A 144,179-nucleotide genomic window follows, 5' to 3' on the forward strand; every position below is an offset into this window, starting at 1 on the left:
AGTTATAATAGAAAGTAAAACAGATACAAAACTTTAGATTCACCAAGATAATTATTTTCTGTAATTTTGCCAAATGCAAAAGGATTAGTGTTACTGTAATTCTTTTTTTTGTAAGAAGTGTAAGTGTTTTTGTTGTATATAATCTTACTATATTAAAGTTAAAACCTTCCTTTTTAGTTAGACAAAAAGGGAGAAATGCTGTGGAATAATCCTTTCGTACACTGTAAAGATTTGTTACTCAAATTGGTTTAATAAAATGCTTATTGGCCAGTAGCCAGGCAGGAAGTATAGGCGGGGTGACCAAACTATAAATACTGGGAAGGGGAGAGTCCAGAGACACCAGCCAGATGCAGAGGAAGCAAGATGAGAATGCTATACTGAAAAAAGGTACCAACCCACATGGCTAAACATAGATAAGAATTAGGGGTTAATTTAAGTGTAAGAGCTAGTTAGTAATAAGCCTGAGCTACTGGGCGAGCATTTATAATTAATGTAAGCCTCTGTGTGGTAATTTGGGAAGCAGCTTCTGGGGATTTGGGAGTTGCTAGGGGGACAGAAACTTCTGTCTACACTGGCTGGCCTCAAACTCACAGAGATCTGCCAGCCTCTGCCTCTGGAGTGCTGGGATTAAGTGCATGTGCCACCACTACCCAGGAGGAAGAAACATCTTTTAGTTACTGTGGGTGTATCTCTTTATCTAGAGGAAAACAACTCTCAGTTTTAGTAATATGTATATATCCCCATCTGATGAAAAGCTGCCATTGCAATGGAGACACAGGATAGGAGGGAACATGGACATAGAGGAGAAAAAGCAGTACATTGGTTTGAACATCTGGGAAAATTTTACTGGAAGATCATTTGAATTGGAGTGTAAAGTTATAGATAAGTGAAAGTGAATGATGAAATAGGCAAATGGTAGATTATAGAAACAGAATGTATTGGGAAGATTGTGATTGTTTCTAATGAAAGAGTGATACAGTAGCAAAAAAGATGTCAGATGTCAACAGGTATTGGATTTACTTTTTTGTTTGTTTGTTTGTTTTGTTTTGTTTTTCAAGACAGGGTTTCTCTGTGTAGTTTTTGGTGCCCGTCCTGGATCTCACTCTGTAGACTAGGCTGGCCTCGAACTCACAGATAGGCCTGGCTCTGCCTCCCAACTGCTGGGATTAAAGGCATGTACTACCACTGCCTGGCTTGGGTTCACTTCTTAGTACCAGAGGGAAAAAAGTGAGCCTGACTCACCTGTAATCCCATGACAATAGAGGCTGAGGCAGGAAGGCATGATCTAAAACTACCATTTTTCACGTGTGTGTGTGTGCGCGTGTGTGTGTGTGTTTGTGTGTGTGTGTTTGTGTGTGTGTGTGTGTGTGTGTGTGTGTGTGTGTATCTATGTAGGTATTTGCACAGGAGTGCAGATGCCTAAGGAACACAGAATTAGAATCTCCCTGGGGCTGAAGTTACAGGCTGTTGTAGCTGTTCAGTGTGGGTGTTGGGAATGAACTCAGGTCCTCTGTGAGAGCACTACATGTTCCTAACCTCTAGGATCTCCAGTCCTAGGGGATCATGATTTTGAGACCAGCCTCAGCAATACAGTGAGATTCTGTCTGGGGCAGAGTGTGTGTGTGTGTGTGTGTGTGTGTGTGTGTGTGTGTGTATCACAGATTAGGTTATAGGATACAGAAAACAGGATACAGTGTAGTGAGTCTTTTTCTGTCCTGCCAGACAGCTCCCAAGTAACAACATTGAGACTTCTTATTAATTATGAAAGCTCGGCCTATAGCTTAGGCTTGTTCCCAACTAGCTCTTATAACTTAAATTAACCCCTTTATATTAATCTATATCCTATCACGTGGCATTACCTCTCTTTCATCTTGCACCTCCTGTTTGCTCTCTGTGTCTCCTGGCATCTCCTGCACACCTAGATTCCTCCTCTTCCTTTCTCTCTCTGCCTGGAAGTCCTGCCTATACCTCCTGCCTGGCTATTGACCGTTTATTTGTATTTTTTTTTTTACACCAATTACTGCAATACATTTTCACACAGTGTACAAGTATCCGACAACAATACAGTTTCCTTATTGGTTAAAGGATATACACATCATTATTATCATTGGTGCTGTTGGTGTTGGTAGTGCACATGGTAATCACTGAGCTACAGCTCCTGCCATGATATGAAAATTCGGAGTGATAAAACAGGTGATATAATCATAGCATGTTTCCAGTCTGAGATATGGCTTGTCATAAAGTCCTCACAAAATACAGAGCTTATCCCAGATAAGGATGATATCCTTGGCATTACCTAGCTGTGTGTGTGTGTGTTTTTTTTTTTAAATAATCTTTACTGATCCCATTTTTGTCGTTTTAAGTTTAGAGTTTCCTGCATGCTTGCCTATTCATGTCAAAAATTGGATAAAACAAAGGTCTGCTTCCCAAGAGTGCCTGTTTCAGGTCCATTTCTGCAAGAGTGGCTGGATCGTCATCATTGTACTATTACTGGGGACTGACCCCATGCTCTCACGCATCCTCGGCAAGTGCTCCACCTGCATTCCCAGCCTTCTTTATTGATTTTTATATTTTGAGACAGGTCCCCAGGAACTTGCCTAGGCCAGCCTTGAACTTAAGATCCTTCTGTCTCTTCCAGATAGCTGGAGTTTCAGGCCTATGCTGACAGGCCTGGCCTGAGTAGCAGGATTTAGAAACATGGATTGTCAGATGAACAGATAAATGTTTCCTTCTATAGAATAATATACAATCTGAATATATCCCGAGACACTTGCCATTAATTTGGCTACTTACTTGTAGTCAAATAAGTTTGGATATATTTATTAATACAATACTCTCTTAAAGTTCATTAGCACATGGGTATCATAAAGGCTCTGTGAACTTAAGGGGAAAAGCACAGAGGACTAGGAAGAGCCCTCCAGTTTAAAAGACATGTGTACTATTGACTCCTTGTTTTTTCATAACTTTGAGAAAGCCTATTTTTTAATCATCCCTTATTTTAATTTCCTTACTATCCTTTATTTGCGTATTTTCTCACAACTTTGAGAAAAGCTAGCATAATGAGTACTGTTTCTGAGAAGAGAGAGGCATACTAACTTTTCTTTTTTTCATAAGCTTTCACTCATGTCAGAGTTCTCCTGATTGGTAGCAGTAACCTCCTCTGGCTGGGTGGGGAAGTCTATGTCTGTGACCTCAGCACTCAGAGGGCAGAGACAGAGGACCACGAATTCCAGGCCTATTTGGGTTAATTATTGAGAGCCTATCTTAAAATGGAGACAAATCTGGGGGCTAGAGAGATGGCTCATTGGTTGAAGAGGGCTTATTGCTTTCCAAAGGACTCAAATTTAGTCCCTAGGATCATGCTGGATGGCTCACAACCCTGTAACTCCTCTTCCTGGGAATCCAACGCCAGCTTCTGGCCTCTGAGAATACTTGCATGCACCTGACATTACACACACACACACACACACACACACACACACACACACACACACACACACAAATATACATCTTAGGAAAAGATAAGAAAATAAACAAGAAAACAAAAATCTCTTCCGGTAGATGCCCGTGGTGCTCAGTCCTTCACGCGGGACATTTTTTTTCTTTTCTTACATTGTATGAGGGAGTGTGTGTGGTGGGCACGTGTATACACAGGACCAAAACTGACCTTGATCCCTCTCACTCTATTTAACAAGGCTCTTGAACCCAGAACTCAGTTGGGCTAGTCTGTCCTGCCGAGTACTGGGACCACAGAGGGATGTCACATCTACCTAGCTTTTATGTAGGTTTTGGGAACCTGAGCTCTGTTCTTTATGCTGGCAGAGCAAGCACTTTATCCACTCAGCCATCTTTAGCCCGTTTACTGAATTTTCAAAGTTAATTTTGTAGGTGAGGATATAAAGTAACGGGTTTCATCATGGTCTTTTCGGATTTGCATGTGGGCTTGTATGCATGTTCACAGTTGTGTGGGTGCATGCATGTTTGCAGCTTGACACCGACATGAGGCATCTTCATTCCTCTCCACTGTATGTATTCCAGGATCTCTCACTTGAACCTAGAGCTTGCTGATGTGGCTGTTTACAGAAGGGATCATAGCTCCACCTTCCAAGTGATCTGATTATAAGGAGGCTGCCACACCCACCATTTATCTATGTCCCGGGGATCTGAACTCTGGCCCTCACACTTTCATGGCAAACACTTTACCCACTGAGCCATATGTGTCCCCAACCTCTGACAACTTTAAGCGATTCTACCTGCCTTTTCTTTAGAAACAGATTTCTCTGTATAACAGCTCTGGCTGTCCTGGAATTCGCTCTGTAAAGTAGGCTGGCCTCAAACTCACAGAGATCCGCCTGTCTCTGCTCTCCCGAGGGCTGGGATTAAAGGCGTGTGCCATCACCACCTGACGAACTCTACCTGCCTTTTATAGATTAAATAATTGTAGAAAATTATACCTTCTTCATGACTGAGCCCACTCATAACTTCTAACGTGTTCATTATTTAATCAATCAAAGAGTAGATATTATGAGTGTCATCTGAAAGATGAGGAAACTGAGTTTAGAGAACTGAAGCAATTCTCCAAGGCCACAGAACTACCATCGTCTGAGTGTGGTAAGGAAGTTTGACACAAATCCACTAAAACTCATTTACTTTAGATAACAGCAGTAGCATCTTCTATCCCGTTGCCACAGGACTTGTTTAATTTCTGTAGTGCCGAGGCTTCACACACTAAGCAAGAGCAGGGTGTTTGTTACTGAGCTACAACCCCAGCCCTTCTGAGACCTGAGATAAGACACAGACTTTCTGTGTATGCTCTACTTTCTTTTAATAACACCCTAGCAACAATTCCAAGTGTAATCGGGAATGAAAACAATTGATCAGCTATCTTGTAAGATAAAACCCAGACATATTTTCCTTTGGTTTGCCATTTGCTGTCATGGGGCACGCTTACTCCAGCTTTTACTCGGCACACTGCTTATTTTGTACAAGTATCTGGGTTTGGCAGTGAGGAATACAAGGCTGGGCGGGGAACAACCTATCTTCTGGGAACTGATAACCCAGTAAGGGAAATCACATATATGTAAACAGCTAGAATTAACCAGAATGCTGTAGATCAGAACCAAAGGCAGAGGAATATTAAGGTGCCAGATTACTTTTGTTGGAATGAAATCATACTTAGGTTCTAAATGCAAATATAAACAAGCAGGTTTAGAATTTATCCGTTACATATGTCCAAAATGGCTCTAGATAAGTAACAGATTTGTGATGCCTTGGCAATTTTATTCACAAAAGTCGATGTCATTTTGGCAAAACATTTACAAATTTTCACTATTTCCTTAAAGGTTAGTTTCTTATCTAAAACTTGAGGACTTACCTCATTAATAAAAAGCTAGTAGGCATTTTGCCAATCTTCACATTCACCCGGTATTTTAAAGAAATATTACTTTCACATAATTGATTATAACCAATTATACTAGAGTTAACTGGAAGACTTCAGAAGGTGTGTCATGAGGAGTAGCACCCATCAATAATTCTTACATTTCTTCTTTGAAATGACAGGACACACGAGCTTGAAAGAGAACGTGATAAACAAGCCATTTATTCCAATGCTGTCTCCCCCTTTGAAAGATGTGTTGTACTTTTCCTATTGGCTTAGAATGTGAACCAATAAGGAACCAGGAGCCTTGCAACTGTTCATCAAGCCAGCCTGGCATTGTGAACGCTGGTAGAGATTGCTTTGTTCTTTGCGGCTGACTTTCAGCATTTTATGGAGTTGACATTTTTCTTTTGAAATAGTAAGCAAAAATAATTCAGCTTGGGTGGTGTTTGCCTTGAAATATATTCTCTAATGTTAATTCCTTTTTTATTGTTCAGACTTAAGATGTGATAAATCCATAACAGATGTTCAAAAGAAAATCAAGAACTTAAATACAAGTTTTTATTATCGTGTTGAACATACTTCAGGTGAACAAAATTAATATAGGTTTGCTAGATTTGTTTGAAGTTTATAATTACTAAGGTTCTTTCATTTCAAAAGTGGCATATATTAGTTATTAGCCTCCTAATAGCTGCCTAGAAACAGAGTTAATGTTAGGTTCTCAGCAATAGCAATTTATGCTTGGGATTCTGGATTATTACATTTTTTGTTTGTGATATTTAGAAAAAGGCTTAATGAAGGCGTTTGTGTAGTAATTTTTTTAAACACTGAAACTCAACATCTCTAAAAAGACAAAAAAGTTCCTTTTATATTCTGTGTGGGAGATTTTTCTCAGAAAATTTACCACCCTACGGTCTCTGCTTAAATGTACTAGTTTCTAAAAACAAAAACAAAAAAAACCACTAGCCCATTTGAGTGTGAGAGTGTTTCAAACCAGACCCGAAGGAAGGAAGGGAAACATTTTTTCACTTGTATTCTCTCCAAATCTACATTCAGTTTAAGTAATTGCCGTAACAGCACTGACAGTTAATCTGTCTCTTTGATGTAGGCGAATACTTTATCATGAGGTTATTTTACTGCGGCGGGGGTGGGGGGGTGGGGCAGTGAAAGAATACAAAGTAATTACAAAGAGAGCAAACTCCCGAAGAAAACAGAAAAGAAAAAAAAAAAAAAAAGGCGAACCGTCCAGTATCATCATTAATCAGAAGGCTAGCGTGAGACACTTTTGTACTCTGAAAGCACCGATCGTTTCCCTTCAGGGCAGGACCCATTAAACAGGGAAGTCAGAGTCCAGCACGAAAAACATGGAGCGGGCTTAGGGGGACGGGCTAATACTCCCGGATCCTCAGAGGGAAGGGAACACTGTTGCTTTTTCTTGGCACCTGAAAACTCCAGCTCCGCGGGGGCAAAGGCCGCAGCTCCCCTGGGCTCGGGCCAGCGTGGTCCGACCGCACGTTGGCGGCGCGGGCCGGGTACCGGCAGCCTCCGTCCGGGTCGCTGCGGCCGCGGGCCCTTTGTTTCCCCGCGGGGGCGCCTCCGCCTGCCTGCCCCGAGCGAGCGAGCGAGCGAGCGAGCGGGGGGCCCCCGTGGGGCCACCGCGGGCCCCATCGCCTCGCCCCGCCGACCTCGCAGCTGCAGCCCGGCCCGCCCCAGCTCCCAGATCCTCCCTCGTCGCCCGGGCCAAAAAAACGACCTTGTTTTTGCTTTTTCGGGTTCGGGGAGAGAGGTGAGGGCTCTGACCCGGCCGCGGCGCACCGGGACCAGCAGTAAGCGGGCCCCGCGGCCCCGCCAAAGGGACCCGCGCCCGCCTTCTCGCCCAGAGCCCGAGGGGACGAGGGAAGCGCGCCGCAAGCTTCCGGGAGAGCCCCGGGGGCGCGGGGCCCTCCGCCCGCCCGCCCGCCCGCCAGGCCCGGGACTCGCGAGTGGCCAGCACCGGTGGGCTCGGGTCGCCGGGCCGGTCCTTGGGGCGTGCGTGGGCCGACGCCCCCTGGAGGGAGCCCCGGGGTAGGGTGTGGGGGGGGGTTGAGTGACAGAGGTCACGGCCCCGAGCCGGGGCGGGGGCGGAGGGCGGCGATCCACCTGGCTACGTGGCAGCCATTGCGGCGGCCGCGAGACCCCTCCCCACGCGGCCGCCCACCCGCCCTCTCGCGGCGGCGGGCTCCGGAGAGGCTGCTGCTCTTCCCGGCTCGGACGGAGAGCGGCAGTGTGTCCCCGCTCCGCACGCTCGCTCGCTCGCTCGTTCCCTCGCTCGCTGCGTCTCTTCTCCCCCCCCGCAACACCGCCCTCCCTCCCCGCGGCTACAGCTGCTCGCCAGCCCCGCGCCGCGCCGCGCCGGAGAGCGCAGCAGCAGCAGCGGCGGCGGCGGGAAAGGGTTGCGGACCCGACGACGCGGCCCCCGGGGGCCCTCGACGTCCCGCTCCCCGGAGCAGGTAAAGACGGAGAGTTGTTGCGGGGGGCCGGGGGGGGGTGGAGGGGGAGAGGCCGGCGACGGGACCCGGGGAGAAGGGGGAGCCAAGCGAGGAAAAAGAGGATGGAGAGGTTGCGCGCGCGGGGTTGGAGAGAGGGGGGGGGGGATCCCGGGAACGCGGAGCCCCAGAGGAGAGGGCCCGAGGCGGGCGGGCGGCGAGCGACGCCGAGACCCGGGCAAGCGCGGGCCGGGCGCCGGGCGGAAGGGGAGTGAGGCGTCGCGGGAGGCGGGCCCTGGCGCGCGGCCCGGGGGAGCCGAGGGAAGGCGGGCGGGCGGGCGCCGCGGCCGCTTCCCGGGCCTCCAGCGCCTGGCGGGCCTCCAGGCCGCGACACACCCCTCCCGCCCCCGGGGCTCTCCCGGTGCCTCCTCGCCCCGACTTGACCTCGCGCCCCCGCGAGCCTTCCGCCGTTTTCCCAGGCCGAGCCTTCTGGGAACTTGGGCCGCCTGCCCGGGCACGTAGTGCTAGTAGAGGTGTTTATTTACTACCCTTCCAAACCACACACGCACGTACGCTCGCTCGCTCGCTCGCTCTACCCCCGGCACGCTTGCCTCCCTCCGGGCGTGTGCGCCTGCCACCCTGGCCCCTTCCCTCCCCTAACTTTCCTTCCCGCTCTCCCGGACCCAGTGCGAGCTCTCTGGAAACCGGGCTGCGAGAGAATGAGTCATACCGAGGGCAGAGTTTATCCCGTGTGCGCTTTTGGTTACGACGCTTTGATTCCCCCAGAAAAGAGAGCCCGAGGAATTTTTTTTTTTTTTAAGTCGAAGTCACATCTGAGCTAGGGGGCCCGCTGGTTTTAGAGATTCCTTCCGCAACTGTCTTTAGGGGTAGCAGCTGAGATTTGCTGCACCGACAGGTTTGTACACATTCTTGCCATGCAGTGGTTGTAATGTCTCCATAGCACAGTTCTGACTTGGGGAAGGATTGGCTGCTTTTTCTACTCGATACCTCCGAGCCAATCAGGAAGCGCGGCTTGCCTGGAGACTGGTTAACTCAGAAAAGGTGGGGATTGGTTGAGCTCCGAGGAGAAAATCCCGGAGATAACCTGGCCTTTTAGAAAACAATGACTGATTTGCCGCCGCCTCTCCGTTCCCACTTATTTATTTATTTCAATACGTTGTCCTTTGATAACAATGACCGCCGTTTCAGCCCTTTAAAAAAGATCACTTCCACTGTTGTCTTTCAGATTAGCTCTCGGACTGCAACTCCTTTGAACTCCTACGGTTCAGTTTTCGCAGAGATAATTCTTACGTATTTTAAGAAATACGAACATGGGTTTTGTGCCTTGACAGGTGTGGTTCAGTTTTCTTTCAGCCGGATCTTTGTTGTTGTTGTTGTTCTTAAAGGTCAGAAATAAAGTCTATTTTCGGTTACTATGCCAACGCATTATTTAAATGTTCTCTGAGGATGGGGGGCTACAGTGGTGGCGATGGGGGGAAGAATGAGAAAGAAATGGCTGCTGCTTCTCTGCAGAGAGATCGCGATTTAGGAAAACAACAACAACAACAAAGCAACCCAACCTGAAAAGGCTTAGTAGACCTGCCTTTCCTGCAAATCAGCATACAGTACTGTACTCAGCGGATCTGTGCACCTGTTGGCTTTAGTCGCCGTGAAGGGGAAACAGTGGCAGTACTGAACTTCATAGAAAAACAGCATGTTGTGGTAAAGGCGTGTATCTTGTACACAATTAGAGCCTAACTACTATCATTGTAGATGCGTGTTTTTTTTTTAAATATCTCTTTTTAAACCTTCATTATTAATTCTGATTATCCTTGCCTTTTGATATTCAAAGGAAGCTTCATTTTATTTTTTGAGATAGGGTCTCCATATATAACCTTGGCTGGCCTGGAACTTCCTACAGGTTGGCCTCCACGCAAAGGTCACCTGCCTCTTCTTCTCAAGTACTTAAAGGTATGGGCAACCGTACCCAGCAGAGCAATTTACTAGTTAGCTTGAATTGTAGGAAAGAAGTGCCTTTTTTTTTTTTTTTTTTTTTTGGCTTCCCTTCAGCCTTTCATATGGAAAATGATGTAAGTTTGGGGAGGAGCCACCTGTCAGGTGAAGCAGTGAATCTCAACATATATTTGTTAAGTTCTGTTGAAAAGAGTTTATGTAGGACTTGAGATTGAAGCCCTTTTGGTACTCCCTATGCTAGGCAGAGTAATACATTATTTCCTTGATTGTCTTCATCTTCATGGTCATAAAACCACACATACTGATGCCAGGTACTGTTCTAAGGACTCTATGGATAGTATTTGTGTTTAACTCACCTCACTATCAAATTTGCATGCATTGTTTTCAGTTTTGATTACAGATAAGAAGAGACTAGGAAATATTCAAATTGCTAAATGTCACCCAAGCAAGGTATACATGAGGATTCAGGGAAACTTAGGTTTTTATGATTCTAACCTTTCTCTTAACACATTTCCATTGAAACTAGAACTTCATTTGCTTTTTGTCTGAGATAAGGTCTCACTATGTAGCTAGCATTGCTGTCCAAAACTTGCTGTGTAGACCATGCTGGCTTCAAACGCATATAGAAATCTACCTACCTCTACTTTCCAAAGCGGGGGTTAAAGGCGAGCCCCACCATGTCTGGCCTAAATCTTTGATACCCAGAAAATAACTACATTTTCAAAAATCCACTCAACCCATCAGTTATAAGACATTCTTATTATTTTATGTGCCAGTATAATAAATTATCCTAAGTAAACGGACATGTCATTGATTGTAGGGTCAAATGCCAACATGTGCAAATGTGTCTTATGTGGATGAAATAAGATGTACTGGAGCCTCACCTGGACATTTCCCCCTCTGATTTTCGTTTCCCATGTATAAGGATACATATTTTTAAATGGTTAAGGATTTTGGTTATTGGATTTAGTTGTATCCTCCTGCCTGTCCTCACGGAGGTCTTCAGCCTAGGGTAGGTTTTGCGGTGCTTCGAAGGAAGGCCTTATGAAAGCTGGGAGTACTTTCCTCCTTGTCCCAGAGCTCAGCGCTCATTGCCTTCTAGTGATGATTAGTACACCTAGACTACAGTTAATCGATTCTATCTGAATACACAGAACTTAACAGATTAAAAGAGTACTTTATTGATTTCTTTGGGACATTAAATTGATGAGTCAGCTGGATTTTCATGACTACTAATCAATGAATAACTAGTCAGAAATTCCACATTGTTGCTCCTACTCAAGCTGGTTAGTGTGGGCCAGGTTCACTAAAACTTCCTAGGCTGGTGGTCGACAGGTCATTGCTCTAAGTATGGCTTATTGGTTTCTACCCTCTTATTTTTTTGACACAGTGTTGTGTAGCCCAGACTGACCTTGAATTTAGTATCTGGCTGAGGATGGTCTTGGGTCTTATTCTTGTTAAAGCTGCTTCGTATTAAATGTGTACCTGCCCAAGTCCCAATAGATGATAAAAGAACCACAGTGAGAAGTCTAAAGTCTAGAAAGAATTCTTTCAGAACTTAAATATAATTAAAATAGGACTTCTAAACCAGAAATAAGCCAAGAGTGGTGGTTCTCACCTGTCATCTCAGGACTTGGGAAGCTGAGGCAGGAAGACTTGCCACAAATAAGTTCAGGGTTAGCCTGGGCTACATAATGAGTTCCAGGCCAGTCTGAGCTACCTCAAAAAGCCAGAAAAGGACGTTGGAGAGATAGCTCAGCAGTTAAGAGCACTGGCTCCTCTTCCAGAGGACCTGGGTTTGATTCCCAGCACCCACATGGCTGCTCAGCAGTCTTGTAACTCTAGTCTCAGGAGACCTGACATCCTCCTTTCTCCTCCATAGGTACCAAGTGTACATGTGTACAGACATACACACAGGCAAGACATCCATATACATTTAAAAAAGAGAATGAGTAGAGGGCTTGAGGGAGAAAGGTAATAAGCGGATTATCAAATTTTATTTTATTACCTTTTGAGACTGTCTCTCTCTACATAGCCCCAGGCTGTCCTGGAACTCAGCTGTCCAGGTGGCCTCAAGCTCACAAAGATTCCCCTGCCTCTGCCTCCCATGTGCTAGGATTAAAGACATACACCACCATGCCTGATCCCCAATCCGTATCTTTTAAATAGGATATTTAATAAGTGCTTTCTGTTAATTAAATTGAGGAATGAGTTTGGGAGATTGATATGAATAGTACTTGGTTTTTTGCTGTTATTTCAAAGTGGGCACTAAAAATTCCTCTTCTAGATGGGCAAGATCTCTAGTCTGTTATCCTAGAACTGGGGAGACAGAGGCAGGGGGTCACTGCAAATTCAAGGCCAGCCTGGTTTGCATAGTGATTTTGAGGTTAGCTAGGGCTTTATAGTGAGATCCTATCTCAAAAACAAAACAAAACAAAAACCCCAAACAGCAACAATAACCCATCCTTCCTGGAAGGCTGGCATTGAATCTTAGTATTTTGGGCTTAATACCATTCCCAACACCCTAGATCAGTGGTTCTCAACCTTCCTAATGCTGTGACCCTTTAATACAGTATTTATGTAATGGTGACCCGCCCCCCTCCGAGCATAATTTTTTTTTTTTTTTTCTCGAGACAGGGTTTCTCTGTAGCTTTGGAGCCTATCCTAAACTAGCTCTGTAGACCAGGCTGGCCTCGAACTCACAGAGATCCACCTGCCTCTGCCTCCCGAGTGCTGGGATTACAGGCGTGCGCCACCAACACCCGGCGCATAAAATTATTTTGTTGCTACTTCATAACTGTAATTTTGCTACTGTTATGAATTTTAATGTAAAAATCTAATATGTAGGGTATTTTATATGTGACCTACAAGTTGAGAACCACTGCCCTAAAAGAATGTGGATATTAAGTAGCTTTTAGTATGAATGACAGATACTTTTTTTTTTTTTGTTTAATTCCCCAGACAGAGTTTCTCTGTGTAGCAGCCCTGGCTGTCCTGGAACTCACTTTGTAGACCAGACTGACTTCAAACTCACAGAGATCTGCCTGCCTCTGCCTCCCAAGTGCTGGGATTAAAGACGTGCTCCATCACCATCTGGCCAGGATTTTCTGCTTTTACCTTGTATGTGCTGATAATTGTGTAACTCTTTAGCCCAGAGCTCTTTTCCGGTAACTGGACATCTGTCTTAGTGACATGCCCATTGGCTATTCTTTCAGGTGATTCATACTCTGCATATCCCAAAGCTGTGGTCATCAGCAGCTGTCCCATCTTCAGACCAAAAAAGTACATAGGAATCCCGTCCCTTTTCCATCTCATCTCTCTGGGAAGATTAAACTAGGTAGTGCATAGGTGTGTACACTCCTTGGCAGAAATAGAAGCTCTTCCTTACATTCCTTTTCATTTTACTTGTGATCCATTGCCGAGCCTCATTAGATTACTTCTCCGATAATCTCTTGGATATATTGTCCTTAGTGTTACAGTTGTGTTCTCCGGTTAGCATCATCTCAGCCTGGGTGCTGTAATGGCTTCTTCACTGGTGGGCCGTCCGTTGGTTTTTGTGTGTTCACACTGTAGCCAGAGTTGTTGTTCTGACACATTTGAGCTGAGCAGGAGACTTGGTTGTGGGATTTTTTTTGTTTTGTTTTTAGTTTTTGTTTTTTGGAGATGGGTTTCTCTGTGTAGCCCTGGCTGTCCTGGAACTCACTCTGTAGACCAGGTTGGCCTCGAACTCAGAGATTTGCCTGCCTCTGCCTCCCGAGGGCTGAGAATAGAGGTGTGCGCCACCACTGCCTTGCTGGTTGTGGGATTTATTTTATTTTATTTTATTTTTCTTCAAGACAGGATTTTTTTGTGTAGCTTTGCGCCTTTTCTGGAACTCGCTTTGGAGATCATGCTGGCCTTGAACTCAGAGATCCGCCTGCCTCTGCCTCCCGAGTGCTGGGATTAAAGGCGTGTGACACCACCGCCCAGCTGGTTGTGGGATTTTTTACTTTTTCCTCTTCAATGCTCCGTGAGCTAGATTTGGCTTTCAGGATCCTTAGGATTTGACTTCAGAATCACTTCCTCCTCCTGTGCCTTCCCTTCCCCTCAGTGAGCGAGGCTGACTCTCACTTTTCCTTCCACATGCTGAGTTCTTTAAATCTAGGCATTGTTACAGAAGCCTGTGTCTGTCTTGAATGCCTCCTTACTTCCCTGGTTACCTCCACTTTAGTTTGCTAAGTCAGACTTGTCTGCCCTGTCTCAGTGTGGGCGATAGTCTACTGAGGCTCTCTTTGACACAGACTGGGTAACACAAGCCCGTGTTTCCTCGTGTTTCCTCAGTACTCCGTGTTCTCTCAATCACACTGTAATTGCTTGTTTATTTGTCATCTCACCATGTACTGGTTTAAGGTATAACAAAATGTCTAAAAAATAGGATCTGAGTTGCATTGAAATATAATAAAAAAGCAATTAAATAGTAATTTTGGAGCTCACTTAGTAGAGAAAGAACAGAGACATTGGTTCTGATAGATGAAAATTTTCTAAGCCTGAACGTAAAATATTCTTTGACATCTAATTTCCATCTATTCGGTTTTTTGTTATTCGTTAGGCATTTTGGAGGTCAAATTCTGGAAGTGGCCTGTGGGGGGTGGGTGTTATTGGCTTATATGACAATATAATAGAAATTGTCTGAAGGTGGCCACAAGGGTGGGGACTTGACCATAGCTGGGCCTTTCCTGTACTTAAAATGCCTGTGGGCTTCATTTCTCCTTGTGCTAAGGATGGCCCTGGTTCCTATCTGCACAGGCTTGTTTACTTAGAGTCTCATGTTAGTGGCGCTCTGTGTGATTTGATGACACTTGTATAGCCTGTGTTCTCTGACAGGAAGCTGACCCCCGATAGAGTAGGGGATGAGGAAGGAGTTCTGGGCAGATGTAAAGAATGTCCGTTGCCATTCTTAGTTCCTTGTCTCATTATGAATTGTGAATTTGTTTTTGTAGGTGCTTTATTTGTCGGAAAGAGATGCTCTGTATTATGGACCTGAGTATTCCAGGTGCTGAAATGGTAAGTCTACTGTTTTAAAGGAACTAGCAGTGTTTTTGGCTTATACTAGCATATAGGATATTTATGGAGTTTTTTGTTTGCTTAATAATACACATATCTGCTTTCATAATAATAGTCTAAAGTAAATACAAAGGTGTCAAGGTAAAGGTGTGCCTATGATGCAGTGGGAGTTGAGTTGAAATCAGAGTGGATGATTTTTCTGAAAGAAAGTTAATTGAGGGGCTGGAGAGATGGCTCAGAAGTTAAGAGCACTGGCTGTTCTTGCAGAGGTCCTGAGTTCAATTCTCAGCAACCACATGGTGGCTCACAACCATCTGTAATGAGATCTGGTGCCCTCTTCTGGCCTGCAGGCAGAACACTGTGTACATAATAAATAAACCTTAAAAAAAAAAAGAAAGTTAATTGAGCTAGGAAGTATTGCTTTGGTGGGGTGATGTAGAGGGACCTCTGGGTTGAGCATGTCTGAGGCAGAGATGCGTGGTACTGGCTCACCTCCTGATAGAAGCAAGAGTGCAGATACAGGTGGAGTAGAGAATATGTGAACTGGGGGGAGAGGATACCCTGTTAAGGTGAGGGACCAGGTCATAAAAGTCCTTGAATGCATTTCTAAGGAAGTGGAACTTGATGTTGAAAGCCATAGAATCGTGAAAAATCTTTTACGTTGAAGTACCCATGGACTATTCATGTGGCAATTAACTATGGATTTGCGAGAGAATTCCTTAATAGAGTCAGTTATAGCTAGCTGTTGAAGCTGTGAGCTTGGATGAACCCAGACAGAGTGAGTGGTAGGACAGAAGGCTGGCGATGTGACACAACCCAGGAGGAACAGTGGCATGAGACCTGTGAGCAGGAGAGAAGTCTGTGGATGAGACTGAGTGCCCGCTAAAGAAACAAGTGGAGCAATCCCATCATGCACTGGGGAAACCTCAGATCGTACCAACCTGTGTGTGTTATGTTTATTAAAAGGTCCCATGCGCCGGGCGGTGGTGGCGCACGCCTTTAATCCCAGCACTCGGGAGGCAGAGCCAGGCGGATCTCTGTGAGTTCGAGGCCAGCCTGGTCTACCAAGTGAGTCCCAGGGAAGGCGCAAAGCTACACAGAGAAACCCTGTCTCGAGAAACCAAAAAAAAAAAAAAAAAAAAAAAAAAAAGGTCCCATGCACAAAGCACTCTTTTGATGTTTTGTTGTATATAAAATATCATCTCAAAGTCTAATTAGGGAATAAATAATGGATGAATAAGAAGAAAGGGACCAGCAAGATGGTTTAGGGGGTAAAGGTGCTTCTGTCGAGGCTGATGACTTGAGTTTAGTACCCAGATCTTATATGATGGGAAAAGAGAATAGATTGCTGTAAAATTGTACAGCATGGAATGCATATGCCCACACCCATGCATCATATGTACACATGAAATCAACAAAAATAGGAAAAAACCTTAAAAGAAGGACAGGAGAAAGCAAGAAGTTGGAGATGTGGTTTGAGGCGATAGTGGAGATAGCGGTGGAAGAAATCAGAATACATCTGTACGAGAGAGAATAAGGTTAGATGAAGGCTTCAAAGAGGATCACAGTCCATGAAAGTGAGGAATCGCAGGGTGGTACTGCTTAGGCTTTAATCCCAGCACTCTGGAGGCGGAGGCTAGCCTGGTCTGCAGGGCTAGTTCCGGGACAGCCATGGCTACACAAAGAAACCCTGTTTAAAAAAAGGAAAAAAAAAAAAAAAAAAGAAATCAAGGATTATTTTTGCTAAATAGAAGGCTTGAGCCATTGGGGAGTGGAAGTACTTTATGAGATTGAGAATATTCTTGAAGGCAGAGGTGTAAACAATGCATTGTGAAACAAACTCTGAGATGTAGTACATTAGGAATCTGACCGGAGGCAGGGCATTATGACATGCGTGTGGAATCCCTTCTAGCACTTGGGAGGTGGAGGCAGGAAGAGCCTGTCTGCTATGTAGCAAGTTTTAGGCCAGCCTGAACTACATAAAACATTGTCAGAGAGGGAGACTGAGAGGGAACAAGAGTACATATCTAAGTTCCAGGTTCAGTCCTCAGTACCACTACAAATAAAAATACATAAACAAAAGCCTGAGTGGAAGTATAAATACAGATACCCATGTAGAAATAATACATATTGTTCAAGAAAAAAGACGTGGCCTGGAGGTCTGGCTCTGGTAGAATACTTCCTCGCGTGTTTTTCCTATATATAGAAATACCTACAATAAAGTGTAATTTATGAATTAGGCACAGCAAGAGATGAACAACAACAGTGAATAATAAAATAGAAAATGCGCTGGGCGGTGGTGGCGCACGCCTTTAATCCCAGCACTCGGGAGGCAGAGGCAGGCGGATCTCTGTGAGTTCGAGGCCAGCCTGGGCTACCAAGTGAGTTCCAGGAAAGGTGCAAAGCTACACAGAGAAACCCTGTCTCGAAAAACAAAACAAAACAAAAAAATGGTAGAACTATTCTGAAATTCTGAACAGTATACTGGAATAAAAGGTATACGAGGCCAGCCTGGTCTACAGAGAAAGTTCCAGGATGGTCAGGATTACACAGAGAAACCTTGTCTTGAAAAACCAAAAAAAAAAAAAAAAAAAAAAGAAAAAGAAAAAGAAAAAGGTATATGAATGTGGTCTTTCAAATTATAATGTTGGGGCTGGAAAGATGGCTCAGTGGTTAAGAATATTGGCTATTCTTCCAGAGGACCTAGGTTCAATTACCAGTACCCACACAGTGGCTTATAAACATCTATGACTCCAGTTCCAGGAGATCCAGTGCCCTCTTTGGGTCTCTGTGGGCATCAGACATTCATGTGGTACATAGACATACATAGAGACAAAACACTCATACACATAAAAAAAAAAAAACACGACTGAAGCTCACAATGGACTACTTCTTGTGATAGAGGGTCACACAGTGCCTCATGTGAGGAGATGAAGTGAGGTGAGAGCAGTCGGCACTCTTGAGGCGGCAGCGGGCCGCTGCTTTCCTCCACTCCGTGTGGAAGAGCTCTCTTTAATACAAGTTTCTGGAGATGGGGTCTGACTATGTAGCCCCCTGGCTTGTCTAGGACTCTTTTGAGCATTTTGGCTTCAAACTTGCAGTGATCCTCTTGCCTCTGTCTCAGAGTGCCTGGATTACAGATGTACAGTGTCGTGTCTGGCTTCCAGAGGACCATTGTGAATAGGGAGGAAGGATTTATTATGTTTGGCTTTGTGGTTTCCAAGGTTTTAGCTGGCCCAGTTGCTGTGGCCTATGATGAGACCTGGCATAAGGTGGCTGCAGTATGGGGCCGAACATAGTTGCTCACTTCATATCAATCAGGAGGCAGAAAGAGATGGAGAGGCGCCTAGAGACAAGATACCCTTCATGTCTCCAGTAACCTGCTTCCGAGAGTTTCTACCACCTCTCCAAAATAGCACCAGCTGGGGACCAGCCCTTCAACATGTGAGGCCATGGGGGATATTTTCTATTCAAAACCCTGGTACTCCTAAGTTTTTTGAGTTTTGTGGTAATGGAGATCAAACACAGGCCTTGTACATGCTAGGTAAACACTACCACTGAGCCACTTGAAAGAACGTTATGGTAAATAGTGCCTAAAATAAAATGTATCATTCTGTCATTTTAACACCTCTCCTCCCTTTTTGTGGATAAAGATTGAGATAGTCTCACCCTGTAGCCCAGGCTGGTCTAAACTTGCTATGAACTCCAGCTGGTCTCATTGGCACTCTGCCTTCGTCTCTTGTGTGCTGATTACAGGCGTGGACCATCACACCTGGCTGTACAAGGTCAAGTTCTACCAACCTTTCACCTAACAATGGGTTTTAGTATCGATTAGTGAATTTTTCTTTTAGTTTTTTTTAATTTTAATTTATCTTGCAGAGGACCTAGGTTCTGTTTACAGCACTCACACAGCAGCTCACAACAATCTATAACTCTAGTTTCAGGGGATCTGATGCCCTCTTCTAGTCTCTGGGCCACAGGCATTCATGTGGTAGACAGACATACATGCAGGAAAAACACTCACACACATAAAAATGAAACTAAAGGCAAAATTAATTTTTTAAAGTAAAAACTGCCACATATTAAAAAAAATTTTTTTTTCTTCTCTCATTTTGTTTTCAACGTCTTGACTAATGTAAAGACAGTAGTCAGGGGTAGGCCTGGGGGCAGGCTGGACAGTGGCTAGCCAGAGCTAGGATAGACGAGCAGCTGGAGAAGGGAAGCTAAGTCCTTGGATTAGGGATGGGGAAAGGGCAGTCAAGACCATTACCTGATCCAAGGACTATTTCAGCTCAAACTCAAACAAGCAGAGTGAATCCCTGACTGCTGTTTGCTCTTCACTGATAATCTGCGAGAGTATTCTACTTAGAATGATGCTTAGTTCTTTCTCTTTATAAAATGATTGTCAAAGTGTCAATAGTCACTTCCAGTGGTGTCAAATGAGGTCTTTATGTTTTCTGTAGCTTTCTATTGACAATATCATGTGCTTCTAAATGTTCGATCTCTTGGATTTTTTCCAGAGTTGGGGGCCTGCCTGCTTTCTTGGTGTAACAAACAGCTCTGGCCGTCCCATAACTCACTCTGTAGCCCAGTCTGGTCTCAAACTCAGAGATCCGCCTGCCTCTGCCTCCCAAGTGCTGGGATTAAAGGCGTGCACCACCACCACCGCCCTGTTCTTATTTTGGATTTTTATTCATTTAAAATTATAATTGAATGCTGGGCATGGTGGCACACACATGCCTTTAATCCCAGCACTTGGGAGACAGAGGCAGATGGATCTCTGAATTCCAGGCCAGCCTAGAATAAGTTTGGGGGCTATATAGTGATACCTCATGCCCCCCCCAAAAGATTGTAATTTGATATGAATGTGCCTTTTAAGTATATTTAACATTTCATTTTATTATATTTTCTAGTAAGAAGACAGCTTTAGAGTTGCAGATGTCGACTGTGGCCTTCTTAAGCACATTGGTATTGTCAGTGCCAGCCAGACAGTAAGTACTACTAAAACCATAGGGGATGAATATTTACATGTGAGTTTTCAAGCTTCCATTTACTTATTTGAGCCATTAAGAGAAAAATCATGAGAAAGCAGATATCAGAAATTTTTGTTACTAGACTATATGTTGGTGTTGTGAAACAGTGTTGACTTTGACAACTGTGTTATGCCCCCAGTTTTTCCATTTAATGAGTGTTTTAGTCTCTCTATCCCTAAAATTTCACGTCTTGATCTTTGATATTTTACTCATTGTTATCCATCTACACATATCTTTCATATGTCTGTCTTACGTATGGAACCATGTTAAGAGCTTTAGGTCATGATCCATGTTCTCAAAAAATATGCTCATCAGGAAGATCAGCATCTCCAGATGAAACTGAAAGTCACTTTTTGTGTGGATACCCTGGTCAATCAATTTCTCCAGGTTCCATCTAAGTGGTGTAGGGAGCATAGTGCTCTGTGTGAGGTGCTACAGTGCCTTCCCAGCGTTGAAGATGAAAATGAGCTTTTTGTGGGTCGGCACTGTGGATTCTGCGGGACAGTGACGGAGAAGACGGATCATGTCTAAAACATGTTTAAAAATATTACAGCAAATACAAGTTAGTGAACTAACAGTGGAGAGCCCTGAAACAGGCAAGATGAATATTGCAGTAGGAAAGGACTGCAGGAAGCGTTGGAGGGTTGTAGAGAGGTATACCTTGCCTGTTCCTAGAACGAGGGCCGAATGCTGCTCAGCCCCGGGCTCAGCCATAATGGGTGTCTCCAGAATACTGTATTCTTTTTAATTGCTGTGTAATACTTAGTGGGTATTGTTGCCATAATTTAACCATTCTGTCTTCTGCTGATAGTCAGGATGTCTTCAGTTATCAGTTATTGTAGTTTTTATAATATGGAGGTGCATGTTAAAGGTAATTGGTTTTATTTTCTATAAATTTTGTCTGTTTTGGTGACATACCCTTGGTATTTCCATGAGACTTTAGTATCTACCTTATCCTTAATTGTATCGTACACATATTTTTTAGAAAGGATTTGCTAAGTAGCCCAGGTTGGATTTGAGTTCACAATCCTTTCTGCCTAAGCTTTGAGTGCTGGCATTACAAGTATATGCCGTATAGAATGCTTGAAATCATCTTTTAGGTGGCATAATCTTAAGGAAAGAATGTATTTGTTTTTTTTTGTCCCCTCCTCCCCTGCCAGACAGGGTCTCACTATGTAGATCTGGCTGTCCTGGAACTGGCTCTGTAGACCAGGCTGTCCAAGAACTCAGAGAGATCTGCCTGCCTCTGTCTCTGGAAGGCCTGGACTAAAGACATGTACTACCATGCCCAGTGAACTTCTGATGCTCCTGGCTCTACCTCCCTAGTGCTGGGATTATAGGAATGTGCCACCACGCCCAGTTTTCTGTAGTGCAGGCATCAAGCCCAGAGTTGTGTGTGTGTTAGGTGAGTATTCTATCAGCAAGTCCCAGTACTTTAGCTCTTTCAAATCATTTAAAAACAGGGCATTTAAGAGTCTGATATAGGATGATGTAAGTTCAAGGCCAGCTTAGTCTACATAGTAAGTTCAAGGCTAACCTACATAGTGAAACCCTGTGATACACAAAGATTATCTGATTAAAATTGAATATTAAGGTAGAAGTTTTGGGTACATATATATGAAATTTATGTTTATAGTGTTATTAATAATTGTTTTGCTTTTTGTTTTTTCAAGACAGAGTTTCTTTGTGTGACAGTTCTGGCTATCCTGGAACTCGCTTTGTAGACCAGGCTGGCCTAGAACTCACAGAGATCCACCTGCTTCTGCCTCCTGAGTGCTGAGATTAAAGGTGTGTGCCACCACCACCCAACAATTGTTTATTTGAAAAAGCCAATCTTTTCACATTTTCCCGTAGCACATCAAACCTTATCTATCCCTATTTCTGTATCTTTTTAGAATATATTCTCTTATTTAAGACAGGTCTGTTTGTGAACAAACTACAACTTTCTTCAACTCATGTCTTTAAAAGGCTCTCATGGAGAAAGGAAGACAAGATGTATGAGATTAGATACTAATTAGTGAAATATAAGTCACTTACAGTACAATAAATGAGACTGATGTAAATTGGATACATAAAGTAAAGCTGATAGTTGAGATATTCTGCTGTATATTTCAGAAAATTTTTTTTTTTTTTGAGACAGGGTCTCTCTGTGTAGCTCTGCACCTTTCCTGGAATTCGCTTTGGAGACCAGGCTGGCCTCGAACTCACAGAGATCCGCCTGCCTCTGCCTCCCGAGTGCTGGGATTAAAGGCGTGCGCCACCACCGCCCTCTGTTGTATTTTTATTTATCAGAATTTCCCACCTGTACATTCAGTCTTCTTACGTGATGATGTTTTTCCATATATTTGGACATGAAAAAGGAAAAGAGATAGTTTGTAAGTTGGATAAGTATAGAGGGAAGATAAGATTTACGTTTGTATGAGATGATAGTAACCCCCATTCTGAAAAAATTCATATATTACATTGTATTTGGAAAACGTAAAAGTAGTACATAACAAAGTAATGTATAAAATATAGGATCACTTACAATCCTTTGCCCTTTTTAATTCTCATTCTAATCCCATTCTATTTGGGTGGCTATATAGATTATTTTCAGTTTGTGTCTTGTTTTCGTTTTTAACATTGTAACTTTAAAAAACAAAACAAAAAACCTCCCTTAAATATTATCTAAAATCTTGACTTCAGCATCTTGGGTGGCCAAAGCAGGAGAATTGGAAGTTCAAGGCCTCCCTCTACTTGAGTGATTTTTTAAGACCAGCTTGGGAAACTTAATGATGCTCTGTCTCAAAATAAGAAAAATAAAAAGAGGCCTGAGAATATAGTTCAGTAGTAGAGCATTTGTCTAGCATGTGTGAGGCCCTAGGTTCAACTCCTAGTACTACAGTAAACAAACAAACAAACAAACAAATAAATCCAAAGTATAGTCTTTAATTTTTTCCCTCTGTGTAGCCCTGGCTTTCCTGGAACTCTGTACCAGGCTGGCCTGGAATGCAGAGCGGTCCTCCTGCCTCTGCCTTCCCAGTGCTGAGATTAAAGGTGTGTGTGTGCCACTACCACCTGCCTTATTCTGTAAATTAATTTCTTGCTGTGTTGCCCATACTGGTCTTGAACTTTTGTACTTGAGTAATTCTTGTGTTTTGTGTCCACAGTAATCTGGACTATAGCTGTCCTCTCCTACATTCAGCTCAAAACATAGTTTTTAGTGACTGCCTGTCTTAGTCACTGTCCTGTTGGTGTGAGTAAACAGCATGACCAAGGCAACTCTTCTACAAGAAACCATTTAATCGGGAACTTGACAGTTTCAGAGGCTTAGTTCATTATCATGGCAGGGAGCATGGCTTTGGGCAGGGTGGTGATGGAGAAGCAGCTGAGAGTTACATCCTAATCTGCCAGCAGGGAGGGAGAGGGGCTGGGGTGGGGATAGAAACAGAGCCTGCTGGGCCCAGTCTACACCTCCTAACCCTCTAATCCTTTTCAGATAGGGCCACTCCCTAGTGACTGTAGCATTCAAATATTTGAGCCTGTGCAGGTGCGTTCTTATTCAGACCACCACATTGCCTAAAATTCTCTCTTACTGAGTAGAATGAGGAACCTTGTTTCTACTTAGCAGTAAAACAACTCAATTTTAGAAGGAGCAAGCTCCCAGCACTCGGGAGGCAGAGGCAGGCGGATCTCTGTGAGTTCGAGGCCAGCTTGGGCTACAGAGTGAGTTCTAGGAAAGGCACAAAGCTACAAAGAGAAACCCTATCTCGAAAAACCAAAAAAAAAAAAGAAAAAAAAAAGGAGCAAGTAATGCAAATGGACGTTGCTTCAAAGAAGATCCACAAGCGGTAATGTACATATAACCTTGAACATATTAAGCCAGACTAGGTAAATCTAAATAAAATTGCTGTAGTTGAAAAGAAGAGCAGTAACAGGTCCTGGTGAGAGTGGAGTGAAGTTGGAGCCCTTGCACATTGCCAGGGGATGGCAGTGACGCACCTCCAGGAAAAATAGTCCAGTGGTTCCTCAAAGGGCACTTACCATCTGACTCAGAATTCCATTTTCAGAAATATGAAAACATGTAACTACAAAACTCGTATTCAGGAAGGTTTAGAAGGGGGCTGGAGAGATGGCTCAGTGGTTAAAAGCACTGGCTGCTCTTCCAGAGGACTCAGATTAATTCCAAGCACCTACATGTTGGCTAACAACTGTCTCTAATTCCAGTTTCTGGGACTCAACGTTCCCTTCTAGCCTCCTTGGGCACTGTACACATGTGGTACACTTAGGAACTTGCAGGCAAACACCCATGCACATAAAATAAATATTTAAAAAAGAATGCTTAGAGTAAGAATATGTATTATAATCAAAAAGGTATTCAAATTTCCATCCTTTGGAAAGTTGTTAAATAAGATACAGTGTGTTTGGACCATAGCCTGTTGCTTAGCAACAAAGTGAATGAAGTGCTGCTGTCATAGGCTACAACTTGGGTGAAGTTTGAAAATGTAAAGCGAAACAGAACGCAAATGTGATGAAAAGCCATATTGCATGGCTCCATTTACACAGTGTCCCTGAGTGGCAGTCTCCATAAACAGATTTGTGGTTGACAGGGGTGAGCGGGGAAACGGGATGGAGTGCTCATGGGTGAGGCTATGTTAGGAATGTTCTGGAATTAGGTTGTCGTGGCAATTGTACAGTTCCGTAAATATACTGAAAAACCTGAATTGTGTGCTTTCAATTCCAATGGTAAATTTTAGACTAGTGGAGTTGCACCTGCCTAGTATATGTGAGGCCCTGGGTTTAATCCTTTGCACCACAGACACCAAAAACCCAAGCAATAAATTAGAAAGAAGAAAGAGGCTGCAGAGGTGTATCTCAGCAGTTACCAGTACTTGCTGCTCTTGCAGAGACTCAGGGTTTGGCTCCCAGCACCATTCTGTGCAGTTTACAACCACCTCTATCTCTAGTTTAAGGAGTTCTGACACACTCTTCTGGCTTCTGAGGGCACCTGCATGTGCGTGGTACACATATAGACAACTAAGCACAAACACACACACACACACACACACACACACACACACACACACACACACACAGGTATAAATAGAAAGAAAATACCCTAAATCAGTGGTTCTCAACCCGTGGATTATGACCCCCTTGGAGATCGAATGACCTTTTCCAACGGACCGTTGGAAAACACAGATATTTACATTAAGATTCATAACAGTAGCAAAATTACAGTTATGAGGTAGCAACAAAGTAATTTTATGGTTGGGGTCACCACAACATGAGGAACTGTATTAAAGTGTCATAGCATTAGAAAGGTTGAGAACCACTAGCTAGTGAATTTTATGATACATATATTATGTTTTAATAAAGATGATATAATAATAGGTAATTGGGAGCCCACACACTTAAAAGTATGTCCAGATAAGAGGATGCTATCTTTAATCCAGGTGGAGATAATGAGAATTGGTTGGATTACCAAACGTACCTTTTCTTTTTTACATGTTTTTTCAAGACAGGGTCTCACTATGTAGCTTTGGCTGTCCTGGAACTCACTACGTAGACCAGGCTGGCCTCAAACTCACAGAGATACCCCTGCCTCTGCCTCCTGAGTACTGGGATCAAAGGTGTTAGCCATTGTGCCCAGCTACCAAACGTATTTTGAATTTTGAATTAGCAGGTTTTGCAAAGTGCTTGAGATATGAATTGTGAGGGAAAAGGGAGTCAGGAGCTGCTTGTGTGGTACCAGCTTCCAGTCCCAGCACTCTGCCAGGAGGAAGCCAGCTGGGCCTGTGGAGTGAGATACTGTTTTAAAACAACAACGAAATGACTATTACGTTTTGTTTTCGGCAGCTGGCATTATCCTTAGCTGAGATTTACACATGCCTGGCTTGGATGTTTATTGAATACTGTGTATGTCTGAACTGGAGGAGAGAGTTTAAGGGAGGAAGGATTGCTGCTGCTCCTTGTTTCAGAGGTTTCTAGCAGCACACTGGCTCTTTTGCTTGTGGGCACTCGGGTGAGGCAAAAAACCATGGCTGGAGCATGTGGAGAGCAGAGCAGTTTTCTCCCTGGAGTTGGGTGAATCAGATAGGGAGACAGGAAGGACTAGGGCCAGACAGACTCTTTATGTCACACCTGGTAGAGTGACCTACTTCTGCTTCCTCCAAACAAGTTCCACCTCCAGGTCCACTGTCCAATGGTTAATCCATTCGTGTGTTGATCTTGATTACGTCAGAGCTCTTGTGATCTAGTCACATCTCAACCATCAGATCTACCAGCTGAGGATCAAACTCAGTGGGGAGTTTGATGTCAAAGCCAGGAAGAGTTGCTTGTTAAATTAGAACATGGTAATTTGTTAGCATGTTGTTTGGGTTTTAGGCAATTAGGTTGAATGAAACCACCTAAGAGTAGATGAGGCAGACAAAAAGAGGTCTGAAGACTGAATAAGCCTTGGCCACTCCATTGTTTCAAGGGGAGAGATAAGAAACCCCCGAGAGTGGTAGTGTCCTCTAGGAGACTGATCTCAGGATGAGTGGATCAGCTGTGAAAAGGTAAGGACTGAGAAATGAACTTGAGATCTAGATTTTCCTGACTTTTCCTCTCCCTCTGCTTGCTGCTGCTCCTACCCGCTTTGATACTTGGCATAGAACCCAGAGCAGCCTCATGAACCACTGAGCTGTGTTCCTAGCTAAATCCTCTTTCTACTGGTTGCTAACATACAGAAATACAGGTGGAGCTGGGGTAGAACATTGTTCTGCAAGCCTGAAGGTCTGAATTGGATCTGTGGAACTCATGTAAGGTAGAGGGAGATAAACTAACTCCACATGTGGATCGTGGCACACCCACCCCTACCCTCACTTCTCAAGCACACTTAATAGTAACAACAGCAATATAGTTATCAAAACATGCCATCAACCTTGCTAAAATACCTGATGAATTCAGTGCTCTATAATGATAGTTCTGTATACGTATTTCTTTTACTTAGAACATTTTTATTTTTTCCTGGCTTTTTGAGACATAGCCTAGCTGTCCTGGAATTCACTCTTTAGACCAGGCTGGCCTGGAACTCACAGAGATCTGGCCTGTCACACCTGGCTTTTTTCCCCAAGAACTTTTATTTCCTTTCCAGCCTGCATGCTGCCTGTGACCTCTGATACAGTGTAGTAAGGAAGTGAGCGTAGCAAGCATCTGCTTTTCTGTTTGCAGAAGGAAAGCGTCAGCAGTTTACAGCTCAGTGGAGGCATTGTAAGTGCCCTCATCATTTCCTTCTACTTCTGGTTTGTTCGAGTTAGTGTGAGCACCTGTGGGTGTTTTTTCAAATCGGTGCTCTGTGCACAGTGAGTTGATTGTGTCATTTTTTCCCTTTGTTTTGTTAATACCAGAATGGTATTGATTGAATTTTCAAACATTAAAAGAGTCATAGTAATAAATTGGTGCCTTGCATTTGTATGTCACTAATGTAACTGAAGTGGTTGAAGTTTGCATATAAAGTGTCCAGAGGGCTCTCGTGTTAAAGGCCTCGTCCCTAGCTGGTGGACATGGGCTTAGAGAGGTGATTGCATCACAAGGGCTTTGATGTAGTCAATGGATCTGTTCACTGGTCAGTTCATAATTTGGCATTAATTAAAAAGGGTGGAAACCAGGAAGTGGGTCCTGGTTGGAGGAAGTAGGTACTGAGCAGGGAGGCAGCATCCCTGTGAAGGTGGTCCCTGCACTTCTCACTTCCTCCTCCAGAAGCTGGCGGGAAGCAGCCTCCCTGTCACTGTCATGGCTGTCTGATCTGCCTCATCCTAGGGGCCATAGCAATGGAGCCATTCGACAGGAGCTAAACCCCGACACCATGACTCAAAATAAATAATTCCTCTCTAGTTTATTGCAAGTATTTTGTCACAGTGACCAAAAGAGCAGCTTATCTGTTACTGTCTCAATATATGTTTGCTTTAGTGAGATAACCCTATAATTTACTAATGTAGTGTCTTTGCGGGTTTCATTTTCATGGCTTGGCTCACTGGCCAGTGAGCTCCAGGGCGCTTTCTTCTCTTTCCTTCTCTGCTCTGGGAGTTTAAGCAACTGTACTATGCCTAGCTTTTTATGGGGTTCTGGGGACTGAAGTCAGGTCCTTATGCTGGTGCCTCAAGCTTTTTTCAGATTGACCTATCTTCCCCAGCTCCAAGACTTGGTCCTGTTGACTTATTGATCGGTTAAAAAATTATGTTGCTCACGTTCCAAGTGTTTGAAGGTTCTCCTGTTGTCTTTCTGTACTGATTTCTGGTTTGTTTCTTTGCAGTTAGAGAGCATACAGACTCTCAGTTCTTTGAAGCTCGTTAAGACTTGTTATGTCTTGTAGGTTATGGTTTATCGTGGTAACTTCTGTGTGCGTTTGAAGGAATGTCTGTTCTGCCACTGTGAAGAGGAATGTTCCATGAATGTTCTTGACTAGATCCCTAATTGTTTGTGGTGTTGGGCTCTGTATTCTTGGGTACTGTCTAGTTGTTCTACAAACTGCTGATAGTGTGGTACTGATATCTTGACTAACGTGAAATTTGTTTACTTTTCCTTTTAGTTCTGTCAGTTTTGATCTTTGCTGTTTGTGGTCACGTTTTTGATGCAGACACATTTAGTGATGTTATCTTTTTCTGGTGGATTAGTCCTATTATTACACAGTGACCTCTCTTGTGCCCTCTGATAATCTTTGCTCTAAATTCTACTTACATCTGATATGATATGTAAAAAGTAATTTTCTTTAATTTTAATTAATTTAAATTTAGGCACATGTGGCTGGTGGCTGTCATATTACTGGAAGTGGAGGCAGCTATGACACAGATTTAATGAAAAGGTAAATTTTATAGTATGTTAAAGATGTCAAGGGCAGCGAGTTGGTTAGCTGGAAAGGGGAGATGGAGACGGACGGTCGGAGTGGGATAGTTGACTTTGGATAGTCAGGAAAGAGATCCTTGAATATGACACCTGGAAAGAGAACACAAATTTTAGAGTGAGAATCACCAATGCTCATATCTTATGGGAAGAGTATTTCAAGGCTGGCAGGGAGGCAGGCCATTGAATGAACTTGAGCTTTTACTCTGAATGTAAAACCCTGATCCACGCTGACTGGGTTTTGTGAAGATTTCTGTGGCTGATATGTTGAAAATAGACTCTAGGGACTGTGCTGCCCTGGGGACAAGTTAGGGGAGAGGAATGTAGGAGCAAGTTAGGGGAGATTTTGGGAAAAATATCAAGGCATTTCGGAGGTTTTAAAGAGATGATTAATTTTAGAGATGATATGTTGGAGCTGTTTATTAGACATATCCAAGCAGAGAAAACAAGTAGACTGTGGATGTACTCCAGATCCACAAGTCCCTCCCCTTGTGGAACTTAATCCTACGGGATAGGATAGTAGGCACATTGGTAAATAAACGCAGTAAGCGAATAACATACTAGAAGATAACAAACATGTAGGAAGAAAATGCAAGGAAGAAATGAAGTATGGCTTTGAGGGGAGTGCGGATGCAGCTCAGTTAGTAGAGTGTTTGCCTAGCATACACAAAGCCCCGGGGTTTGATCCTAGCACCACATAAAACTGGAGGTGGAGGCAGGAGGATCAGAGGTTCAGAGTCATTCTTGGATGTATAGGGAGTTCAGGGTCACCTGGGCTACATGAGAAGATTTGTTGTACTGAATTCACAAAATGGTCACATTTGAGTAATAATAAGGTGGTGAGAAAATCCATTTTATAGATACCTGGTAGAAAAGTGGGTAGAGGGAGCCAGAGTGTAAAGGGTCCCAGGTTGGAGCATGGCTGAAACGTTTGAAGAGGAGCAAAAGAGCCAGGAGGCTGTGCTTCAGGTGGCAAGTCAGGGGCGGTTAGGGGATGGTGGGACCCTGGTGGCAAGGGTCTGCATGACGCGCTTCTTTAGTGGCGCTCTATCCTGAGTGAGATGGGAAGTCAGGGACAGTTAGCAGAAGGAAGGTGTCACACAGCCTGTGAATTAGCTGTCACTGCCGGTGTTAAGTAGACTGAAAGAAAAAGAACGGAAGTGGAGTGATTGGTTAGTCTGGTAGTGTGATCTAGTAGAAAGGCTGTGATGTTAAGTCTGGGGTGACGGCAGTGGAGTAAGGAGAAGCACATTTGAGGAACTGCATTGCCGGGTTGTCTTTCCACCTGGACGAGAGGCAAGGGTTATTCCAAGATTTTGACCTGAGCATCTAGAAGGTTAGAGTTACATTAACTGAGATGGAAGAACCAGGAGAGCAGGTTTGAAGGGGTGATTGGGGGCTCAGTCTCGGACAGGTCAAGTTTAGGATGCCTATTAGATATCTGAGTAGAAGTGTTCAATGGGTGTTCTGGTCATGTTTATGAGCCCTTTTATGCCTAAGAGATTAAATAGTGATATTAAAACAGTACATTATTATTTAGAACTATGTTAGGCTATATTGTGATTTTAGTTTTTAGCGTGTCCAACCCTGACAAAACTGGAGTGCTTTGGGGATAAACTGACGTGTTTTGACCTTGCTGCCAGAGTCAGTGGTACTTAGAGTTACACAGAGATGTCATTCCATCTTAGAAGTGGAAATATAACTACGTAGTCTGAGTATTTTTACTTGCTTTCTATTTTAGGTCCTATTACTACTGGATTTGCAAGATTTTTAATACAATTTTTTCTTTGAATTATGATTTAAATGTCAAAAACCTTTAAATTTTTTTGAAAAGGGCAATATTGTAGTTTTGGAAGTCAGAATGCCAAGGAAAAGGAAAAATCTTGGGGGCAATCCTTTTCGGAAGACTGCAAACTCTCAGGAAGTTGTCGTATCCCGTGTTGCTAGTCCTGAGGAGCCAACCACTACTCTTCCTTCCAAGAGTGAGACAAAAATTGATCAGGAAGAACTCTTCACCAGTATCTCAGAGATGTTTTCTGCTCTGGATCCTGATGTAGTGTATTTGATGCTTTCTGAATGTGATTTTAAAGGTGAGAAAAGTTGAGTTTGAATCCTTTGCATCTTATAAGAAGACTTCATGTTCTATACCATGATGAATAGCAATGCAGAAAAATGATATTTTGTTTATTGTATGTTAAGTATCTCCCATAGACAAAGGTATTAAGTTTGGTATCACTAGAGACATGAAAAATAGAGATGCTTTCCACTGTAAAGAAATGTACTGTTGTAGATGTAAGAGGCACGAATACAAATAGAATCTACACTTCATTCTCTCTTATCTCTAGACAGGTTGGTGCTATTAACATCTTTGAGTTTGTTTGCCTTATTTGTTAATGAGAAATAATAGTATGTATCGAATAGGGTAGGACTTTTTTGGTGAGGATTAAAGGTTTATTTTGTTGTTTGATTTTGGTAAAGACTTCAGTATAGTGTACTATAAATACCTGTAATAAATTGTTTAGAAGTATGTTTGTAGGCAAAAAGAACTCTTAAGTTGCCTGAGTGGATAAAAGTTAATATTGTTTTTGGCTATGGTTATTATAAGATAAGATCATTCTAGATTTGAAGGTCTTGCTAATGCCTGGTAAACTGACATTCTACATCTTTGTGTGAGCTGCGATGTGAGCATGTCTCTCCTGTTATGATATGTACCAAAACCCAGGGTTCATTTGGTGCTCAGAAATGATAGCAGGTAGTGTGCTGTAACTAATACACTTATTTCCTAATTTTGTTGTCTTTAACTTTTATCTGTAGAACATACATGTATAAGGCAGTGAGGAATTACAACCATATTATTCTATGTCCTAACAGACTCATTTCTCTTTTTCAGGATCTCCTGTAGACCTTCTTTGTAAACACTTGATGTTATGAATACTTTGAATAATAGCATTGATGGCATTTTATAGTCTGCCTTTAGCTTCTCTTCTTAGACCCAAAGCTTTATTTCTTGCACCACAGGTTAAGAATAATTTTCTGGCCAGGTGGTGGTGGTGCATGCCTTTAATCCCAGCACTTGGGAGGCAGAGCCAGGTGGATCTCTGTGAGTTCGAGGCCAGCCTGATCTACAGAGCGAGATCAAGGACAGTCAGGGCTACACAGAGAAACCCTGTCTCGAAAAACAAAAAAAACAAAAAAACAAACAAACAAAAAAAAAGTTTTCTGGGGCTTGAGAGATGGCTCAGTGGTTAAGAGCTCTGACTGCTCTTCCAGAGGACCTGGGTTCAATTTCCAGCAACCACATGGCAGCTCACAACTGTCTGTAACCCCAGCTCCAGGGAACCTGATACCCATGGCAAAACACCAATGTACTTAAAATAAAAATTAATATATTAAAAAAAAAGAATAGTTTTCTGGTCTTGGAAATATACTGCTAAATTACCTACCAGTGAGGTATGCCGGTATGTAACACCACCACAGCCTTCTCAGCATTGTGAATAATTATTTTAAGGTCTTCATAGGAATAAAATTGTGCCTTTTCTTAATTTTTTAAAATGAAGAATAATGTTGAATATTTTTATATTTGAGGTTTTCTCATATTTTATATAAATTATTCATTTAGTTTTTAAGATTATTTTTATATCATAGTTTTAGATTTTCTAGCAGTCTGTTTAAGACTTCTTTCTAATGATAATTACCTCTGTATCTTGGTATTGTACTTTATACTGCTGTTCTTATAAATATGCTAGTTCTCTGGTTGGTCATTTTTGGTTTATCTGCGGTGTAGGGTTTTGGCTTTTCTTCCGTTTGCTTTTTCAACCCTGTACTTTGTTCTGGTGTTTCGGCTTCTTGTCTTTGCAGTTTTGCTCTGTGCTCCTAACTGACCTCTCTGCCAGGCTTGCCCTCCAACCCTCTTTGTTTTCTCTTAAGGGAACATTAATTGGGTGCTTGCTAGGTGCCAGTCCTTGGGCACGGCACTTTTCATGGATTATCTCATTTAACCCCACAACAACCCATGAGGTAGGTGTTTTTATTGTCCCCGCATTACAAACAAGGTCAGCTCAGTGAGGTTAGCCAGCTTGTTTGAAGGGTCATACCGACCACGTAGAGATTGAATGATGGTGTTCTGACTCCACAACAGAGCTGGGTCCTGTGTTCTGTGCTTTTTCCGTCTTTATCTTCCTTTAGACAAAACAGTTCAAAACGGAAACAAAATAAAAAAGACCTCCAAATTTCACTTAAAGATTCCTTTTTTCTTTTCTTTTTTCTTTTTTTTTCTTCGAGGCAGGGTTTCTCTGTGTAGCTTTGGAGCCTGTCCTGGAACTCACTCTGTAGACTAGGCTAGCCTCGAACTCACAGAGATCCGCCTGCCCTTGCCTCCTGAGTGCTGGGATTAAAGGTGTGCGCCACCACCGCCGGGCAAGATTCCTTTTTTCTTGTGGTGCCTGTTGTCAAACCCGGGGCCTCAAGCATTCTGACCAGCGCTCTGCCGCTGAGCAGCATCCCTAGCTCTCCATGTGGAAACCTTACAACGAGAGCTCAGCATTGGAGTCAGACACAGCGGCCTGCTCTGTTACTGCGTCCCTTGGGTCCAGTTCCTAATGCTTCGTTGAGCCTCAGTTCCTTTAAGCTTTCTAGGATGGTGGTAGATCTTCAGTGTTAATGGAAGACTCAGTGAGGTGATCTGTAATGCTCCGTGCCCAAATGCTGTGGCTGGTAGTTTTCCTTCCTACATTCCCTTAGAAAACCAAGTGTGCCATCCAGGACCCTCTCAGTTCTACTCATTCTCCTCCAGTTTTTTCTCCCTCCTTTATCCACTGCACAGAACCCTGGGGGCTAACTCTCCGCCCAACTTCTGCGAGTACTTGAAACAGGTTTTATATTTTCTTTTTGAGACAAGGTCTCACTGTGTAGCCCTCTGCTGTCCTGGATCTCTCTATGTAGACCAGGCTGGCTCACAGAGATCCACCTGCCTCTGCCTTCCGAGTGCTGGGACTAAAGGTGGTTTTGTATTTTCAAGCTTGGCTTTAACTTTTGCCCTGTTTGGCAATTTGATTTTTAATCTTCTAAGTGCCAGATCATATATTACTTTATGTGAAATCTTTCCTGTTCTCCTATCACTATAGTATTTCTACGTTATTAGAAGTATACACTGCTTAATTTATATTATGATATATTTTAATGTACATGTCTTTATAGTCCATTTGAATTTTATAAAATCCTTTGTATTAAAAATATGCCTTCATTTTTGTGCAAAGTTTTTCTGATGCATATATATATATGGTTTGTTTGTTTTTTTTTTGAGACAGGGTTTCTCTGTGTAGCTTTGCGCCTTTCCTGGAACTCACTTTGGAGACCAGGCTGGCCTCGAACTCACAGAGATCTGCCTGCCTCTGCCTCCCGAGTGCTGGGATTAAAGGCGTGCGCCACCACCTCTCGGCTTGCATATATTTTTTTATGTTGTGAAAAACATAGTGTGGACCATGTAAATGAATAGATTTACTAAGAGAATACATATTTAAAATATTTTATCCTTAATAGGACATCCACTAGGTAAATAATTGTTGAATGAATCAGCTGACTTTAGGACCTTTATAAATGACCCTAATACATGTAGTCTTTGTTTATACTCATTAAACTGATCAAAGATTTTTAGTTGATAGTAGTTTATTACAGTTTGAAAGAACACCATTCCATGGCTCTGTCTCTGATACTTAGCTAACGTAGATTTTGATTTCCTAGAGTAGTGTTAATTTTCCAAAGATGACCTGGATACTGATACATTTTCAGTGTGTATATGCATTTTTGCTGTTACTCTTATTGTTCTCATGCAGTTGAAAATGCCATGGACTGTCTGCTAGAGTTGTCTGCAGCGGATGCCAAGATGGAAGACTCCCTTTCACCAACGGCTGCTTGTGAGGACAAGCCAGGCGTGTCAGGACGTGCGGTGATGGAGATGCAGCCTCCTGCAGAGGAGAGTGAAGACTCAAAACTGGATTCATTTTTGGATATGCAGCTAACTGAAGACTTGGATTCCTTAATACAGAATGCTTTTGAGAAATTGAATTCTTCCCCTGATGACCAAGTATATTCATTTTTGCCTTTGCAAGATGCTAAGAGTTTTAATGACTCTTCTTCTACCTTTATGAATTCAGATTCAAGTGGTATGACTTCTGTTCTTTCTGTACAGAATACGGGGTCAAACAATGAAGTTCTCCAGAGTTCTGCTGCTTCGCTAGGTTCAAACCCACTAACTTCACCTTCAGTTTTGAATGCGCCTGAAAGTTTTCCACAGGGGAGCACGCTGGCGTTAGAAGGGAGCTTCCCCGAAGACTCTCCTCTCACTAGCTCTTTAAATCCAGCAAATGGCTCTGTTGGGGGTTGTGGCAATTTTAACCAAAGACCAAAAGACCTTTTAGAACCTGAGTGTCCTAGTGCACAGCGTTCTCAAGCCCTCGTAGATTTGGGTTCCAGTGAACCTCAGGTTCCTTCAAATCTTCCTCTGCAAAGTCCAGGGCGTGACTTACCAGGTGCAGATGGGGACCAAAAGTCTGCCTCTGTGCCTGATGTTTTTGTGCCCTCTGAAGGATTTGGTTTCAAGCCACACAAACATCCTGAACTGCCACCAAAGGGGAAGGACATGAATTACTGCCCAGTCCTCACCCCTCTCCCTTTGCTCCTCCCCCCTCCGCCGCCTCCACCTATCTGGAACCCCATGATTCCTGCTTTTGACCTCTTTCAAGGCAACCATGGCTTTGTAGCGCCTGTTGTGACCACAGCTGCACACTGGAGACCTGTCAACTACACGTTCCCACCCTCCATTATCTCCCACACTTCCCCTACGAAGGTATGGAGGAACAATGAGGGAGCAAGCGCTTACCAAGTGCAGGAGGCCCCCGTGGCCCAGCCCGCCAGGAAGAAGACCACGGCCTATGTGGGCTTAGTGCTCGTGCTTCTCAGAGGGCTGCCAGGCTCGGGGAAGTCCTTTCTGGCAAGGTAGGAAGTTTGATTGGCATCTTCTCGAAAGAATAATGCATGAATTTGTACAGCTAACATGAATATACAGAATACTTTGTAAACAGGTGGTTAATAACGCAAGTATTTTTTCGTTGCCATTTCTTCTAAGATAATATTCGTTGGCTGGGTAGTGGTGGTGCATGTCTGTGATCCCAGCACTTGGGAGGCAGAGGTAGGCAGAGGTAGACAGATAGACTCTGAGTTTGAGGCCAGCCTGATCTACATACTGAGTTCCAGGACAGCTAGGGATGTTACACAGAGAAATTCTGTCTTGAAAAACAAAACCAAAAAATACTCTTTTCTAAAAGTTGTTATTGAAATCTTTTCTCAGAACATCTTTGACAGATAAAAGAAAAAAATTAAGGATAGTTTTAAGATTCTGAGACTATGAAATACCTTTCTGTGGATGAGAGCTAATTTGAATGGGAGAAAGATGAGTTTAACTTTGTTTATGGGGTATAAAAGCCAGACTTGAAAACTAAGAGAAATTGTCAGGCATGGTAGCGCACACCTTTAATCCTAGCACAAATTTCAATCCCAACACTCAGGAGGCAGAGACAGTAAGATACCTGGGTTCAAGGCCAGCCTGGTCTACAGAGCAAGTTCTACGCATAGAAGCCCTGTCTCATAAACAAAACAAAACAAAACAAAAAAAAAACCAAACCAATAAAACAACAAAAATAAAATGCCTCACAAAAAACAAATGAAACATGATTATAAGGAAGAAAGAAGAATAGTGGTTATCACAACCCAAGGATTTTAAACTTTTTACTTTTGATTTTTGAGACAGGGTCTCACTCACTGTGTAGCCTTGACTAGCCAGGATCTTATACAGACCAGGCTAGCCTTGAACTCACAGAGTTCTGTCTCTGACTCCAGAGTGTTCGAATTAAAGCTTTATTTTGTTAGAAATAGTTAGAAATAGCCCTGTAATTATGGCTTCAAAGGTGTTTGTTGTAGCTAGAGTTTTCCTGCCTGGCCACAGTCAGGACAAATCTCACTCACCCGCCAGTCCCACAGCCGCTCAGACCCGACCAAGTAAACACAGAGACTTATATTATTTACAAACTGTATGGCCGTGGCAGGCTTCTTGCTAACTGTTCTTATAGCTTAAATTAATCCATTTCTATTAATCTATACCTTGCCACGTGGCTCGTGGTTTACCAGCATCTTCACATGCTGTTTGTCATCGTGGGGGCTGGCAGTGTCTCTGACTCAGCCTCCCAGAATTATTCTCCTCGTCCCGCCTATACTTCCTGCCTGGCCACTGGCCAATCAGTGATTTATTTATTGACCAATCAGCAACACACTTGACATACAGACCATCCCACAGCAGTTCGTTAATAGTATTGCTTCCTTAGTTCCTCTCCAGAGCCCTTGGCCCTTAAACTTTAAGATGTATTTTCTTTTTTTCCTCCTGAATTGGAATTTATTTTTGTAGCCATTGACTTTTTATTTGATTTAGCAATAGCATGGGGGGAGGGAGTGTGTTTTTAGAGGGTTTTGTATTCCAGTTTGTTCTCAAACTCACAGATACTGTACTCCTGCCTCTAAACTCTCAAGGGCTGGGATTACAGGTGTGTGCCATCATAGCTGATTTATGTGGTAATAGGGATCAAACCCAGGACCCTGTGCATGGTAGGAAAGCATTCTACCAATTGAGCTACATCTCTAGGCCCAATAATAGCAATATAAAGTAATTTAATGTTACCTTTTTTCTTTTTTCGAGACAGGGTTTCTCTGTGAAACAGTCCTGGCTGTCCTGGAATTCACTCTGTAGACCAGGCTGGCCTTGAACTCACAGAGAGCTTCCTGACTCTGCCTCCTGAGTGCTGAGATTAAAGGCTGTGCCACCACCGTCCAGCTGTTACTTATATTTTGTATTAAAAGTATTAATATAAAGTCAGTTACGGCAGTTGTTTGTGAAATGAATGGGAATGAAAGTAGTACTTTGAAAGGTGTAGATCGTAGAGCTAGGTTTCAGGGTCAAAGCCGAAGTGTGGTTTTGAGAGAGGGAACAGAAGTTTTTGCCATAGAATAGGAGCTGTCTATCTGTTTATAGAAATAAGTAGGATTATGGTCCATAACATTAAGTTAGCATTAGCATGTGACATGAGGAGACCTGATAGAACAGCAAGGTTTTGGGATTTATTGAAAAGGTCATGCTAGCTAGCTTGCTCCAGGCATCTCCCGTCTCCATCTTCCAAGCACTGGAATTACTGGGAGGCTGCTGTACCCACACAGCATTTTTCCATAGGTCCTGGACATCTGAACAGCCTTCATGCTACATGACCCGTAGTTTATACTCACAGCTATATTTCAGAGAGCTCAGACCCGTGCTTGTTGCAAAGGAGAAGAGCACCAGTGTGCTGGCCATGTCTACAGTCTCAGCACTGGAGAGGTGAAGGCTGCAAGATCAAGTGTTCAGGGTCACCCTTGGTTAGGTCGTAAGTTTGAGGCCAGCCTGGGATGCGTGAGACCTGTTTGATAAAACCAAACCAAACTGTATTCTGAGTAATTTGTATAAAGCAAAATAGACCTATCTTGGCTTAGGTTTTTTTGTTTTTTTTTTTCTTTCCAAGAGTTGAACTTTTGCTTAGAGAATTTCCAGTGCAATTTGTTTGAAATTTATTGTTCCTTTAAATGTTATTACTTAAATTTCTCTTTGAATTATGACCATAAAAGAGAATTTTGGAAGGAAAATTAATGAAAATAATCCCTTTTGTCATTCATAGGACTTTGCAAGAAGATAACCCAAGTGGAGTCATTCTTAGTACTGATGATTATTTTTATATAAATGGACAGTACCAGTTTGATGTAAAGTACTTAGGAGAAGCCCATGAATGGAACCAGAATCGAGGTAAGAGCAGGTGTTAGGTTCTGCATAATATTAAAAGTAGTATAAAGAGAAAGTTTTCTTTAGGATTTGTTTTTTGAGAGACATAGCACTTTCAAAAACTTTGTTTACTCATGACTTGTGGTATTTAACACATGCCACACAAGTGTGCTGTCTCTGAGCTATGGCCAGCCCTAGCCCTAAAGAATTTGTAATTAGCCAGGTGTGGTGGTGCATGCCTTCAATTCCAGCACTCCAGAGGTAGAGGCGAGAGGACCTCTGAGAGGCCAGCCTGGTCTACAGAGTGAGTTCCAGGACAGCCAGGGGCTATACAGAGAAACCCTGTCTCAAAAAAAACAAAAACCAAAAAAAAAAAAAAAAAAAAAAAAAAACAAACCAAAAATGAAACAATAAAATTTTGGGGCAGGAGGACATGTGTTCAGTTCTTAGCCCCCACAGAAAAGTCAGCCCTGGCAGTGTGTGCTTGTAATCTTAGTGCTGGGGAGGTAGGGCCGAGGAGGGCCCTGGGGCTTGCTGGGCAGCCAGTCTAGCCAGATGGGTGAGTGCCAGGTTTATTGAGAGACCCTGCCTCAAAAGTAAGGACAGCACCTGAGCTGGGCAAGGCTGACACATGCACTGGGAGACAGAGCAGGTGGAGCTCTGTGAGTTCAAAGCCAGCCTGGGCTACAGGTCTACAGAGAGACCCATGTCAACCTCACACTCCTGTGTGACACACACACACACACACACACACACACACACACACACACACAGATCTCCCTCTCTTCATTCTCCTTCATAAAGTAATAAATAAAGTTGAATTTTGTGGAGAGGATTGGAATGTTTAGGTTTCACGTAAGCAGTGGGGATCTTGTCGGAAATCCGTCTTCTCTCCTAGTGTCTCAGTAGTAAAGAAAACGACAGTTGTCCATGCATTCTGGTCTGTCCTCTTCCTCCAGGTTGTCCCCTCCCCTCCCTCTGATCTCCACACAAGCTTTATTTGTCAGAACACAAACAAAGTATCACACAACACTGGCCATCTTGGAAATTGGTGACCTTTATTTTTATTACCTAGCCATGGCCCCTCTCTGTCTGTCTGCCTACCAGGAAGTCTAATGTCTAGACTCTCACCACCGTGCCCACTCTGTATTTAATATTATTAAAATGATAACATTTTGTATTGTATTTTTCAGCAAAAGAAGCATTTGAGAAGAAGGTATCTCCAGTAATCATAGATAATACAAACCTCCAAGCATGGGAAATGAAGCCATATGTTGCTTTGGTTTGTACCATAATTTTGTAATATTGGGTTTGGAGTCATTGAAGGGATGTTAATTTCTCCAGTGATTCTCAAGTACTTGAGAATATCTTGGTTTGCCTTGGTTTGGTTTGGTCTTTGGTGAAATGAGAAGAGGAAGACAACCAGTTTGGCTGAGCTTTGCTCTACAGCTAAGTTTACCCAGCTTGAAGATTCCCATGTTCAAATGTTACCTTCCCCTTTTCCTTCCCTCCCTTCCATTGCATCTTCTAGGTGTGCCACTGTGCTGGGTATATAGTAACCTTATCGACTACAGCTGATAAATGAAGCTTTTATTATAGTTTCTTTTTGGGGGGTGATGCAGTCCTCCATTACTAGCACATGCCTTGAACATGGAAGTGGAATTTATGCTTCCTTAGTTGAATGCATACTGCAGTTCCTTTTTACGTCCTTAACATCCAGGCTGTTGTTCATCTCATTTGTTTTACTAACGAAAGGGTCTGCAGTCACTCAGAGATTCACCAGAGATTAGTCTGGCAGCTAATACATTTGAACAAAAAGAGGCTTTATTAAGTAATAGCCAGGACCATGGATACTGGCCAGGTCTGTATCTAAGATTCATGCTTAGAATGTGGCTCCAGATTACATTAGTCAGGGGTTTATAAAGGCAAAGCTCACAAGGCTACTTACTTCCTGCCTTCCTGCAGTCAGAGGTAAAACACATCCTTTTATCACTTCGTAACCCAGGCAGCCTTGAACTCTTGCTTTGTCTGTTTTAGCCTCTTAAGTGCTGGAAGTGCAGGTGTGCTCTGCTATACACAGCTTCCTTTTTTCTTTCTTTCTTTCTTGTTTATTTTTTAAATATGAAGTCTTTATTTATTTAAGATTTATTTATTATGTATACAGTATTCTGCCTACATGTGTCCCTGAAGGCCAGAAGAGGGCACCAGATCTCATGACAGATGGTTGTGAGCCACCATGTGGTTGCTGGGGATTGAACTCAGGACCTTTGGAAGAGCAGTCGGTGCTCGTAACCTCTGAGCCATCTCTCCAGCCCTTTTTTTTTCTTTCCTTTCAAGACAGGGTTTCTCTGTGTGGCCTTGGCTGTCCTGGATCACTCTCTGTAGCCCAGGCTGGCTTCAAACTCATAGATCTGCCTGCCTCTGCCTCCTGAGTGATGGGATTAAAGGCATGCGCCACCAACGCCCTGCTTCCTTTTTTCTTATATGATTGAAAATATTAAAACACTTTTCCATATCAGGCATTACACAGAGAAACCCTGTTTCAAAAAACCCAAACCCAAACCCTACTTTTTCAGTATTGATTTCTTGGTTCTCCCTAACTGTACTCAGACGTATATAAGAGACCCTGCTTCTCACAGAGTGTCAGACTCATTTATTTCTTCATGAAGACTTGGATATGAGGAGATCAGGCTAGGTCTAAAGTGTTAGATTGAAGAGCAAGTCTCAGGCACTGCATTTTGAGCAGAGGTATGGATGAAAAGGAAGGTCTAGCATTACAAAACAAACGAACAACCGGACGAGAATACCTGCCTGCTGGGTGGGGCAGACACAAGCATGCTTGATGGAAAAAGAGCAGGGAAGCGGAGCGGTGCACTGATCGCCACAGCAGTGGCCGTTGGCGTCGGCCAGTTTGTGGTGGGGTGGTCGTTCGGGAGGGGCTGGAGAGAGACTAAAGAAGAAACTGGTGACAGTCTTGGCGACTTTCTGAGACAGGGTTTCTCTGTGTAGACCTGGCTGTCTTGGAACTCACTGTGTAGACCAGGCAGACATTGAACTCACAGAGATCTGCCTGCCTCTGCTTCCCAAGTGCTGGGATTAAAGGCGTGTGCCACCACCCCTTGGCCATAGACTTTTTACAAAAGGAATCTGGTAACTAGCTGGTGCGGGGAAAGTAGAATATGATGAGACAGATAAGTGGATTGTAGCTGGAGAATTTTTCTCCAGCTCCCACCGCCAAGTCCCGCCAGTCCCAGAGCCCACTTATAAAATAAACACACAGACTCTTACATTATTTAAACTCCTTGGCCATTAGCTCAGGCCTATCATTGTCTAGCTCTCACTCTTATATTCAGCCCATTTCTATTAATCTTTACTTTGCCACGTGGCTCATGGCTTACCGGTACTTTACATCTTCCTTGTCTTGGTGGTGGCTCCAGCCAGTCCCCCTTCCTTCTTCCTCAATTCTTCTCTCTCCTTGTTCTGCCTATACTTCCTGCCTGGTCACTGGCCAATCAGTGCCTTATTTATATAGAGCGATATCCACAGCAGTGGATGGTATTTATATATTATGGAATGAAGTCAAAGGAAGAGAAAGATGCACAATGTCTGAGAGAAGAAGGAATGGGTCCAGTGTAAAAGTGCAGTGGTTGATGGGTGTACTATAACTAGAGTGCTGAAACATGGGAGAAGCAGTTGTTGGCCACAGGTTTTAAATTATAACAACATTGAATGAAAATGAGGATAGTATCGATCCATGGTATGGTTGAGGAAAAGGTTTCATTGTAGATATGAGGAAGAGAACAGCCAGAGGCATCTGGAAGAGTCCAGACTGAACATGGCCAGCAGAATAGAGAGGAACAGGGCCCTGAGAGGAAAAGAGAGGAAGAGAAGAGGGGCCAAGAGGCACCTAGCCAAGATGGATGAGTTCATAGGAATTAGAAGGGAGGCCTGGCCTCTGGGTTGGAGAGGTTTAGGGTAGCGGGGCGGGGTGGGTGAGAATAGCTGGGAGGAGCCACAGGTACTGAGTGAGTCTTGTCCTGGTTTCTTTGGTATTTGATGGGTGGATGCATATCTGATAAATATCCAAACTTTAAAACAGTGCCTAAAGTACCCTTTTCTAGAGAGAAGTACTTTTAATACTATTTTTGAGAATCTTTCCAGGTGTTTTCTGTGCATGTACAAATGTGTGAATAATTCCTTTTTCTCCCAAAAGAAAATTGTCTGTTGCCAGGCGATGGTGACACACGCCTTTAATCCCAGCACTTGGGAGGCAGAGGCAGGCGGATCTCTGTGAGTTTGAGGCCAGCCTGGGCTACAGAGTGAGTTCCAGGAAAGGCTCCAAAGCTACACAGAGAAACCCTGTCTTGAAAAACCAAAAAAGAAAAAAAATAGTTTGTCTTACTTTCTCATCAGTTAAAAGGATGGTTCTCTTTCTTTCATTTTAATATAGAATTTTAAAAGTGATGTTTGGGGGTTGGAGAGATGGCTTAGTGGTTAAGAGCACTTGACTACTCTTTCAGAGGTCCCAAGTTCAATTCCCAACAACTACAACGTGGCTCACAACCATCTGTAAATGGGATCTGATTCCCTCTTCTGGTGTGCATGAAGACATTATATGTAAAATACATGAATAAACATCTTTAAGATGACTTGGTGGTGGTACATGGCACACCTTTAATCCCAGCACTTAGGAGCCAGAGACAGGCAGATCTCTGAGTTACGAGGCCAGTTTGGTCTACAGAATGAGTTCCAGGGCTACACAGGAAACCCTGTCTTGAAACAGACAGACAAACAAGAACCATTGTTTGCATTAAACAGAAGTTTTTATTTTATGTGTATATCCTCATTTATTTGGATAAATTCATATTAATAGTCTGACCTTTTCTGTTCTTTTGCTATTACAAATAACAGTTAACTAAAGTATCTTGGCACACATGTATTTGTTTATATCTATCCATGTTTGTTCTCTTTATACAACTATCAGTAACGTAACATTTTGAAGTAAATCCCTGGGTCAAGGAGACTGTAAAATTGCATTTCTTCTTATTACAGTTTATTCCAGTTTCTTAATTCCGACCTACTTTAGCTGTCTAGGGTAGTGTCTTAGTTAGGATTTCTATTGCTGTGAAAAGATACCATGACCACGCCAACTCTTACAAAGGAAAACATGTAATTGAATTGATGGCTTACAATTCAGAGGTTCAGTCCATTATCATCATGGCGTTGTACAGGCAGACACAGTGCTGGAGAAGTAGTTGAGAGTCCTACATCTTGCAGGCAACAGGAAATGGACTGAGACACTGGGTGTTATCTTGAGCATATAAGAGATCTCAACGCCCACTTCCAAAGTGACACACTTCCTTCATAAGACCACACCTACTCCAGCAAAGCCATACCTCCTAATAGTGCCACTCCCTTTGAGGGCCATTTTCTTTCAAACCGCCACAGGTAACTTTAGCTAGGGCTGTAAAGTGAGCCCCGAAGCCTGGGAAGAGGATCCGAGTTTAGAAAGGACTCCTCCTAGATTGAATTTTCTATGTTTCTTCTTGGTTTTTGTGACTGTGCTCTCTGATGTTTGCTAAGAAAATGAATTATAACAAAGTAGAGGATAGGAGCTGGTTCCAGCCCTGGTGAGCCCCGCCTCCTACTCTTTAACTAGAGTCTTCTGCCTTTCAAAGTGCGTGTGTCCCCTTCTCAGGAAGAGCCAGTGTGAGGGTGCTTACTAGGAATTCCAGCTTGTCTACAAAGCAAATTCACGGTCAATCCAGGCTACTTGAGACTTTATCTCAAAACAAACACCCCATACAGCAGGTTAGCAGGAGTGCAAACCCTCCCAATAATCCTTGCCAGCTCTCTAAGGGAGCAGAGAGATTGTTTTTAAAGATTTATTTATTTTTTATGTACACTGGGGTTTTGCCTGCATGTATGTCTGTGCACGGATACCAGATCCCCAGGCGTGAACTGCCATGGGGCTGCTGGGAATTGAACTCGGGTCCTTTGGAAGAGCAGCCAGTGCTCCTAACCACTGAGCCATCGCTTCATCCCCAGCAGATAGATTCTTTATCTGCTGACTAGGTCACCTGTGAGGGGCTTTCATTTCTAATGTGATACGATTTGCAAACATTGCATTTAATTTCATGGAAAAATTATTCACATTGTTCTTTTGTCTTTTCTGTATGTAGTCTCAGAAGCATAAATATAAGGTCCTTTTCCGGGAACCAGACACATGGTGGAAGTTCAAACCAAAGGAACTTGCAAGGTAAAACTTGAAGGTTTTCTGACATAGCTTTTTATTCCACAGCAGTGATTTTTTTTCCTTTATAAATGATTGAGTGAAACAAAACTGATTAGGTTTTGACTTGTCCATTTGAAAATTGGGAACATTTTATGTTGTGTATGTTTTATCTCATTTCAAAATCATTATTTTAAAAATGTTTTTTGTGTGTGCGCGTGTGTATGTATGAATGAGTACAGGCACTCATATGTCACGTCACGTGTGAGAAGGTCAGAGGAGAACTTTGGGGGAGTCAGTTCTCTTCTGTCCCAGGGGTTAAACTCATACCCTCAGGCCTTCAAGCAAGCCTGTGCCCACTGCGCCAGCTTGTGGGCCTTACCCCTACTTTGATGATAAGTCAGGAGATTCATACATAATACACGGCTGAGAAGTCTCCAGTTGTCTTGTGTATTTCCTTGTATAATATGCTAGTATCTAAAGCTAGGACAGCGCCTGGGAGTTGGCACCCGTCAGCCATGTGCTGGAGCTTCTAGAACACTGGAAAGTGGGAGGGAAAGGTCGCAGTTATTTCTCTCCTGCCCTTTGGTTGCTTGTCTTGAATTTTGTTTAAGAGATGAACAGTCAGGCTGGGCGGTGGTGGCGCATGCCTTTAATCCCAGCACTCGGGAGGCAGAGGCAGGTGGATCTCTGTGAGTTCGAGGCCAGCCTGGTGAGTTCCAGGACAGTCAGAGCTGTTACACAGAGAAACCCTGTCTTGAAAAACCAAACCAAACCAACCAACCAACCAAGCAAACAAAAAGACGAGCATTCATTGTTTTTTCCTTTATGATGTGTATTCTTTTAGAAGATTTAACTCAATTTCAGAATAGTTTCTTTGTAATAATTTCAATACTAACTAGGACAGTCTGACTTTAATATATTCACAGTGTTGTATGACCATCACCACTGTCTAATTTGGAAACATTTTTTTTTTTTCCCCACAAAGAAATGTACACCAGCAGTTCCTTCTCCTTTGGCAACCCCTACTGCTTTCTCTCTGGGGGTTTTCCTCTTCTAGATCCTGTTACACATCTGACACTTAGAGAGTTTGCACAGTTTATCATGTTGCAGCATGTCATACTCAATTTCTTTTTGTTGTCTTTTGATATATAGTGGACCTGCTTTCCTGTGTTGTGTTTGGAATTTTTCCATCTGTGTAGATGAGTGGGGTTAACAATCAACTTTCCCCTCCCTGACCTGCCTTGCCTGGTTTTGGTACCATAAACTGAGTATTTCCTCTCAGTTGGAATTTCCTCTATCCCACCAGTCCTCGTGGCCTGGAACTGCGTGACTCTGCCCACCCCTCCCTGCTGAGCTCTGGGGTTTGAGGTCTGTGTCCCCACAACCAGCCCATTGTCACTTCTTAAGTGATCCAAACTTGCTTCATGAGCATGTGTGCTGGGGGCTTGTGAAAGGCTCAGTGGGCAAAGGCACCTGCTCCCAAGCTTGAGGACTTGAATTTGATCCCCAGGGTTCGCATGGTGGAGGGAGAGAACCATCTCCAGCAAGCTGTCCTCTGACCCCCACATGGGTGCAGTGGCGTGTGTGCACTCACACACATACAACACACGTGTATGTGAAACCCCACCGTGTACTGGTCCTGCTCTGTTACTGTGGACTCAGCATTCCTGCTGTCCATACAGATTGCTGTAGTGCTTGCTTTTCTCTTGGTTGCTCTTGTCGGGTAATTTTTGGCAATGGATGGTGAACTCTTCTGATGTGAGATAGTGTGCTGAACTTCCTCTGTTATATTGTCCATCAGTTTCTCTCTGTTGACCCACCTGTGTTTGCTTTATATATTTGGAGGGTAGTTGCTGAAATTCTTAAGAGCTTATCATTTTTGATGTTACTCTAACTAATTGGCTTTTATCCCTTCCCAGGGATTTTTTTTCTTTTGTCTTTAAGATTTTCACACTTTTGCTGTGAAGTCTGGTTTCTACTTAATAAAACTATACCAGCATCCTTTCAGTTAATATTTGAGAAATTTTTCTTTTATACTTTTACTTTCAACATTTTGATATCCTTAATGTTTATGTATTTATTGTACCTAGCATGGCTGGGCTGTAAATTATTTTCTCTGTCTACCTTGCCTTTTTCTTGTGTGTGTGTGTGTGTGGGGGGGGTAAGTGGTGGTGCACAGTGGTTTGGAGGGGGTCTTCTGTAGCCCAGGCTAGCCTTGAACTCCTGATCCTCCTGCCTCCACCTCTCAAGTGTTAGATTTCAGGCAAATACCGTAGTGCTCAGTCCCATCTTGGCTCCAGATGATGAAACAGCTCTTTATGGATATTTTGTTATTGGCCACCTTCTGTCTTAGTGTGCTTTAGTTTGTTTTTTTGAGACAAGGTCTCACTGTGGAGCCTTGGCTGACCTGGAACTCATTATGTAGACCAGGCTGGCCTTGAACTTAGAGATCTGCCAGCTTCTGCCTGCCAAGTGATGGGATTAAAGCCTGTGCCACCATGCCTGGCTTCTATGATTGTTGTTATTTTTAAAAAAAGTTATCCATGTGGAGTTTTTCTCTCATCATGTTTTAGAAATTTGGATGAAATTTAAGTCTGTTTCCTTCTATAGTAATTTCTAAATTATATATGCTTTGTTGATATTCTTTTAGTGGCCACCTTACATGTTTCACTCTGCAAAGCTCAAGTCTAAGTTAAACCACTTTTCTTAGCCTTCCTCCTCACAAACACAAGGACTTATTTGAAAACACTTCCTGTGGTAGTGCCCATTAGCTTCCAGGGTACCATCCTGCGGTTTATCCACGAGGGGTGGGTTTGCTCAAGTCTTTCCTTGTGCTTCGTTTCCCATTGCAGTATAGTTCTTTCTTTAATCGGAGTCTGTCTGCCGGTGTTTACCTTTAAACTTTTCTTTACAGTAAGGGTCTGTGTGTGTGCAACTATGGCTTTTTAAATTTTCATTTGAAATCTTTTTATCATCCCCCTTCTTATAAGACATTTGCTGTATATATTCTGGGGTATCAGCTAGTGTCTGTTGTTGACAGTAACATTTATGTTTTATTTCTATTACTATTGTTAAGTCTTCTCATTCCAATCATTAGTTCCTATTTTTATGACTAGCTTTTTCTTTAATTTTTAGCTTAATGTCACTTCACTTTTCTTTGGTGAGTGACAATTTTAGCATATGTTTCTAGTTATGGATTTATCTTGTTTGACTCCTGAATCGGGACATTTGTGTCATTCATCAGTTCTAGAAAACTCTCAGCATTATCTTTAAATTGCTTTTGTTCATCCCTCTTCTCTTCTTCAGACTTGAATCAGTGGTGTATGAGACCAGTTGTTTGCTCTGGCCTCTATGTCTATGTTTCTTAACCTCTCTCATATTTTCTATCTCTTTGCTTCTCTGTGGTATGAAACCAGACAAGATCGAGGTAGGTAAATATGAAAGCCAGATTTACTCAAGAGGCAAACACTAATATTAGCCTTGAAATTCAGATATAAAGCCTTGAATCTAGACCAAGTTAAGAGAGTTACGACTGATGTGTTTTCAGTAAGAAACCAACTGAAGAGGGACTGAAGATAACACCCCACCTCCTGGCTTTGCAAATCCAGAAAGTACCCTCAGTTGAGACCAACGATTCCCATGTTAGGGTTAACCAACTGCGAATTCATTAACAAAAACACTCCAGTATTCGAGCAAGACTGGAAACACAAATAATAAACTTCATATTTGGCCATCCAGAGACTTAATATGCTAGGAATTTAAAATATTGTTTGAATTTAAAATGTAATAAAATGTGTTTGTTTTGATTTAGCTGGGACATGGTTTTATTATAACAGGAAGGCACTTTGGGACATTTACTCAGAGTCACTATAGTGAGATTACTATTGCTCAGAGTTAATAATGACAGTCATTGTTTTATGAGACTTCTAAATTTTTTTATTTATTTTTTGCAGAGCTTTAGAACAACTTCATTTTAAGGTTATTGAAGCCTTCTTTTGCCTGAATTAGTAGAGTATACCTGGGACAAATTGTGTAGGCTGATTGATAAAATGGCAATTCAAGAGAGCCTGACTAGGCTGGGTGTGGTGGTGGAATCCCAACACCCAAAGTCTGAGGCAGGAGGATCCCAAGTTTCAGGTCGGCAGCCCAGGCTTCATAGCAAGACCACATCTTAAAATAAATGAATACAAACCTCCTGAAACAAAGTGAGACTAAAAAAATTAGGACTAGATAGTACATATTAGGTAAGAAGTTTTGCTATTCTTATATCATCACACATTAGCAATGTGTCGTTAATGGTGCTAGGGATAGAGCTCTGTGGTCAAGTGTTTATCTCGAATGCATAAGACCCTGAGTTCAATCCCCAGTGCCGAATAAAAAGAAAAGAAATGTACTGTTCTCTTGGAGTTTGTGTGTTCTTTTTTTTTCCCCCCTTGGTTGTCAACATTCTTCCCACCTTTCTGTTCCCTGGAATTTTCAGGCGTAATATTCATGGAGTAAGCAAGGAGAAAATCGCAAGAATGCTGGAGCACTACCAGCGTTTTGTTTCGGTGCCCATAATCCTGAGTTCTTCAGACCCAGAGAAAACGGAGCGGATTGAGCTGTGTGCGTACTCTTGTGAGGACAGAAGCGCTGGGTAGGTGTTATAAATATATATATATATATAAAGTGTGTTCTATAGAAAACATTCAGTTTGAAGCTCTGCTTCCTTGTTTGTTTGTTTTTTTTTTTTTGTTTTTCGAGACAGGGTTTCTCTGTGTAGTGTTACGCCTTTCCTAGAACTCACTTGGTAGCCCAGGCTGGCCTCAAACTCACAGAGATCTGCCTGGCTATTCCTCCTGAGTGCTGGGATTATAGGCGTGCACCACAACCTGCTTCGTTTTTTAATGATAACTTTGAAGACTTTTGAAATCCCTTCTATCCGAACAGTTTCACCTGGAGTCAGCAGGGGAAATTAAAATTCATGTGAAAGATGAAAGTTTTTTCCCTTTGAGCTGAGAGTTTGAATCTGTGGTTATACAACGAATACACCTGTATTTTTATTTTTATTTTATTTAGTATTTTCCTTTTTCTCTTAATTGTTTTTGTATATGTCCATATTACTTTCATTTTTTTTTTAGGTTTTAGTGAACGTACTCTTACATTTCCCATAGAGAATTCCGTTAATGTTAGGTAAAGCTTAATAGGAGAGTTGGGACTTTGAGAATTCATAAGATAAAGGAAGATGAGTTGAAAAAAGAATAATTTTGGAAATTATTTTGGAATGACAAGGAAAAGTCATGGAAGTTGAGTGTGTCCAGAGTGTCCAGGATGGTTGTTAAACATTAACAGATGACATCTTAAATGAGAGCTTCCTTATCTTATATGTTTCTGTAATGCCACCACACCCAGCTTCTTTAGTTTTTCTTAATCACACAAATTATGTTGTATTACCGCTCTAGTTGGTGGAGTGAACCTGGGAGAGAGGAGCCTAAAAATGGGGAGACTAAAGTCTCTGCAATAGCCAATTTTATTCAGGTCTTCAGTTTATATTCTGAGGACGTTCTGAGGGCTAAGCCAGGTCATGTGGGCAAAGTTTACTTTTAGTTCAAGTTGGATACAGTTGCCAGGGCAAGGTCACATGAGTTTAGGCTGTACACAGTCAGGACAACCTATACTTGGAAACATCTGAATAATAATAGTAATATTATGGGTAATCTGAAGTAAACCCACTCTTATTTACTACACCTGGGAGGGGCGTAGTGAATAAGAACAGCCTATGTTATGGAGAAACATAGGTTACAAGACTCTTGCCTTGTTTACTTGGTAATTTTTCACAAGATCTCAGAAATATGCTCACACAGCTTCATTTATGTTCTGACAGCGTTGGTTTTGTGACCCTGTAAATCAGTGGTTCTCAACCTTCCTAATGCTCAACTCTTTAATACAGTTCCTCATGTTGTGGTGACCTCCCCAACTATAAAGTTATTTTCATTGCTACTTCGTAACTGTAATTTTGCTGCTGTTGTGAATTGCAATGTAAATGTCTGTGTTTTCCGATGATCTTAGGTGATCCTGTGAAAAGGTTGTTTGACCCCCCCCAGGGGTCATGACCCACAGGTTGAGAAACAGTTATGTCAATGAAGCTTCCTCTAATAAATACATAAATGACAGATAGACATAGGCTAGATCTCTGTGCTGTAAACTAATGCTAAGCTGTGGGTGTGAAGAAGCTAGTGTGGTAATGTCCTCTCATGTGAACACATCTAGAACCTTCCCCGTAATAATCAGCACAGCACTTTGACGACACCCCAGGTGACTGTCCAACTCAGGGTTTGCTTTGTGTGTGCTGCTTGTAATGCCAGGTGCTGGGCCTGTGATAAAGGATTGTGGTTCTGGTGTTCTCGGGAAAGGTTAGGATTAGCTCTGATACTGTTTCTTCCACTAGTCTGGGGATTGAAATCAAGGACTGGGGTCACATTTGTTGGGCAGGTGTCCTGCCTCTGAGCAATACTACTGATTTATATCCCCATTCCAGCTTTTATAATTTTTGTGTAATTTACTTTTGAATATTTAGAATAAATGCTAAATGCTGTCTGGTTGCATGCTTCTTTAATTTAAATCACAATATTAATGGTACTGTGAAGAGACTTTCTTATCACACTTCAAAAAATGTCTTGTAGCCCAAGAGACAATGGAGCTCTTACCTCTGAAAAGGAAGAAAATGTCTTACCCACATCTGTGAAGCGCTCAGAGTTAATGGAGGAGAAGACACTTGAAGCGGCCAAAGAAGCGATATTACCCGAGAGTGCTCCCCCCGTCCCTCAGGCCAGTTTCAGCCGAGGAAGAAAGGAGATGAGTGTTGTGGGTCATGGTGGACACAGCCCCTTCTTGCAGGAAGCCCCAAACACCTGTTTTCCTCACTCTGAAAGCAAAGTTCAAGTCACAGACAAGAGTGAGAAAGAGCAAGAGACGTCGAAAGGGCATGTTGAAGCAGATGCTTGGAGCCCTGCAGAGGGAGCATCCCCAAGTAGTTACTGTGCTGAGGACAATCAAGAATCGGGTGAGCTTGCAAGTGCTGGGACCCTTCAGAGTGAGAACCCCCCACCTCCTGAGATACTGGAAGAAAGAACAGTGGGAAAGAAAAAGACCATTGGAAAACAAAAAAGCAAATCATCTTTGGAAAAGTTCCCAAAACATGAGCCATCAAATTTTGTTGGTGACTGGCCAGTTGATAAAACAATTAGCCAGAGGACCAAAAGGAACCGGAAAACTGAGAAGGCTTTATCTGTACAAGGTGACAAAAAATGTAATCGCCCTCAGTCACACAAAGTATCAGATGCTAGGGTATCTATGAATTCAGATCATATCCAGCAGCGAGGATCTCCACATGGAATCGATGATCTTTCAGAAGTGCCCAGTAGCTGTCATGATACTTACAAAGGTACTGAGCAAACCTCATTCAGCATTGTGGGTGACTGGCCCTCATCTGCTTCTTTAGCTCAGAGAGAGCACAGGTCGAGAATACCAAAAGCTGGCTTAAATGAAGCCAACTTAGAATTTGGAACTAATGACAACATGAGTGAAATACCCCTATATCCCACGCGTGAGGCCTATTGGGGCACAAGCCCTGAAGAACTGAAGTCTCTGGGTTCCACTCTGCGAAGTTCTGAAATGCTGCCTAGTAAAACAGCTCATGAAGCTCAGACTTCCCTGAGAAAAACGGTTCCTAGCCAGCATGCTCTGCCCCTTCCCTTTTCCAGTAATGCAGTAGCTCCGCCTGGAGTCGTGGGGCCTCGGTCCCTAGCAGTCGGAGTGTCTAGGGTTGTCTCTGGGATAGATACAAGCGTATGTGCCCAGACTGAGCCCCAAGATTTTGCTCTCTTGTGGAAACTAGAAAAGAATAAAATCAGCGTTTCAGATTCTGTCAGAGTGCTAACAGGAAAATTAGATGGATTTAAGCCAAAAGATTTCACTATTAATACAAAATTAAATGTTGAAGAAGCAATTCCATACAGAGTCATGCATGATAAAAGTACGTATGTTGAAGAAAGTGAGCTTACCAGTGCTGATGAGTCTGAAAATCTTAACATCCTTTGTAAACTATTTGGATCATTTTCCTTAGAAGCCCTGAAAGATTTATATGAGAGATGTAATAAAGATATTATTTGGGCCACAAGCCTTTTGTTGGATTCTGAGACTAAATTATGTGAGGATACTGAGGTTGAGAATCCCCCCAAATCATATGATGAATCACAAGTTGGGCCATTTTCTATGGGGTTGGATTTGAAGGAAATTATTAGCCACAGAGGAACCTCAGAAGATTTGAATTTTGTGTCAGAATTTAACCCTGGGATTGGTATCAGGAACACTAATGCACAGTCGGCTGGTGAGGCAGAAAAAGGAAGCTCAAAGCAGGAAGAGATAAGAGCTACAAATCCTGAAAACCCTGAATTACTAAGCAGACTATTTCCTAATGCTGCTATCAATGTAAAGAGTAATAATGAAATCATTTCTAACCATGGGACTGATTTGTCAGGTGCCTATAGCTTTAAGGGGTCTTTTCCACTTACTCCAAAATCTAACATCCTCAAAGATGTTAGTGAAGTGGAGAAAAATCTAGTAGCCACAGAGACTGGAGGCAACATTCATTCTTTTTTAAATTTGTCTGATATCATAAACTCTGCAACAAGCACTTCAAATCCTGAATTAAATGAAGAAGTTTATCTAACTGGCTCTTTGGAAGTAAGGAAAAATGAGACTCTTCCTAAGGATTATGTGAAATTTGGAAACATGGAAGAATTTATCAATGAAGATAAACAGGAAATGGAGAAAATTCTAATGCCAGGAACTAGTTTGTCAGCTGGAGTTAGTGAAGAGGATAAAACCGAGGTATTAAATCCCACACCAGTAATGGCCAAATCTCTGACCATAGACTGTCTGGAGCTGGCATTACCTCCTGAGCTGGCTTTCCAACTTAATGAATTATTTGGCCCAGTTGGTATTGATTCAGGTAAGGAAAAAGTAAATTATCTCTGTGTGTGTGTGTGTGTGTGTGTGTATGTGTAAATAGCATATACAAGTTTCTGTTTCAGTTGGAGATTATTTCGTTGGCTGAATGTCAGTAATTTATGTCACATAATTTTACATAGTACCTTATTTTTGTCATGACACGTTTTTAAGGGATGTAAAACAATTAATTTGAAGTGGAGAATATTTACAAAGAATTTTATATCTCAATATATCCATGAATATGTTGAAAGTTTCTCTAGTTTTTACCTGACATTTATTTGCAGATGTGAACTTTGTGTCTTTTAGTGTTATTTCAGATATATTTAAGGCAGGAAGTAATTTCCTAGAACACACTTATGGAAAGTTTCAACTAAAGGAATGCACTGTTGTTAAGGCATGGAGATGCAAACAACTGAAATAGATTGTTATGAAGCTTTGCATGTTGCAGCAGCCAAGTATGAAAACCATGACATAGAACATAGAAACATTTCAAGGAAACAGAAATGTGTTCATGATTAATGACAAAATGTAGTTTTATGCATATGATAGTTGAGTGCGTTCTCTGCAAATGCATGATGAGTAATGATGATATTTTCTCTTTTTTCTCCCCTTCACAAGGGTCTCTAACAGTTGAAGATTGTGTGGTTCATATAGATCTGAATCTGGCTAAAGTGATTCATGAGAAATGGAGAGACTCTGTAATGGTTGGTAGCTTCCTTATATGAAGAGCTAGTTCCTGTGTGTGTTTTGCACATACCCACATGCAGACTTTCACACATGCATGAAATTTAAAAAAACAATGAAAATAAATCTTAAAAAATAGAACTTTGTAAGTAGGGAAAATATGTATAAATGTAGCTATCCTTAGTAATTTCACTTGTCAGTTTCACTGTTTTACTTAATTTTAATAATGCTTTATAACTCACAAGAAGAGCTGATTTCTAGAGAGAACTGATAGAATTTTGTAGCTCTGTTCCCAGCACCCCGTCCTTTGCCAATCTTTGTTCTGCCTTTGTGTGCAGGAGCGACAGAGACAGGCCGAGGTGTCTTGCGGCAAGTGCAGTCAAGGTAAAGGACGCGTTCTGACTCTCATTTTGTCCTGATGTTCAAACGGGCAGTGTGCATCTTTTTTTTTCCCTTCGGTTTTTCAAGACAGGGTTTCTCTGTGTAGTTCTGGCTGTCCTGGAATTCTTTTTAGACCAGGCTGGCCTCAAACTCAGAGATCCCCTGCCTCTGTCTCCTGAGTGCTGGGATTAAAGGTGTGTGCCACCATTGCTGGCTCGAGTGTGCATGTCTTAACTCATTTTAATTGTACTTCACAAAATATGTTACCCAGCGATTTCTAAAATTACATTATATGTGTGTGTGTGTGTGTGTGTGTGCGCGCGCGCACGCACGTGCTTGTGTGTGAGTGTGTGAGTGAGGTGGTATATGTGTAGAGTTCAGAGGACAGTTTAGGTGTCTCCACCATGTTGATCCTGGGGCTTGAACTCAGGTTGTCAGGTTTGGCAGTGGGTACCTTTACTCACGAGCCATGTCCCCAAGAATTTTGATTTGCAAATGAAAAAAAATCCTTTTTTTAAACTTGTCTTTTTGTTTGTTTATTTATTGAGAAAGTCCTATTCTGTAGCCAAGGTTGGTCTCCAATTCACAATGCTTTCTTCATAAGCCTTTTGATTGCTGGGATCACACCATGCCTAGCTACAATTAAAGGTTCTCTCCAAAAAAAAAAAAAAAAAAATCCCGTTGAATCTTGGTGCAGAAGAGAAACTTAGAGGAAAATGAGGCTGTACACTGTGTTTGTCATGACTGCTGTGGAGTGTGCTCTGATGCATGGTGTCAAAGTGCTCTTCGGAAGCTTTGGCTCTGCATTGAGAAAAACTCTTTAGGTTCCCTTTCTTGATAGCATTGCAGGATTGTTACTTGGCTATTCAAATCTTTGTTGCTATCAGTATCTTAGAGTAAAAGGTAAACCTGCTTTTATGGTAAATCCTGCCAACTTGAAGGTCCTTGATTCCAGATGACATTGTCTCCAGTGATTTCTGTCAGGACAGGTCTGGTGAGAAGGCCCCCCTCTTGTAAAGGAGCATTGATAATACTTCTTTTATGTGCTCCACACTGCAGCCAAGGCAAGGACCTTCAGCTGAAGAGGCTGGGGCTCCACATTATTTCAGACCTAGCCACACACCTAAGAGCATAGGCAGCCCTCATAAGGATTGATGGGCTTGAAAAATGAAAGACAGGGGTTGGGGATTTAGCTCAGTGGTAGAGCGCTTGCCTAGCAAGCGCAAGGCCCTGGGTTCGGTCCTCAGCTCTAGGGAAAAAAAAAAAAGAAAGACATAAATTTTGGACCATCTGGGATAGGGAGTGGGTCTGGGAGGAGATGGGAGAGGGAGATGAATATGATCAAAAATAATGTATGAAATTTTCAAAGAATGAATAAAAATATTTAAACAGAGATAAAGCTGGCTGAGGATAGAAGTGACTGGATCATACTGTAGTTCTGTAAATGCAGATAGCTGCAGTGGCTGCCATTTCTTCACTCCCCACGGAGACAGGACTAGATCAGAACGTGCCTGTACCCCTTAGAGGTGTTGACTGCCATCACTTGAACTGTGTGGTTTGCCCCTTATTTTCAATATAGTTCACTCCGTATTTACAGCATGCCTCTGGTCTGTTAGTATTCGTCAGCACTCTGCTCTTCTCAGTTCTGGGAACAATAGAGCTTGGCTAAGCAGAGCTCTCCACAGTGCTCACTACCGGCTTTGATTAGTTGACACCTTGTTAGGAAGGGAAGGGGGTGGGGTTAAAGTTATAGGGAAGAGAGTGGGAAGCGCTGAGCTGATTGGTAGTTACACTAGGTCATTGCTCATTTGAAATAGTCCTGTATTATCATTTCTTCCTTGTAGTTATGTGAAGGTTTATCTTGAAGTTTCAAAGTCGTGTTATATTTACAAGCTGAAAAGCATTTTAAAATCCCATGTTTCTTTGGTCTTGTGACTAATTCTTAATTTGTACATCAATTGCTGAGTACATGACACTACTTTATTACTCCTGTAGATCCTTCGATGCCTGGGACTGCGGTTCTTGATAATTCTGAACAAAAATCATCTCAGAAAACAGGCAAAAAATTAGTGAAGACTTTAGCAGCACCCGAGACACTGGATCCATGGAACACTCAAACAAAAAAAGTTTCACTGAGAGAAATAATGTCAGAAGAAATCGCCTTACAAGAGAAACATGATTTGGTATGGGTTAGCACAGATATTAGTCCGTGGTCTCCGACTGCGGTGGTGTTTAGCATGTGATTTTCATTTAATTCTGTGCATCCTGATCTTGACTTCATACTTAACTTGTCTCAAGCTAATATTAAAACTGGAAAATGTTTTAAATAGAGTGTGGTTGAGGCTTTGCTTCTAGCTGGTTGGTACTCTGACATATAGGTCATCTGTGTTAAGTATGTGTTTGTAAGCTGTATTGTTGTTGTTGTTTTTATTTTTTCGAGACAGGGTTTCTCTGTGTGTAGCCCTGGCGATCCTGAAACTCACTCTGTAGACCGGGCCTGCCTCTGCCTCCCAAGTGCTGGGATTAAAGGCGTACGCCACCACCTCCTGGCTTGCATTTTTTTTTCTATCAGTAATTTTCCCTTTCCTTTTTTTTAAAACAAAAACAAAAACAAAAACAAATTGAGTAATAGAAGACAAGAGCTGGGTGGTGGTGCACACCTTTAATCCCAGAGCTCAGGAGGCAGAGGCAGGCAGATCTCTGAGTTTGAGGCCAGCCTGGGCTACAGAGTGAGTTCCAGAACAGCCAGGGCTACACAAAGAAACCCTGTATCAAAAAACAAACAAACAAACAAACAAAAAAAGAAAGAAAGAAAGTAGACAACTTGGTCCAGAGAATACTCTTTTTAAAATCATCCATACTTTAAATGAAGCCTCAGTAAGAGAGTCTCTTGATGTTTCATTTTCATTGGTCCCAAAGGAGAAAAAACCCTTTTGTATATCTCTGAAAGAAAGAAATACAAAGCAGACTTTACATATACTAACCACTAAAGTGCAAACATGCATTGTAGGATGATAAGGTCTTGAGTTGGTAGTCTGTCCCTGTTAGAATTCATAGTTTAGAAACGTGATGGCCTGTTGGGTCACTAGGAACTCAGTAGCACTGAGGATTGTTTTGGGGGTAGTGGTGTAAAGTCAGGCTATAGAGCATATGTGAAATATTTTATTCTTTGTTTTTTATTTTATTGTTATTTGAGATAAGGTTTCTCCATGTAGTTTTGGTGCCTGTCCTGGAACTTACTTTGTAGCCCAGGCTGGCCTCAGACTCACAGAGATCTGCCTGCCTCTGCTTTCCAAGTGCTGGGATTAAAGGCGTGTGCCACTATTGCCTGGCTACTTAAAGAATCTTTATCATAATCTTAGTTTAGAATTTGAAAGAATTCTAAGGACTAGGGAGATGGCTCAGGGAGTCAGAATACTTGCTGCCAAGCATGAGTACTTGAGTTCAAGTCTCCCAACACCATCATAAAATGTTTTTTAAAAATTGGGTGTGCTACGACCCGAGCTTTTGGAGGTGGAGACAGGAAGATGACTGTGGAGAGCCTGTCTAAAAGGAAGAAGGTGAAAAGTGGTAGAGACTGCACAGGGGGCATGCAGTGCGTGCTACTAAGTGTCACGCAGATGGGGTGGGTGGACAGAGAAAGGTTGTATTTTAGGAAAGTTCATTTAGCCTGACAGTTTGACTTTATTTACTTATTTAGTTAAATTTTAACTTTTTGTGCTAGGATCTCAATTTATACCCCAGACTGTCCTTGAACTCCTGTCTTTCTGTCTTAAAATCAAGCATTATAGGCATATGCAACTCTGCCTGGCAGGAGGAGTAGTTCTGGATAGGTAGCTTTATGGATTGTGAAAAATACTAATACTCACATTGTTATTTTTGAGTAAATGTATTTGTGAAAAATTTTTAAGTAATTAGGAGTTCTAAGATTTTCGGTCCCCCTGAATTTGTGACATTTATACATTGTAGTTTCTGCCCATTGAGGAGAACATGTTTTTGAGGACGTTCACAGCATCACACAGTATCCCTTGATGAGTATTCAGGGGAGACATTTCTCTCAGGTTTCAGTCCCAGAGAAGCTAGACTGCTCCTGAGTGACTGGTTTGTTTTACATTTATGGACACTGAGGCACTTCCTCCCCCTTGCTTTGGCCACTAAGGGCTCAGAACTGAATTGTAGCAACTGTACAGGATTCTGTGGCATGGACTTACAAACTAATTTTACTTGCTAGCTTTATCCTGTATTCTTGCCTTTATTTTCTCTAACCTTTGACTTCATTTATTTATATCCTGTTTTTTTAATAGAAAGTTACATTGATTAAAGATGAACAATATCCCAAATAAAGCATCATTAGCTGATTTGTTGTGTGAATATCATAGTGTATTTACACCAGCCTAGTAGGGCTTACTGCACACTTAGGCTATATGGTACAGCATATACCAGTATATGTGCGGCTCCTCATTTACTGAAACAGTGTTATGTGGTTCATGACTTTCTGTGTTGCTTCATTCTTGTTAAACCATGTAATAGACTGTGTTGGGTTTGTATATGTATATGTACATATGTGATTATATGTGTTTATGAACTCCCTCAAATACTTGACAAAAATGGGATATAAATAAATAGCGTAAGAATACTTACATTACTAACCTCAGCCTTTGATCAGTGAGGAAAGTCTGTGATTGCTTATAAATCGTTGGTCTTTTTGCAACAAAATAATTAGACTTTTGTTCAGTATTGTCTGGCTTCTAAATTTCATCTTAAGGGTGATTTTTTTTTTTCTGTTTCATTTTAGAAAAGGGAGACACTTATATTTGAAAAAGACTGTGCCACCAAACTAAAGGAGAAGCAGCTCTTTAAAATATTTCCAGCCATTAACCAAAATTTCCTGGTGGACATCTTCAAAGATCACAAGTGAGTGCTAGAAGGACTGGGTGGGATTTCCACTCTGATGTCACTGGTGGTCTATCCCAAACAATCTCTAGTGTTCATCTTTCTGATTCAATGTAATATAAATAATTAAATTTAGATTAAATATATATAATACAGAAAGTGAAATTTTCTAGCTTTGTATTCCATGTTACTTTTCTCTTTAATTTTTTGTTACCTTTTCCTCATGAGAAACTAACAGCGCAGCTACCATGGGGTGGAGGGGTAGACAGTGCTGTGCTTCCATTTTTAAACTAGAACCTCATGGTGTTGAGTAGAGTTTGTTATAATACAAATATCGACATGGAGGTGTTTATCTGAGTTGGATTTTGGAAGGAAATTGAAACTATGTATAGATCCCCAAAAGACTTATGGGATATAGATGATGCAATTAAAAGAAACAGTGTAGCTAATGTTCCTCAAATAAGGCCAGGAACTCAGCATGGAGGCTACAGGCATGCTGCAAGTTCTCGACCAGCAAGGGCTACATAGCCTGACTCCAAAATAAATAGTTAAAAGAAATTAGAAATTGAGTTATCAGCGTTACCTCCTACTACTACTTTGGTACTTACAGGGATTGAACCCAGGCTGTCCTTAAACTTGCTGTGTAGCTAAGAATGACCTTGAACTTCTGACCTTTTTGCCTCAAGGGCTAGGATTACAGGTATCTGCCATCATGGCCAGTTCTATACAGTTCTGGGGATCAAACCCAGGCTTCCTGCATGTTAGACAACTGCTCTACCAGCTGGGCCACAGCCCCAGCCAGTGAATTTTGACTGGTATGTAACACACAATTATGCATATTAATGAGTCATACAATTTCGATGAGTGTGTACATTGTATAGTGTTCAATTAGGTTAAATGTGTTTTCCAGACACCTGAATTTTTCACTTGTTCATTCGTTCACTTATTTATTGTGTGTGCAATCAGTAAGGTGTAAGTGTGCAGGTCAGAAGACAACATGTGAGACCTGGCTTTCCCTTTTTTTTTTTTTTTTTTCTTTTTTTTTTTTTTCTTGGTTTTTCGAGACAGGGTTTCTCTGTGTAGCTTTGCGCCTCTCCTGGAACTCACTTGGTAGCCCAGGCTGGCCTCGAACTCACAGAGATCCGCCTGGCTCTGCCTCCCGAGTGCTGGGATTAAAGGCGTGCGCCACCACCGCCCGGCAGCTTTCCCTTTTCAACAAGTGGATCCTGGGGATCAAACTCAGGGCGTCAGGTGTGGCAGCAAGAACCTTTACCTGTTGAGCTATTATACCTGCCCATGATGATGATGATGAGGAGGAGGAGGAGGAGGAGGAGGAGTATTAAAAACCTTCAAAGTCTTAGACTAGAGAGGTGGCTGAGTGGGTAAGAGTGAAGGCTGCACTTCAGAAGACCAGAGTTAGATTCCTAACACCCACATGGAGGCTGCACTTCAGAGGACCAGAGTTAGATTCCTAACACCCACATGGAGGCCGCACTTCAGAGGACCAGAGTTAGATTCCTAACACCCACATGGAGGCCGCACTTCAGAGGACCAGAGTTAGATTCCTAACACCCACATGGAGGCCGCACTTCAGAGGACCAGAGTTAGATTCCTAACACCCACATGGAGGCCGCACTTCAGAGGACCAGAGTTAGATTCCTAACACCCACATGGAGGCCGCACTTCAGAGGACCAGAGTTAGATTTCTAACACCCACATGGAGGCTGCACTTCAGAGGACCAGAGTTAGATTCCTAACACCCATATGGAGGCCGCACTTCAGAGGACCAGAGTTAGATTCCTAACACCCACATGGAGGCCGAATTTCAGAGGACCAGAGTTAGATTCCTAACACCCACATGGAGGCCGCACTTCAGAGGACCAGAGTTAGATTCCTAACACCCACATGGAGGCCGCACTTCAGAGGACCAGAGTTAGATTCCTAACACCCACATGGAGGCCGCACTTCAGAGGACCAGAGTTAGATTTCTAACACCCACATGGAGGCTGCACTTCAGAGGACCAGAGTTAGATTCCTAACACCCATATGGAGGCCGCACTTCAGAGGACCAGAGTTAGATTCCTAACACCCACATGGAGGCTGCACTTCAGAGGACCAGAGTTAGATTCCTAACACCCATATGGAGGCCGCACTTCAGAGGACCAGAGTTAGATTCCTAACACCCACATGGAGGCCGAATTTCAGAGGACCAGAGTTAGATTCCTAACACCCACATGGAGGCCGCACTTCAGAGGACCAGAGTTAGATTCCTAACACCCACATGGAGGCCGCACTTCAGAAGACCAGAGTTAGATTCCTAACACCCACATGGAGGCCGCACTTCAGAAGACCAGAGTTAGATCACTAACACCCACATGGGGGCTTACAGTTGTCGGCAGCTCCAGTTCCAGGAAGCCTGATGCCTCTTCTGGCCTCCTCAGGTAACAGGCATGCGTGTGGTACACACACATGCAGGTGAAACATCCAGACATGGAAAACAGTATTTTTTTTTTTTTTAAAAAAAAAGGTTGTTTTGTTTTGTTTTTTTGACAGCATTAAGGAGACAGAGACAGGCAGATGTCTGTGAGTTCAGGTCAGCCTGGTCTTTGTAGCAAGTTCCAAAGCAGCCAGGACTATATTGTGAGACCTATCTTAACCAAAAAAAAAAAAAATTGAGACCCAATTACTCATTATTTTTCCTGAGATTTCCCAGAGGTCATTCTCAAATCTATCTTATACTTAAAATTTTTTCAGTATTATTTTTTATTTTATGTATATGAGTGTTTGCCTACATGTATGTATGTATGTGCACCCCATGTGTGTCTGAGGCTCTCAGTAGGCAGAAGAGGGCATTAGATCCCTTGGAACCAAGAGTCACAGACTGTTGGGAAAACCTGGGTTCCCTGCAGAAACAGCCAGGGTCTCAACCACTGAGCCATCTCCACACTTAGAAATTGCTTGAATTTGTGCCACAGAACTTTGATTTTCTTAACGTTATGTTCAAACAGCTATTCACTGGAACACACAGTGCAGTTTCTAAACTGTGTTCTTGAAGGAGACCCCGTGAAAACAGTGGTAGCTCAGGAATGTGTTCACCAAAATGAGAACATCACTTCTCATCCTGCACAGAAATCAAAAGAGAAAAAGGTACGGAGTGATTTGAGCTGTTATTCTGTTGGCAAATAAATGTGTATAAAATATAGTTTGCTTATCGAGTATAATAGTTAAGTGATTACTTTTCACCCTTTTGACTACATTGAAAGTTTAATGACCAATAACATATTTGGTTTAGAATATCTGTGTACTCCAAAGAATGAATTTATACTTAATATGTTTTTGTTGAATATATTGATTCCATGATAAGCATTTAAATTCCTGTAGGTTATGTGTAGACTTTCCTAGGTAGACACAGTAAATATGAGGCATACTTGAGTAGCTGTGGTTTTTATTGTACCCTAGATCTTAGAATCTAAATATGTGGGCAGAAACATTTAACCTTGAGTGCCAAACTTTTTCTTAAGTGGTTTCTCTATTTTACCTTGAAATTGTTTTATTTATGTTTGGATTACTCATAATAAATCATAGAAATATAATTGATTTTTACGTATTAATTTTGTATCAGTATTAAAACTTTGTTGTTGCTTTTTTATTTTTATTTTATGTATTTGGGTATTCTACCTGCGTGTGTGTGTGTGTGTGTGTGTGTGTGTGTGTGTGTGTGTGTGTGTGTTCATCATGTATGTGCAGGGCTTCTAGTTACAAAAGGTCGTGAGCCTCCATGTGGGTGCCAGGAACCAAACCCCAGGGCCTTTGCAAGAGCATCAAGTCCTCTTAACCATTGAACCATCTCTACAGCACATTTTGTTTGTTTTCGAGACAGGGGTTTCTCTGTGTAGCCCTGGCTAGCCTGGACTCTCTATGTAGACCAGACTGGCCTCAAACTCAGAGATCTGTCTCTGTCTCCCAAGTGCTGGGATTAAAGGCATGTCAGCCACCATGCCTGACTCATAATTAACTTTTTTGAAGAGCATGGTGATGTCTATTATTTCAAGTCTACAGTCTCAGGATCTAAGCAAAGTATTAGTGAGGAAATTATGTAACCAACTGTTAATTTGTGTTTTAGGTCAGTTTGTAAATCTTTCTTCCCTTATTTTTATCAATTAGAGATATATATGTATTATATAGTACATATAATATTTTTTATAGTATTACTATAAATGATAGACTTTTAAGATTTTAAACCTATGTGTCATTGAAGATTGTCTTATAGAGTATATTATAAATGTAATTCTTGGTAATATTTCTAAGCAAAATGGTATTTTCCAGCTTGTTAAATTCTAGTAAGTAACCTCAATCAAATAATTATATCAATAAAAGCATTTTTTAAAGTATTGAAAATTATGATTTTGTTTGGTTTGAGTTTTGAATACACATAAAATGTTTATTAAATTACATAGTAGGACATGTGTGACTTACAATACTTTTAAGGTATCAAAGAAATTAATTGAAAACATACCTATTAAGATAAAGTTAAGATGATAAATAGTGGCACACATCTTTAATCCAGCACTCAGGAAGCAGAGGCAGGAGGATGTCTGTGAGTTTGAGGCCAACCTGGTCTACACAGCGAGTTCCAGGATGGTCAGGGATACACAGAGAATTCATGTCTTGAAAAACCAAAACAAGAAAAAAAAAAGAAAAAGGTAAAGCTAAGACATAGATTGCTGTTTGCAAGCAGTTCTCTGCAAACAGTAACTTTGAAGAAGAGAATTAATGAAAGCTGGGTTGACTAGAGATTACTATATTTCATTTTTTAAACATTAGCTTCTGATATTCTAAAGACATTTGGATATATTGTCTGAGAATATTATCTAAAAAATACAGTTTTCTTACTTAAGGGAAAGCATATGGACAGTTTGCATAATTATCATTTATCTTTTGTTTTACATTAGAGAATTCTCTAAGAGTATGTTTTAGATAATAATTATATCACATATACCTGTGGGTGCATACACACAAACACACTTTGTTGCTGTGTTTGGTTTCTGAGAGAGAATCTTGCCATGTAGCTTATACTGTTCTCAGTCAGATTGGTTGTCCTCCATGATACTGGGATTGTGAGGGACAGGGTTGATTCTAAAAGGTTACTGAATTTCTCTAACTGACCATGGTGGCTAATGGTAGGTTGAAACTGACCCATAAGTGTATTTATGATTTTTACTATCAGCCATGATAACTACACGAGGTATTCTGTTGATTTTTAATTATTTGTTTTTCATTGGCTTTTAAAAACCATAAGTTGAAAATGCTCATTGTTACCATGAAACTTTTTGTTTGTTTGTTTAAAGCAAGACATTATGTATCTCTGGCTGGCTTTATACTCCCTGTGTAGGCAAGAGTATATGCCTTGAACCTTGAAGAATGACCTGCCTCTGCCCTTGAGTGCTGGGGTGATAAGTGTGCACACTATCCAAGGCTTGAAACTTTTGAATAGGCTTAACCACAAACCAAAACTTGGATTTCTGTACTGAATACATTCATACTGCTTTCTGACTATCTTAGCTTCTGTCTTTTGGCTTGATTTATGATCTGATTATATTTTAATGATTTTGAAGAATATTTCAGTGTCTCCTAAAAGTGGTTAAGGAAGGGGTAGTGTTACTAACTTGAAAAAGCGAATGGTAGTGCATGCTTGACTTACAATGTAGACACCGAGGAAATCTCTTCTGAGAAGAAAAAGATGCGTCTATTTCGTTGGCTTTTTCTTTTCTTTTTTTGGGGTGTGTGTGTGTGTGTGTGTGTGTGTGTGTGTGTGGTTTTTTGTTTTTGTTTTTGTTTTTGAGACAGTGTTTCTCCGTGTAGTCCTGGCTGTCCTGAAACTCTCTGTAGACCAAGCTGGATTGTGTTGGCTTTAAACTCAGAGATTTGACTGTCTTTCCTCCCAAGATTAAAGGTCTGCATGCAGCACCATTCCTGACTGATTTTTCCTTTTGTTCAGACTTGTATGTCCAGACTGGCTTCCAGTTACTGTGTAGCCAAGGCTGTCCTGATTGTCCTTTCTGTTTATGATCATACCACCCTCAACACATCTGATTGTCTGATCTTCCTGCTTTTCTTCCCAGCTAAGTACCAGGATTACAGGCACGTGCCACCACCCTGGCTCACAGACTGGTTTGTATGTGCATTTTCTGGTGGTAAGACATCCATTTTTCAATCTTTATCTGTGTATTACATGCTGTGTTCTTCTAGGCAAAGAAGTCAAGAGAGAGTGATGACCCCACAGGTGACGCGTCTTTCCAGGATTTTGAGTACCCTGAGTATGATGACTATAGGGCAGAGGCGTTCCTGCACCAGCAGAAGAGGATGGAGTGCTACAGCAAGGCCAAGGAGGCCTACCGCATGGGCAAGAAGAACGTGGCCACCTTCTACGCTCAGCAGGTGAAGTGGGGACTGACCACAGTTTATCAATTTAAGTAGTCTGAAGTACATGATGCTTACTTTAAGTTTTGGCTTAATGATTGTTTGGGGAGGAATTTAGAGATTATGTGGGTGATATATAGAGTGGCCCAGTCTGAGACAGTCCCATGACTGTGAGGACTTTGTCTGCTTTCTCGGCCGTCACTGCTTCTGTGTGTGTATAGTTCACGAATGTATTTTCCTTTAGAGTAAATCAAATCACCTAGTGGTCCCCTGAGCAGTCCATTGTTCAGTAGCATGTCTGAGTGGATAGAAGTTTCCTGGAGGAAGCCTGGCGGTGGTGGCGCACGCCTTTAATCCCAGCACTCAGGAGGCAGAGCCAGGCGGATCTCTGTGAGTTCAAGGCCAGCCTGGACTACCAAGTGAGTTCCAGGACAGCCAAAGCTACACAGAGAAACCCTGTCTCAAAAAACCAAAAAAAAAAAAAAAAAGTTTCCTGGAGGAAAGAAAGCAGAAAAGTTTGTCTTAGACTGGAGTCTTACATTGTCTATAATGTTTGGATTTTTAGTAAGGTGCTTTATTCATTTACGTGTGTGTGTGTGTGTGTGTGTGTGTGTGTGTGTGTGTGTGTGTGTGTGGTGTTTTGTGTGTGTATTTGGCACATGCACAGGAGTGTGGGAGTGCATGTCCCTGTGCACTCAGGCCAGAAGAGGATAGCGGGTATCCTCCTCTGTCACTTCCTATTTACTGCCGTAAGGCAGGCAGTGAGGAAGTACTAAACCGGAAGCTCACCCTTTCAGCTTCCGGGGGTCTACCTGTCTCTTCCCCCAATGCTGGGGTTAAGGCACATACAGGTATGCCCCGCTTTTTACATTGACATGAACTCAAGTCGTAAGCTTGCACAGCAGGTGTTCCTAACCACTGAGCCATTCCCCTAGCCTCCAAGCATCACTTTTATGTTCACAAAGAAGAAAAGGTTATTAATACTTCTCAAGAGAATAAAATTTCTTGCTGGGCTCATTGTGCATGGTAATGTAAGAAGTACCCTTTTCATTTTTGTGACCCCACACGCTCACTCTTTGGTTACTAACAGAAGTGTCCAACAGTACAGCTCTAGGAGGCCCAATAACAGACCTTGGGGTGGGTAACTAGAGAAGATGCTTGAAGAGATCGTCAAGCTGAGGCTCAGGATTATCAAAGAATCCACTTGTATTAATCAAGCATTAAACCAGTTGGTTCTTGAGCCAAATATTATTGTTTCCTTTTATGATTTTTGTTAAAGAATTTTTTATTTTTACTTTACAAACTATGATTGAGTAGTTTAAGAACAATATTATTTAGTTACTGAAATTTCCCAAAGTTTGGTTCATCCTTGTCTTTTAGCTTGTTACATCAAGATGTTAGTGTTCTGGCTTTTATTTAGGGCACTTTTGCTTCTTGATTGTCAGCAGCTCTCAACCTGTGGGTCGCAAATGGAGCCTGCATATCAGATCTCCTGCATATCAGATATTTACACTATGACTCCTGACAGTAGCAGAATTACGGTTCTGAGGTAGCAAAGAAATACATTTATGACGGGGTGAGGCGCTACCGTAAAGGGGCGCAGCCCGGGGAAGGCTGGGGACCACTGGACTAGGTGACGGCTATTTAAAGTGGCCGCTGTGCTGTCTCGTGGTTAAAGGGCAGTCTCCACGAGCAGAAGATGAAAGAGGCCAATCACCTGGCTGCCGTGGAGATCTTCGAGAAAGTCAACGCCTCTCTGCTGCCGCAGAACGTCCTCGACCTCCATGGGCTGCATGTGGATGAAGCTATAGAGCATTTGACGACTGTTTTACAGCAGAAAACGGAAGGTAGGAGTGTACTGATGACCTTGGTATTGATGACCTTGCCAAATGCAGACTCTGCCTGCCTGTGCAGACTGAGCCTGTCTGCCTCATTTGTAGACCTTCCTGTGAGTCATTCTTCAAAGGATTTTCATGGGTGTGACATTAAGATTTCCTTACTGGAATTATTTGTATCTCTTTGTTCTGTCTGTTAAAGAATGAGGTACTGTGTCATGTGGGAGTCCTCTGTGACTTACAAAAGCGACCTGCCTAGAATATTGTCTGCAGTAGGTGTTTGCTCAGATACAAAAGTAAGTGAGGTGACAGGAGGTTTGCAGAGCTGCCCCCCCCCCCCCCCCCCAGGCAGACTTCCTAAGTGCCTGCAGTGTGTCCTTGCTCTTCCTCCTGCTGGTACTTAGTCAAATAGTCAGTAAGAAAGGTCACACCTGCAGTCTACTAAATTCTGCATCTTCCCAGGACCTTCAGCTGGAGCTTTTTCTAGACTTCATTCAGTGTCATGCATTTCACATGCGTTGTGTCTTGTTGGTATAACGTCTTGCTTCATTTTCATCATCAATTGGTAGTGTTCCATAGAAAGGTCAACCTGTTTTCGTAATCTCAGACACTGATACTGGAGGTCATCTGTTTGTTATTACTGGAGAAGTTTGGAATTATAAAGATGCCCTGCCTTATCATTCTTATATATACATTTACCAATTCAGTTCATACCACTTGTGATGAAATAGGGCTGATATATAAGGTTGAAAATTCATCTGCTTATTCTGAAACATTGCAACTGTGTTGAAGAGGTTACAGAATAATATAAAAAATGCCCATGGACCAGTGAATCCAGTAACAAAAGTGCAGACATTTTACTGTTTCTCATTTTTAAAATGCTTCCTATTACACTTATCTCCAATCTCTCTCTTCCTTTCTAATGGAAAGCAACGTCATAAAGTCTATTCCATATCCTTCCTGCCCATTAAAAATATCTTCACTGGTGGCGCACGCCTTTAATCACAGCACTCGGGAGGCAGAGGCAAGCAGATCTCTGTGAGTTTGAGGTCAGCCTGGGCTACAGAGTGAGTTCCAGGACAGGTGCCAAAGCTACACAGAGAAACCCTGTCTTGAAAAACAAACAAACAATAATAATACTGTCTTCACTGTATATGCACATTCCTCTCTGTTCAGTATATGAGATTCCTTTTTGTTTCCTCTGCCTTATGTTTCGAGGTGGGGGATCTCTTACTGAACCTGGACCTTGTTGATTTGATGGACTGACTGGCCAGCAAACCTAGGCTCCCTCCTGTTCATCTTCCCAGAGCTGACATGACAGTCAGGCACCACTGCTCTGAGCTTTACATAGATGCTGGGTATTGAGTTCAGGTCTTTGTGTTTGTGTGACAGGATTTTTTTTTAAGATTTATATATTTTATGTGCATTGGTGTTTTGCCTGCATGTATATCTGTAGGGGTGTCAGATCTCCTGGAACTGGAGATGCAGACAGTTGTGAGCTGCCATGTGGGTGCTGGGAATTGAACCCAGGTCCTCTGGAAGAGCAGCCAGTACTGCTAAACCATTTATTTCTCCAGCCCCAAAACTTTTTTTTTTGAGACAGAGTTTCTCTGTCTATCCCTGGCTGTCCTGGACACTCTATATAGACCAGGCTGTCCTCAAACTCACAGAGATCCACTTGTCTCTGCCTCTGAATGGAATGCTAGGATCAAAGGGTGTACACACCACACTTGGTAGTACCGGTACTTTAAAACAGTTATCTCCCCAGCCCCTGAAAAGTTGTTTTTTTGCTGAACCATTTGAAAATAAGTTGTAGATGTTGTGGTGATTTAATTCTAAATACCTCTGCAGGTATAACTCTTGAGGATAGATTCATTCTCCTGTCTAGCCATTACTCTCTTATTTTGAAGACCCTGAACATCAGTAGTGATGTTTTGTCTAGCACACAGGCCATACTGTCTTACATAGCTGTGTCTTTCCTCTTTCTCTGTGGGATCTAGTCAGGTAGAGCATGTTTTAGTTGATTATCCTAAACACTTTGCTATAATATGAAATAGTTTGTTTTTTCTTACCTTTTTTTTTTTTTTTCCCCCCCTCGAGACATGGTTTCTCTGTGTAGCTTTGGAGCCTGTCCTGGAACTCACTCTGTAGCCCAGGCTGGCCTCGAACTCACAGAGATCCGCCTGGCTCTGCCTCCCGAGTGCTGGTATTAAAGGCGTGCGCCACCACCGCTGGCCTCATTTTTTCTTCAATGCCATTGACATTTATGCGGGCTGCCCTACATTTCAAATGTGTGTAACTATTTCCTTTTCTTTAGACACTCAGATTGAATTTAATTTTTTTTTAATATACTACATGGGTGACTGGAGAGGCCACCCTAGGTTATATTGTATGATATCTTTAGAAACTATATTGGTTACATTGGTAATGTTTCAGCTGTTCTTGGTGAATAGATGAGGAGACATTCATGGCCAGTTTGTCCTAATATTGAAGAGGTTGTTGGATGCCTTAGTTAAGTGAGGACTTGTATCAGATTTCTCTGTGGATGAAAATATACCCTTACCTTGTTGGCAGCTAATTAGTAGTCTTCTATGGTTGATACTCTGTGACTCTTAACCACTGTTATCAGAATATTTTATCTAATGGTTTTAGCATCTGTTGATGGCCCTTGGCCAAGTAAATTATTACATTGGTGGTTGCATGATGGAGTTACAATTTTTTGTTTGCTTTCTTGTTTTGTTTTTTCCTCTCTTAATCGAAACATTTCTCTGTGTCCTGGAACTCTCTCTGTAGATCAGGCTGTCTGTAAACTCACAGGACAGTCTGCCTCTGCCTTCCAAGTGCTAGGATTAAATGTGTGTGCCACCATGCCCATCAAGTTATAATTTTTTAAAAAAATTATCTGAAATTGTTTTTACAGATCTTATTACCCCAGTACTTAAAATTTTTTAGATTTATTATATGTGTGTGAATATTTTGCTTGCATGAATATCTATGTACTGTTTGTTTGCCTGGTCAGAAGGGGACATTGGATCCCCTTGAGTTAGAATTATGGATGATTGTGAGCCTCTGTGTGTGCTGGAGCCGAACTTGGGTCCTCTGTAAGAGCAGTGATTGCTTGTAACTGCTGAGCCATCTCTCCAGTCCAGTATCTCAGTACTTTTAAAAGCTAGACTCCTGGTGTCAGGAGATGATGTTGTGTGATACTGGGAGATAGAAACAAATGCTCAGTCCAGATAAAGCATCCATGACAGACAAGCTGACACCCCTGCAGGCTAACTTGATGACTAGTGAGTTTATGGATGTGATGATTGGATGAGAATGACCCCTATACGCTCATGTAGTTGAGTCTCCAGTTGGTGGGACTGTTTGGGAAGGATTTGGAGGTGTGGCCTTGTTGGAGGAGATGTGTCTGTGGGGAGGGCTTTGAGGTTTCAGAAGCCCAGACCATTCCTAGTTAGCTCTCTGCCTCATACTGTTGGATAATGATGTAAGCTCCAGGCTACTGCTCAGCACTGTGTCTGTGCTCCCTGTCAGGATGGTCATGGACTGACTGTAACCTTCTGGAACTGTAATGGGTGAGGAGTTACTTTTAAGAGGAAAGCAGACTGCGGTGTAGGAAGGACTTATCACTTACACAGTGCAGCAGTGTTGATAGCTGCCATGCTGTACTTTAGATCTCAGAACTTCATCCCACAGTTGAAAATGGATGCCTTGACCACATCATTCTATTTTACTGTCTTTACCACTTTACTATCTTTCGATGAGTTTCACCTTTCAGATTCCACATGTGACATCATGTAACCTTTTCTTTCAGTCTGGCTAATTCCACTTAGCGTAATGCCTTCTAGGTTCAACCCTGTTTGTCCCTGTGTGTGTGCGCGCGCGTGTGTGCGTGTGCGTGTGTGTGTTTGCAGGCAGAATGTAGTAGATCTAATTAATGGGGTTTTACTTGTCCATGAAGATGGAGTTCTCATACATGGATGGACTTGCAAGAACGCTATATTTAGAAGAAGGCCAATACAGAAAGTGGCATTTATATGAAATGTCCTTAGAGACAGACAGTAGCTAGTGATTGCTTGGGCTGGAACTGGTGATACAAAGTAAGTGCTACAGGCACATGGTTCTTTTTGAGAGGAGGGAGTGCTGAGAGCAAGTGTTGATTGTGTAGCTGTAGCGCCAAAACAACCAACACTACTAAAGAGTAAGGAGTTTTTGTTTTGTTGTGAGACAAGATGTCACTAAGTTGCCCAGGCTGGTGTAGCCCAGGTTGACCTTGTACTTGAGAGTGTCCTGCCTCAGCCTCCCAAGTAGCTTTGAGTAAGACTTCCATCACCAGGCTCAGCTGAACTGTAAATTTTTAAAATGGAGAGTATTATGCTATGTGAACTTTATATTAATAAAAATTTATAGAAAAAAAGAATTCAGTAACTTGCCCGGGGTAGCATTTGTTCAGACCCAAGGTGCAAATGGTTTTCTGAAGCCAAAGCCATCATGTGTATGCTTGTGGTAGCTGTCTTCCGCTTACCACCAGATGGCAGGATTGCTGAATAGAAGTGTTAGGGGGAAGGGGAGGAATCTGGGGGTATCCTTGCTTTAGTTTTAGTCCTAACATAAAAGCACTCTCACAGCTGAGGATGACTAGAAATGTCTGGGTCCTGTGTGCCGTGGGAGTGAAGTGCACACCCCCCTGTGAAGTTTTTCTGCCCTCAGATAAACCGGAGAGTCAAGAGTTTGGATGCAGTTAGTAATAGGGATTCACAGGGGACAGAGGGACAAGTTCAGTGTTATTACGAAGATACAATCAGCAAAGTAAAGACTGAAAATCTAGGATATGTAGCTATTTTTAAGAAGTAGAAGTAAAGAAAAATAAAGGGAAGGAAAACCTTTGGATTTATAGCTGCCCAAAACATATATCAGACTGGCACAGTGGCCACACCTTTAATCCCAGCACTCAGAAGGCAGAGTCAGTTGGATCTCTGAGTATGAGGATGCCTGGTCTACAGAGTGAGTTCCAGGACAGCCAGGGCTATATAGTAAGACCCTGTCTCGAAAATAAAACAAGCAAATATATCAATCTCAGCACTTGGTAGGGTGAGATAGCAGAATCACTATGAGTTTAAGGCCAGTCGGGGGCCTACAGAGTAAGACCCTATATGAAAAAAACAAAACAAGTAAATCAGCTGAATGAAATGTTATTTCAACTCCAATTAAAAAAAAAAATTACTCCATAAGCACGGTTCAGGTAATTGGGTAACTGTGATTAATAAGATGAAAATTGAGGGTTTTTTTGTTTTTTGTTTTTTCATTTTTGAGACAGAGTTTCTCTATGTAGCTCTGGGTGACCTGGAACTCACTAGGTAGATCAGGCTGGCTTTGAACTTACAGAGATCTGCTTGCCTCTACCTCCCAGGTGGTGGGGTTAAAGGTGTGCACTACTGCCTGGCTTGTTAGAATTTTTTAGAGAAGTCCTTTTTGAAAATCATTTGAGCATTTGTAGTTTAAAATTATTAGCAGTCTGGAATGTGTTTAATACTAAATTAAACAGTTGTTTCAAAGGTGATAAATACCAGGAGCTGTGTGTAATTTTAGACAGTAAACAATGTGCATTAGTAAGACTAGTCTCTTTTGAGCTGCCCTGTTTTTTGAGGTAGGTATGCGAATCAACTGAAGAGCATTTTCAGAGCAGCCGTGAACTATTAGTAGAGAGGTGCTGGAGGACTGACTCCCTGGTGAGGAGGTAGGGGTGAAGGAGCTGTGAGAGTGGGCGTGAGGAAACTGAAATGGAAGCCGTCAGTTGTGTAGGTAGCCCAGGCTAACCCTGGACGCATAACAACATATCCTTTTAAAATTCCAAGGCATGGTGGCCCATGCAGATCACTGTAAGTTACAAGACAGCCTGGTATCCACAGTGAATTCCATGCCAGCCAGGACAATATAATGAGACCCTGTCTCAAATAAGTAAGTAGATAAGTAAATAAATAAATAAATAAAATTACAAGCCAAGTATGGCCTTGTATGTAACGAGACTTGAAAAACAATATTTTGGTTCTATTTGATTAAGGTTACTTAATGAACACAGAATGTGAAATGTTTAATGTTTTATACATATATTTTATTTAAAGATAAAAACTTAGGCTATTTATGAATGGGAAACAAATCTGTTACATTAAGTACTTTATTATCAATAGGACTTTTTGGTTTTGTTGTTGTTATTCTATTAGAGCTGTTATTGATTTCAGAATTTATATATTTACCTTCCCAAGGTTAAATATGAAATAGCAGCTGCATTCTTTAAAGAGATCAGTGTCGGTGGGCGGTGGTGGCACACGCCTTTAATCCCAGCTTTCAGGAGGCAGAGGCAGGAGGACCTCGAGTTTGAGGCCAGCCAGGGCTACATAGTGAGTTCCAGGATGGCCAGGGCTACAAAGAAACCGTGTCTCAAAACAAACAAACAAACAAACAAAAAAAAGGAGAGAGAGATATCAGAGTTCAGTATTTTTTAAAAAAAAAAATCTTTCCTGGGAAAAATTTAACAATGGATTATCTTTGATAGAAGGACCATGTTAAAATTAGATTTGCTAATAGCTAGCTGCTTCTGGAAGATAATCTATAAAGTAGTGGCTGTTAATCTCCCTTTCCTAATGTGAAGAAAAAACAGGCACCAAGAAACGTGGTCACACACAGTTGATTTGTGGCAGAACTGTGATTCATACAAAAGCTGGTTCGGTTGGCTTAAAATACTTCATTAATAAGGTTACGGAGAAATTGTAAGCGAGTGTTGCAGCTATGGAGGAAAGATGTCCTGACTGCTGGGAGGAGTCAGGGGATACCTTGATCCGCTAGGACAGCTCTGGCAGCTGGAGCAGCAGATCCGCTGGGACAGCTCAGCTCTGGAGGAAAAGGTGTCCAGACTGTTCGGGAGAGTCAGGCAATACTTGGAGCTAACAGGACAGCTTGGCTCTGGGGGAAAGGTATCCTGACTGCTCAGGGGAATCAGGCGACACCCGGAGTTGGGGGGGGGGGGGGATGGTCTCCTCGCAGGATAAAGCAATCCTGCTCCTCTCCTGGAGAGTCGCTACAGCTGAGCTTTGCTCAACCCCTACTTAAGGGGGCTTCCCAGCAGAGCTGTGCTTCTTCTCAGGCCAAGATGTTGCTTCTTTTGCTTCCTTCTGCCTAAGGGGAAACCCCTGCAGAAATGTAGCAATCTCCTCTGGCTCTGGGAAAAGTTGTTTCTTTTTCTGCTCCACCTTGCTCAGTTCCCTAAGGGACGTCTCAGCAGGGTTCTTTTGTTCAGCTCCGCCTTGCTCAGCCCCCTAAGGGACGTCTCTCCAAGGTTTTTTCTGCTCAGTTCCCTAAGGGATGTCTTAGCAAGGTGATTCTTCTCTGCGCCAAGCGAATGAAGATCTTCATACCCAAGACTCTTTTGAGAAAGAGATTTATTTGGGAAGGAGGAGTCCAGGAGGGTGGCTGCCTCTGCCAGGGTGGGAAAGAACAGCTGACAACTGAACAGGCAGGGTGGTTTATATAGGATTTCTTAGGGGCGGAGTTTCTCCAGGGAGAAGATTTTCTGTCCAGGGATTGGTTAGTTTTTTTATGCTCAGTGATTTGTTAGTTTTGTGGGTTGGGGCAGAGATGGCTCTGATTTCAGACCCAAACTGTTTCTTTCACTGGCCTTTCTTAGCTTTTTGGCTCTAATTCTAAGGCCAGGGCATATTTACTTCATTGGCTCTGATTCCAGAGACAGTGTTTCTTTGGCACTGGTTTCAGAGTCAGGACATGTTTCTTTGGTTCTAGGTTCAGGGATAAAGTGTTTCTTTCTCTGGCTTGGGTCCCAGATCTAGATTGTGTTTCTTTCAGTGGTTCTGGGCTCCAGGGTCAGGGTGGGTTTCTTTAGCTGGCCCCTTTTCCCTACAGATTCCAATTCACGAAAATATGTCATGTAAAACAGTGTCTGAGTCCACGTGTGTAATAATTTTTTTTTTCCGAGACAGGGTTTCTCTGTGTAGCTTTGTGCCTTTCCTGGAACTCACTCTGTAGACCAGGCTATAATTTTTTAGATATAATTAATATTGCTGTCATTATTATTCAGAAAGACTTGTAGAGAATGGAAATTGGTCTCCTAACTTGAGCCTTATTATTATTTTCGTTCCCGGTGCAGTCTCCCTATGCACTGACTTCAAACTCACCTTGTAACCCTGGCTGCTCCCAAGTCTATGTCCTTGTCTCTCAGCCTGCTACCAAGCGTGTGCTGCTAGGCCTAGTCCTTAAGTCTCTCAGTGGATAAATTGCTTTGAGGCTCTGAGTGCTTTCAAAAACAACTTTTCCCCTTAGGTTTTAAATCTCTAAAACACCATGAAAGTCATTTCATATGCTTTTGAATAGACTTTGTGTTGAGATGTGGGAAATGACTTTTAACTGTCCCTGTTCCTATTCTAATAGATTTTAAGCAGAACGGCGGTAAGCCCTATCTTTCCGTCATTACGGGGAGAGGAAACCACAGCCAGGGAGGAGTTGCTCGCATCAAGCCAGCTGTCATTAAATACCTCACCAGCCACAGCTTCAGGTGAGTGGAGACTCAGCTTCTGCAGTCCTGCGATCCAATTTCAGCCACCGCTTGGTGGGTAAAGGGTAGCTTTCCTTGGTAGGTTTATGTTGTCTGGTAAATGAGAAATCAAAGGAAACTATGGCTTTTGTCAGTGATGATCTGCTAAGACTTTCTGTCGTAAATGTAAAATTATAAAAATGAGATCTCCTTCTATTCCTTTGTAATGAGCTACCCCGCAGAACTAGATACATGAGAGAGTCTTAAGACTTGCTCATTTTGAGCTGGGCAGTGGTGGTGCACGCCTTTAATCCCAGCACTCAGGAGGCAGAGCCAGGCGGATCTCTGTGAGCTCGAGGCCAGCCTGGGCTACAGAGCGAGATCCAGGACAGGTTCCAAAACTACACAGAGAAACTCTGTCTTGGGGGGGCGGGGGGAATGGTTCATTTTGAAAGACAGAGTGTATCTGTGGACCTTTGGCTGAAATAGTTATAATTTGGATGTGTTTCAACTTTAGCAGAAGTCCTAAATAAATTTTATGTCCTCATAAGTTAAATGCATTAGTGATTTATTGACAGATGCCAATTGTCCGTTTCCACTGTAGTCAGTAATAGAAACTGACAGGGGAAATTCCGGGTATAAAGCTTTGTTGCTGAATAGATTCTTCGAGAATACCAATCCTTAAGTCTCTCCTCTTCCTCCCAGTCTTCCAGTTTCAGTTAGTGTAAGACTTGTGTATATGCCATGCAGTGAGATATTACTTGATTCCTTTTGGAAAATAGCAGCATTACTTTTGTACTGCTTTTGTGAGTGAAAGTTAGAAGCCTCTCGGGGCTGGTTTTACAGTTGGGTTGGGTAGTTTAGAGCTTTGTCATGGAATGGGCCGTCTTACCTCCTGATGTGCGTGTTGAAATTGACAGAGGACAGCTTCAAGCCTTGCGTGGCCAGATGAATGAGACCTGTCTGCTACATCAGAGGTTTCTCCATGGTGCTTTCTTGATGTATAGAAACAATGTAATACACCATCTTATCTTTCATATAGCAGACTCTTCTTCATGAAGGTCAAATTCAGGCTTGAGAAGTTTTGAAAAATCGTAAATGATATTGACTGGTGATCTAGGAGGAACTTGCAGCTTTAGGGCTATATTTGCTTTGACAATAAATCAGGGGGTTTGCAAACGTAGATATTGGTCCTGAACGTTAATAAAGGATGCAATGTTAGTAATAAATATTAAGTATAGGTCATTTGAATTGATTACAAGATATGTTTCTTAAGTAGTTTGAAATGTGTACATTTTCAATAACTCTTTTTCTCATTTCTACAGGTTCTCTGAAATTAAGCCAGGGTGCTTGAAGGTCATGCTAAAGTGAAATTTAGAAGCCCTGACTTAGAGGCATGAAGGTTTACAGACTAAAATTGGTTTTTTCTGCAGTAATTCTGTCAATTCTACTCTCAAATGTGTTTTATTAGGAATATAAAACAAGGAAAATGTTTTTCAGAATTCAAGGAAAGTTTTTTTACTGGATCAAATGCCAGTCTATTACTTGTTAAAACATTAAAAGGAATTTTTATTGATTACAAAATGTCTAAAAAAAAAAAGTTACCACCTGCAGTTTAAAAGTCTTAAGTGCTCTAGTTCGTTTTTTAGGAAAAAAACCCAAAACAACAACAACAAATCCACTGCCTTTGTATTACCTGTTTCCCATTTAGAAAAGTCTTGTAGCTGTCTGCACCGGGGCAGCATGCTTTGAACCCTGGTTCCTGGCCCTGAAGGACTGTCCCCGAGTGGTGAAGGAGGAAGGTGATGAGCAGAACACGGGTTCCTTGTGCTTTTGAAGCCTGTCACAGAGTCACTTGGTGTTGCGTGTTGTGCAGATAGATGGGCAGCTTTCCTGTGTCTCTGATCTCCATCCCTTCCGTCTGTACTGTTCTGTGCTGTGCATCTGCTGGGAGGAGAGTTGGCTCGAGACTAACTTAAGGTCTCTTAGCTTCCAGATAGGAAACCCTTCAGAGAAGGAGACATGGTCACAGGACTGCTTGTGGAACTGTCTGTCAGTGGCTCCAGACAATGCTAAATGGCCTGTTTTATACTTGAGACATCATTTCTAAGCTATGTGAGTCAAAAATCCTATTGACTTCAGTGTGAAAACTGTTTTTGGTATAACTGTAAAAGAAACCCTTGTAATTAGAAAGATTTTTTTACCTTTATTTTGAAAAGGAGCCAACTTTGTGAAAGAAAAGTCTCATTGACTTCTGTTGGGCCAGTGTCCTGATCGTATGTAAATTCTGACTTCCTTTATACAGACTTAGTTTGGTGAAGTGTAACTTTTCTATAACGAGACTGTAGGTAAAATACATTTAACTTTGGATATACAGAGTATTTTCAACATATACAGTGTTTACAGACAATTATGTTGCTTTTTCTTTAGCTTACAAAATCACCTTCATCAGGAATGAGGTGGCATTGCCCTGCACTGAAAGGATACTGACAGACAGAATGAGCCCCCAGAGAGCAGACAAGCTAACGGGAATAAAACTCAAAACCACGTTCTTACATCTTAGGAATCATGCTTTTCAAATACGAGCCTTACCATTGGATTTTATTGCCATAAAAACAAAATATCTATGTTTATTACCTACAAATGGTTAGTGATTACTGATACTCAAGTAGTTATATTTTTAGACTTGTGATAATTCATTTTAAAAATTGCAGTAGTGTCTCACACTGCTTTTGGTAATGCTCAGAAGTGTTATATATATATTAAAAATAAAGCAGTTCCCTTGTACAACTTAGTACAAAACCCACAATCAGTAGTTAATGAAGTAAGCATATTCCTGTTTCCAAGGTAGTATGATTTAAACAATGAGAAACAATACTAAACCTGGAATTATGGAGTGTGTACAGCTGCACACTCATTTTCTGTGTTGTATGTTTTCTCACCTTTTAAAAAAAATCACATTTGAGTACTTAGACTTCTTATATTACTGTGATTATTATTAATAAGGGAACAATGAAAAGAAGTCCAATGTGGTGCTCCGTGCTTGGAGGGCAGGGGAAGGCAGCTGCTTTATTGCTGTGCCCAGCCTGATTCTGAGAAGTCTGCTGGCGCTTCTGTGTGATGGAGTGACCTAATGGAGACCTTGAACCAAGCTGGCCACAAACTCGCCATCCTTCCGCCTTCCCTCCTAAGTTGAGATTATAGGTGTGCTTAGCCATGCCGGCTTCGTAGTCCTTCGTTATTATCTGTACATACACAAAGTTTGAACATTATATCTATTTATAGTCTCCAAATGCCTTCCCACCCTACTATCTGGTATTGTTTAAGCAGTTACAATTATGAAAGGACATTCTCTGATCTTTCTTTTGCCAATCTCTAAATCTCATGTCCCAGCCAGAGGTAGAGATACTTTGGGGATTATCAGGTATTTTTCTTCTGCCCACTTCTAAATTTTGTATGTCAGAGTAAAGATGGTTTAGAAATGATACAGGTTAGAAGAACTCTTTGTAAGCCCAGTATTTTAATGCATTTTAAAAGTATAGCATTTCTTCCAAAATATTGGAAGATCTCAGTAGCAGTTATATACATCTAATAGTCTGTTATTGGTATCAACCCAGTGGAAAACAGAGAATTGATAGGAACACCACAAAGTGTGCTGCAGGGCCGGGGCCCTCACGACCATTTTCAGCCCGTTTCCTGATTCTTCTGACATTTATTAGCTGTTCATATATTGCTGTTATTTTCGAGTTGAAGTTTTCTTCTGTTTATTAGTATTCCCACACTACTTATTCTCCTGTTGTTTTTCAGTATCATCCACATTAAATGGTGGAAACTGGGGCTGAAATGATTTGTATTCTAACATATAGGAGAAGAAAAGCTTCCCATTCTTTTGGGTGGTTTCCTGACCTTTGTTTTCTTTTTAAATCCAGGTGTTCTGTTTGCTTTAGAAGGACATATGTAATGACAAGGTTAGTTATTTCTGAGCTGGCAATTCAAGAAATTGTTCTGACAATGTTTTAACTGCTCTCAAGAAAATGTATGAAACAGACAAAAATAATGTGTGCTGTTTTTTCCAAGTGCTTTTCTGTAGTGCAGTGAGGTGACATTTGATAATCTCTGTGCTGTGCTTAAATGTTGCTTATTTTTAATTACTTGTAAAGAAAACAGATTTAAATGTCTGTGTGGCCAAAACCAAGTGCCATTTAAAAGGAAAAGTAAGTCAATGTAGAATGTATGTTACTGGTGCTCATTTTTAAGGTGTAATTTAAGTTTACAGTATTACTTGATGCCTCTTTACAGAAGGGACTAGAAAAGCAAGGCTAGAACATCTGTGTCCTAATGCCTCATGACCTCAGTTCATCCATTGTGTCCTCACAGTTGACTTCCTCGGTCAGTGATGAACCTGTTGTTATTGTTGTTGTTGTTGTTTACCCTGAGACGTCTCAGTAACGTGCCACATTGCAGCTAGCAGTTGAAGAATAGACTATAAGCTGCTCGGACAGTATATCAGAAGCAAATGTTTTTATTTGTACTATAAAAACGTGATTTTTGCTGTCAACTCTGTACTTTTTTATTGAAAATGTTTATAACGTTGCTTTTAAAATTTCTTATGAAACCATTTGCAAATTACACACTTAATTTAATAAAATGCTTTAGTCACAGTTCAGTGTGAGGAAATCCTTCATTTGATGTGGTAGGTTTAGCAGCTTAAATCTTAAAGGATATTGTTGCCTGTGTCTTTGTGGTTCTCTGGGAACAGTGTCATCAAGTTTCCACTGCTGCACAACTGTGCCAGCTTGTGTTGCTTTTGTGAGTGGGTTCACCTCTGGCCTTCTCTTTTCACACCCTTGCAGTGTCTGACTGACATCAAAATTAGGACTTACCATTTATCCCTCAAAAAAGCAGAATAATTTGTTAATTATCGAAGATGTTAAAGTATTTATTTAACGAATGTCTATTGAGCACTTGTTACTAAAGATGCAGTGTTAAGACAGCTTCTACCCACAGGTAGCTTATATTCTTACCAGTTAGTATGTGTATAGTGATTTATATTGCCTAATGCTTTCACATTTATTTACTGTGGCTCTCTAAGGGATCTTCTTACATGGATAGTGCTACCCCAATTCAATGGATAGAGACATACAGGACCAGAAAAGTTAACTGGTACAACTCCAACCTAGATTATCTGATCCCTAGTGTGTAACGGGACAGATGACCTTAAAAAGGGAGAGGTGAGTTGGGTGTGGTGGTGCACACCTTTAATCCAGCACTCAGGATGTAGCACAGGTAGGTAGATCTCAATGAGTCTAAGGTTAGCCTGGTCTGTAGCTCGTTCCAGAACAGACGGAGCTGTAGTGAGACTCTGTCTCAAATAAGAATAATTAAAACAAACAAAAAACGAAATGGCAGGGGTGGCTGGTTAGCATACTTGAAAATCTCCCATTTATGAAGTTGCCTTTGTCCTTTATCCAAAGAAAGCCAGTATTTAGGGGGCACCAAGTACTATGGCTAAAACATAATGGTTTATTTCTCTCTTGATATTAGGTGACAGAGATAAAGATCTAGGATTGATGTGAACGCTTTTTGGAGGATTTAAGGTCCTTTTAGTTTCCTGCTATACCCAGGCCTCTAACGACTGTAGACGAAATTCTAAACAGTCTTATTAAATAAGAAACACAGAGCCAAATACAGAGTTAAGCCTAAGAGATCAGAGCAAGAGCCACGACTACCTTTAGCTTACCACTCACTGGCGTCCTTCCCCTGAGAGAGACGCCTTCTTACTATGTGACTTGTCTTTTTATTGCCTTTCTCTTCTGCCTTTTCATTGGCTCTGAAGCCAACCACATGACTTCCTCGTCACTGCCTATCTATACAGACCTCCAGGTCTCTGTGGTTGGTACTGGGATTAAAGACTCAAGGATCACCATGCTTGGCTGTGTCCTTGACCACACAGAGACTCTGCCTGCCATGTGATCGGATTAAGGGCGTGGGCTACCACCACCTGACTTCTATTCCTGGCTCGATATGACCTCTGATCTCCAGGCAAACTTTATTTATTAACATACAAATAAAATCACATTTCAGCACAATTAAAATATCACCACAAACGACTTCTTTTTGTTGGAAGAAGGACAGGAAGGTGGCAGCACTATGAGAGGTACTTCTGGGAGTTGCTGTAGGACATTGCTGTTTACGTCTGATTAGCCAAAATGTAGTTATGGTGTCACATGTACCTACAAGAAAGGCTGCAAAGTTGCCTGCTTCAGATGGCCCTGTATTTAATTAAGTTTTGAGTGTTCTCTTGAGAGAAAGAAAATGGATGTGAGGGGAATGAATAGCAGTCTCTGCCTTACCATTTTTACCATGATATATAAATATGTAGAAATTAGGTCTTAATGTATTCCTTTAGCAGGTGGCTGATAATTTCTAAATACTAAAGAGTAATAAAGAAACCCCACTATGTTACGTGTTTTGATAGTCAATATGGCCGAGGAAATGGATTTCAGGTTCATAATTGAACTGCTAACAGGATCACTTTTGATTTGACAACTTGGTGAGGCCCGTAGGTTATTTCTTGTGATAATGCTTCGTTAGTCCATTTGCATATTACCTTATGCCTCCCTTGTTACTACAGCCATGTCCAAGAGCTCAGTATTTAGTGCACGTGATTTACAACAAGTCAAACAGGCAAGGAGACAGGACTCTGCCTGTCTCTGAGGACTCAGCCTGCAAGAAAAGGGTTGAAACGTTTGGAAGTCCACATCTTAGTCTTTGGGTGAGCTCACAGACTTTGTACCTTGTCTCTGCTGAGGTTCTAGAGTTCTCACGGTAACTCAACTTCTTTCATTTGTTAGAAATCATGTAGTTTTAATAGCTAACGAAATCCCATTTCTTTAAAATTACTGGTGTCACAGTATAGGCATGTTCACTACCTAAGGGATGGAGCAGTGACTGGCCGTGACCCATCGGTGGTCTGTCTTCTGTCAGGGGCAGGGACAGCTGCAGGCCGAGCAAGAAGCTGGTAGAGTGTCAGTGAAAGGTAGCACTCGATACACGTTATTCCCCATGGCATCCCAGCAGCATTCTGTAAACGTGTCCAAGAAACCCGTTTGCTTTTGAACACGTCTTCAGGGGTATATCTTGCATTCCATTCCTATCAGTGGTCTAACGAGTGAAGTTCTATCAGAATGACATTCTAAAGTGTCCATATTTTAAAAAAAATCTGAGAAATTTAGGATGCCCTCTAAAGAAAACAAAAAGTATTCATAGTCTGTGGGAACAAGTCCTGCTCACAGCATGAGGGGACCTGTGGGGACTGCAGCCTTGTGTTCTTTAGGAAAGGACTAAATGACATGGCTTTCACTTCGTGCTCCTTGAAGGACACTTAAGGCTAATCTGGGATTGCTTGCTACACCAGTGTGACCTGTCTAATGAGATATGTGAATGTTTTGTACATACTTGGACTGATGCACTGTGGGGGTTGAGAAAACCACAAATTCCGAGTGAAAGTATTAACACTAACCATCACATAGTTGGCAAGTTGCTAGGGTTATGTCAAACCCAGGGAAAGCACCCTTTGCAAACAGGGCCTCTGATCGCAACTCAGTTTGAGTTTGGGGCATGAGACCAGAGACAAAGCCCAGAACACTTGGGACCAATAAGAGACACCCTGTAAAACTAGCACCCTAAAGGACTTCATCCTTGAAGGGATGAGAATAAACGAGATGCTTTTGTCTTCCTACCCCAGAAGGCTGCAAGGAATATTGTCTTGGCCATGAGCAGAGGTTTTCCTCTTTGGTGGCCTGAAGTCACATAACCCACGCTAGTCAGAAAGCAGCGAACCCATTTTCCTCCCCCAGACTGCTAATGCCATCGTTAGCTACCTGGCAGCGGCTAATGCAGGTCTCAGAACTCACCTTCATCCTGGAGGATGAAGCCTAATGAAGCTTTTGTACCCAGCAATTTATGGGAATTACAGAAGACTGAAGTACGAACTACCAAACCATCGGGCACAGCCACCAAAATACAGAGTGGGTACAAAGCAATTTCAGAAAGAATAACACCCAGATTAAGGGAGGATTTAGACATTAAGGCTTGAAATGTGTCAACCGCTTGTAATCTGTGGGCTTTATTTATTTGGGTACTGGCTCGGCAAAACAAAGCAAGTTGTACTACAATAAAAGATGATTAACAGTGTGAACACTGAGTGGATGCATAATTACACTGAACTTTTGAAAGAGTACCGCTTTAAACGTGTGTGCTAAAAATGATTCTGTTGGGGTTTGTTTCAAAATAGGTGGTGGGCGGATAACTGGGCTATGCTATGGCCCAGTGGTAGAGCGCTTGCCTAGCATGAATTGGATTTGGTTCCCAGGCAGAGGTGAGGGAATGGAGAAAGGGGGGGGGGGGAATACTTACGAACCAAGATTGAACACAGGCTGATGTGGCATTCACTATAATTCTAGCACTTAAGAGGCAGAGAGACAGGAGGATCATGAATTTGGAGTTACCCTGAGCTATAGAGGGAGATCCTGTCTCAAAAACAAAATCAGTTTGAGCATAAGTAACTGTTGAAGATAGCATGGGCATTGTCTATAATGTCTACTTTTGAATACATTTAAAAATGTACATTTTTTTGGTCGTGGTGGGATTTTTGTTGGTTTTGGTTTTTCCTGTCTTAGGAGACATGGTCTTACTAGGTAGCCCAGACGTTCCCCTCCCATTTCAGCCTTCATATATGGGAACTGCAGATATGTTCCACTATGTCCCACTGAAACCTTTATTATCTTTTAAGTTAGTGGACTATTTAAAGAAGTGGACTACAGGCTTATCTCTGGGAATGAGATCTTGAACACTGAAGAATTAACCTGCCTAGTAACTACCACCTCTGCCAAATTTAAAGAAGAGACAACAGGAAGGAAGCTGTTAAGGCATGACCACCACAGCTGTCCCTCAGCCTCCCCAGAGTAGCTGTCAGGAAACTCAGATATCTCCTACGTGACTTCTCAGCAGAGTGAGCAGTAGCAATGGATAGGTGCCCTGTACCTTACGTCCAGACCTCAGGAGGTCTGTCCTGCATAGAGAATTGCAGCTGCCAGCATGGTCTGGGAGACTATCCAGCCCTGCAGTACAGAAAGCTTACTAGACGTGGAGCAGGAGGAGGACAGTGTCCCTATTCGCTACATGGTAAGACTCGTCAACCCGTACACTAGAAATAAGACCGACTGGGGGGGCAGTTGTGTGTCTCTTTAGTCCCAGGTACTTGGGAGGTCTTGGGGAAATCCTGGAGCCCACAACTTTAAGATCAGCTTGTGCCAAAGCTGGCGAAGGGGGAAAGGGAGGCGGTTCTGACTCCCAGGTGTGGCATTGGGGGTGCGGCCGCTGGTCACCGCATCCACAGTGAAGAAGCAGAGGCAGATGAATGCTGGTGCCCAACATCCTCCTTTTTATTCAGTCAGGACCTCAGAACATGGGAAGGGGTGACCCACAGTTAAGGTGAATCTTTAGCCCCCCACCCCCACCCCCGTGAACCTTGGCACCCTCACAGCCATTCCCAGAAGTGGTTTTTCCGGGGTGATTGCAATCAGGTTGACAATGAGGATTAATCTTGGCAACTGGGATATCCAGGAGTATGCCAGGGAGCTGGGGGAGGTGCACACTGGCAGTCCTGGCATTGGGGGGTGGGGGTGGGAAGAGTGGAGGCAGGAGAATCAGGAATTCAAGCTCATTCAGGAATTTAAGGTCTTAAGCAAAAATATTCAAGGAAGCGACCTAGCTCCAGGATATATTTAACATTCCCGCCCCCCCCCCCAGTAGCATCATTTTATTCAGCAGCAGGTGATACACATTATTATTTGATAAAACAAAAATAGGTATATTAGGAAGAGTCATAAAATTTACTCTGATTTTTAGTGTAAAAAGAGTAGGACTCAAAAAAGTCTTTTAAAAAATAGAACGCTGGGCGGTGGTGGTGCATGAACTTAGTTCCAGCACTTGAGAAGCAGATGCAGGAGGATCTTTGCGTTCAAGGCCAGCCAGGGCTGTTAACAGAGAAACCTTGTCTTAAAAAAACTAAAACAAAAAACCAAAACAAAACGAAAAAAACTGAAATTACTTTTCCTCAGAGTAATGGTTCTCAAGCTGTATACACAAGAACTATAGGCTGTTTTGTTCAAAATGCAGATTTCTACCCTCAGATTAGGCCTGCATTTTTTTAAGAAGATGTTTATTTATTTATTATGTATACAGAAGAGGGCGCCAGATCTCATGACAGATGGTTGTGAGCCACCATGTGGTTGCTGGGAATTGAACTCAGGACCTCTGGAAGAGCAGTCGGTGCTCTTAACCTCTGAGCCATCTCTCCAGCCCTGGGCTCTGCATTTTAAGTCAACTTGCCAGACACTTAAGAGGAACAGTGCCCACCAAAGACTTCATCCTTGGCTCCTACCCAGTCCTGGCTTCTGTACCCTCTTAATGTGTACATGCAGTACCTTACTGAGTGCAGGAAGCGGGGAGGAACTGAGGCACAAAGGTTAGCACCTTGTCTAAGAAGTGATGGGACCAGGGTTCAAACTGAGGCAGACAGGCAGGCTCAAAGCCTGCTTGGCGCATTTCAGCGTTGGTCTTAAGTTGTTAAAACTTGCAGTTAGTTAAGGGAAAACCAGGACTCAAAGACATGCTGTTAACATGGCTTACTGGCCTCATGAGTTTCCCTAACTAGTCTCAAGACTTCTACTCGTTTCTTAACGTTATCCAGCTCTGTCCACTTCCAAGTTCAAAACTCCCATCAGCGTGTGTGTGTGTGTGTGTGTGTGTGTGTGTGTGTGTGTGTGTGTGTGTACACACACGCAGATGCGTGCAAAAGCCAGAGGAGGAGTGTCTTCCTTTGTTACTTTCTACCTTTCTTTTTGAGACAGTCTCCTTGACCCTGAAGCTCACTGTTTTAGCTAGGCTGGCTGGCCAGAAAATTCCTAAGATCCCGTATCTCTGCGCGCAGGGCTTGGGTTACAGGCAGTGTTAGATCAGGATTGAACATGGAAATAAAAGAGGAGACCAACCTCTTTAGAAGCAGTTGGTCCTTTAATCAGAACAGTGAAGGGCAGAGGAGGCTTGGGAGGTTTATAGGGCAGAAAGGGGAACTTTGGGCATGGAAGATTCCGCCTGCTGGTCTGTTCCCTTGCAGTTTCAAGGTGCAGAGGTTGGCATGTTGATCTTACCAGAAGTTTCCTGGATCCTAACAGCCTGGAGGTGTTATCACTCGAGTCATCTTTCCTGGCCCAACTTTCTCAGTCCAGCTGGGGCCTTTAGGCCACTAACCCTCCTGACATGCGTGCACACCCGTGCTTGGCTGGCATGGGTCCTGGGAATGCAAACTTAGGCCTTCATGCTTGCATAACAAACATTCTTACCCATTGAGCCATCTCTCCAGCCCCTCCCACATTTTTAAGTCTTCAGTTTTTTTTTTTTTTTTTTTTTTTTTTTTTTTTTGTGGTTTTTCGAGACAGGGTTTCTCTGTGTAGCTTTGCGCCTTTCCTGGAACTCGCTTTGGAGACCAGGCTGGCCTTGAACTCACAGAGATCCGCCTGGCTCTGCCTCCCGAGTGCTGGGATTAAAGGCGTGCGCCACCACCGCCCGGCAGTCTTCAGTTTTATTAAGGCAATGACAAAATGTGCCTAAGGCATTCATTGTTGCTGGATCCTAACAGCTCCCTCTGGGGAGGGCGTGAGAAGGTGCAGCATCAATGGCACAGACACCAGGAGTCGGTTGAAGCCAAACAACAAACTCCTTTATTTAATAACGGGGAAGGCCTTATACACCCTACTCCCAGCACCCAGTCTGTGTCGCAATCTGGTGGCATTATGTGGTTGTCCCTCATTGGCTGGGCACAATCAAGAACTCTGACAGCTCCTGTTGCTAAGCCACAGGCAGACTCCAGGTTGGCTCATAAGGAAGTATGTTATGTGCATGCCTTGGCAACTGGTTGGAGCCAAAATCTTTGACCCTATGGGCCTGTCCTACTACAAGGCATAAACTTCATGATTTGATATACACATGCATTAATTGTTATACACACATTGTATACTCACCACCACACCCAGCCTAATTAACATATCCATCACTCCTCCTGGTTCACCTCCTGACCTGAGACAAAAACCTGGTAGCTTAAAACAAAGGCCTAGGCAAGCTTTTGTTCCTATCATTAGCCACTCCAATGCCCTTGAATGAACTTAAGAAGTTCAAAGCCAGATCAGAGCATGTTTGCCCTAACATTGTGGGCTATTAACTTCCTTGTCTCTCAGTCCCCTTGGACTTCGGCTCCTGGAGTACCTGCCTTGCAGATGGTCTTTATATGCCTTGCTGTGCTAACGAAAGGCTTTCTTCACAGGCTGACCCTGCTGTGTCTCAAGATTTCTCCTGCAATTGCCCTCACTTTAACTGGCAGAGCAAACAAACCCTATCAGGACCCATGGATGTAACAGCTTTAAAAGCCAGCCTGCTTTTTTGAATTGCCCAGGAAAGCCCAACATTCCCGTCTAGCTGTTTAAAGCATGATTTCCTTAAATGCTCTGGGCTTTCTTTAAAGTCTCTCTCCCACCATACTGCTGCTGGTCCACCATGCAGCTGACCTCCATGCTGACTTAAAATGGCATGGCTTTGACCCCCCTCCTCCACTATCCTATGGGAAGCTGCTGAGATTTACAGCTTTTTGCTCTGGGAGTTTCCCCCTAAGTGCTAATAAAAGTCTCCTCAAGCTTGAGCTTCCATTTGAGTCCATTTTTAAATTATTTTAATAAACCCCGGGAAGGGACTCCATTCCCATGGTATCATCTGCTGAACAAGGGATCCCTCCACATTTCTAGTAACAGGAGCAATTCAGGGTGCTGTATGTCTAAGGGTACAGTGGCTGGTTGAAACAGGCTGGGCGAGTCATCAAGTGGGATACAGGGAAGTGGAAGTTGAGTCCTGAAGACAAAGAACAGCTTCAGACAGGCAGAGTCTGAAGGAAAGAGGAAGGAGGGAATCTCAGAGTTTTGACTTGTGGCATATCACAGAGATGGCTGTCATCAGGGTAGAGAAGGTCAGAGAACTAATACCAGACTTCTGGGTCATCTGCTCCATACACATTATCCAGGAAGGTGACAGGCAGTGTGGTCCAGTGCAAGACCGAAAGCCTGCTGGGAGGATGGGTGAATTAAAAAACGTTTTCCTTATTCATACGGTCCCCATATTTCACACTGATTGGATCTGACTCAATGCCGTGACGCTCAGAGGAAGGATTTGTTGGGATCATTCTTTACTCCGCTGTTTTGTATTCACTGGAGGGAGGAGATGGATAGAGCGACCGGAGAAGCTGAAAGGATCGTGAGAAATGGATGTGCCCCGGGTCTTTCTGAGTCACTTTGCAGTGGGACTTCACTGTTTGAAGTTCCTTCTTCCCTGCTTATTTTCCCATCCGAATTTATGAAAAATCAGTAAAATATACTTTAAATAGAGCTGGTGGGATGGCTCAGTGGATGGAGATGCTTGCTGGCCCATAATGCAAAGCTGGTAGTCTGAGTTTGATTTCTGGAACCCACTTAAAGGTGGAAGGGGAGAACCGACTCCACTAAGTATCCTCTGACCTTCACACATGAGCCACTCTTTCCTCCACATCTCATGCACATGCACACACACGCACACAGATACACACATGTGCACACATACACACATGCACACTTACACACTTACACATGCACACAATTTAAAAGATGATGCACTGTTTTGTAGTGCTGCCGTTTTACTACAGAGAAAACTGAAGGTTCATGTCGACTCCCTTAGTCTCTTGCTAAGATTTGGAAGTGGTTGAGTTTGCATAGCAAGGAGAACTCAGTAGCTTTTTAAGCTCAGGGGGCAGTTTGGTTCTAGATTTCATTTCATTTATTGTTAGTGTGTGGGACATTCCGCAGCACACATGTGGGGACCAGAGGACAACTTTTGGGTGTGGGTTCTCTCCTGTCTTTTGGGATTAGGGCTGTCTTCTGCTGCTGTGCTGCTTACCCCAGGCTAACCCACTGTCATTGAGCTGCTGTGAAGTTTTCCCATCTCCACTTCCCATCTCAAGCACGGGTGCTGGGGTTACAGGTGCGAGCCACCACGGATGACTTTTTGTGGGTCCCGGGGATCAGACTTAGGCAGCAAGTATTTTTACCCACTCAGCCCTGATCTGTTTTTTCTTGGGCAATTTCTTTTCCTTAAAAATAATTCCCAGCAGTTAGCACTTAGGAATCCATTTTTAAAGTACCTTATTAATTTTGTATTATACTCATGGAAATATTAGCTAACATTTCTGAATATAGTTTCTCCCTTGGCTTTTTTATGTCTTGGTTCCTATCCTTGGAGTCCGAAGTCAACAAGCCTTTGATTTTATTTAAGCTAACTCAGATTCTTTTGGAGGGGGAGGTAAACAGCTCAAATCTGTGTTTTTGAGGGGAATAGAAGCCAGGCTGGGGAAACGGCTCAGTGTGTAAAGCCCTTACCGTACAATCATGAAGACCAAAATCCAGACCTCCAGAACTCATAGAAAGGCGGGGCAGCAGGGCAGCTACCTGTAATTTCAGAAACAGTGGATCTCCAAGGCAAACCCAGGCTCAGCAGGAGACCCCATCTCAATAAATAAAGTGCAAGGACCTCCAGGTGTGTAAGTACACACACGTGCCAACACATATGCACATGCAAAAAAAAAAAATGAAGCAAGATACAAAAGACTACTCACAATGTGATCCCATTTTTAAGACAGGAAATATGGGAGCAGGGGTCTGGAGAGGTGGCTCAGTGGTTAAGAACATTTGCTATTCTTCCAGAGAACCAGACAGAGCTCAAGTCCCAGCACCCACATCAGGCGGCTCACAGCTGTGTGTAACTCCAGCTCCAGGAAATATAATGCCTCTGGCTTCTGCAGGCACCTACACTCATGTATACACACACATCTACACATATTTAAAACTAATACAAATAAATCTTTAAAAAACAGAAAATATGTAGCTAGGTTATCTTGTATACTTCTATAAATGCATCACTCTGTGTGTGTGTGTGTGTGTATGGTGTATACAGTGTGAACACACACATAAAGTGAATAGAATAGAGTGTAATTTGGCTGGAGAGGTGGTTGAGGAGTAAGAGGGCATACTGATTTGAGAGGACCTGAGTTTGGTTTCCAGCACCCCAGTCAAGCAGCTCACAATTCCTGTTAATTCCAGCGGAATCTGGTGCTCTGGCCTCCACAGACTCCTACACTCATGTGCTATGCACACGCAGATACGGACACACACACTTAATTAAAACAATCCTTTACAGAGTCCCTTGATCATTATCTGTGCTCCTTGGTGGCCTTACATGAAACCTTGGGTTCTGTGTAACAACGGGTATAGACAGAAGACGGAGTACTTCGAGTCCCCACAGCCTTCCTTTCTCACACTTTCTCCTATCTTGCAGATACCCTAAAGGTTCTCGTTCCACGTTTCACCAAGCTCTGACATCTCTGCCTTTTCCTTTGCATTCTTCACCTCTGGGGTCTTGGGGTCCCAAACCTTCTCTGTTGAGGTCTTTAACTCCTTCTAACACTCCTCCCTTTGCATTTCCCCTGTCTAATGATAGACCAGCAGGGAGGTGGTGCTATAGACAGGAAGTGATCAGGGTACAAGTGTCAGAAGGAAACTGAACACTTCCACAGCGATAATTCTTGTTTTTGTTACACATGAAAAAATTCTGAAGACTTTAAGAAATAACTTTGGGGGACGGCTGAGTGGGTCAGAGGAGGGAAGTTATTCTAATTTTACTGCCTGAAGTTATTTTGTAAATGGTGTACATAGTTTTTAAAGCTATATACATTCTAAAAAGCAGGTACAATTAGTAGATGTATATTTTTTACAAATGTAAAAAATCATGTGTATGTTTTCTGAAATAAATTCTGCCTATTTATTATTGGTTTTTTGAGACAAGGTTTCTCTGTGTAACCCTGGATGTCCTGGATCTCGCTCTGCAGACCAGGCTGGCCTCGAACTCAGAGATCCACCTGCCTCTGCCTTCCAAGTGCTGGGATTAAAGCTGTGCGCCACCATCACCTGGCTAAATACATTTTATTTTTAATAGATACCTGGTGAGTATACATATTTATAAAAAGTGCAAAGTGAGACATTTCAATATACACATGCTAGGACCAGGCTAAGTCTGCATTTTATTTTATTTCATTTCAGGCTGCTTTATAATATCAGATATCAGCTAACAGGGCTAGTGTCTGGGAAGATGCAGTATTTTCAGGCAAAGCACTTGCAGATTGTAAGTGTTCATTCAACTGTAGGCAAGTCGTGGGAGAAGAGTATACACATAAACGTTTTGGCAAAATTCCTGCATGTCAGAGAAAAACCTCATGTTTCCAGATAGGAGAAAAAAAAGGACATGAAATAGTTGGACCATAGCTGTACAACTAAGAGAGCCAGGAAGTGACTCAGAGTCTTTCTCGGTGTCCCAGTGAGGGACACCATGACCACGGCAACTCTTATAAAGGAGAACATTTAACTGTGGTGCTCGCTTACAGTTGCAGAGGTTCAGGCTACTGTGGTCATGGCGGGAAGCAAGGCAGCATGCAGGCCGACATGGTGCTGGAGAAGGAGCTGAGAGTTCTTACATCTTGACTCGCAACAGGAAGTGGTCTGAGACACTGGGTGATATCTTGAGCATATAGGAGTCTCAAAGCCCACCTCCACAGTGACACACTTCCTTCAACAAAGCCACACCCACTCCAACAAAGACACACCTCCTAATAATGCCACTCCCTTTGGGGACAGTTTTCTTTCAAACCACCACACATGCATACATATATATAAACACACATACACATATAAATACACACATATTATATGCAAGGTATTATACACAGATGATGATGATGCTATGACTGGAAATATGCAGGATACATGTTAAATAAAAACTCTTAAGCTAATTGAGACTTAAGGAAAATCTGGAAGTAAAAGTTACAGAATTTCTCAGCAAAATCCAAGAGGTAGAGTTATTGGAAAGGATTTAAGAAAAAACATTCTAGGGGACTGGCTAAGAGAGCTTGCAGTGTAACCATTAAGACCTGAGTTTGGAATCAGGCGGTGGTGGCATGCCTTTAATCCCAGCACTTGGGAGTCAGAGGCAGGTGATCTCTGAGTTTGAGGGCAGCCTGGTTGACAGAGCGAGTTCCAGAACAGCCAGAGCTGTTACACAGAGAAACCATGTGTGTGTGTGGGGGGGGAGGCGGTGGGGAGAGACCTGAGTTTGGATCCCAGTCCCCAGATTCTTTACTGTTGACTGAGTTCTCTAGTCCCTTAAGTCATTTATCTTCAAGGATGTGTATTGCAGTAATTGATGTTCTCAGTAGCGAGAATTGAGAACAAGGGGCATCCTCGATTGGGTGATCTTATAGTCTTACCACAAAATATTGTACAGTCACTTGAAAGCATGAACTAATTTTGTTCCAGTTATCTATTGCCGTGTAATAAAGTTCCCAATAACCCACTGTCATAAAATAAAAATTTTATACGTTCATAGATTCTGTGTGTCTGGAATTTGGATAAGACACATGAGACTGTAAGCACAGGGGGAGTAATTCATCTGTTCTCCATGGTGACTGAGGCCTCATGGGAAGATGAAAACTGAGGACTTAGGGCAGGCTCTAGAATTACCCTAAGAGTCACATATCAGTAAGTCTAGCTGTTGGCCCAAGACCTTAGCCCAAGCCAACCTCCAGGACTCCCATACCTGGGTACCCAGTGTAGCCAGAGTCCCCTACAACATGGCAGCTGGAAGAGGGTGAGAGAAGGTGACAGAATTGTTTTTTCTGATATGGTCACACAGTTTCTGTTTCATTCTGCAATGATGGGGACTGACCTTACCAGCTTCCAGAAGAGGGCAACTTACATGCCGCATACTTGCTGGAATGTTGCTGGTCCCTGAAGAACGTGAAACAGGACACTTGGTGATTGTCTCTGGATGCAGACTCTCCTGTAGATCTGGGCCAGTTCACTTGAGGACGTTGCAGGGTGCATTAGTGTTAAGTAAACGAACACACCAAAGGCCAGAAGATGCATCCACTGCTATTCTGTGAAACAATCAATGGCAAATACTCACGACTTTAAAAAGAGGACGAGAGATCTTCAGAGGTCAATGGCAGGTAGTAACGTGGACTAAGGGTGTCCACAGGCCAGAGGGCAGTGCTGGGTCTGGAGGTGAGAGGACTGTTCAGAAGCCTCCTCTTTCTTTCCACCGTGGGGTCCTGAGTGTTAGGCTTCCGTGACAAATACTCATCTCACTGAGTCACTTATTGTCCCCTTCCTCTGTTTCAGGAGATAGGGTCTCATGTAGCCCAAGCTTGCCTCAAACTCACTGCATAGCCAAGGATAGCCTTGAACCTTTGGTCCTCCTGCCTTCTGGATTACAGGCATGTACTACCACATCCGGTTTATGAGGTATTGGGGATCAAACCCAGGCCTTCATGCATGCTAGGCAAGCACTCTGCCAGCTACACCCCTAGCGCCCAGGACTTAGCTCCCCGAGGCTGTCTTGGACCCTTTGGCAGGTCCCTCCAGGCCACAGGGCTAGGGCACGTTATCATAATGGTGGGGGACAGTCTACATGTAACCTAGTCAGAAAAGCAGCTAAATGTTGTCTGATGAAATCTGGTCTGAGCTTCAGAGTATCTCATCAATCTAGATGGATGTTAGGGGTAGAATTCTGTGTCTCCACAGATTCATCTGTGGAAACCCCACAGCAATTTTAGAATGTGATCTGAAGGAGGTGAGGGCCCTGTGTGCTCACTGGGGGAGCTTGGGCAGCGCACTCATGTCTTGCCCATCCTCCCTCTGCCTTTCTCAGCATTCACTGCCTCCTCCCTTGCCCTTTTCCTTTCCCGTTTGTCCTTTCTCATTTCTTCTTTCCTCTCTCCAGAAACAAGGACAAGAGACCAAAGCACAGATTTGTGGTTCTGAGCCACTGGCTCCTTCACTTATTTATGATTATGAAAGCAGTAAGTGATTGTGGGGGAAGACATTGAGTGATACAAAAACACCAGGAGACTGGGTGTGGTGGATTATAGGTGGGGCACACCTATAATCCCAGCATTTGGGGAGCCGAGGCAGGAGGACCCGGAGTTCCAGGCAGCCTGAGCTACAGAGTGAGAACCCGTCCCCCAAACCAAGTCAAATAATGCCTCCCCTACTGCTTCAAAAGGGCAAGGAATACCAAGGATTGGAGATGGGGAGGATAAAGGAAGCCCTTGGACACCATTTGTGGGACTGTAGATCTGGCCAGTCATTAGGAAAAATAGTTGTAGGCATCTAAAGAAACTTAAAATATGATTTCCATTGGACCCAGCCATCCCTCTCTCTTCTGGGCATATTCCCAAAGTTAATGAGATCACCACTCTGCGAAGACATCTGCATTCCCATCTCACTGCAGCGCGGGCTAACATATGGAAACAATAAGTGTCCGTCAGTGAATGGAAATTGAGACACGGAAAAAGTAAGTTGTAAATATGTAACGGAATATTAGGCAGTGTTCTAAAAAGCCCTTTGCCACAATGCGGGTGAGCCTGGAGCCATTAGGCTAAATGAAACAGACCAGAAAGAAAAACACTGTACAATCTCAATGATGTGTGGAGCTAAAGGGGGGGGGGAGTGAGATTTATAGAGACGGAGAATAAAGCAGTGTTGCCATGGATGGGGTGGGGGGGAGGAAAGGGAGAAATATAGGCCAAAGGACACAAACCACAGAAATACAGGATGAGCTAATGTATAGCACGGGTCTGTGGCTAATAGCATGTGCTGTGATCAGGATAAAACAAACCCCCTGAGCCAGTGATAAATGTTTTGCTTCATATTTTTGTGCATATAAAGTGTTTGATTTTTAATAGTAAATAATTAAAATTGTGAATATTAGTTTATTAGATGCAATTGTCTTTACTTTTGCAATGAATATTAAATAATATATTTAATTGTGTGTGTGTGTGTGTGTGTGTGTGTGTGTGTGTGTGTGTGTGTGTGTGTGTGTATGTGGGTGGGTACACTCAGAAGTCAGAGAACAACTTTGTGAGGTCAGTTCCCTCCTTCCACCTTTACATGGATTCCAGGGATAGAACTCAGGTCTTCAGGATTGTGTTGTGGCAAGCGCTTTACCCGCTGAACCATCTCACTGGCCCTAAAAGGTCTTTTCTGATGTTTGTAAAAGTGACTGTAATGGTTACAAATATCCTCTTTAATATGCATCATAATGTACTAGCTGGTTTTGTGTGTCTACTTGACACAAGCTAGAGTCATCAGAAATGCCTCCATGAGATCCGGCTGTAAGGCATTTTCTCAGTTAGTGATCAATGCAGGAGGGCCCAGGCTATGGTGGGTGGGGCCACCCCTGGCCTGGTGGTCCTGGGTTCTATAGGAAAGCAGGCTGAGCAAGCCATGGAGAGCAAGCCAGTAAGCAGCACCCCTCCATGGCCTCTGCATCAGCTCCTGCCTCCAGGTTCCTGCCCTGCTTAAGTTCCTGTTCTGACTTCCTCCAATGATGAAATATGATCTGGAAATGTAAGCCAGATAAACCCTTTCCTCCCCAGCTTGCTTTTTGGTCATGGTGTTTCGTTGCAGCAATAGAAACCCTAACAAGACACATAATAACATTTGGTTTTTGCTGGACAATCTTGCTTATTCAGGTTCTCATTGATAATGTGATGAACATCTGTCTTTATTACTTCCAGAACTGGTTCTTAGATTCCTTTCTATGTTTATATGTTTTTTTCCTTTGTTTGGATCATTGTTCAGCATCTAAGCAGTGAGAGCATGAAGCTCTGAAAACATTTCCAAGGTGAATCTAAAAAGCACAGCTCCCTCTTCAGCTCTAGTCAAAGACAGAAGGATTCATCAATGAATCATGGTAGCCACTGGTGGAAGACACAGGTGTGAAGGTCACAGAGGCCTGAGTAATTTAAGACTTTTACTTTTTTCCCACGGAGTGAACTTTTTGCATTCCCTGTGGTGGGCTTGCATCTAAAATCCCCAGTCAGTGCAGATGCTACGCTGTGTTTCTACAGCAGGCCACAGGGAAGGCTGGCCTTCTCCTCTGCCTCCCAGAACTTTTCTTCAGGGCCAGTCTGGTTGGGAGGAAGGGGTCTGGGCTGTGTCTAGCTGGTGCTCAGTGTTGAATTCAAATCAAATTGCCTCTAATAAATGAAATGAGAGGAAGGGAAAAGAAAATGATTAAGCATTTAATTTATAACAACATTTAACTTGTAAACTTATAAATAACTTACAATAAGTATTTACAAAAGTATAATACAAAGTAATGTGGGGTGAATTATTTGTTCAGAAATATATACAACTGTTAGACCCGGTGTAGGCCTGTAATCTCAGCTACTGAGGAGACTGAGGCAGGAGGACCACAAGTTTGAGGCATGGGCTGTGTAACAACAAATTTAAGCCCAGCCTGGGTAACTTGGGGAAACTCTGTCAAGAAGATCCAAAAAATAAACCCGCAAACGAACAAAACTGAAAAAAGCCTGTCTCAAAACAAAAACAACAAACTCCAAAAGCCCAAACCTCCCAGCCTTCTGTACAAGAGAGGGCCAACACTCTGGAAGAACTAGAAGAACTAAGAGGAATTCATGGTTCTGAGGGCGGTACATGCTTTTCTGATGGGTTTCAATGATTGTTATCATGACACAGACACGTTTCCTCATCATGAAAATGATGAGCAATCTTCCTGTGCTACTGTTGCTCCACAAGGACCAAGCTCTTGGGGTAACAGCATAAAGCCACCCAAGACTAATCTCAGATTCGCTGAGGTCAGCAGGGGCTCCCTGAGGCCTGCCCCAGGGCTGGGAGCCCACTGACTTCTAACAGGAACAGCAGATTTGTGAGGTGGGATCAGATGGGTTTGCTCCGTTGCTGCTTGGGAGCTGCAGTAGGGCAAGGCTTACGAAGACCCAGAATCCTTTGCTTGTGATCTCCTATTTGCTTAGAGTCTGTTGGGTGTCTGCAGCTGGCACTTCGGTTTGATTTCCTGTGTGACGCTCTTCCCTTCTCGTTGGCAGTCTTCATTTTCTGTCGTCAGATGGGGAGTTTCATATCTATCGAGATGGGCAGGTGATGGGGAGCTTGGGCCCATTTGTGAGGGTTGTGTACATGAAGTGAGGGACTTGTTTAAGGGTTATTTAAATACAAAAGCATTTTAGAAAACTGTCATTAAAGTCACCAAAATAGTAGCCCAAACAGTAGCTACTATTTATTGAAATAGTGAGTTGCAAAGGGGGTGGCTGGTATGTACTAATTCATTAGTCCTCTCAGTAATATGTCAGGTACTCCATTTCCAGTTGAGGAAACCAAGGCATGTAAATAAAACCAGGTTTCCACAGGAATGCTTCTCATGCACAATTCCATTCAAGCATTACACTGTTTTGTACATGTACAATGCTTTATAATAGCCAAAAACTGAGTTGACATTGTGGTAGACCAGGTAAATGAACTCAACTTTCCCACTGTGGGATACTGTGGAAACTCAACGGATGTGCCGTGTCAGTTTTCCAGAACTGAAGAGATTTCTGCATTGTACCAAGTGGTTAAAATAAACTAAAACTAAACTGTAAAACACCATGTGTTGTATGATTCTCTTTCTGGAATAAAACGCTACGTGCAAAACCAGATGTGGCATGGACTCTGGGGACTCCACTTGCTTGGTTATCAATTCTCTGAGTTTTTTGTGGTTTTCACTTCATGGTCAAGGTCATTGCTCAAACTTGACCTCCAAAGGAGGATGGTAGGAAGGGGAGAACAGTGCTCTCATGGGAGACTCCCCTGGCAGTTGCTTGAGGCGGGGTGGTGGTGGTGGTGGTGAGTGGGTGGGGGGTGGTGGGGGTGGTGCAGGGGTGGGTGGGAGTGGATGGGGGGTGGGGGTAAGGTTGTGGGAGGAGGAGTGGGGGAGGTTGCTAGAGGTGGAGGAAGTGAGTGAGGGGGTGGAGTGTATTCCTTCCTTCCTATTGTAATTCCAGACCTGTGCCATGTGGCGGCTTCACCCTGAGCTCTGTGCGGCCCGGTTAAAAATAATGTCGTATGGCTAAGGAAAGGGAGTTAAACATGTATATGAGGGGGTGGATAATTTCTTCTTAAATCGCACATTTGATGAGGCACTGTTTTGCTAAAATGACTGATTATATTATTATTTTGCTCATCTGCCCACTGCGTGTCTAATGTTCGTAATTACAAAATGTAGCAGTGCACTTGCTGGCACTTGAAGCCTGTCCTTATGGTGTCACAGTGCCAGGCACAGCTTTTCACCCTTGAGCACCAGGCCTTCTATGCTGTCCCATAAGGCAGCTTCGGATGCTGGAGCTTTTGCCAGAGTCCTCAGGAGTTCCCTCCATCGTGCTATTGCTCACAGCCTTGCCGTGGCGCGTCAAGCCAACCTTTGGTGTCTAAGTAGTTTGCAGACAGAATAAACTCAAAAGTGCTCCTTGCTCAGCTATCGGGGAATTCTTGCTCCTCCAGGGGATGCCAACGTCCTCAGCTCTTCCCTGTGTTCTCACCACCCTCAGAGGGGCAGGTCGCCGGTGTGGTGGGTGCTCTCCCAAACTGTCTTTCCTTAGTATTGCTACATTAATATTTGGTAGAGAAACTAGGTCATCATCTCCTTCACCCCCTATTCCAAGTCTTCCAACGTGGTCTGTGTGGTTGCGGTGTGTTTGGTCGTATCATTAACTGTCTCTCCATCAGAACTCTGCAACTTAATCAAAGACATGGCTCTTGGTCTCAAGAAGACGGAAGGCTGGAAGCTGACGGGATACGTGTAAGAAGAGAAAGGCAGAGGATGGGTTGCGGCTAAATTGATTTTAAATTGATACATACAATATTTAAAGTGTGCATATTAATGGGGTAGCATGCAGTACTTCAACACATGCACACAATTGTGCTAAGTATAGTAATCAAGCATGCATCCTTTCTTTATGATGGACATGTTCAGACTCTTTTCTTTTAGCTTTTGAATTGCTCTGAAGGCGAGGCCTTTTAAGCTGTGCCAAGAACCTGCACAGAGGCAAGAAAAAGTGTGTTTGAAGTGGCTGTGATAGTATGTGTGGTGGAGGATCAAGCAGAAAACATGGGCTAAGAAGTAGTTTGGCATTGTCTTGTAGGTAGGAGGGAGCGAAACATTTGCTTAAATTTGATCAAAATTCTTCTAGGGATTTAAAAAGGGATTTTTGTTTATCAGAGTTACTTTATTCTAAACATAGATATGTATACATGTTTTTGTTTTGTTGTTTGAGACAGGATCTCGTTCTGTATCCCAGGCTGGCCTAGAATTCTCTATATAGCCCAGTCATGAACTTACGGTGATCCTACTGCCTCAGCCTCCTAAGTGCTGGAATTACAGGAGCCATCATGCCCAGTTATTTGACACTTTTTAATGTAAAAAATGTAGTCTCACCTAAATGGCTCACCATTTAGAAAATGGAGTGATGGATGAAGCAGGCAATGGGCAACCAATCCTATCTCCCGACACAGTTCCTTTAGTGGTTTCTTGAAAGTTCTGAAAACATTGTCATTGCAGGGAAACGTGATCTCAGACCCGTCTCCTTTTATGTTTTGACTATTCCATGTCGTCTCATTTTCCAAGCAGCTCTTATAAGGCATATGATTTTTCTTAACTATTGTGATAGTTTTTTATTATCTATTATTATTATCCGTGGTACTGGAATCAAACCCTTGCACATGTTAGGAAAGGTCTGTACTACTAAGCTTGACTAACTGTACTACTCAGCACCTGAATATTATTTTCAGATGCTTATACATGGGCTGGGATGTAGCTCAGTTGGCAGGGAGCTTGCCTAGAACACACGAAGTCCTGGGTTCGATCCCCAGCATTAGATAAAAGCAGATGGGATGGCACATGAATAGAATCCCAGTACTCAGGAGGTAGAAGCAAGAGGATCAGAAGTCCAAGGCCACCCTTGGCTGTGAATTCAAAACCAGCCTGGGCTGCATGAGACCCCAACTCCAAACAAAACAACCAAACCTACCTGTACAGTGACCCAGTAAAATAATCTAGCCATTTCTAAACATCATTCTACATTGTTGGTTATTTAGGCTGGAGTTTGGCTAAGTTCTTTTGTAAGATATTGATAGCATTAACTTCAAATCTTTGTTTTTTTGTTTTTTTTTTTGCTATTATAACTACATCATTAAAAGGCATTCAGTTTCAGTTATGAGAACAAGAAAACATGGTTTAGATAATTGAGCTATTTTATCATCTCACATACAAAAAGAATAAAAGGTGGTATACAGGTCAGCAATGCCAGGCTTCTGCTGGGTCTCTACAGTACGCTTGTCCTTCCAGCCCTTGGAACCTCACATCTCACTTAGCCCTCATAGCAAGAAGAAAAAAAAAGAAAGAAAGAAAAGAAAGGGCCTCCTGCCCACATCTCCTGGGTTCTACTGGTTAAGAAGCAAGCAAGAAGATTTCCCCCAACATTTTATGTCAACTGGGTGACATTGACATTCCTAGCTGCAAGGGAAGCTGGGAAGCCAAGAAGTAGAGGTTTCTTTTTATCATCTTTGACTGGACAACATGATTCAACTCCTGATATGGGGCATTTTTCACATCTTTAAATAGAGTTTCTTTTAGCAAGAAAAAGAAGAAATTAGGACTGGGCAGGTGGTATACCGTGTTAAACATTAAGGTGGTGTAGAGGTGATGAGAACCACAAAAATGAATTTTGGGGATTGAGTTCTCAAAAACCTACCCTACATGCTATGTGGGCCAGAATGGAAAAACACATTCTATAAATACTGCACTGCTGATTTCACAGTAGTTTTTTTCTTTTTTCAACTTTTAATGATTTAGTTTTATGTGCATTGGTGTTTTGTCTACATGTGTGTCTGTGTGAGGGTGGAGTTACAGACAAGTTGAGCTGCCATGTGGGTGCTGGGAATTGAACCTGGAGCCCCTGGAAGAACAGCCAGTGCTCTTAACCACTGAGCCATCTCTCCAGCCCCAAGTTTTTGTTTTTTCTTTCTTTTTTTCTTTTTATTTTTATACATTGAAACCACACCTGCCTTTTTGAAAAAAATAAAATTCCCAGGTTGGGTAGCAGGGACACCCCACAAAACCAAACCAAAAACCAAAAGAAAGAAGTGAAATGAAATACAGTAATACAGTAATCACAGAGAGAACGAGGTAGATGCAGACAGCACTAAATTAAACACAGACTCCAACATTTATCTTTCTTGTTGTGGAGTTTGTTCTCAATGATTTACCAAAAGTATGCAGAGTCCACAAAACTAAGGAGGAAAAAAATGAAATGATCTCCAATGTTACCTATTGCTGTTCTGTGTAATTATTCTTAGCCTTCAGACATATAGATGCATTTTTATTTCCACATATAATTAGGGGTCAGGGGCCGGAGAAATGGCTCAACAGTTATGAGCATGTGCTGTTCTTCCATGATTGGTCTGCTGTTCTGCCTATAACTCCACTTCAATGTGATTCAATGCCTCCCCCCCCCACACGTGCACACACACACAGGGACACACATGCATGCATGCACATGCACAGACACACAAATAAAAATCAAAACAAATCTTTAAAAAAATTTGGATTTTACTGAACAGGTAACTTCATAACTTACCTTTATACAATTAAGTCTATGACATCTGTCGAAGAGGTCAAAGTTCAGTTTGCATCTCTCTTTCCTATTCAGTGTGACCTCTTGTGCTATAAAGAGATGGCTCAGAGGTTAAGAGCAATGGCTGCTTTTCTGGAGGTCCTGAGTTCAATTCCCAGTAACTACATGGTGGCTCACAACCATCTATAATGAGATCTGGTGCCCTCTTCTGGCATGTAGGCGTGCATGGCGGCAGAAAACTGAATGCATAATAAATAAATGAATCTTTAAAAAAAAATAAAGAGCTAATTTGGACAAGTCGTTTGGTTTAAGGAGGGCAGACATGACAGGAGTCAAGTGATCCTGGTGTCCCTCTCTTTGGCTGGGTGGTCTTGTGTAAGTTGCTCAGCCTCTCTGAGTTTCAGATCTCTCATTTACAAAACAAAGATCAGAGGATGAGAATGGTTTTCACCATTTTATGGTGATCTTGTCAGGTGATCAATTCTGGTGATATTTATAAAAATGAACTATAAATTGAAAAGGAAAATTTAAGGTAAGCTAAAATAAAACTTAGGAGCGTTAATATAATCCTTTCAAAGTACCTGTAAGAAATGTAAAACATTTTATAATTAAAAGATGAAAAGACCAGAATTAGCAAAAAAACCCACTATATTTGGGATAATGAACATCATATCGATAGATTGTTCAAATGGGAAAAGCTGGTTTGTTTTTTGACACACATTTAAGAAATAAAAAGTCTTATTTGGAAAAGCCATTTTTAATAGCAATTTCAAAAAAAGACTTATGCTGTTAAAGAAATAAAATGGACAGGTATTTTTGATTATTCTTGAAATTTTAAACGCATTTTAAGCAGTGCCCATTTATGAGAATTACGAGAATACTTCTTTTTCTTCTAAATGATGAAATATGCACAGTCACAGTAACTTAGGTAATAATAATAAGTAAGAAGCGGGTTTAGTTTGAAGCCCTTTCGTGCTATGGTTGGCTGCACCTGCCACAAACATGTTTTTCCTTAATGAGCATGAAGCATTTCCCACTACCTCTTTCTTTCTGAGCTCAGACACTGAATTAATTTCCCGAAAACCTCGCTCTCTTGTTTCTGAATGCTTCTTCATCTTCCCAGAAGAAGATAACTGGTAGACAGCCCAGGACAGTTTGCCAGCTGTGACTCCCGTCTGAAGGGAAAGCTAAGGCCGGATTTTTAATAGGTTTAATCCCCGAACCTCTGGCGTTTCCCACCAAGGGAGGGTCTGTCTGGGAGCTGCCATTCACATCTGGTTGGAATCACACAACCATGACCTAGAGAGGCTGAAGAACAGGAAGATGACTTTGCTGTGCTCTGCTGTGGTTCAGAGATTTTCTTCTGAGAATCAACGGCCATAAAATCGCTAGTTACGCAACTGTGTCGGGGATGAAGCAACACTGAGGGGTTTCAGAAGAAACCTAGGTAGACTTGCTCAGTGGAGTTACACAAAATAAAAAAGGGTTAGCTGATATTTGTTTCCCTCAACCGTGCCTTGTGTACACACCCTTCTGTCGCTAAAGATATATTCTGTGATATACCGAGTTGATAGTGTCTACTTGGGAGTGAGGCAATAGTGGTCAAGACTGAGATGCGTATCTTCCAGAAGAAAGCAGAGGCCACTGCTCTAAGAGGCTTGCTCCTTGAGCCCTTGACTGTCCCCAAAAGTTGGATGACATGCTACTCTGTTTTACTTGTTTATGTGTTTTATCTACAGGCTGAACTGCAATTTATAAAAAAGTACAGATGTTCTGGTACATATTTCTCTCCACAATGGCTATATCCGCAAGAAAGAGAATAGATTTCACACACTTACCAAAATGACGTGCCTTGTATGCACAAGGCCTTGGTAGATGCCCAGCGCTGAATTTTAAGAAGCAAATTGAGCCAGGCAGTGGTGGCACACACCTTTAATCCCAGCACCCAGGAGTCTACAGAGCGAGATCCAGGACAGGCACCAAAACTACACAGAGAAACCCTGTCTCGAAAGGCAAAAAAAAAAAAAAAAAAAAAAAAAAAAAAAAAAAAAAAAAAAAAAAAAAAAAAAAGCAGCAGCAGCAGCAAATTGATTAAAAATAAAAATAAAAGCCAGGTGATGGTGGTGCACGCCTTTAATCCCAGCACTCGCGAGGCAGAGGCAGGTGGATTTCTGTGAGTTTGAGGCCAGCCTAGTCTACAAAGCAAGTTCCAAGACAGCCAGGGGAAAAATAAAAATAAAAAGAATGGGTAGGTTGATCTGAACTCAGTCTTCTGAGGCTCTAGGCTGTTCCAGATTGACAAGCAGGTCAGACAGAAACCGTTTCCTGAAGCAAACAGAGCTGAAGGAGCCAGCTGCCTGCCAGGGAGAAGAGTTTATCAACCGTTTTAATTCAAACAAAGCCTACATTCATGCAGGGCCTAAAATCTATACATATTCTGGATATTTGTGTAAAAAATACTTTTAGGGCCCGACAGTGGTGGCACACACCTTTAATCTCAGTACTGGGGAGAGCCAGGTGGATCTCTGTGAGTTCAAGGCCAGCCTGGTCTACAGAGTGAGTCCAGGATAGGCACCAAAACTACACAGAGAAATCCTGTCTTGAAAAACCAAAAACCAAAAACAAAACAAATAAACAAAAAAACCTTTTAGTCTAGCTACATGTACTTAAAATACAGCCAGGTGTGGTGGTGCACACCTTCAGTACCAGCACTCCCAAGGCAGAGGCAGATGGATCTCTATGAGTTCGAGGCCAACCTGGTCTATATATCAAGTTCCAAGGACAGCTAGGGATACACAGAGAAACCCTGTCTCAAACAAACACACAACAGAAAACCAAATAAAAATGCTATTTTCAACTCAGGATGTGCTCTGATTTCCTTGTGTTTTAGTTTATAAATAAACACAGACATCTCTGGAGAGATTTCTCTCCTTGAAGGTTACATGTGTAAGAAAGGGAATTCATTTTTTTACTTAAGTGATTCAATATTTATCATTTATATTAACCAAGTGGGCATTTCTTTTAAGACATTTTTATATTATTTGCGTGTGTGTGTGTGTGTGTGTGTGTGTGTGTGTGTGTGTGTGTGTGTGCCTGCCTAAGAGGCCAAAAGAGGTCATATCCCTTGGCGCTGTAGTTACAGGAGGGTGAGCTGCTCGATGCTCACCTGGCATTGGGAACCGAACTCAGGACTTCTGGAAGAGCAGTCAATGCTCTAAACCACTGAACCATCTTTCCAGCTCCCGGCTATTGGATATTTCTAAGACAAGAAATTAACCAGGGGCAGGAGATTCATATGAGATGCATTTTATTCACATGAGAACTCTACCCGTTGAGATTATGAGTCGACAGTCCACAGCGGTTCTACTCTCGTGTGACTTCTAGAGGCAGTGGCATGCCTTGTGTGTGAATTAATGCATGCTGTAAGCATCCAGAACTTTTTCAAGAGTGCAGAAGAAGCTATTTTCACACAGCAGAACTACCTGGTCGTACGTGAAACTTCTCATGCTTGGCTCTATAGGGACAACAGCTCATCAAAATAGCACCTAAAAATGAGCATGTCTGGAAGTTGTGCTCTGTATGCTTAAGCAGGAAATGAGAGGCATTAGGACTGGGGAGAAGGAGAGGGAGGGGGGAGGCAGGGAGAGAGGGAGGGAGGGAGCTACTTAAAGGGGCAATGGAAACTCCTGTCTCTCAGTGATGAGAATAGTGTTTTTGTTTTTGTTTTTTTTGAGACAGGGCTTTGCTGCATAGCCCACGTTAGCTTCAAATTCTCCATCCTTCTGCCTCAGACTCTCCAGTCTTGGGATTACAGACATGAGGCATGAGGCGGGCCTATAATAGAAGTTTTTAAAGTTTAAAATTGATCCTCACAAGCCATTTTGAATTCAGGATGAGACCCAAGAATTTGAGAGGTGGAGGTAGCCATCTGATGAGGGAGAATTAACAGCGTTTAAAGGATATAGCTGTGTCCTGTAGTCAAGGGCATCGCAGATTGTAGACAAATTCAAATGGCTGTCATTGTGCAGCATTTCAGAGAGGGCCTCTGGGGTCAGGCTGTGCCATATTGTATTTGTGACCCTATCTGTGCGAGTCACTTAAGCCCCCGTTCCTCAGTTTCTCTCTTTGTAAACACAGATAACTCTGATGCGGTGCCCCTTCGTCGCTGTCGGGGTGATTAGGTAGGAAAACTCGTACAGGTTGGTAGGTGCTCAGCAAACACTACAGCAGTGGCCATTAACACTGTTCTAAGAGACGGTGTCGGTGTCGAGCAAGCTGGGAAGAAGGCAGCCTGTGCCCCTGGCTGGGAAGTGCTCACGAGGCGCCTGAGCCCTTGTTCTGGCTCCTCTAAACCGGACACAAGCCAGTAGTCCGTTACTGGAAAAAGACCTGGGGATTCATTCGGAGAACAGACTCAAGACAGGCCCAGAGCTTGGGAGGAGCGCAGTTCGGAGGAGGGCTGATGATGTGGGGTGAACCCGAGCCGGGCCCCCTGCCGCAGGGGAAGGGAGGCCATTCACAGCAGAGGGCCCAGAGGACACGACAGAAGAGGAGGCCGGTTCCTGTTGGCATGTGGAAAGCTAGCACACAGCCAAGAAAATTACCTTTACCTTAGGGATCGACGCTGATGTCAGGGATCCGCTTAAACAGAAGAGGGCCCGAGCTGGCTCCAAAAAGACTTTGCCTTCCTCCCCACAAGGACTCCCTCGGCTGTCCCGTTGACATGAGCAACCAACCTCTTTCCTTATGTGCTTTATTTTCTGTCCTAGTCATCAGCACACTGTACCATAAAGCATCACTGAATTACACATGTATAGTGTCCGATAAACAGCCAAGCACAACATTCAGCAAGAATTTGCCCCATGAGAGAAACAGTACTCTAAGCATTTGTTGTAGTGTGATGACATCCGGAGATATTCTTGAATGTTCCATGACGCTCAGATTACGTGTAAGAGATTTCATCGTTGCATTTATGAAAGTTAATTTGAAAGTTTCTGGGCCCCTTTAGCCCTGGGACCGTGGAGATACAACATTGCAATTTTGTTTGTGATGTATAGGCCTGTGTGAATCTATCCTCTCCAGGATTTGGGGACTGCCAAAATTTCTCCAATCCTACAGTTCAACAGTTGTTATTTAAGGTGGGGTAAAGAGGGGAGTCAAAGGACCCCAGGAAGTAAAACACTGAAAACAAGAACGGCAGTAACAGCACCCACCGAGTGTGCAGCCGCCATATCCCAAGTGCTATGTAGCTTCAGCTAATTAATTTGTTACGAGATGGGTCTCACCATGTAAACAAGGAACTACCCACATCAGCCTCCCTGTTGCTGGGATTTGGGGATTGTAGGCATTGCCCACTGAACCTGGCTAGTCACATTTTTTATTTTTATTGTTTTTGTACAGTCTGTCCAGGCGTGGTAGGAATCTACCTGTTTCGCTGATGGACGGTCAGGACCTTGTTCTTAGTCAGGGTGGAGTTGAGACTTGAAACCTGTCTCGTTTGAACCCAAACTTACCCCTTCTCTACACTTCCAAACTGCCCTTGTGCATGCTTCAAGCTGTTCCCTCCAGAACCGCACCAAGATCAGTCACTCTGAGACTGACTGGCAAGAGAGTGCCCCGCCCTGTAACTGAAATGCGCACAGCCCAGGCTCTGAGCAGATGTGCCGGGTTGCAGTTACCCTGTGATGTGTGTGCCCAAACTGAAGATCCCTATCAAGGCAACGGGTTCAGTGGGAGCGTGAGAAGAGGCAGAAGAGGCCTCCTCTTCATCTTCCTCCTGTATAGACAAATCCAACCGACTGCACCAGTGCCCGTGGCATGCGTTTGCAGTAGCGCCTTGGGCGTTCATGCACTGGACCCCCAAATACTGCTCTAACTCTCCTCACGTTTCATCTTTTCTCTTGTGGATTTGCTCTCGGGACCTGCATCCTCTTCTTTAAAGAGATCTCCAGTGTTTATCTTTATAGACAGGGTTTGATTTGCCCAGTCATGGGCTGCTCTATCCAGTGGGTGAACAATTGGCTACTTTGTGTCGAAACCAAGTAGCGCCTAGAATGTAGAGATCCTGGCTTTGTCTGCAGCCGGCCTAGCTGTCCCTGAAGGATTTTGTAAGCGCTCTAAAAACTGTTGATTAATATCTGCAGTGTGAGGAGAGAGCATCTGGGGCTGTTGTGAGGAGGAGCGGTCATTTGACTACATCGGCTCTACTTGACAGCCTCACAGAAAGAGGCGAACCCTGCCTGTGGAGCCCTTGCTTGAATGACCCCTCTGGGTGCCTTCATCTTCTGCAACTAGACTACACTGCTGTGAAGAGAGCTTTGCAATCAAAAAAACCACGATGTAAATATTTGCTTGATAAATGCCGATATATGAGGCAAACAGACTGGAGTAAAAAAAAAAATGGCAGCGGAGAATCCTGAGAACCCAATAGTCACAGGAACAAAAAAAGCAATGTGCTATGTTACGCTAAAACCTTAATGTAAACATCGATGATGAGACTAACAGCGGGGGAGACGATGATTTTACGGTTCTGTCTGTAAGAGGGAAATGAGACAGTGTTGGAAGTGATATTCTTATCTGGTCAGGGAGCCTGTGGTTTGTAATGAATTAGAAATGGCACAGAGGAAGTCATTCGTGAGATTTCTAGCCTACGGCAATTCTAAGATATTTTTAATATTTAGGATTTCAAAGAGTATTTTGTGTGAGTATAATTTTACGTTGAAAATGACACATCATAATTTAGATCTTTTTCTCTGAAGTAGAGCTAACATTTTATAGTCCCTATCATAAAAATCTCCCAATCAGAAGGAATGGGTATTTTGTCTTAATGCTGTCACTTGGGGAACAATTTCAGGATGGCTAATGCCCAGACTGGAAACTCAGATCGTTAAGACAAGATTCAGGGCGTATTTCCCACCTTCAGGAAGTTGTTTCATCAGGTGGGGACTTAACAAGCATCATTTGGTGTGAACAAACATCCCCCGCTGAACCAAAATAATTTTGGGTAACACAGTAAAGCTAAGAAAAAGAGGTATAACATAAACACAGGGTCAAAATAGCTCAGTAACTGACTCCTGCCGAAGGTTGTTATGTATAAGGCCTCTCTGCTACAGCGGGTTGCAAGCCTATGCAAGAGCACACTTCCACGGGAGTTCAGGGTACAGGGTCGGATGGCACATTATTTAAACATTCTTAAGGAAAGAGGTCCTCATGCTCGGAGGCCACTGAAGAAACACTAAGACCTCCTTTGGTCCTATCTGAGAGCATTTAAAATCAATTGAAGGTGTTTTTGAGACAGTCTTTGGCTTTTTTGGGGGGTAGAGCAGGGCCTCCTGTATCTCGGGCTGGCTGTAAACTCATTGTGTAATCTAGGATGACTTTGAAATGTTTTCGTTTAAATTAACTACTTAATTTTTATTGTTTGTTTATTTAGCAGGTTTGTGCGGTGGTGGGCACATGTATGGAGGGCTGTGTGGTGGTGGGCACATGTATGGAGGGCTGTGTGGTGGTGGGCACATGTATGGTGATATGTGTGGTGGTGGGCATGTGTATGGAGGGCTGTGTGGTGGTGGGCACATGTATGGTGATATGTGTGGTGGTGGGCATGTGTATGGAGGGCTGTGTGGTGGTGGGCACGTGTATGAAGGGCTGTGTGGTGGTGGGCACGTGTATGAAGGGCTGTGTGGTGGTGGGCATGTGTATGAAGGGCTGTGTGGTGGTGGGCATGTGTATGGAGGGCTGTGTGGTGGTGGGCACATGTATGGAGGGCTGTGTGGTGGTGGGCATGTGTATGGAGATGTATGTGGTGGTGGGCACATGTATGGAGATGTATGTGGTGGTGGGCACGTGTACGGAGGTCAGATGACAACGTGCAGGAGTCAGTTCTCTCCTTTAACCATGCGGTTTCTGGGATCAAATTCAGCCGTCAGCCTTGGTGGAAGATGTCTACCTGCTCTGCCATCTTACTGGCCCAAGTCTTTGCTTCTTAACTGTACCACTTCCGACATTTGCCTAGGAATCACAGGGGAGGGGTGCTTGAAACTAAGAAAATGGACCACTGGCGTTCTATTACTGACCATCCCTCCTTCCCGACTTCCTGCTTGGCTGTCACTCAGAGCTCCCAGTGTTTCCCCCTACCTCTGTCTCCAGGCTGGACTACGGCGGGAGAAGTGATGCCCAGGGAGGCTGTGTGTGTGCATGTGTCTGTCATGTGTACATGTAAGTTACCGGCTTCCTCCGTTCTTCATCAGTCCCATTCAACTCCGTGAAAAGAACAGGAACAAGAGAGAGAGAGAGAGAAAGTGCCATTCCTCCAGGCAGAAAGAGCAGGTCTTTCAGAGAGGGATTGTGGTCAGCCAAGGAGCCCAGGGATGGAAAAGAGGAACCTGGCAGCCGGCTGCGGCTGTGCTTCCCAGGTTCCTCCAGGCTGGGCAGAGGTGCTGGGGCCTGGGACATGCTCAACCCTGCCTGACCTGGGAGCATGGCCCCGTGGGTGAAGACCATATGCAGAGGATGAGGCCTCGAGCTTCTGGGCCCCACTGCGGTACCTCTTTGTTTTCTAAAAGGCAGAAGCACCACACTTTCTCCTGGAGAGGTGGTCCATGAGGTTCACGCCACTGTCCTGCTCTCTTTCCTCCCAAGAGGAGGCACATCTCACCGGTAACCCGAGAAAAACCACTGTTCCCCTCCCCCTCCCCCACAGGAGGATCATTTTGAACTCTGAAGCTTTGGAGAACCGAAGCTTTTAGACACTGGGTGAGGAAAACCGTTGATGATGCCTTTCTCGAAGCAGAGCTGGAGTCCGTCTTCATTTCTGGGTTGAACTGGAACAGCCTGGTGAGACACACATGATATACCAGTGCTCTGTCACAACTGTCCCTGTGGGCTCCCTAGGGTGTCGAGATGAAATCAGCTTAGCCCTGGAGAGACGGATGAGGACTCACCTCACAAAACTTGCTGTTGCCTGTTTAAGGATGGCGATGTCCTTCCTCCGTGACGTCTTCTTTTCGATAATCCAGAGGCAAAGCATCTATGTGGTCTTAGCACCCGGGAGCCAGGAGACCGTCATCTCCAGCTAGGTATTGAGTTTTGTTGGTTTGTTTTTGTGTTTTGGAAACAGTATCACTCTGTAGCCCAGGCTGGCCTTGAACTCATGGTGATTCTCCTACCTCAGCCTCTCGAGTGCTGGGGTTACTATCTTGAGCATGGTTTTACATGCACATTTTTACCCAGTGCATGCCGAGTTTTCTGTGTGTGTTTCTCTGCTTCATACTGGCTGCCAGAACTCCTGGAACCACACTGCAGACACTTTCTGTTTTACCCTCACCAACCCCTTGCTTAAGTTGAATTTTTTTTTTTTTCAAGACAGGGTTTCTCTGTGTAGCTTTGCGCCTTTCCTGGGACTCACTTGGTAGCCCAGGCTGGCCTCGAACTCACAGAGATCCGCCTGCCTCTGCCTCCCGAGTGCTGGATTAAAGGCGTGCGCCACCACCGCCCGGCTTAAGCTGAATTTTTGTATTTGGTTTTTCTTGGCCTCATTTCAACATAGGACCTTTCTTTATTTAATTTTGAGACAGGGTCTCGCAAACTGACCTGGCTTAGAAATGCTCTGTGTACCCCCGAGATGGACTTGCATTCCTGATCCTTCTCCTTCATCCCCCTGAGAGATGTCTTGTTTGCCTTCCAAGCCTTCCTAGGGTTTTAGTGTTGTAAGGATAGACTCTGCCTGCCTGGGGTTTTGTGCATCGCCTCCCCCTCTCCCCGCCACCCAGTATCAGGTCATAACAGTGTCCCAAGTCCAGGTGTGCCCTTAGCTGCACCCTAGCACTGAATTCCCTTTCATATTGTTGGCTCGAATGTCATTGGCTTTGTCCTTATGGCATTTTCAGTAAGATACTATCCTGGGCAGTAGCATTTGCAATGAATGATTCAGGACTTAGGGTGCAGGGGCATGGGATAGGAGGGTGGGGGTGCTAATACTTAAGGAGAATCAAACGGCCGGCTTGGGTGGTTCGGCCGTCGTCTACATTGTTGCAGATGGTCTCTGCACCTGGTTAGCGCAGAGGGACGGGACAAGTACAGTCGTGTTTTCAGACAAATAATGAAACTCAGAGGTGTTCTGAAAACAGCTCGGAGTCCAGGACCTCCCAGCACAGGTGCTGCCGTGTGTCAGTTGCTTGAGCTTCTGCTGTGGCTCAGCCTGTTCTTTTTAAACTGTTACTAATACTGGCAACACAGTCCATTAACAATAAAGCAGAGAGAAGCAGGGAACCCACCTACTGTCTCCAGCCAGGCTGGCCGTGAGCTCCTTGTGTAGCTGAGGACGCCCTGTCTCTCTGTGTAGCCCCAGCTGTTCTGGAACTCTCTATGTAGACCAGGCTGGCCTTAAACTCATGGAGATCCATCTGCTGTTGCCTCTCGGGTGCTGGAGCTAAAGGCGTGCACCATCGGGCCTGGCAACCTTGAATTTCTGATCCTTCCAAATGCTGGGATCACAGGTGTACGCCACCATATACGGTTCTGTTCGTCACAGGGGATCAAAACCAGGGCGAGGCAAGTTAGTACTCTACCCGCTGACTCTGTCCCTCGCCCGGAAGTTAAGTTTTAAGGTGCTTTGATCTAAGCTGAAGTTAACCAAGACCAGTTAGTGCAGTGAAATTATTTTTTCTTCTGTTTCACTTCCTTATGGAACCATCCCGGTTTCCCTCGCTTCCTCCCCTCACCTGTTTGTAGGTGACTTGGGGTTGGAAACTGAAGGGAATGGCGAGAGAGAAATGATCCAAGAAGAATAAGAAAAAAAAAATTCAACACAAATCCAGCCATGCAGCAAAAGCCCACTTCTGCCTCTCGGCTGGGTAGGTTTCAGTCTCACGGAGGGAAGTGCACATGTACACACGCCCCTAAAACCCACACAGACAAAACCCCTCTGTGGAGACGCCAGTGACAGGAAACTCACTTTTGCACAGGAACTTGCTAGTCGCTTTTGTCACTCTCGGAGGACTGTTCCTGCTGCCTTCGTCACCTCCAGCTCCCAGGCCCACTGCCTCGGGCTGGGCTCTCCCCGTCCAGGGTTGCCGGCCGTCGGTCCTTCCAACGTGACTCACTGGGAGCCGTGGGGAGGAGAGAGGGAGAGGTGGATCCCAGGAGGACCTCACAGCCGGGACAGGCTTCAGCTACACCGACTTCTACATGGCTGTGAGGAGCAGTTTAGATTTCCGGAGTCAGTCATCTTGGTATTGAGACATCCGTTTGGCGTTCCATGACAGGTAAGGCTTTTGTCTCTTTAAAAATGATTCTTCAGTGTCCCGGGAATCTCTGTAATTTTGTTGAGATTTTTTTCTTTTTCTTTTTCTTGAAGCTGTACATTGTAGTTACCTCGTTTAATCCGTCGTAAAGCATAGACCAAACTTAGAGGTGGGGGTGTGTGCTGTGGATCCCCTCTCCAAAGTCTTAACAAGACACAATTAGGTTTTCTTGTCATTTTTGCTTTGTTTTTGTTTTGAGATGGGGGTCTCGCGTAGCCCAGGCTGGCTGATCTGTAGTCGAGGATGGCCTTGAACTCCTGTTCCGCCTGCTTCCACGTCACAAGCGCAAGGATTACAGGTGTGTGCCACCAAGCCTGGACGGTCACGCAGAATTCCGAGACATTAAAAATGTGATTGTCTTGATTTCTGAGGTGTTCTCGCATATAGAAAATGCCTGTTTGGGGGGGCTGACTGTGTCTGAGCTTGCTTGTGTGAGGACTTTAAACACCACATGGTGGCTTTTGATAAAGAAAATCTAATGACCCTCCAACTTTCACAAATAACAGTTTTAAAGTTATCTAGCTAGGTAAAGAAAATCAAAATAAAACTGTATAGATTTGGGTCCAGAATTGCTACCTAGTTGTCCTCAATGCTAATGGTCCCTTTCTATACCTTTCTAGATTAAATTTAGTTTCTGAGGTGGTTTCAACTGTCCATCGATTGCCTGGGTTGTAACAGCAGCATCAGCAACAACAAAAGCTCAGAATGTCACTGGTTTTAGGTACTTTACTATATTAATGTCACATTTGATATATTCAAGCAAGAAGTAGTGGATGACCACTCACCGGTTCTAAGACGGTGTGCATGAGAGAAGAGAAGTATAAGGACACCCATCCTGTGGTGAACCTTAGACTCTAGTAGCCGCAGTGAAAAGCACCGTTTGGGCAACAGTAGTCGAGGCAGCGAGGTGGCAGAGGCTTTCAGGGCCGTAGGGGCTCCAGAAGGGTGTAGGAGCGATCTGGAGCAGTTCTGCTCCATGACTTAAGCTCACTCATGACTGTTTTGTGACACCTCTGGGGCCTCTAGCATTGTCCCTTAGTACAACGTGGATGCAGAGAAAGGCCTGTGGGAAACCTCCGTGTCTGGTTTTCCCATTTTAAGAAGACTTTCAATCATCTGGTAACGCAGGTGGCTTTCCTCATGGGAGGGTGAATCGGAGGATAAGCAAGTCTCTGTCCCTGAAAAGCTCCTTCCAACATTCCGTGAGCTTCCCTTGTGCCGAGAGCGAGCCGTTTTGGCCACACGGCTGTTGTTTCCACGGACTTTCCTTTAGAGAGACAGGATAATGATTCCTGGACCACAAAGGCTGTGTTCATCTAAAGAACACAGGACGATGAGCAAGAACTTGGAGCCCATGTTGGACCCTCGCTCTATTATTTCTGGGCTGTGGGAACCTCAGATAAGTCACTGAAATTCTTCAGTCTTCCTATTTTTTTTTAAATGGTAAGACAGCTCGAACAACAGCAGTAATAACTGAAAACCGTTACCTCAAAAGGTTGTTGAGATAAAATATACAAGGTGCTTAGCTTAGTGTCCAGCTTACCATAAACTCTCAAAGGTCAGCCCTTGTAAAGACTTGGTGACGGACACAGATGATTAGCTGATTGCTGGCCTGAGAGCAAGCTGTCTACAAACTTGCCTATTTAAACACAATATTCCTTTTAAGGGATTTACGTTTTTGAGCACCGGCTACAGACGAGACCCAGGGTTTAGACATTTTATAGTGTTAACATGTGAAAAAAAAAAAGGACATGTTAGAAAGCGGTGTTTTAAGCTTTCTCACGCCAGCTCTTCCAACTGCCTAGAGAGCTCTTTTGAGCATCTGCAGATGTTTGTGAACATCTGGATGGAAGTCTGAAGGCTGTGGGTGGAACTGCAGAGGTTCTTGGAATCTGAGGCAGAGAGAACAGTTTATTTCTTGGCCTAGTTTAAGTTAAATCATATAATTTTAATATTTTAGTTGCAATGCTAGCAAGATACAGCTGAAAAATCCATTCCTCCTCCACAGCTGGCCTCTGGTCTGGCCTGCCATGTCACCCCAGCAGCTGCTCCACCGACCACTTGAACCATCTCTGGACAGTCTGCACTCGGAACTGCACTGCTGTTCCAGGATACAGACAGCTGTCGTTAGTCTGGTTCTGGCTGGACCTGGAAACCATGTGGAGAGCTTGAATTCTTACGCATTGTACCACAGCCCTGGCATGTGGCCCAGGAATCTGTGTGATCAAAAACGCAAGCCCTGAAATGACATGGCCTTACATTGGCTTTACAGAAGGTGGTCTAAGAGCCATTCAGCGAAGCTCTCTCTTACCAGTCCCCAAACACCAAGATGGTAGCTGGAGACAGTGCTTGCTGCAAGGAGGGGGGCAGCCCTCTCTCTCTCTGTTGTGACTGACAGTCGACACAGAAGAGGATCTTCCTTTGTCCTGAATTTGTTCCTTGAGATAAGTTTCCGGTGGTAGAAGGGTGTGGGCATTTTTAGCTCAATGCTATTTTCATAAAGTACCTTCTTAACAACTTCTAGAGCAGTGGTTCTCAACCTTCCAAATGCTGTGACCCTTTAATATAGTTCCTCCTGTTGTGGTGACCCCCGACCATAAAGTTATTTTGTTGCTACTGTAATGTACATATCCGATATGCAGGATATCTGATTTGCGACCCCCGAAGGGGTCATGACCCACAAGTTGAGAGTCATTGCTTTACGGTGTTGTAGGCATGTAGAAGCAGACAGCGTTCCTCTGGAGGAGCGCAAAGGAAGGGATTTACTAGCAAGGAGAAAGTGTCCAATCATCTCCTCTCTCTCTTTTCCTGTAGACTAGAATGGAGAAAGTGTCCAATCATCTCCTCTCTCTCTTTTCCTGTAGAATGGAATGGAGAAAGTGTCCAATCATCTCCTCTCTTTCTTTTCCTGCAGAAGGGAATGGAGAAAGTGTCCAATCATCTCCCCTCTTTCTTTTCCTGTAGAATGGAATGGAGAAAGTGTCCAATCATCTCCCCTCTTTCTTTTCCTGTAGAACAGAATGGAGAAAGTGTCCAATCATCTCCTCTCTTTCTTTTCCTGCAGAAGGGAATGGAGAAAGTGTCCAATCATCTCCCCTCTTTCTTTTCCTGTAGAATGGAATGGAGAAAGTGTCCAATCATCTCCCCTCTTTCTTTTCCTGTAGAACAGAATGGAGAAAGTGTCCAATCATCTCCTCTCTTTCTTTTCCTGTAGACTAGAATGGAGAAAGTGCCCAATCATCTCCCCCTTTCTTTTCCTGTGGAATGGAATGTTGGGAAGAAATTTCCAGAGCGTTGCTGAGTGCTTGATGGCTTCTTCTGGTGTCAGCTGAGGCCTTCTTATCTTGCCAGTTAGCTTCTGGTAAAACCGAAGTCAGCAGTGACCTCTTCCCCATTTCCTAGAAAAGAAAACCAAGGCAGGCAGAGCCTGGTGAGGTAACGGCCTCGTTCCCACCGCAGCCCTACGAGCTGTGCATTGTCACTCGGTTTATTGTCGGAGTAACTGGGTAGTTGCATACATGACCTCATGGAAGATGATGTCATGAAATAAATACATTCAGTGAGTTGGTGATTAATCAGGCCAAAAAACCCATAGTAAAACTCTATCTTTTTTTTTAATGTTATATTAGTTATTTACATAATCTGCTGACAAAACCCTTGTTTGTTGAACAGATGAGAATAAGGTGAATTTTCAGTGCCTTTCATGAAAAAAAAATTGTACTGGATGATAGTGGCGCATGCCTTTAATCCCAGCTCTGGGAGGCAGAGGCAGGCGGATCTCTGTGAGTTCAAGGCCAGCCTGGTCTACAGAGTGAGTTCCAGGACAGCCTAAGCTGCTCAGAGAAATCCTGTCTCTAAAAACAAAAAGCAAACAAACAAATAAAGAAAGAAAGAAAGAAAGAAAGAAAGAAAGAAAAGAAAAAACTTGCTTTTGGGAAGTACCAACTGCATACTTGCTGTGGTGTTCTAAAACCAATCCGTGCTAGCTTGCAAGAGCAGATTGTAGCATTTCCAGAAGTTCTGGAAGCCGCTCAAGTCACTGGAAGCTGTCGACCTGTATAATGGACGTGCTGTAGGACCATATGCTACGTGACCATCTCTTCCTCTTCCTCTTTGTTCAGTGATCTTGTGTTGTTAGCTAGAAATCAGTCGAGGGAGACTTACATGACCGAATCAGCAAGCACAATATGCTGCCGAGAAAAGTATGACGGCAAGTTTGAACACTCTGCTGCTTTTATGATGAATAAAACGTGAGCCGTTAGAAATGAAGGCGTTGGGGTGGAGAAATGGCTCAGCGGTTAAGAACACTGGCTGCTCTTCCAGAGGACCCGGGTTCAGTTCCCAACACCCACATGACAGCTCACAACTCTAGTTCCAGGGGATCTGACGCCCTCACACAGACATAAATGCAGGCAAACCACCAGTGCACATGAAATGAAAATAAACAATTGTTTTTTGATTTTTCGAGACAGGGTTTCTCCGTGTAGTTTTGATGCCTGTCCTGGATTTTGCTCTGTAGACCAGGCTGGCCTTGAACTCACAAAGATCCACTTGGTTCTGCCTCCCGAGTGCTGAGATTAAAGGCGTGCACCACCACCGCCTGGCTAATAAATAAAATTTTATTTTATTTTATTTTTTTATTTTTTTGGTTTCTCAAGACAGGGTTTCTCTGTGTAGCTTTGCGCCTTTCCTGGAACTCACTTGGTAGTCCAGGCTGGCCTTGAACTCACAGAGATCTGCCTGGCTCTGCCTCCCGAGTGCTGGAATTAAAGGCATGTGCCACCACTGCCCGGCTAAATAAAATTTTAAAAGAGGCATTCACTACTATGCCTGGCCAATTAAAAAGAAAAAAGAAAGAAATGAAAGCATTTTGTGTGTCAAAATGCTAAAGTAGAATTTATTTTACTTCACTTATAGTAACTGCATGCGTACATTTTTAAAAGCTGGAGAAAGTAAGAGAGGGTGAGGGAATTTGTGGAAGGACGAGCCTTGCCTCCAACCTGCCCAGCTTGGGATGGGTCCCTTGGGCAGGGCACAATAAAGGGAGAGTTGGCCGTGTAGAGTTGTGAATGCTGACGGGGTTCCTTTGAGCAGCTGAGGATGGAGGAAGTCCCTGAGCTCTGAGGACTTGAGCAAGTACCCTGTAGGCTAGAAGACCTGTGTCACTGCACGCTAAACCCTTAAATGCTTTCTGGACACAGCTCTTCTTTACATAGACTGAGAACCAGCCAATAGAAAAGGCCAGAGGAGCCAGGCAGGTATGATGGTGCCGGTCTGTAATCCCAGCATCTGGAAAGCTGAGGCAGGAGGTTTGAGAGTCGAGGTTAGCTGAGCTTCCTGGCAAGACTGTCTCAAAGCAAAGCAAGCAAGCAACAACAACACACACAAAAAAAAAAAACCAGAAAGCAGGAAACTCACCCAAGAGAGCTAACTGGTCCAATGGCACAGTACTGTGGGGTGCTGCTAGAATCATTAGGAACATATTGAACCTGCTCTTCACTTATAGTAAAATAAAGTTCTAACGGAGGAGGAGAGAAACAATAAAACATGGTGAAAAATAAAATGAGAGAGACAAAGGGCCAGAGGAAGGGAAGAGATGACCTGTCTTAGGAAGAAGCCGAGGGGACGCTCTCAGGGGTGACCAAGTGCGTGTGTAAATAGTTCAGTTTTCATTTTTAAAAGTGAGGGTGTAAACTGGAGAGGATATGATTCTTCTGAATCGTGGGGTCTCAAATGTGTGTGCCCAAGAAGCACCTGTAGGATTGGGTGGGTGGGGGATGTTAATAATTACAGAGTCCTAGGTGGCCTCCCTCCATCTTTTCTGTCAGGGAGGAGGCAGGCAGGAGTACGCACAGACATTTTCGGTGACGTGGATGGTCTGCAGGTCATCGTTTGGGAAACACTATAGATTAAAGGTTTTAGTTTGGTGTAGAGGAAACACACTGTCCGTCTATCCGTGTCTCTGTCTCTGGAGTGTGTGTGTGTGTGTGTGTGTGTGTGTGTGTGTGTGTGTCTGTCTGTCTCTGTCGTGTGTGTGTGTCTGTCGTGTGTGTGTGTGTCTGTCTGTCTGTCTCTGTCGTGTGTGTGTGTGTGTGTGTGTGTGTGCTCGTGTGTGTGTGCTCGTGTGTGTGTGTGTGTGTGTGTGTGCGCGCGTGCATACGTGCGTGTGTGTGTGTGTGTGTGTGTGTGTGTGTGTGTTGTGGGTGAGGCTGGGGATTGGAGGCTCACAATCCAAGAGCTTATCTTGCGAAGGAATAGCAACAGAGAGAACGAAGAGAGAGGTCAGTTGTTTGCTACAGGAATGGGCTAAAGCTGGAGGCTGTGTGCTCACGGTACTCCTCCGATGAGTTAGTACCCCAGAATTCCCCTCCATAAGCAAACAGCTTTTGCCAGGAGTTTGAATCACCCAGCCAAGTTTGAAGACCCATGAACACGTTTATTTCAACTCACTGGGAGGTCGTCATTAAGAACAGATTTACAGGAGAATATGGGGGGATCATGCCAGAAACTACTGGGGATCTTGGTGAGTGATAATATTATATTAAAGGAAGAGAGAAGGTATCGTTTTTGATAAAATGGAGTAGTGACGTAGCCAGAGGCCTCTGGCACTCACAATAGGAATGACAGATTTACATCATAAAATAAACATCAAAAGTAAATGACACCCGCGTAGCAGTAGCTGTGGCCCTGAGACCACCTGTTTCGTTTTCCCGCCCTCAGAAGATCTGTGACTGTCATGAACTCTCAAACAATCTTTAGTGGCCGGTCCTCACATTTCCCTTCACCAAGGCTTCCAGTCTCTCAGGATAGGACGTGATGAATCAAGACCAAACCGAGAGCGCATCTTCTCACCAGAGGTCTGGTTCAGGGTCTATTGGCTACAAAGCATCAGACACTTAGAGTCAGACTCTGTAAGTACCTGCTGACCACCCTCAACCCCACAGACCTGCGTGTCTCAGGGTTGGCTTATGCTCTAGAACAGCTCTCTGCCTCTTTTCCACACCCCACCCATCTGTCCACCTCTCTTCCTTTCTCTTTACTTCCTTCTTTTCAATTTTTCCCTCCCTTCCCCCAATTCTCCTTCTCCCTCTCCCCTCTCCTTGACAGAGTCTCACTCAGTGGCCCAGGGTCTGGAGCTCACTCTGTAGTCTAGGAAGGCCTCAAGCTTTTGGTGTCTCTCCTACCTCAACCCCATGGAGTGCTGTGATTATAGGCATGAGCCACCAGCCTGGCTAGAGGAATCTTCCTTTCTTTTTAAATGATTGATATATTTTTATTTTATGTGCATTGGTGTTTTCCTGCATGTATGTCTGTGTGAGGGTGTCAGGTCCCCTGGAACTGGAGTTACAGACAGTTGTGAGCTGCCATGTGGGTGCTGGGAATTGAACCCCGGGTCCTCTGGAAGAGCAGCCAATGGTCTTAACTGATAAGTCATCTCTCCAGCCCCAAGGAATGCTTCTTAATAAGTTTTGGGGTTACCAATTCTTTTGGGATCTAATGAGAAGGAAGGCCCTCTTAGAAAAAGAACACACAGGAACACGGACATTTGATATTCAGTTTGGGAGTGTGTACTAAGTATTCTCTAAAGGCTTCCTAGGAATCCACAGGCTTCACATTAAGAGCACCAGCCTCAGAGGCTGTCGGTAGCATAGGAGAAGCATTATGGGATGGAGGAAATCAAGTTCTGCTTATTGTGATGTCACGTTAGATGAAATGCTAACTCTCTGCTGATGCTGATGGACAAGATGGCGGCTGACGGGCCCATCAGATCCTTACGTGGAGCAGCACGTGGGCTTGAGCAGGTTCCTTCCGGAGAGTATATGATCACTGCTCTGAGTCCTTCCTTCTGAATCCTCTTCTGTGAAGCCAAGGTCAGGTTCTTGTTGGGAGAGCCACTTCCCAAGATTCTATTTTAGTGTCCTAGGTACACCTATGTATAACCTCGGACAGCACCAGAGACACAGCAGCTTTTGTACACAGAGTGGATCAATTCAGACTATAGAGCAGAGTGAGGAGTCAGGGGTCAGCTGACACCCCGGGGCCAGGCGGTGCAAGGCAGCAGCTGGTATGTGTGCTGTTCCTGAGTGTAAGGTGTAGTCATCCCTTCCCCTCTCCCCCTCATGTCTGTATGTGCATGTGTGTCTATGTATGTGTCTGTGTGTGCATGTGTGTGCATTCGTGCACAGTGTGGGGATTGAACCTACGGCTTCACGAATGCACTAGGCAAGTGCTCCAGCACGGAGCCGTATCCCGCACCCAGACACAGTCTTTCCTCCCTGAAGCTGAACATCGAGTTGGGCCTTGACAGCTCCGGGGCCATTCATTTCCCTATGCAGTCTTTTGACCACAGATGCCCATTTGGCCATCGCTGGGTTTGGCAGTTTGGGGGAATTGTGTTTTGGTTGAGGACTCAAGCCTCTGAACATCTTTTCTCAGTAGAGCAGAGACTTACCCCAAATCTGCCCGCTTTAACCTGCTGCCTCTGCTGGAAGCCGAAGATGATATCACATTACGGAGTCACGGTCATAGGATGGGCTGCAGGCTGGGGGGTGGGGTGGGGGGTGTGCCCTTCCTCAACCCTCCAGAGAACAAGTATGTGAAACTGGCTAAGAACTTAGGAAATATAAGTTAATGCTCTCTTTTTCTGCGGCAGTGTGAGAACCTATCTTTGAGGTAGCACACGAAAATCTCTAACAGATACATTCATATAAGGAGTATAACTTGCCTTAATCATTGTCCACCCCTGGGTAGGTTTTGTGCTAAGTTCAATACGTGTCCGAGTAATAAGACTGCATTATACAACCCCCCGTGACAGCCTTCAGCACTCAAGTGCAGATTTATAATGGTCAGGCTTAGGATTTTTCTGACTTCACGGTGGCACCCAGACAGTTGTCCTGCCTTTCGTTCTCAGCACAGCACCCTGTACATGACATTTCACTATAAATTAGTCTTCAAGTTAGATGGCTGTGCCCCGGCACAGGCTGATGTTAGTCTTCTTAGCCTGTTGGTATAGGCTAAGCTAGGATGTTAGCGTGCTACCCTAGTACATTTAGTAAACAATACTTCCAATGCAGGACGGTTCATCAGAACATCAGACCACTGTAAGCCAAGGGGCGGCAGAGGCCAGGGGCAAACGTCTACCCATTTTACAGGCCTCTTGGCGTCCTCGCTGCCCTTCACCAGCCAGTGGTTACTGCAGGTGAGTGGCTGGTTCCTCTCCATTCTGGATGCTTCCCTTTTCTTTCAGGGGGAGCCCTGCTTTTTCTCTGTCCCCCTCCCCTCCAGGCCTAACTGCCGCTCTCTTGAGTCACCTCTAAGGATATGTAACTCACCACAAACCTCTTTCTTTCTCTCTGTCTTGTATTTTTTTCTCAGTTGCCACAAACATTTCTATTAGTTTTATTCCAACTGTGAGCTGAAGGCAATGCCTGCCGTGGTGGGGAAATCTAAGAACCCATGGGATCAGTCCTCCTACCCAGGAAAGGGGAAGGAAAGCCATATATTTAGAATAAAATTTAAATGACATAAAGCCATGTCTGCCAGCAACAAAATCCTTCGTATCATTGATTAGCTCCGCAATACTTTTTTCTCCAGATAAAACCTGACTTTGTCGGCTCCAATATCTTTGGACAGTAACTGGCTGAATTTATGTTGGTGGCGGCTCTTCCCCTGGCTATGTTGATGGGGTAGATAGCATTGGAGGTCTGTACAGGAAATATGAGGGGTAAAGCCAGAAAACCCTTACATATCAGCACTACCACAATTTCCTACATCTGCTAAAACAATGTTGTCATTGTATCCCCGTACCTAGATTTTCTGGCAATATCACAGAAATATCTACAATACTGTTGGCTTTAAAAATCTAATAGTAAACATAGATTCATAATAGTAGTGCGGGTCTGTTGTAGCAAACGTGACCTATGGTTTTTTAGCATAAGCGCACAGGAATGCATTTTTGCAACCTGTAAGTTTTTGTGTATTCACTCCAAGGTGTACAGAACCCACAGAGAAGGGTCCTGGCATTGCTTCCCAGCGAAAGAGAAATCCCGCCAACTCTCAGAAAGGAACGTTTGAATTAACAAAGGGAGACTGTAGCTGTCTGTCCCAGGCCTGTGGCTAGCTTTTCTTTCTTCTTGTCATCTATGTCTTAGGGAAGGTAATTAAAACAGGGATTGTGGCAATGTTAATATTAAATTCTAGAGCTGTGAAAATATGTGGATGGGGGGAGGCCCGTGTAAAATTTAGATTGACTGCTCCAACCCGGATCGATGGCTTTGGAGTTCCCCAAGTTCTGACCGTTTGACTTGGGAAAGACCCGTCGCACGCTTATCTGGGAGAAAGGTTCATTTCTCTTCCAACAGGGCTCAGAGGCCTGCGGTTTCAATGGAAGACTAGACTGCTAGTTTTCAAAATTGTTGTCAAGAAAAAAAGCAAAAAACCCAGCGTTTTCAACTTAAGTTCCTGTTTTTGTTTGTTGACCTGTGACAAGATAGCCTTACATTTTAAGCTTTTCTGACATAGTTGCCCTGTCTTTGGACAGCTGAAATTAGCTCACTTCAAATTTGTTTTCTACACCCATTAATGCTGTTTTGCAGTTAAATTTGGTCACGACTGGCTGGTTTTCTTTTTTTCACAGGTAGCTAACTCACCGTGTTATCCACCAATTATAGTTACTCAAAATTGCCTTGCCAATTTTGAGAACAGTTACGGACTCTGAAGTACTAGATCATTAAAACCCAGCTGGTGATTGTGGGGCTATGCGGTTGTGATGTGAAAATTATTGTAACATTTTGAAGACATTTGATGCTTTAAAATCTCTACATCTGTACTTTATCTTTTAAAATTCCCAGGATCTTAGATGAGAAGGATTTAAGGTTCTTGAGTCTTGTAATTTGATGTGCACAGACTCCCCCTCTCCCCCACAGATTCTCTGTGTAGCCCTGGCTGTCCTAGAACTTGCTCTGTAGACCAGGCTAGCCTCAAACTCACAGAGATCCGCTTGCCCTTGCCTCCCGAGTGCTGAGATTAAAGGTGTGCGCCACCACTTTAATGATGGATATTGGAGTATAATAGGTTGATGAGTTTATATTTTTAAAGTTAGAGAACTTACAGCTAACTATATAGCTTTGTAGCTAGTTTTGGAATTAAAGCAAAACAAAATTTTCAAATGATGTGTGTAGGCCTGTTTCAAAGTTCTTCACATGTCAGAAATTTCCCAAAGGAAGCATAAATATTCAATTTAGGAACAACTTTTACATACTTTGAAAGACATGTGTGCTTGATAAATCAGGAGTGTGTTTGTTTTAACATAAGAAGAAAATTACTTTTTTTGTTTTTGTTTGTTTGTTTTGTTTTGTTGAGACAGGGTTTCTCTGTGTAGCTTTGGTGCCTGTCCTGGATCTCGCTCTGTAGACTAGGCTGGCCTCAAACTCACAGAGATCTGCCTGGCTCTGCCTCCCGAGTACTGGGATTAAAGACGTGTGCACCACCACCGCCCAGCTGAGTAAAGTTACTTTATATTATCTTTTGTTCCTTTCAAATACTAAATATAAGTTGGAACATCAAAACATTCTTTAAAAGGATTGGTTTAGCAGAAGAGAGAATTTTTCATTTAACTGTGAGAGAAATCTCATGTTTGATTTATGCAATATTCCTGATTACATTTTTCAAATATGCTTGTTTTTTTCTGGCTTTATTTTACACTTTAATTGTTATTGTTATTATTATTATTATTATTATTATTATTATTATTATTTGTGTGTGTGTGTGTGTGTGCACACGCGCGCGTGCGTGCGTGTGATCCAGGGATCGAACTCAGGTTGTCGGGCTTGCGTGCTGGTGCTTTTACCTCTGGGCCCTGGCTTTGGTTTAACAGTAACTCAGTAACTCATGATCATGTAAGGACACTCACTACTTGTGAGACACACAGGTTATCAGCAATGCTTTTGGCTGCAAGTTACACCATACCTGACTAACAACATTGACTAACGACAGTGGTTCACAATACCCAGCATTCCTTGCTCCACGTACCAAGCAGTCAGGAGCCTGCCTGTGTTCTGGAACTGGTTCAAATAGATGTGCGACTGTCTGCAACGTGACCATGGGGTTGGAACTATCCGTTGGAACCTGGTGGGCTTGTCATTGAATACAATGACTGCCCAGAAGTCAGGTAGCCAATTGCTCAGCAGGGAGGGATCAGGCCACGCAGGCCAATCTTTCCATTTTTCCTGGCTCCTCCCAGCTTCTCCCCACTTCCTTACCTACCCAACGTTATGTTCTTAGTCTCTTTCCCTCTTCAAAACAAAAACAAATCCTATAAAACCAAAAATCAAGGGACCAGTAAGACCCCAAACCAAACCAAACCAAACCATGGAGTTGTTGTGTGTTGGCTGACGACTCCTGGGCATGGGTCCTGCCCTGGGGTGTGGTTGATAGACCCACGGACACTCCAGTGGAGAATATTGGATTTTTCCAGTTGCCAGAGGGTAGCAATTACAAGTAGCCTCTTGGTTAAGGGTGGGACCCCACGTCTACTTCCCCCTCTCAGTGCTGAGGCCCTGTCTGGCTTGAACCTGTTAAGGACTTGTGCATGCCGCCATCATCCCTGTGAGTTCTTATGTGCATCTGTCCTGTTGTGCCTGGAAGACACTGTTTGCTTGGACTCATCCATCACCTCTGACCCCTACAATCTTTCTGCCTCCTCTATTAAGTAAATCCCTGAGCCTCGAGGGGAAGGGTTTGATGAAGACCCCATTTAGGACCAAGTGCTCCAAAGTCCCTCACTCTTTGTACATCGTCCACTTGTGGATCTCTGTGTTAATTGGCGGGCCCAGTCTTGTGCAGGCCATGACCACGGTGGCTGTCATGCTCTGGAGATAGCATCGTGCAGCAGCTCCACCCCCCCCCCCCCCCCCCCCCCCGTCTTCCGGTTCTTACATTCTGTCTGTCCCTCTTCTGGGATGGTCCACGACCTCCGAGGGAGTGGTGTAAATGCCCTGGTTAGGACTAGCACTCAGTTACCGCTGTTCTTAGCACCTTAATCACAGTGAGTCTCTGCATTCACCATTTACTCTCAGGGCTAGGGGTTGGTGAGGTGAGGACGTCTTCAGAAGAGGAACTATGTCATCCTTGGACATATATATGTGTGCATTGGTACACTTGGCTCTCGGGATGTGTGCTTTGTATGTTGATTGGAATGAATGTTTTACCCAACACATTTTACAGCTCCACTAAACACCCACAACATCCCAAAGACCTTCAGATTTTCCAGTGTCTTAAGTGGCAAGCTTAACTTTCTTTCTCTCTCTTACCTCTGTGTGTGTGTGTGTGTGTGTGCACATGTGCATGCATGTGGGTTTGTGTGTGTGTGTGTGTGTGTGTGTGTGTGCATATGGGTTTGTGTGTGGGGGGGCATGTGGGTTTGTGTATGTTTGTGTGTGTTTATGCATGTGGGTTTGTGTGTGGGCATATGGATTTATGTGTGTGCATATATGTGTATATGTGTGTGCATGTGGGTTTGTGTTTGTGTGTGTGTGCATGTGGGTTTGTGTGTGTGTGTGTATGCATGTGGGTTTGTATGTGCGCATATGGATTTGTGTGTGTGCATATGGGTGTGTGTGTGTGTGTGTGTGTGTGTGTGTGTGTGTGTGTGTGCATGTTCATGCGTGTGTTCAGGCCAGGGGTCGATGTCTGGTGCATTCATTCCTCCATCACTCTTCCCTGTGTATATTGAGGCAGAGTCTCACTTGAACCTGGAGCTCATGATTCAGCTAGGCTAGATAGCCAGTTTGATGTAGGAATCACTGGTCTCTCCCTCCTGAGGCCAAGATTATAGGCAGGCCACTAGGCCTCTAGACACTTACCTGGGTGCTGAGACTCCAGACCTTGCGCTTGCATGGTATGTGCCTTACCAGTGAGCAACCTTGCCACCCCAGCAGGCTGACCTTCACATTCTTGCTTCCTGTTACTTCTTCAGCTGTAGCCTGGGCAACAGGCAGAGTGATCTGTTTGAGTCCCTAGATACGTAACTGATATTACTCCTTTGCACTGTCCCCTCTTTTCGCTTTGTGAAGCTCCTTTTCTTCATAGATTTTAGTCAATGTCACTTCCAATGTGACACTTGGAGACGTTTCAACCATTGGCGATCCTCACTGCCTCCTCCAACCTTTCACATCCTTCTCTCCACAGTCCGGCTGGAATCCAGCTCCCTCCGTGAGTCCTTAACAGGGTCCTAAGCCCGAGCGCATCTCAACCCCACTATAGCCCAGTCCATTTCCAGTCTATCTTCTTCCTTGATGCATCTGCTTCATTAACCGGAGCGTCTCACGTCTCCATTTGTCGCTTCCCCAGCAGTAGAATTTGTATCTTGTCTCCAGTCAGCTAAATTCCAGGCAAGCTGGGACTGCCATGACCAGGGAGTGCTGTGTGTAAAGCAAGAAACCAAGAAAAGTTGTCTAAATGATAGACAAAATGCATAGACATCAGTAGACAAAATGGAAGTTGTGAGGTGGTAGAAATGCTGTTTTCTCTGAGATTCTAAACCCTGCTTTATTTGTGTCTTAACATAGGTCTATCTGCCATCATGGGTATAGCTCACAGGAGAAACCTCTAAGCTGCATGTGTGGTTCACATCTATAATTTCAGCACTTGGGAAGCCGAGGCAGGAGGACTGTGAATTCAAGGCTAGCCTGGGCTGTGCTGTGAGACTTTTTTCTAAAAGAACACACACACACACACACACACACACACACACACACACACACACACATACACACACACAGGCTGGGGAACAGTGTTAGAGGGCCTGGCCTGAGTCCGAAAACTGTTCACCTGCCTTGCCCTGCCTTCCGTTTCTTGCCCCTCTATGTAGGAGTTGGTGGCGTGGCAGGATGGTGTGGTACTCAGGGCTGTAGCTCTGCTCCAATCAGCAGTGAGCATAGTCAGAGGCTATGAAGGTTTCTTTGTGTCTTGGCTGGTGGGTCTATAAATTAGGGGTATTTTCTACCATGGGGGATTATTGTGAAGAGAAAATGAGGTAATGCATGAAAGTGCCTGCATCGTGGTCCAGCACTTTGTAGACTCTGAATGGATGGTGCAGTGGGTGGCTGGGCGAGCATGCTTGGATGGCTAGGGGCTGCTGAGATGCCTTTGTGAAAACTTTGTAGACACTGAATGGATGGTGCGGTGAGCAGCTGGGCCTCTGTGCTTGGATGCCGGGGGTGGGTGTGGGTGTGGGTGGGTGTGGGTGTGGGTGTGGGTGGGGATGGGGGGTGAACTGCTTTTACTGAGTTTGCTTCTTAAAGGATGGTTGTCTCCAAGGAGTGTTTGTTTGAAAGATGACCGTGTGTCACTTAATGCTATAGCTAGGTTCCAGGAAGTGTTTCGTTAATCAAAAATTACTCACTGTGCAGACTTCATAAAGTATACTTACGAAAGTCAAGGCAGCTACTAAACCGGGCATGGTGACATAGCCCGTGATTGCAGGAGCCTGAGGCAGGGGAATTGCAAGTTCACGGCCTGCCTGGGCTAGAGTGAGTGCAAAGCTTGCCTGGCCAACTTAGTTGAATCTCTTGCTCAAAAATAATAAAATAAAATAAAATAAAATAAAATAAAATAAAAAAATAAATAAATAAAATAAAATAAAATAAAATAATAAATGAAATATAAACCAAAGAGGGCTAGGGGCAAATTTCAATGGCAGAATCCTTACCTAGAATGTTCAGATCTCTAGGTTCCATTTCCAGTACGAGTGTAGGAGCAGGGTGGGGGTGGGGGAACTGCTATGACATCACAGGTGATATAATATTGTGGAGGCATCATTGGATACGCAGCTCATTATGGACAGATGTGCAGGGCACAGCTGTATCTCGGGATTGGAATAAGGAACACATTCACACCTCCCAAATGCCCAGAGCATTTAGACCTGGGATAAAACCCCTTTGCTAGCTGTGATGACAAAACTTAAGTCCAGAGACAGTAACTTGCTTCTGGTGACCAAGCAAAATCGAATCCATTTATTCTCCGTATGCAGGCAGGCCTTGAAACTGCACCAGCAAATGAGCTTAATGAAATTACCTTGACTTTTGACTAGGTTTCCCCAACCCTAGCTTAACTAAATAAAAATACCAAAAATAACCTGCAAATCTGAATTTCAGCTAAAGAACTAATAATACTTTTAATATAAGCATATCCCATGACCATTAATTAAAGAAAAAATAAATTGTTTAGAGAAAAAAGAGTGACTATGGAGGGAGTATCAGGTGCTAATTATGCTGTCAACAAGCTGTTTTAATCAGCTTTGAGAACTTGCCTTTAAAAGAGGGAAATGCCTTTGGAAAATTGAGATGTTGATTTTTTTTAAATTGTATTATTCCAAAAAATTTTAATACAGCCAAAGAAAAGCAACTAGTAAAATGAGTCCTGAATGGAAGAGAATGAAGGATAAAGGCACATATGTAAGAAGATGCCATGATGAAGCCCTTTCCTGTGCATAATAACCTGAAAAATTGGAAGAACAATGGGGCTGGCCGGATGGCTCAGTGGGTAAAGGCATCTACCACCAAATCTGATGATCTGAGTTCAATTCCCAGGACCCACATGGTGGGTCTTGTGTAGGCAACCACAGCTGCCATGAGCTCGTGGTGCAGCCGTCCTGTTGAGTCCAGAAGACGCTGTCGTGTCCCCTCTGACCTCTGGTTCTAATCGTCTTTCGTCCCCCTCTTCTCTAATGGTCTCTTGAGTGTTGGGGGGATGACGTGTAATCTAGATGTCCCACTGGTGGCTGAGCATGGCCGCTGATGCTTATTTTCTGTAGTTTGACCAGTCGTGAGTTTCTTTGTTAACAATGTCCTCTTGCTGTGGGGATCTGATTAGGTTCTGGTCTGTAAGCCTTAAAAATGTGGGGCCCGGAATATAAGTTGGCCAAGAAGACCCTGGAATTCAGCCAGGAGAAGATAAGCAAAGGGAAAAGACAGATAACAGGCTGTCATGTGATGGAGAAAGAAGCCTCTAGATCGTGTGCACAGTGGGGTACAGAGCGGGGAACACACACTTCCCACTCCAATGAACCCCGGAAGTTTCTTTGGACCTTGTTTCTGAAAAAATGCCATGTGTGGATCTCACTCTTCTAGTACCTGAACACACACACACACACACACACACACACACACACACACACACACGAACCCTGATATATATTTATGTATACAGACACAGAGACACAAACACATACAGAGAGAGAGACCCTGATATACATACATACACACAGACAGACAGACAGACAGAGAGAACCTTGATATGCACACACACACACACACACACACACACACACACACACAGATCCTTAATACACATACACAGACCCTAATATACATACATACAGATATACACACAGACACACAGACCCTGATACACACACACACACACACACACACACACACACACAGACCCTGATATACATACATACAGACACACAGACACACAGACCCTGATATACATAATACAGACACACACACACACACACACACACACACACACACACACCCTGATATACACACACACACACACACAGACATACACACACACAGACCCTGATACACACACACACACACACACACACACACACACACACACATACACACACACACACACCCTCACCTATCTTAGGCCAGGTGTTAGAAATGAAACAAGATCCCGTGGGGAGGTTTTCAGAATTACTCTTATGTAAAACTTATTAATACAAAATATAACAACAGCAACAACAAGATCTCTGAAATACATAAGCCCACAGAGGGATCTGATTGGGAGGGCCCGTAGCAACACATTCTAGGACATAGTTTACCCTGATCAGGTGGCAGAGATAAGAATTCCACGTGGTCCCAGGGAGAGGGGTTTTTCTTAGTGGGACAATGCTTTGCCAGCTGCCCCGCAGGGCAGCCCTGTGTTTCCCTGAGTGCTCAAAGCATAGAATATTGAGGAAGCTTGCTTCGTGGAATGCAAGTTCTCGCATTGCCTCACTGGCTGTTTGGTCAGTGGCTGTGGTCTGGGTGGCATTTTTGGTGTGGTCTATTAGTTTTCTGGAACTAAAACAAAATACCTCAGGTTGGGCAAGGCTCCCCAGGTTCTTCCAAATGGAGGCACGTGTATTCGGGAAGGTTCTAACTATACAGCAGGAGTGTCAGAGATGGGGATCCAGTGGCGTCCTGAACAGGACACCACTAATTTGAACACGAAAGCAGCCTCTCCTCAAGCGAAGCAGTCTCCTTCGCTTTAGGTGGCCATACAGAACATTAACATGATTTTTAAATGACTGTGTGTGCACTGCACTGCCTTTGGAAAGTTATTTGCTTGGCTTTTCTAAGATCTAGGCTGAGAACATGGGCTTCTTTAGAGAGGATTTGGAAACGTGCCCCAGGTACCCAGTTGGGTGCCATCTACTCATGCACCGTCCCCTCTCTCTGCTCTGGGGGCTAGACTTGGTCTCCGCTCTGGTTCCTTGTGGGTGAGGAAGAGGTGCGTTCACCTGTGACCGACGTGTCCTTCGGAGCTCTGTGAGGCTCCATCCATGTGTCTGGATGGGTACCCCAGGCTGATGTCTGTCAGCCTTGCCTGGAGAGCCCATCTGTGTGTCTGGGTGGGTACCCCAGGCTGATGTCTGTCAGCTTCGCCTGGAGAGCCCACTGGGGCTGCAATCGGTGCTTATGCTGTCATTTCTGTTTCTTCTGGTTACAAATGTCACCAGCCTCACTGAGTCCTTTTCTCATGACCCGACAAGTTCCCTGGGATGGTCTCAGCTTTTTCATACTTACAAGGAGATAGCTTTTGTTAAAAAAAAAAAAAAATCTTAGACAGTATTTTTAGTATTTCCCCGCCTTGGGAGGAATATTGGGGCAAAACCTACAGCTTTGGTTACTAGACACCATGCTTTCTTTCTTGTATTTTAAATTGGGGTAGGTTCTGCAGCAGTTGCTCACTGGCCTGGCAGATGGAGTGGTGATGAAGAGGATTGGTGTGTGTGTGGGTCTCTGGGCTTGTCCAAAGGCATTCTATTAGCCCAGCCCATCCTGGCTCAAGTCTCCTGTGTCATGCTTTCTTCAAAGTGACTATCCAGCTGGCTGTGGTGGCAAATATCTTTAATGCCAGCACTCGGGAGGCAGAGGCAGGCAGATCTCTGTAAGTTTGAGGCCAGCCTGGTCTACAGAGTGGGCTCTGGGCCAGTCAAGGCTGCCTAGTGAGAAGAGGAGGAGGAGGAAGAGGAGGAGGAGGAGGAGGAAGAGGAGGAGGAGGAGGAAGAGGAGGAGGAGGAAGAGGAGGAGGAGGAGGTGACTCTTCAACAGTATTAGCAAATGAACTAGAGGATATGTTTAAATTTTCTTTTACAAAGTATTACAAGATTTGATTTGTATATTTTTTGTTACGGAAGCAGTGTATACATATAAAGAAAATTCAGAAAATATAAATAAACATTGAAAAAAATGAAAAAAAAATTAAGTCAGGTGTAGTGGCACACTCCTTTAATCCCAACACTCGAATACTGTGAGTACTAGGCCAGCCTGGTCTACATAGTGAGTTCAAGGATAGCCAGGGCTACCTAAAGAGAGTCTGTCTCAAAAAAAAAATTGTAGTCATACTAATACAAGAGTTATCAGTATTGGTATATTGTTCCTGATTTCTATCCCTCCCCTTCATTTTATTAAAAACTTGGGATCATATTGTTTTTACTGTTTGGGGCTTTTTTTCACGTAACATTTGCTCTCATATCTATTCCCCTACAATATTAAATTTCTCCACTAGTGGAGAAAGGACGCTGTCTGGGAGGTGCTGAGAGACTGCATGGAAGAGGTGGCCTCTGAGCTGGGCTCTGGGAAGGGTGTGGAGAGCAAGTAAGGGCGAGTGTTAGATGTTGAGGGCAGCACAGTTGAGGATACTGATGTTGAGAAGGGTAGGAGGGCTTGGGGATATTCTGTTGACAATGTAGAGACACACCAGAGGAGACTGGAATCCAGAGAGAGAGCTCCTGCAGTGCAAAGTCACAGATCTGCTCCAATGTCGCCCCAGCCGTGCTTCAGACACAGACCCTATGATCTCTACCTACCTATGCAGGATTTCCCACATGCTCTCCTGGGCTTAGGACTACTTCCTCATGGTCTAACCCCTGCTCCTCCGTTCTCCTCCAGGATCTAGTTCAAATGTCACCCCCTGGATTCTCACCGCCCTGCTGACTTTAACGCCGTCCCCAGAGTTCCCTTAGTATTTTTTATTCACCTCTGACGGAGTCCACATCTGCTCCTAGAAATTTGTCCTAATTTTCCTGGGGGAGGAAGCTGAGAGCAAGGTCATTTTCTGTGCAGAATCCTGCTTTGCCTCTTTCTGGTTTAGGACTTTCTTTCCCAAGGTGCAAGCTTCTGGGGCCTGAGCATCATGCAGCCACATCATGGTGCCTTCCTGTGGACTATATATTACTTCCCACTGAGAAATAACTTCTATAAAGAAAAAAAAGTGGCCAGGCAGTGGTGACACACTCTTTTAATCCCAGCACTCTGAGGTAGAAGCAGGCAGATCTCTGTGAGTTTGAGGCCAGCCTGGTCTACAGAGTGAGTTCTAGGACAGGCTCCAAAGCTACACAGAGAAACCCTGTCTCAAAACAAACAAACAAACAAACAAAACCCCAAAAAACAAGAAACAAAAAGTGAAGGTCAGAGACATTATCATCCAAGTTAAAAAATAATAATGTTTTTAAACCTCTAGGCTCAGTCTAAAACTAAAACATTATTACATTTCCTTCTGTCTCCATTAGGCCAAGTTTAGGTGGAAGCCAATTAAAGTCAAATTGTCATATTTTTTCAGACTTCTAAATTGCTGTTAATAGAACATTATACTTGTAAGCAATAACTTAAGCCATTAAAAGAAAAAAAAGAAGAAGAGCCTTATTCCAAGGTGCCCTCGTGACTTTACGGGTGCTACAATCCGTCTTTCAGCTGAGCATCTAGGGAGACATTTAATCTCATAGCTGTGGACTATATTTGCGATATAATCCACATAAAAAGAACTGGTGTCTGCATGCCGAAGGGGGCTTCCAAACTCTAAGACAACCCCAGGAACCCATGTTCACACCTGGCTCTTCTCTTACTTAGACAATTGAGGGAGTGGACAATTTAAGACACAGCAGCCATGCGCCTCGGGGAGTTTGCTCTCTGGAGGGGCAAGTGTGAGGTGAGCTGAGCATCTCTAGCAAGCTGGAATGGCCGCTCATTGCTGAGAGCAAGGCCTTTTACCTGATTATGCCTTTTGCTTTGCCTGGACCAGTGTTCTTAAGACAAGGGATCTTACCAGGACCACTGTGTTGTGTCTATACATTCAGCTCTGTGTGCACGGGAGGGAGGGGTCCTTCACCATGCCAGGAGCTTGTTTCTCAGTTGGTATAGTGTGCACTGTGGGGCAATGGCAGAGGCTGACTGGATTCCTTCCAGAGCCCCGTGTCAGTCCACCGTGTGGATGTGGATGCATCACTTCTTCAGTCCCTGCCTCTTCCTGGACCGTTCAGTTAGCTTATTCATTTTGTTGCTGTTCCAAGTGCTACCGCAATGGAAAGTCTCACATGCCTGGACTGCGTGGAGGTATTCGGGCACAACGTGTTCAAAGACTAGAGTTGCTGGATAGAATGCGTATGCATTTAAACTTTTGGTAGATACTGGCAGGAATATAAAGAGTGGGGTGGCACAAGGTAATAAGGGGTGTATGGTTTGTAAAGAGTTTAAAAACAACAGTGAGACCAATATGGGTCCATTTTGCTGATCACTGTACGCGGTCAGTGATGAAGTCAGACTGAGTTCTTTTCTTCTTCCTTCCTTTTCCCTTTTCTCTCTCATCTATTTCTCTCTCCCCCTTTCTCCCTCCCTCTCTCCCTTCCTCCCTCTCTCCCTCCCTCCCTTCCTCCATCTCTCCTTCTCTCCACCCTTCCTTCCTTTCATTTTTTTTCTTTTTTTCTTTAGTGAGATAAGGTCTTGCTACAGACACCCATCCAAGTACTAGACCAGACAGGTTCCAAACTCAAGTCAATCTTCCTGCCGCAGCCTCGCAAAGTGTTGGCATGACAGATGGGCGCCGCCATGCCTGTCTCAGAGTAAGTTCTTTATAGTCTGTGTAGATTCTACCGGAGCTCCAGAGGCAAAGTTTTGCAAACATTTACATTCTACCCTTGAACGTTAGGTAGATTGGGATTCTGTGGTGACGGCAGGGTGGCCGGAGAGACTGAGAATACACTCTAGAGTTCTTGGATCCTGTTGTTCCAGCTGACCTCTTGGAGTTTTGTATCTTAATTAATTGTGACTATAAGGGCAAATCTTAGTGCACACATAAAATATTTTACTGAATTTAAATAAGATTTTAGAATTGAACCCGGGTGGTGGTGGCGCACACCTTTAATCCCAGCACTCCGGAGGCAGAGCCAGGCAGATCTAAGTGAGTTCAAGGCCAGCCTGGTCTGCAGAGCGAGCTCCAGGATAGGAACCAAAACTACAGAGAAACCCTGTCTCAAAAAAAATTTAGAATTGAACTTTTTTGGGGTGTGTGTGTGTGTGTGTTCGAGACAGGGTTTCTCTGTATAGTTTTGGTGACTGTCCTGGAACTCGCTCTGTAGACCAGGCTGGCCTCTAACTCACAGAGATCTTCCTGGCTCTGCCTCCCGAGTGCTGGGATTGAAGACGTGTGCCACCACCGTCTGGCGAAATGTATTTTATAACTTACTCTAAAGCTAAAGATTGGCTCAAGAGCACGGTTGTTCCTAGAAATAGTTTTGTCCTATGGAGGAGGGAGGTTTAAGAGTGTTCCATCCTGTTAAATCCATGTTACTGAATTTTGTCCAACAACACTCTACAGAGACAACAGGTCTTTCATTTGTTTGTGCTGTTTTTCTGTACTGGGGATTGACCCCGGGGCCTTACGCTTCCTAGGCAGATGTCAGATTACTGAGCCACATCCCCTGCTCCTGTTTTTCTCTTCTTCCTTCCTTTCTTTCTTACTTTCTTCCTTTTGCTTTCTTTCTTTCTTTCTTTCTTTCTTTCTTTCTTTCTTTCTTTCTTTCTTTCTTTCTTCCTTTCTTTCTTTTCTTTTCTTTTCTTTTCTTTTTTCTTTTTTTCTTTTTTTTGAGACAAGAGTCTGTTATCTGAAGTTGGCCCAGAACTTGCTAAGTAGTCCAGGCTAGTCTTGAACTTGCACTGTAGCCCAGGCTGACCTCAAACTTACCATCCCCCTGCTTCAGCCGCTCTAATACTGGGGTTGTAGGTGTGTACTAACACGCTTGGCATGGTGCCAGTCTTCTGTCTGTACAGTTAACCAGTGGCGTGTGAAAGTGGTTAGAGAAATCTGTTTGCTGTTAGAGGCCAGGCCTGGGGTGAGGAGGAGATCACTCACACACTGGAAAACATCATTCGGTGCTGCTCCCGCTTCCCTTGGATTTCACTTTGGATCCTGGTTTTGTCGAGGTTACAGGGATAGGCAGGCCTGACCCAAGGGGGTACGAGGGTCAGAGGGGATGGAGAGACAGATGATAGGTTCCTCAGCCAACTGCTCCACAGCTTGTCATCGTGGGCAAGGCCCATTCCTACTCTGTGCCTTTTTTATTGATCCCTTCCGTAAACTGGGGGGACAGTGATGATCACAGAGTGTTGTTGCTGTCAAACAAGGCAATTTTCATAAAGCACTTCAAGCAACGTCTGGCAGACGCTCGTGATTATTATTCCTTGCCAAAGGTTGGACATTCAGCTTGGTGCGGGACACAGCACCCTCTCAGTTGGCTTGGAGGTCGTCCAGGCTACACGTTATCATTCACACCTTGCAGCTCCAGTTCTGTGACTCACCTGAGGTTTCGTAATTAATCAGCAAAGGGGGTGAGAAGCTAACCAGCCCCCCCCCCACTCCACACCTGGGCCCTTCACAGATCAGTGAGATGCTAGATGTTCACATGAACCAAATTCACTGCTCTCCACTCAATGCCCTGGGCTAAATGTTTGGAGCCAAATGGCCTGCCTTCCTCATCGTTTAAGTAAGTCGTGGTGAAGGGTTTATCCTAATTCTAAAGGACTTAGGGTAATAATGACCCAAAGGAGAGATGCTCTGTCTGAAAAGGAAGTCGACAAAAAGGATAATAGCTGTCTGAAGAATGATTTCATATTAGAATTGGGAGATACTCTTTTTTTAGTAAAAAGATCACCGTTACATCGTGGAAACTTTCCCCTGGAGGGATGCGGAGGAATAGGTCAATTTAGGATGAATAATTTGGAAGAGCTAGCTAGCTAGCTGTATGAGCTGTGTGCTTAAACAATAAAGACAAGACACAATGCATTTGAAACATCCCCCGTGGATGGAAAATGTGCTGACTCAGCAGGTTCCACTCTGGGCGTGGAGTCAGTCAGTCCCTGGCAGCTGAACTGCTGTTTGTAGCTCTTGGCTTCCTCACTTCCTTCGTGGGGGAAATGAGTGGGTTGACTTTGATGACCTTTTGGTCCTTTCATCACACTGAGTTTCTTTCCACAGTGGGGGGGACTTGTTACCCTACAGCCTGGGGATTGCTGAGTATGAGGGAGTACCAGAAATCAGGGGAATTTCCCAAAACATATGAGCATACCGTATATATTAAAACACATATTGACAATACGTTTAATCAAGAAGAGAGTTAATATCCCCAGTCTCTAAAAAGGGTTTTTAAAAGTCTTTGAGAAACCATGACCATCCAGGCGGTGGTGGCACACACCTTTAATCCCAGCACTCGGGAGGCAGAGACAGGCGGATCTCTGATGAGGCCAGCCTGGGCTACAGAGTGAGTTCCAGGACAGCCAGGGCTACACAGAGAAACCCTGTCTCAAAAACCATCCTTTCTCCACGTCCCCAAAAGAAACAAAAACAATGTTGCTTGGTTGGGAAAAGCTGATGATTTATGAAATTTAAAAAAAGAACAGGACACAGGGTAGAGAAGAGAACTGCGTATTGTGAGTTACCGTCAGCTAACTCACAATACTCACACTTCAGTGTAGAGCAGAACACTTCTTCTCTAGCGTGTGTGAGACACTGGGTTCAACCCCCAGCACTGAAAGAAAAAAAGAAAAGAAAAGAAAAATAAACAAATAGAAACCAACCAATCAAACAAATAAGCAGGAAAAAGATTACTGTTCTGGACCCAGTGATGTCTTCCTATAATTCCAGCACTTGGTAAACTGAGGCAAGATGGTCCCAAGTTCTAGGTTAGCCTTAGCAACATAGCCAGACTCTGTCTCAAAAATAAAACAACAACAAAAAAAAAAATGAAGAGAGAAAGAGAGAAAAGTGACATAATTTTAAAAAACAAAATTTTATTTTTTTCCAATTACAGATGAAAATAAACTAAAATGGAAAATAATATACCCAGTGATCCTTGATCCTGGTGTGATGAAATGGCATTCACACAGCTTAAAAACACTAGTCCAGTTTTTTTTTATCTTTTTTTGTCCCAGTAACTGCTGTTATTGTTCATCTTAAAGAGATAATCATATATTGATACAAAATTATATATAAATCTTCACTACATGTTATTTTAAAATTAGGAGAAATTAAAATATCCAACAATTGATTAAATAAATGATGTTTTAATGTCTGTATATATTGCAATCTTATGTAGTCATGAAAATTATGTTGGGCAAATCCTGATATAGGAAATATTAACATTATAAATGTTAAACTGAGGGGGCTGGGGATGTAGCTCAGTTGATAGAGGGCTTGCCAGCATGCATGAAGCCCTGGGTTTCATCCCCAGCACCGCATAAACCGGAACTGGGCATGCTTGACCATAAATAATCCCAGCACTGGGATGGTGGAGGCAGGAGGATCAGCAGTTCAAAGTAGTAGGGATATGTACACTGATATTACACAGTTCTTGGCTGTGGGTGGAGCTTGTTTTTTACCTTATACTGTAGATTGTTAATGCCTTTGAAATATCCCATAATATATGTGTACTAATTTTATAAACAGAAAATAAGACGATATAGAGATGATCCAGAAAAAAATAAGAAGTGACCAGAAATGAGGTCATCTGAAGGAACCAGCAAGTCAAGCGCACGACCGCCATCCATTGTCACGGATTGAATGTGGTTGGATAGCGTGGGTGGGTCACAGGGAGCCCTTGACACATGGTGGTTCCGTTAGTCACAGACGGTGTGGTGGAGCTGGGGAGGGGCCTTAGACCTAGTGGAGACTGATTTGGACGAATCAGAGGAGGAGCTAGCCACTTGGAGTCTGGGGGAAAAACCACTGCATGTTGATACAGAAACTTCCCACTGTCCCTCACCTTGCAGACAGAGAAGATCCCCCTTTGATTCCTGACCTGGTTTCAGGTGGTTTTCACATCTTTCACTCCTGAATTTCTTTCCTTTTCTCTTTAACTTATTTTCATGATGATGGCTTTTGCCCTTTGCAAACAGCTGATTCTACAGAACTCGGGCAGAGGGGTCTAAGAGGGGTTAGTGAACGTAATGGAAGCAGCTAGCAAGTTGAAGCTCAGTAATTACCTCCTTTGGCTGGAATGTGTTCTAGGTATGGGCCCGTAGAGAGAGGGCAGCGGTGGTGTTTCACCGAGGCACCAACACAGGTTGAACTTGAATCACAAGTTTTGTCTTTAGGCTCCTTATTCAGGGCTGTGGCGTCCACCTGGAGGCACGCTCTGAGCCTGTGCATGTCTGTCTGTCCCAGTCACTTATCACTTGATGTCCCAGCAACATTCCTCCAGATACTTTAAGAAGTCATTATAGTAGCCAGGCATGTTACACAGGCCTGTAATCACAGCACTTGGGAGGCTGAGACAGGGGGATTCAGGGTTTGAGGCAAGTAGACTTTATTACTACTGATGATACCTATAAAAGACCCCACTGTTTAAAAACTGAGTTTTTTTTATTTGTTTGTTGGGGACGGGCAGTCAGTGCATGTGCTATGGTGTGTGTGTGTAGAGGTCAGAGGATGTCTTACGGGAGTCAGTTCTTTCCTCCTGGCGAGTGGATCCCAGGAGTCACACACTCAGGTCCTCAGACTTGGTGACGTCTTTACCCACTGAGCCACCTTACCAGTTCTGTTTAAAAAAATCCTTCAACTTGAAAGTTTTTGAACCAAACACAAAAACCAAAAGTAAACTTGTGATCTCCCACATTCCTGTCACTCAGCTTCTTCAACAGCTTCCCGATCTTATTCCACCCATCACTCTCTGTCCTCGCCTGTAGTCACTGTTTTCTGGAGAGACAGAAACATTTGTATTTATTTTACTTACAAATGGGTCACCCTCTCTATCAGATAAGGACATATGCCCGAATATGCAGAACATACGTTCACATGTGCACTGGGTGTCTATCCCTTACCTAAATTGCTTGAGGCAGAAATATTTTTTAAATTTCAAGTATTTTAGGTTGGAATATTTTCATATACATAATGATATATGTTGGTAATGGAGTCCAAGCCTAAATCATTAATATTTCATATACAATTCATATATATACCAGAAGGTAATAATACACAGTATTTTTAATAATTTTGTGCATGAAACAAATTTCCTTGGTGTGGAATCTTCAATTTAAGATTATCTTTGGGGGCTGGAGAGATGGCTCAGAGGTTAAGAGCACCGACTGCTCTTCCAGAGGTCCTGAGTTCAATTCCCAGCACCCACATGGTGGCTCACAACCACCTGTAATGAGATCTGGTGCCCTCTTCTGGCCTGCAGTCATACATGCTGTATACATAATAAATAAATAAATCTAAAAAAGAAAAAAAAATTAAAAAAAAAAAAAGATTATCTTAATACTCAAAAAGTTTCAGATTCTGGGCCATCGAGAGGCTCAGCTGCGATAAGGCACTGATGAGTTCAATCCCTGTAACCCGCAAGGTGGAAGGAAAGAATCAGCTTGGGCAAATTTCCTCTGACCTCCATAAACACGGCATGGCACACACCCCGTCTCCCCACGATAAATAAATGTGAAAAAACAAAATAAAGTTTCAGATTTTGCTGTATTTCAGATTTTTTTTTTTAATTTTCACCTTAGTGATGCTCAACTTATGTGATGACTTAAAAAAAATCGTCACATAACAAAATCAGTAATATTCCTTAATGGTATTTAATACCCAGGTGGTATTCCAATTTTTTTGAACATCTAAAATACACACACACACACACACACACACACACACACACACACACACCAAAACACCAAAAAACCCAAACAAAACAAAACAAACCCCCCTATTCTTGTGTAAGCAAGAATCAGGAGGAGGGAGGCTTAGTGGACGGTAACTGTGGTGTCTGTAACTGTAACATAGGTGCCCAGCTTCCTGTGCCTTCTTCCAAAAGGAGAAAGTAAAACTGACATTAAAAAGGAACCAGAAATTGGAGCAAGTGCTTTCAGGAAACTTAAACAAATCTAGATATCCAGAGCTAGATTTTTTTTTTTAATTAAAGGCACCGAGGTACATCTTCATTTATTTTGGGGGATGGGGGATTGAATCCAGAGACTCACACATGCTAGGTGAGTGATACACCATTGCATTACATCCTCAGCCCAGAAATTTTGTTGGCTTCAGGGGTCCAGCTCAGCCTTACCTTCTTTTCAAAACCCCAAATAGAAACAAAACAACACCAACAAAACACTTCTTCAGAGTTGCACAGGTTGGGGGTGGGGATGTAGTTCAGTGAGTGCTCGCCTCATGAGTACAAGGCTCTAGGGTATGATCCCAGCACTTCACACACACACACACACACACACACACACACACACACACACACACACAGAGTAAATACATTGCACAAGTAAAGCATGCCTGTTTCAGTAAATGTCCTGTTAAATTCACATAAGCAAAATGAAGGAACCGAGATTCACCTCCAATCACGGGTCTCAGGAGCAGCCCACCTTGACATGTTCAAGCAACCCATTGAAAGCCACACACTGCAGCGAAGATAATGGAGCCTGCCTTCAGCTGCAGAGACCTCCACACCAGGTCCTCCCCATCAGTAACCAACCTTACAAAAGAATTTCAAGGGAGAAACCAGAGCAAATTGTTAGTGTTCCAGTGATTTCTGCTTTAACACGAATTCCCACCGAAACCCAGGACTGGACGATTACCCAACACTTGAAGGAAATTACATATGGTATCCGTGGCTCAACTGATGAACGGCTGAACTGCTGAACTGTAGTGGGTTTTTCTTTTGGAGGGGGGTGGGGAGAGAACACAAGGTTTTATTCTGTAGCTCATGCTAGCCTGGAACTCATAGCAATCCTGCCTCAGCCTCACAGTGCTAGGATGGCAGACACAAACTGCTGTGCCCAGAGGGGCAATGTTCTTGAAAAATCACCTCCACCAAAGCCATCTACTCAAAACCCTCCACATAGTTATAATCTGATGTTTGTTTTCTATTAAATGACATGTTCTGAGGGGGCTTTGCTTTACGAGGAAAACATGAGAGCAGGTCTCTATGAGCAAGTATTGTTAATGCAGCAGGGATTAGCTGCTTCAATTGCATCTAAACCTGGTCCTCACGAGCTCCCCGTGAAGACGTGATCTGGTTCCAGTTTTACAAATGGGGCTAGCCTTTTCAGCTGGGTGCTGATTT

At 43.4% G+C, this 144,179-nt stretch overlaps 1 protein-coding gene across 1 annotated transcript; it reads left to right on the forward strand.

The window, feature by feature from the left end:
• Positions 1–9,293: 9,293 nt before the first annotated feature.
• N4bp2 (NEDD4 binding protein 2) lies at positions 9,294–78,082 on the forward strand. The gene is made up of 20 exons (XM_059275920.1): positions 9,294–9,813; positions 14,796–14,859; positions 19,773–19,850; positions 28,649–28,716; positions 30,496–30,844; positions 34,586–35,747; positions 38,504–38,628; positions 39,798–39,886; positions 44,787–44,863; positions 49,320–49,475; positions 51,502–53,831; positions 54,449–54,534; positions 54,853–54,898; positions 56,891–57,078; positions 59,691–59,809; positions 62,797–62,935; positions 66,038–66,226; positions 67,887–68,055; positions 76,486–76,609; positions 77,914–78,082. The coding sequence occupies exons 5-20, from the start codon at positions 30,616–30,618 to the stop codon at positions 77,957–77,959; spliced, it is 5,274 nt and encodes a 1,757-aa protein (XP_059131903.1). The 5' UTR covers positions 9,294–9,813; positions 14,796–14,859; positions 19,773–19,850; positions 28,649–28,716; positions 30,496–30,615; the 3' UTR covers positions 77,960–78,082.
• The last annotated feature ends 66,097 nt before the right edge of the window (positions 78,083–144,179 follow it).

Source organism: Peromyscus eremicus, chromosome 10 (genome assembly GCF_949786415.1).
Source record: "Peromyscus eremicus chromosome 10, PerEre_H2_v1, whole genome shotgun sequence".
NCBI classification, from domain to species: Eukaryota; Metazoa; Chordata; class Mammalia; order Rodentia; family Cricetidae; genus Peromyscus; species Peromyscus eremicus.

Coding starts and splice junctions, on each gene's coding strand:
- N4bp2 (XM_059275920.1), top strand. CDS start 30,616: ATGCCAAGGAAAAGGAAAAATCTTGGGGGCAATCCTTTTCGGAAGACT. Junction 54,535..54,852: donor AATGGAGAGACTCTGTAATG/GTTGGTAGCTTC, acceptor CTTTGTGTGCAG/GAGCGACAGAGACAGGCCGA. Junction 54,899..56,890: donor TTGCGGCAAGTGCAGTCAAG/GTAAAGGACGCG, acceptor TTACTCCTGTAG/ATCCTTCGATGCCTGGGACT.